The sequence below is a fragment of the Empidonax traillii genome, unplaced genomic scaffold, assembly GCF_003031625.1.
Source record: "Empidonax traillii isolate 1590-97213 ecotype Southwest subspecies unplaced genomic scaffold, ASM303162v1 scaffold715:size483424, whole genome shotgun sequence".
NCBI lineage: Eukaryota > Metazoa > Chordata > Aves > Passeriformes > Tyrannidae > Empidonax > Empidonax traillii.
Window position 1 is genome coordinate 1 of NW_020955908.1, and position 140,661 is coordinate 140,661.

The following is a 140,661-nucleotide window of genomic DNA, read 5'->3' on the forward strand; positions in this document are numbered from 1 at the left end:
CAGATCTTCCATAATTTGTAGGTGGTTTTGCATTATAATTTCATGGTCTGTCAGAAGAAAATGTTTTGTGTTTGATTCCTTATGCTTTGCAGGCTGGAAAGAGACCACCAAACCCTGCGTTTTGGTGGATAAACGGAAAAGGAGAAGAAGTGAAGTGGAGCTTTGAGGAGCTGGGGTTCCTGTCTCGGAAAGTGGCCAATGTGCTGACTAAAGAATGTGGGCTGCAGAAGGGGGACAGACTTATTGTGATCCTCCCACGAATCCCAGAGTGGTGGCTGGTGAATGTGGCTTGTATGCGAGCAGGTCGGTGAGCACATCTGAGACTGGCAAACTGGTTATTGCGAGTAGGTTGAAAGGATCAAGAATGTATGTGGTTTATAAAGGAAAGTAATGTGATAACCCAGTGAGTGGCCAACTGGATTATGTAATATTATATATTATATATATATATAATTTGCCTGGGGGAACACCAGGACAAATCCATATCAGAGGTCAGTTTGGGAATAATTTATAGTTTAGGTTCTCAGAAAAGAGTCAGACATAAAAAAATATGCCAACCCGAACTAACTTTATCTCTCGTCCAGGAATTGTCTTAATTCCAGGAGTATCCCAATTATCGGCCAAAGACATCCTATATCGACTCCAGGCATCAAAGGCCAAGTGCATAATTACCACTGACAAACTGGCTCCTGCAGTGGACTCAGTGGCACCTGAGTGTCACTTTCTGAAATCCAAGCTAATGGTGTCCCAGGGCAGCAGGGAAGGGTGGCTGAACTTCACGGAGCTGTACAAGTGAGTATGAGGGAGTAGATTGCTAATCCACATGGAGATGTTTGCTAGCAGTGGTCTCATTCTGGGATTCTTCTATCCTCTTCTTTTTAAGGGGAGGTCTGTCTTGGAGGAAGTATAACATCACATTATTTTAGTGTAATTTTGTGAAAATCTGGGAAGCTTATTTGGAATGCTTTATTACATTCTGAAACCTGTGTAAAGTAACCATTGAAATCATTATTACGTTCTCTTTTTTAAAGAAACCAAGCTGATGACCATTCCTGTGTCAAAACAAGGATTCAAGATCCAATGATTATCTTCTTTACCAGCGGAACCACAGGTTCTCCTAAGATGACTCAACATTCCCAGGGTAGTCTTGGTTTCAGACCCCTTTTAAGTGAAAGGTATGGAAGGCTTGAGCCTGATTTGAACATAAGGTAGTTAAAGCTGCTTATTGGAACTGGTGAAAAATTAATGAATAATGTACAGCCCCAGTCCTGCTCCCTTTGAAATCAGAGTACAAACTCCAGCAAATTTCCAGGGCAGTAGGATCACCTCCAGTGCTTCTATTTTTCAGTTAATATCTCTTATCCTCTTTCCAGAGTGGTTCAAAGGGCAGCTGTCAGCTGGGAATATCGTAGTGCAAAGAACCAAGGGATACCACACTGGGCTTGTCAGAAATCTTGGGTTTCTTTGTTTTCTTTGTTTGTGGTTTGGGTTTGGGCTTTTAAAGCCCTTTCATTTTTCATTATCTTTTCATTCCTTTTTTTTTTTTTCCTGCTCTATCAGGTACTGGTTGGATTTACCACCTTCTGGCATGATATGGAACACAGCAGACACAGGATGGATACTAACTTCAATAGCATCTGTTTATGATCCCTGGGTTTTCGGGTCATGCGTCTTTATACATAACCTACCACAGACAGACTCAACAGTCATCCTAAATGTAAGGAAAAAACTCGTGGAAATGTGTTAACCTGCACAAAGGGCACAAAAAATAATTCTTAACAGCTTCCATAGATGTCATGGGGGTTGTGTCCATAGTTGTGTTTGAGATGCTCCATCTGTTGTGTAAAGCCCATATTTACATTTTTCACGTATACAGAAAGGGCCAAACCTACAATTCATTCATACATTTTGCTCAAAGCTGGTGAGCACATCAATGAAAATCATCCAAAAGCAGCACTTACTGCGTGCCATTAATTCATTCTAATGACTGTGGAAGTGATATCGGCTGGTATTAATAGAGACTGAAATTAAAGCATTTCTCTGCCCATTCTGGATGAGAAGAAAATGAAAACCACCCTATGATGTAGACAGAGATGGGCTTATTCTGGCCATGCCCCAGGTTGTGGAGGCTGGGGGGATTTTGTCCAACCAGATATACTGTTAATCTCTGCATATTGCACCAGCTGCAGGAGAGTTCCTTACCCAACAGAGAGGTGCTTCTACACATGGGTCAAACGTGGTTGTCCTTTCTATATCACCTGTTTACTGTGCATTCAGTTTTTTGGCTGAGCTTCACGCGTTCATCTTGTTTAACTCACCAGACTCTCTGCAGATTCCCCATTGATGCTCTGGTCGGTGCTCCAACATTGTTCCGCATGCTGGTGCAAAATGATCTCTCCAGGTGTGTCAAGACATTATTTACTGATGTTTAATTTACCCTGACTAAGCTTTAGAGATCTCCCATATCTTGGTGCTTGACTCAAAATAGGGCAATAATTTAGTTCCAAATATCCTTCATGAAAAGGCCATCATACAGAATTTGAGTTTTGATGAGTTTCAGTGATAAAACATAGAGAAACTTGATGTTTTCCGTTAGAAATTTGAGACTTCCAGTACTGAACTTGTGAGCAAACCCCTGAGGGTATGAAACCGAGTCTGTTAAATTCCTTATCATAATTTTCAATTACCACATTAATTGTCCATGCTTTGGGAAGGAATTCTTCCAAATAAGTCTGTGTCAGCATAACTGTGAGGGAGTTAGTGGTTGTGGCAGCTGCCCATCATCCCCTGCTGCAATTCTCACTCCTGTTCATTCCTCCCCTCTTGCACTTTCTCCCTTGACCTGTTGCAGAGGATCAGCAATCAGGGCCCTGGCTCAGCAAATCAGTCTGTGGTTAGTTATAATCCTGGCTGACTTCAGCAAAAGCTTTACTTTATTTTCCATGCGTGCTTAACTCCAACTGCTGCTACTCATATGTCTGGTGTTGAGCACAGACTGATGTCCTCGTTGTACCAGGAGCTGAAGGATCAGGGATCCTCTGATTTCCCCACTTCATGGGACTAACTGTCCCAGTAAACAGCTCTCCAGTGTTGTTTACAGTTGTGTGCTCCTTGTCTTGCCCCCTAGATTAAGTACTGCCTCTCTTGTTTTTAACTCCCTGTGAAGCTACAAATTCATGAACTTGAAGTACTGCATGAGTGGAGGGGAACCACTCAACCCAGAAGTCATGGAGCAGTGGAAGAGCCAGACTGGGCTGGACATCCATGAAGTTTATGGCCAAACTGAAATGGTACATCTGTAGGGTCCATATTCTATTAAATCTTTGGAATTCCTTTTTGCTTTACGACGTTTTAAGGTTTGTTTTCAATGAAACCATCTGTTTCCTTCATGTTCCTGTGAATGTTTCAGCTCCCTGAAACCTCCTCCCCTGACAGCCTCTGAAAGAAGGTCCTGTCGTGGCTCTCCCCACAGAACCTGCCAGAAACATGGGTTGTTGGGAGCAGATGTGCCCTAATATTTCCACAAATGTCCTTAAGCAAATTCCAAGTAAGAGTGACAGTCAAGAGGGCAGAGTTTGAATCTAAGGGAAGAAGACTGGTTAGCACAGGGCGTGAATTCTTCACAGATCATGGAACAGGATTCTGCCAGGGAGCTTTGTGATTTTTCTTATCCCTGCCATACACCACTGGCATAGAGGATCCTATGAATCTGAATTCCTTGCTTTGCAATTAATCTAGAAAATATATTTAATAAATCGAGTGTGAATGTAGCAGTTTTCTATTGCAAAACTTTGGTTTGATTTTTACAGGGAATAATCTGCTCTGTTTTTAAAGGAATGAAGATTAAACCTGGATCAATGGGGAAGGCAGCTCCCCTTTATGATGTTCAGGTTTGTTGAGTGCTCTTTAGATTCTGTCATAGGGGCTTTTTGTTTGTTTGGGGTTGGGTTTAGGGTTTGTTTTCTCATTGAACTAATATACATGTTGTTTTTCATTCTAGATCATAGACAAAAATGCTAATATCCTGCCTCCAGGTCAACAGGGGGAAATTGCTGTCAGAAGCAAACCTATAAGACCACTTGGGTTTTTTTCTGAATATGTAGTAAGGACTTTACTTTATTCCTCATCACCACCAATCTCCTCCAAAATCTCTCCAGTTGCGTAGTGGTTCAAAAGGCTGAGTATTTTTTACCAGTTTATTATTTATTATCACAGTAATTTGTTTATTTGGATTGGTGGATGTTATAAAAGTGAAGAATTTGCTCAAGATTGAGTTTAATTTCTTTAAAAGAATAACTATTATTTTAAGCATATTTTATTGTATTTTATAGCAATATCAGTACAATTCTTAAACATCCTTGACTGAAAAATTAAGTTCCAGTGCATTTGACAGTATGTGCACTATAGCATAATGGATAGCTAATGCATGCTCAAAATCTAAACTGTTTGTAAACCACTTCAAGGATAACCCTAAGAAAACTGCAGAAAGTGAACGTGGGGATTTTTATGTCACCGGAGACAGAGGAACTATGGACAAAGATGGATATTTTCATTTTATTGGAAGAGATGATGACATCATCATTTCTTCAGGGTCAGTCTGCCTACTTATCTGTAAATCTGCCATTGTGTTGTCTGACAATTTGTGTTCCTGGTGAGCTTCTGACATAATAATCCTGTCATGAATGTATTGACCTCCTGATTTAGGAATACTTGCTTTTATTATTAGCTGTTCATAGACCTGAAATACCATCTTGGTGATATCAGTGGCATCTCTGTATCCATTTCCCCTGCAAATCTCATCTGTTTCAACAAAGAATGAAGACTTCAATTGGCTGAGGAGGAATTCTTATCTAATTCATTTTTGACTAAAATTGAAGGACATCTCTGTTGGATTCAAAAAGCATTTGAAACACTTTAACATAATGAAATGAAACAATTTGATATTATATGATGGGATACCATAATGTGGTACCAGTTGCTGCTGCAGACCCCAGCTATCAGTGGCATGGAGTTCCAGATTAGGAGCCCCAAGGAAAGGGGAGAGATGGGGAGGAATCCACAGCCCCAGAATTCCTCTACCACATGACCACTGTGAAACGCTCCTACTTTCTAACACAACCAGCAGCTTCCCCATTTTGGCTAAAGTTTCTATAGTTGATTATTAATTTGTTCTGGTTTGGAGTAGTTTTTTTCTTCAATAGGACAATTAGAAAACATTTGGTGCTTGTTTTCCACCTAAAAAAAGCCAAATCCTATTTTATTTTTCCTTCCTAGGTATCGCATTGGGCCGTTTGAAGTCGAAAGTGCCCTGATAGAGCACCCAGCTGTGGTAGAAACAGCTGTTGTCAGCAGCCCAGATCCCCTCAGAGGAGAGGTAATGATGCTGAGTGGTGGAGCAGGAGAGCAATGTTTTTGTCTAAACATATGATGATATAAAGAAATTTCTACTGAATAATATACAGCAGTATATTTTTGTTAATATTTTTGTTAATATTTTGTTAATCTTATCTTACAGGTTGTCAAAGCCTTTGTAGTTCTGTCCCCAGCCTATTCATCCAGTGACCCGAAGAGCTTAGCCCGGGACTTGCAGGACCATGTCAAGAAAACCACTGCTCCATATAAATACCCTAGAAAGGTAAATGCTTCTGAGGAGAAACTTCAAACCAGGACACCCTTTCGTAAGTCTCAGGAGAATTGCTGTTTAGATTTTCATGATTCACCTGAAAGAGACAGCGGTAAAGATTCTTCTGGACCACTGGCTGCAGAAGATCTTTCCTAAATAATATTAGTTCACATTGGTTTTCGTGTATTTGAGTAAAGTGTTTGTTTAAATATCTCGAAAATTTCTGGGCTTCGTACATCCTTAGTTAGAGCTGCATGTTTTAGGTCAGACCCACAGCCACAATTCTCCATTTGGTGTTTAACCTTCAACCAAGCACTCACTGGTGCCTTTAGGCAAATGACTGAATCTGAATAAGCTTTTATCTACTGCTCCTCACAGGCAATAAATAAGAGGCAAAGGGGTGGTTTCACAAGTGGCACAATGTGCTGCCTTGATTTGGCTTGGACATGACCCTTCAGGCAGGCAGTTCTTACTGACAGGCGTCCTCCCAGTTTTCCACATATGCTGAGAGCTGGTCTTGGAAAACTAACTCCACAGAACATGCTACATTGTTTTCTCTCTTTATTTTATATAGGTGGAATTTGTCCAAGAGCTGCCCAAGACAGTCACTGGGAAGATCAAGAGGAATGAATTACGAGACAAAGAGTGGGGACGGGTGTAGCATTGTTAGGAATGAAACAAAACTTCTCTCATTCCATTAGCACTATATAAATCTCACTAATATAACTGCCCTCATTCTGATTGCTTTTTGTTAGATGCCTGAGCATCAAAAATTACAGGTAACACCAAGGTGTGATATTTATGCTTGCTTGCAAAGTTTCTTATGTCAGTACTTGACTGGATTGTATTATTCTGGCTGAAAAATAAATTTTTCAATAGACTATTTCAATAGCCTTTCCCTTTGAGACCTCTCCATCTCTCTTACAGCCCAGCTTCTATTTGATTGTTATTCTCAAGAGACAGTAGAAAAGGTGATACCTGCATCAGAAAAGGTGTTCTGTATCAAATATATTTTGATGCATTATTGACAATCTGACCCCATGCTAACTCCATAAGTAAACACAGCTTATCATATGCCTGTCATGGTAGGATCTGATGTTGTCTTCTTCCCTTGAAACTACAGATGAACCTGTATTAGATACCACTGGGATTATGTGCAGGGAAATGAAATGTTCCTTCACCTAATCAAGTTGTGTCTGTGAACATAAATTTAACCTAATTATTTTAATAAAAAAAATCAGATTTTACCAATTCAATACAGTTATAAAGCAGTGAATTTTGAGTGACATTCTGAATGACTACTTGAACAGAGAAAGATAATGCTTGGATGTAATAACAGAGGGTTTGAATACAACAGCTTGTTTGAAAGACTCACTGGCAACGATCAATATCCTGTCAGGTTCCTCAGCAGAGTTGTCACAGCGTGCACTGGTCACAGATTACCAGGCTGAAAGGGTACAGCAGGTTTGGGGGAGTTTTCAGCGTGAGCTTCACATCTCATTGCTGCTGGCAGTGGGCTGTGCAGAGGGCAAACAGTACTGCAGCCTTTCCAAGTGAGGCAGGAATCAAACACTTGCAGAGTATCTAGAGGGCATTCACATTCGGAATTAAAATGAATAGTTCATCAGGAATAGCAGGATAAGATCCCCTTGGCTAAGCAATGATGCACCAGCTCCCACCAAAGGTCTTCAGAAAACACTTCACTGTCTTTGGCTTCCCTCACTTTGTGCCCAGGGTTCCAATAACCGTGGGGTATGGTTTTAAATTTCCCTTCCCTTTTCCTGTATTGCATGTTTGTTCTGAGGGATTAATCTTTTTCTTCTTGATTCAACCAGGACAGAGGAAAAACACGTTGGATATTTTAAATGTAATCCCATTTTTGGAACAGAATAAGAAGAAATAGGGTTAGATTTTTAAGTGCAATCATAAAAACGTTGAAAAATGTAATATGTTCATAATATCAGAATCTGTTTCTCTTTAAGCACATTCAGATTTCAAATGTGGGTACTTTTTGGAAAAGTAATCCACTTTGAAGTGATCAGATTTTTCTTGTAATCCATTTATTCTTTGTAAGTAATACATTTTAAACATAATCTAATTATGATCTTGGGAATAAACTGATTTTAAAGTAGTTTTAAAAATATAATCCTGGGACAGATTCTTGGGGTTTGGTGTTGGTCTGTGTTGGGCTTTAAACAGATCTGGCTGGATTGCCCCCTGGTCTAGTGGTGCAAGTGGCTCATTTCAGCAGGGAAGGGCTCGCTCAGGGTTCCCCTCTGCTGCAGTCACAGACTGCTCAGGCTGCACGTTGGTCCATCAGACCTGCCAACACTTTATTGCAGTTTTGTAATGACACAAAACCCAAACCTGACCAGGAAGAGAAGGAAGAAACAAACAGATGAATCAAAACATTTCTGTTTGCTGTGTGGGCAGGAGTCCTGGCTCTGCCTCACTCCCCGGGGTTTAAGCAACCAAATAAAGCCTCTTAGTTGGTCCCTTTGAAGTCCAGGCTGGGCTCAAATTCAGTGATGTGTGCTTGTCCTGCACTACTGATTTGAGGAATTCCTGAGTTTCTTTAAAACAGAACTCATTCTTTTTGCTGGGCACTGGGACTGATGTGCTGCCTGCTCACTTAATCCTCAAAAGAGCCCATAGCTTTTAAATTTGCAGGCTTGCCACAGAAATGGAACCCAGCTTGGAATGAAACTGTGTCAAACTGCTAAGTATTGTTATTTCTCTTCACAGATGAGCTGGGGCTTGTCCAGCAACTACCAAAGATGATCTCTGGGAACATTCAAAGGAAGAAACAAAGAGTGGGGAAGAGCTTAGCTTGGCTGCTGAGCTCCTGACCAGAACATGCTCATCCTGGACTTTCGTGTCTTCTAGCTTAGTGTTCCCTGTCAGTCTTAAGAGGTGCTGGACAACCTTCTGAATAAAGGTAGAAGATACCAATTTTTGTTCTGATGCTTTGGGATATTTCTAAAGCAATATATTCTCGATAATTTAAAATGTACCTGGGAGAAATGGTTTTGAAAATAATGATAGAAGAGGGGAAATCAGACCAGCCTTTCTTTTTGTGTTATTACTGAAAGCCACCCTTAAACTCTGAAATGGATGTTCCTTTGCTTTCCAGCTACAAAGCATGTTACTTTCTGAGGTCAAAAACAGATAGAAAACAAATGCACAAAATTCTTTGTCTGTGTAGATTACATTAATCTAAATGGATTGCAGTACTGAAACCAGAGAATAGTTGAGAATTTATTTCTTTAGGAGAAGAATTAGACCTCAAATGAAAAATAAACCCCACTCTTGGGAGCACTTGCATGCTGAGAGTGTTACATTTTTTAAAAGGAAATTATATAATTATAAATATTATTTTGTGACAATGTTTTTTAACCATTGCTGATGATCAGATTTCTGGCTCTGTGTTGTGTAGTTTCAGGATTAAATATAATCAAGGATTTCCTGGACTGAGTAGTCAGTTCAGACTGTGAGATATTTCCATAACAGTCAAGCAGTTACGTGGCTATGGGTGCAGCAGGGGTTTAGATCATCCCTGTTAGGGCACATCTCATATTTCTTGGTACCTCTCTGTAGCACTTACCCTTCACACAGTGCTGCTACAGCACTTGATTCAGAAGATATAAGTAGTAGTTGAACTCTCTGACCGAGGCTGTGTTTACCAGGAGCACAAAACCACCAGTAAGCCAAAAAAAAAAAAAAAAAGCCACAGGGTTATTTATCTTCCATTTTCCTGGTTCTGCTGTAATCCCACTGTGTACTACCCATAAACACATCTGCTGCTGTTGTACCAGAGCCTGGGAAAACAGCAAAGGTGCTGTGTAGAAAAGCTGCTGATGACCTTTCAGGACAACAATGAACTGGTTAACAAACACAAGTCCCAGGAGAGGCTGTGCCAGGAGGGTTCTGCAGGTGGATCTCGCCTCTTTCACACCCTTAAGCTCTGAAATGGATATTACTTTGCATCCCAGCTAGGAAGCACATTATTGTCTGAGGTCAAAAACAGAAGGAAAACAAATGCAAAAAATGCTGTGTCTGTGTAGATTACATTAATCTAAATGGAACTGAGCTTGCACTACTGAAACCAGAGAATAGTTGAGAATTTATTTCTTCAGGAGCAGAAATAGACTTCAAACAAAAAATAAACCCCACTGTAGGGAGTACTTGCATGCTGAGCGTATTATATTTAAAAAAACAAAAAATTGAATCTGCCTGAAAGAAGGTGACATGCCAAAGAGACACAGAAGACAGGGAAAGTTATCAAGATGGTAATGAGGCTAATGTGAATAGCTTTTCACTATGAAAGGCCTAAAAGGGCACTGCAAAATGAACCTTCTGTCTGTAGGAATCCATCTGCCTCACTGCTTAGCAGTTGGACTCCGTGATCCTTGTGGGTCCCTTCCAACTCAGAATATTCTGTGATTCTGTGACTGCTGAAAAGCAGCTACTGAAATGGCACCCAACAGATTATGAGGCTCCCACAATCTTGTACGTGTCATTACTTTCGGTCTCCTCAGCTGAACTGTACCCAGAAGACAAAGATCTTGTTCAATACAGTATATGGCTCCATTTTAGAAACTACTTGCCTATTTATCCAGATTAAATAATGAGTTGGGATACCATTTGATTTTCTTTACCTTTGCCATCAGTATAAAGGTTATTTAAAAGGCATTTATTTGAGCTCCTGAGCTTCAGATCAAATTTACCATGCCTTTCTAAAGAAAAAATAAAACCACCAAACAACAACAAACCCTCACATTTTTTAGTTTCCGCTTGCAGACTTCCTTGCATTGGCCACCTTTGTCTTCAACAGGTTCTGGATGAATCTCACTCCCTCAGACATCATGTGGAATATGTTGGACTCTGCTGGGGTAAAGGCAGCTATTGGGAGTGTTTCTGGTCCATGGTTCCAGGGCACATGTGTTTTTTGCACATGCCATGCCACAGTTTTATCCAAGAGGAATCTCAAATGTAAGAACACCACGCTCGCAATGAACAGTTACTCATATTTCACGTTGTTTTCCAGGCAGGCCAAAAAACTAAGCCTCCTAGGTTGATGGGATTAGCTGTTTTAAGATGGTATAACCACGGGGTGATTGTTCTTGGAACAGGAATATAACACAGGAAGGATTTTTGCAGCGTGATTCTTTTGGGCACAGGATATTAACAGCAGCTTCCAATCAGTGGGAGTTATTGGTGTCACTTAGACCTCTCCCCTACTGTATTTCACTACTGAAATGAAAAATGAGCTGAGATACATGTAAATTAATATTTTAATTACACGGCTGTGACCCTTAAGAAAGACAAGTCAATACTGGAAAACAGTGAAGCTGTGAGAATGGCTTGTTCTTCACGGAAATTATTTTCAAGCTTCTCAAGCCAATCTGAGTTTTAATCTAGCACGAGGGTAAGAGTACACTTTCAGGGTCAAGGTTTCATACCAAGTGATAGTGCTTGTGCTGCAAGTCAGCATTAGGACAAATCAGGTACACCAGTGATTGCACAGTCAGTGTATCACCTCTCAGCTGGTGTCTGGGCACTACAACATCCTTCCTCAACACTGACAGTGACAGCAATTATTTTGCTTTTCATGTAAGTGAGATTATAATCACGTCTCACAGTTTGTGCCCTAGTACAGAGTAGAACAGCTAGCAGCAATTGTTTTCCTCAAAACAGTATTGTTTAACTCTCTTTTCCTTTTTTCTTTAATTTGGCAGACCTTGTGCAGTGCCCCAACTGTCTACTGCATGCTGGTACAGCCTGCTTGTATGAATCCTGAAAGGCTCGAGATTTAGGAATTAATGTGTTAACACTGGATGTCCACTAAGTGCAAATTATGAAAAATCAGAAGTAAACTGTAAGTTGTGTAGGCACAGAGGTCAGTGAGAGAGCGAAGGAAGGAAAACAAAAAATACCCCACTAAACTGCCCCTGAGTTTTTTTCTGTAGAAGATAAAAAGGCTGTCATGAATTGATCACCAACATCAGCCACCAATAAACACTCACAGTTGGCCTTCCTATCTGCTCTCAAATGGTTCTTTCCTTTGTGTGACCTACACATATTCCTGGTTTAATCCACACACAAAAAGCTTTAAAATTTAAAGAAAACACGAATGGAGGTAAGAAAGCAGAGTTTTAATAAATGGGTGGTAAGGGAGACAGAACTAGGGAAAAAAACTCATCTTCATTTTCCAAATTCTAAAACAATTTTGAGAGAAGAGGAAAATATAAATTATGAGAGACTTGAACACATCCTTTTCATTAACCCAAGACAAGTAACAAGTGGTGTTCTTCAAGATGAGTCTTTTCCCATTAGCAACACACAGGATTTTATGCTAGAAATGAAATACTAAAGCTAGACAGTTGTACAGGAAGCATATTCAAAACCCTACTGGAAAGCAAGTTATAGCTGCACTGGTTTTCCTTGGTTTTTAAAAGTCACTGGGATGTTCAAACAGCTGTTGTAACAGACATCAGAAAGACTCACTAACATTACTTTCAATCTGAAACAAAACTATTACTGTAAAGCCAAAACTGTACCAAAAATGAAAATTTATTTGCCCTTATGTAGTATAGTAAAATGGAGAGCTTCTTTCATAAGAAGTTTCCGAGTACTATTTAAATTCAAATTTTTTGACCTAAGAAAAGAATAAAAACAAAACTTTATAAAATCCCCCAAGGATTAATTCTTTGGAAAGAGCAGCAAAAGGTTATTTGCAGCAAATTACTCAAAAGGATTCTGTTCAGTGACTACAGCATTTTCTATAAACCAGTAACTGCTGCATACACAGCTAATGTAAACACACGTAGTTTTTGATAAAACCACCTGCAATGCCTGCACTGTACTTTCCACTGTTCTAGAACAGTCCAATCTATTACTCTAAATCGTCCCATAATATTCAAGTATTTTGATCATAGCAATTCTTTCCATTCATTTCAAGACAGCATATCCTTGTAGAGCTGTGAATATATATATATATATATGTATAAAACCCTCTATCATACAAGAAATTATCAGGTTTACCTAATTCTGTTGTTCACACAGAAAAACATTACTGAGTTCTGCAGTTACACAGCTGTCAGATCACTTTCTTCAAAACCCTCTGCAATCAACTGCAATCAACTGTCTTTTCCAGATCTCTCACTTCTGTCAGTAATTCCTCAGAGAGCTTGTTCTGTGCTGCCTTTTGGTCACTGTTGCCATCAGATACAACAACAGAGAGTCCATCCACGTCAGGATGGCCACATCTACATATACATGCACACACTCCTGCTTTTTGTGCCAGGTAAAGGAAATGCAGAACAAAGGACAGCCAGCTTCACCACAAAGGTGATGCCCTCTTGAGCACTCTTACATCTGCTGTAGTATCAGTTCCACCTGCAACGAGCTTTAAGATTCTTACACATGTGGATTTTAAAACGAGGATTTCAAATCAAAACCCACTCTTCTCATTAAAACACCCTTTCAGAACTCTAGGGCAACTTTTTTTTATATGTTTGGATTATGTTTACTTTTCCCATTTTTTACACTGTAAGTGCATCATTCCCCTTGGGCTCAGCTTCTATTTCACCTTGATTCTTGTTCTCTTGTTTTACTTCTTTTGAGCTCTTCTCCTCCTCAGTTTCTGTTTTTACTACCTTTGAGTTCTGTTCTTCTGTTAGACTTGATGGGTTTTGTTGGGTGTCTTTGTTGCTCTTCACCACCTCCTGTAGATTGTATTTTCTGAACAGAACATAGTCTCTCACCACACTCAAGCAACAGACGGTTTTTATTATTTCTACCACAACTGTGTATTCTGGATTATTAAGATCGACTTTGTTTTCTGGATTGAGGCTGCCCACAATTCCTGTAAAAGAAGATGTAGTTTAAAAGATGCTGGGAAAAGTGTTTCAGAGCATAAGCACACCTTATTTGAAAGGATAAAAGTTAAGACAGAGAAGGCAAGATCCTCCTCTGGTTTAGCTATTTACTAATTTTTTAGCTTAAAATAGCAGAACTCAGGACTCTCAGAATACACCATCTGTAAGACTGAAGTAACTGAAGAGCTATCCCACCGCAATTACCAAGAAACAAAATACTCAGTAAGGTGAAGCTATTTTATGAGTCAAAAATTCAATGGAAATACTAACACACTATTTCAATATAGCAGCCAGAGAGAAAAAGCCCGAGAACAGTTATTTCAAAGCACGTCACTGGCATTGCAAATTATATTCAGTGTTCTTTTGCTTGTTGTCTCTTAAGAACATCAACACCAACAAGAAATACTGATGTCAAGCTTTTTTTAAGTCTTAGAGAAGCTTTTATAATTCAACATACAGCCTTTAAGGAACAAACATCTATGCCCATTAAGATCACTTTTAACAGTCTGGCCTATGCTGTGCATGCAGCTGTGGGTTGTGTATATACTTGCTCTGTTTCGTGTGAAATCCATACATACCTGCCAATTCCTTAATTACTTCTTCCCTACTCATATGACTGTTATTACGAGCTTTGTAAACAATCTGAAAAGTGCCCTTATTAGGGGCTTTAAACCAAGGCTCAAAAAACGTTTCTGTGTACTTTTTCATATCCTCCATGAAAGCCTTGCAGGTTCCAGAAATGGGCAGCATGCGCAGAATGACTCTTGTTTTCTTCTTTTTAGTGGTATGCATATCCTTTAATATATGGTGAACCAGGTTCTCGGGTTCTACAAGAAAAAGAGTTAGGTATGAGAAACAAATTGATGGCATTATCTCCCTCCCTCCCCCTGTAAATAATAAGGTGGGGAAATGCACACTTGGCTTCATTGCTGTCAGCCTCAAATCCTTTTTATGTAAAGAGCTGATTTACTATACAAAAACTGGATAATCAGAGCTTATTTTGTGAAAGCACATTACCTCTAACTTCTCCATTAATGACAAAACTCAGTGGCACAGTCAATGGGAAAGGGAAACACTGTAATTTTTCTATCTACACGTGTTTCTTGGAAGCCAGGCTCTGTGGCCTATCACTAAACGGTGTTCAGAGCAGTTTGCATTACTCAGCATCGGTTTACGTCCCACCTATGCCCTGGGTTCTGATGAAGACCACGTTGTTGGCACCACTCTCCACCGACTGGAACCGCCGCAGCTTCTGCTCCGTCGAGGCACGGATCTGGCCAACCTCCTTCTTCAGGGCCGCCTCAACGTCGTCCTCATCCTCCTCCCTGTCGCTTCCAGACAGCCTCTCCTCGTGATCTGAAAACTTCACACAGAGTGTCGGTGAGTACCGACCCACAACGCTCACACATCACTGGGGCCGGGCGGTGTGGTGAGCACAGCCGGGCCGCTTCACACACAGAAAAGGCGAGGACAAGAGGCCTCGGGGAGCCGTGCCCCGCCGGGTCCGCGCTACCCCCCGCCAGCCCGGGGCGCCCGGCCGGCCCCGCCGCACGCACCTGCTCGGGCCCGTAGAGCAGGTCCCCGTACTCGCCGAGCAGGCTGTAGGCCTCCCCCACGCACTTGCGCTCGTTCATGTTGCAGGTGATGAGGATGCCGCGCATGCCGGCCTCCAGCTGCCGCCCGCCGCCTCCGCCGCGGGGCCGCTTGGCCCGGCCCGCCGCCGCGAAGTGCCCCTTGGGCCGCCGCTTGCGAGCCGCGGGCTCGGCCGCCGCCATCGGGCAGCTCCGCCGGCACCGCCGCGATGGCGCCGGCGCCGAGCCCGCCCCGCGGCCCCTGCTCCGCCCGCACAGCGCCGCGCCTGGAGCGGCGGCCGCGGCACCGCCCGGGTCTGAGGGGCGGGCCCGCCGTGACCGGCGCTCCGGGGCCGCGGTGACCGGCGCTCCGTCCCTCATAGACCCCGACGCTTTCTCTTCCCCCGAACCCCAGTGTTAAACTCTGCGTTCATGGTTCAAGAACTGAGGGGAGGGGACGTGTTGCCTAAAATCGGCACTTAAAAGAAACCTCTAAGACTCAATCTTTGAGTTTTAGAAGCCAGGCGTTCTTTATGGCGACAGGCTGCGTGGCCACTGCACGCCCTCTCCCATGGGAGCAGAGGAGGCAGCAGTGCCGGAGCACAGGATGTGATTTGACTGCAAGGAAGGTCTTATGACTGCCATCCAAAAAAACACACCTTTGATTCATTCCATGACCAAAATCACATGATTTTACAGCTGGATAGTTTGTGAGTTTTCCTATCTCATAAAGTGATGCTTTTTGCTGACCATACGTCAAAATAATATTTAAAACATCAATATTCTGGAATCTTCTCGGGACTTTGCTACATTTGTTTCATTCCTGGCAACAAATATATTCACAATGGTGATACACTAGAAAAACTGTAAAAACCCCTAGCTTTGTACCAACTGACACTGGTACAAATAATCCAGCCAGTAATTGCTGGATTATCTGTGTAACCTGCATAGGTTGTCCAGATTTTGCTTTCCCCAGGCACTGCACAGGGGCAGAGCACAGCACAATTATGACTTTCACCTGGGGATAACCAATCCATAAGTTAAGGAGTAAGTGCTGCAATTATGCACTCCAAAACAAGAGCATATTTGACATCCGAAGAGTTTCATCATATACTCTGCTCTGGAGCTGACTGCACAAACCTGCAAATGTCCAGTATTAGGCTTAAAAGTGAAGTACACAAGAAATTGTTCTGAGATTTGGAAGCACTTTTGTTCTTAAAAGAAGTGACAGCAACAGATGAATGAGGATTTCAGTTGTCTGCACTGTGTAATTCAGACTTAAGGAGTGAAGAGGCAGCAAGGCTAAATTTCTTTAACAAAAAGCACCAGCATTATATTTACTTACATCCTCCACACAGAACTCTTCAGCTTCTGAAAAAGATTACCATGTTTCATTTTGCATAGAATGCATTTGTCATCATATGCACATTAATTAGATGGCTGGAAATTGCCAGTTAATATTAGGGTACGTTGAAGAACGCTGCCAGTTTTAACACGTACAGAGCATCTAAACAAGTAGCCCTCACTTGCTTGCCACTTAACTGCAATTGTGAAGAAATTCTTCAAGAAAAACTGTACAGGTCTCAAGAGCAAAAAACTTTGATGTGCTGAACAAATTGTAAAATTATGTAAATTTTGTTTTGAAGAGGAAATAAATTAAATGTAATTGCTGTGCGTTGGTGTCGGCAAGTACAGAAACTGCTTTTTAGGACACTTACTGTTCTGTGTGTTTCATAAGCTGGATGCTAAGACTGTTATGTTGTCTCTTACAGTAAAGATGAGACCTCAAAAGTTTCAGTGTATTGGTAAAATTTTACTTATTTTCTTCTAAATTTCCTAGAGTTTCCCACAGCCATCTTCTGTTCTCCTCCAACTGCCTGTCCAATGTTTGTGCAAGGTATACTGTCCAGGTAAGGAAAAGTAGAATATATTTGTTGGTGTACTTGATCAAAACAGTAAATCAAATGCTCATCTCACCTCGATTTCATTCCAAATTTAGGATGGGATAACTCAGATAAGATTAAAAATAATGGAAAATAAATTAAGTATTAGGAACAAAGTCAGAATAAATCTTTAGGGATAGCTTACACATTTTTTCTGAATTTTGTTGGTTGAACACTGTACAGTTCAACTGGAATGAATAGGACTCAAGAATAAAATCTGTCCTATGTAGAGAGAGCCCCACAGTGCAGGAGCCCAGTACTGAATGAGGCACAGCAGGGAGCTGGCTGCCAGTTATTTATGTTCTCTTTCCCGCTAAGCTCTACCTTCAAAAGCTGCAGCACTGAGTGCTGGGAAACAAATCAACCCAAGGTGATTAGTGGAAGAATGGAAAGTGCAGACTGGGCTGGATATTCATAAAGGCTGTGGACAGACAGAAACAGTCTGTTCTGCTTTACCAATGTAGAAATGTACGCTTTGCAGATACAGCAGTGAAGTCTATTCAGGGTGCCGACAAAAAGTGATTAAAATTATTATCAGATACAACTTCCACGGGAAAAGTCAACTGCAGTAAGTCACAGACTTTCTGTAAGTCATAGACCAATTATAACAGCTGAACCCAAACCCTAAGACTGTTAGCAGGAAGATCAGAAGAAATGAACTGTGCCACGAAGAGTAGAGAAAAAAAATAAAAATACTTGCTGCTTTTTGTAGGATTTTTTATAAAGTAAGATATTGCAGATTAACACAGTAACATCAAGTAAGAGCCATTGCACTATATCCTTCCTAGTTTAGGTTTGAATACAACCTTACTTGATTCCCACCATTTTGCTGTCCCTGGTGCTACAGTAACAGCACACACTGGTACAAATGAAATGGGAAACTCAGGGAGGCAGGAGCACAACAGGTGGTGGGAGTTAAATAAAGGTATTTATTGAAGTGTCACCAACATCTTATCTTTATTGTTACTTAAAGGATAAAAAAACCCAGTAAGAGTTTAAGAGAATACTATTGCCTCAAGAATCACATTCAAGAAGTGCAACAACTTCTAAATAGATTTTTAAAAGTTAGTTATAGTCATCCCAGGTATATTTACAAAAAAAAGTGCAAATAAAATCTGTGTCATTAAAATTGTTTTGAAGGACTGGGCTAGTGAAGAATTTAAAATATATGATAAAGCAGAAATTTAGGATCTGTAGCAACAGCTGTTCATTTTAGCATTTTTATCTGTTCTCCAACACTTCATTAATGAGTTACATCATGATCTACTGATATTTTTGTGTGCTTCAGCAATTTCCATTTCTATCTACGTTAACCAAGAACTGTTGTTTTTGTCCCATTCTGAGAACACATATCTGACATCAATTGACTGGCCTGATTACATTAAGCATGAAACTCAGTGAGTTTAAGATTCAGACAAAAACTTTTATCCATTTTCATGTTCTCATAGAGGGTCTAAGACATAAGTAGCTTTTGTTGGAAGAATTCCCTAAATTACTAGAAACAGTTCTAAGAGAACTCAAAGCATCTGCATTCAGGGTGAGACCATTAGATTTCTCTTTGAGAAGTGCATATTCCCACTTGAAGTATCCACAGCCTTTCCTATTACTGTCTTGCTTGCCAACAGGACAACAGAAAAATGCTTTGCCGTGATTTGGGCCAGCATTTGACACACAGAGTTTTTTGGCTCTTCGACCGCAGTTGCACAGAGGGGGAGTTGGTTTCCCACTTCTCACAGCTCTTACATGTGGGTTCAAATTGACTGTGGAGTTCAGAATGGCAGGAGACACTTTGGGCAAATTCGAACTTCTCAAAAGTAAGGAATGATCAAAAGATGAAGTTTTCTCTTCATATATAGCAAAAGACTGTTTTTTTGCTGGTGGGAATGTTTTTGGACTGGTTGGCTTTCTTTTAGGAACCTCCAAAGGAGCAGAGTAATTTACAGTTGGTGCTGAAATAGTATTTCCCTTTGCAGATGGTACCTTAAAAGCTGAAAAATTTGAAGTCTGCCTTTGTACTGTTCCTACATTATAGATTGTAGTATCAGGACTTCTGTAAATGACAGGTTTCAGAGGTTCCATGGGTACTACACTTTTCTCCAAACTCTGATTATCTGAACTTGTCACAACCAATTCTTTTGAAATCATTTTTTCTTCAAATATGGTTAAACCATCTGTACTCGTGTCATCCTTGAGCTGAACAGAGTCTGAATTTTGTTCATACTGAGATTCTGGTATTAAAGCAACATCTTCCCAGTCTGTCAGCAGAGACAAGCAGTCAGCACTGGTACTGATCTCCTCACTGGAGACAGTAACTGAGGGGATGGTTGTGGAGACGAGCACCAGTCCCGGTCCCTGCACTGGGGGGCTGTGTCTGGCTGTACCCAGGAGCTGCCCATTGCACAATCCCTGCTGGATGCCTGTTGGTGCAGGACTGGGAGATGGCTGTGCCAGCTCAAGAGGAACAGGAAATCTGGCAGTAGAGGCTGCTGAAGAGCTTTGGGATTGAGCGTAGAATTCAGTCCTTGAGCTGCTGCTGGGTACAGCATGGACATCTGCTGAGGTCCAAGTGGTCAGTTGTTCCCTGGTCTGTACATTAGAATTTATGTTGTTTCCAGTAAAAGAGTGTTTGTTCTCAGCCAGAGAGTTTGTTTCACATGTTCCATCTCTAGATGATGGTTCAGGCCTGCTCTTACTTCCCAGTGGAGTCTTGTCAGTGCTGTTTACAGTGCTGTTTACAGCCAGTGTTCTGGCAATTAAATTACTCTGCAGACGTGCCTAGGGAGTCCGTAAACAAAAGCAGATTTTGGAAAGTGAATACCCAGAAGTTTTGGGAATCAATGCACAAAATTAATAAGCGTATCAGGCTACGGATGTTCTGTTCAAATCAAAGTCAAGATGCTGGGTTTATTATTTGAATAGCTCTTCTTCCATCTGTATTCCAGGCAACAAAGCAAGTAGAGGCAGTAGTTACTAACCTTATCCAAAGATTTAGTAACCTTCAGCACACATCCATCACAAATCAGCCTCCAAGCAAGACGAGCAGTATTCCGAGAATCATCCAACCCTTCAAAAGTACGATTATATTAATGACTTCTTTTTAAACTGCTACTGGGGACAGTTCTTTTAGAGGAAAAATGTGATCTGGGTAAGCCTTACATAAATGACAAGGAGTCACAGAACTCTGACACATAGTTATCTAGTTCAAAAAAGGAAAGTGGAAGTAGAAAATTCCAAAGAATTCCCTGTGCTGAAACATCTGAAGGACCAATCCATGGAGTTGAATATCTATTCCCAAGTTTAAAAATCTTTCCTCTGTTTTATTAATCAAGTCCAAAAAAATAAATTCATATTGTGCTGGAATTTTCTCACATTAACATGCTGTTCAGAGCTACCATGTAAAACCAAGTTTTCTTATCCTCCCTCCACCTCTTTTCTTTTGCATCCTAGCAATTCAGAAATTGATCTTGCGAACATGCACTCAATAGCACTAGGAGAGACTTCAGAAATGAAGTATGAGTCTAGAAATAACAAACTGATCTTTGGAGCATTTTGCCTTTCTTGTTTTGCTGTTCCTTTGGACAGAACATTGCATAACCTGGAAACAATTGTTACTATTCAGAGTAATGACTAGCTACTAACTAGCTGCTTTAGTTTAGCTAACTAAATAGGAAATATTTAGCTTTATAAAATAGATATTAATATGCATTATGTACATATATTAAAATGAGGATCACCGTATCTTTCTTACCAGAATGTTCCCGTCCTACAAAAGCTATCCCCAAATCCTGCAGAGCTCCATTTAGCCCTTTAGGCTTCCTGTTATAGAAGGCCTAAGGAAAGAAATGTAGGTGCTGAACATGAAGCATTTCAAAACTTCTTCCTAGTCAAATGAAAAGCATTTCAGAAATATCACCTTATGATATTGTGCAAGTTGTGTGTCTGCACTGAGGATAAGACCGTGACTCACCCTGTAATAAGTTAGAATGGAAAGAACCATGAAACCCCTCCCTCAGACTTAAGCAAATCCATTCTGTCTGAGCTCTGGAGTCATTTGTCTGTATTCTATGGCTTACACTGATGAAGGCTTTAACAGACCAACACTGAAGAACAGAACTATAAAAAACACCTGATTTGATGACTAGGAAGGGGCAATATTCACACTGTTTATCTTTAGAGACCTAGTTCTGCTGCCTTGATGAAGAGCTTAGACTCCAAGAGTCAGGACAAGTAGACTTGTGGGTCACTCTCTGAAAGTTTCCTGGACTACACAGGGGAAGTTACACCTACGTGCTGATAGCCCCCAAGGTTAGAACTCTGTCCTGGTATAAGCTATGTAATAAATATGCATTCATTTTTCCAGTGTTATCCATACTATTCAGAATTTTTTTTCTGCTCTTGACCTGTAAGTACCTCTGTGATGATAACTTTCTACACAGCAATGAGAGCACTCAAAACAAGGGATGTTAGGAAAAAAGCAGAGCAAGAGGTGTAAAGAAAGGAAGAGCAGTTCAAAAATTCTCCTGGGATTATCAATCATTTATCAAGCAACAATCTTTTCCTACCATTAAGATTTCTATTAAAATTCACACAGTACTAGGCCATGCTGTTGGTTACTGAGTGAAAACATAAAAAGAAAACGGGTTATTCTGGTCATTGGAACATACAGCATTGGCTTGTAAGCTCAGGTACAGTTACCCTTTGAGGTGATAATGTGGATATAAATGTTTCAGTCTATTGATTTTCTCACCCTGTACGTTGCTTTGAGATCAATCCAGGAATTCAAAATGTCAGGTTTTCGCAGCTGCTTCCTTTTACACTCGTACTGCAGACACACACCCAGGTCCCAGTCTGTGCAGGAAAACAACAGTCAGTGCCCCACTACAGAACTGGCCTAAAATCCACATACTGTGGCCTATGTGTCCCTTTATGTGGCCTAAAATCTACATGAAGGGACGTAACATCAACAGGAGAGGAAGCACAGGCTGTGAAGTCTTTGTCCATGGAAAACACTGGGGTTGCTGCAAAGGGACATCAGGAGAAGCAAATCCCTGTTGTTAGTGACTTCAGACAGGTAAAGATCTCAATCACTCAATTGTTTAGACAGATTAAGGATGGTGACACAGTTCACTGTGTCAAGCAGAAAAATGTAACAGTGTCAGACCCTGGAGACAGAGGTGAACACATCAGGATTCCATATTTTCAGCCTTATCCCAATATTGCATATTTTTAATACCTAATACCAGGATTCTGGCAGCCCACAGTCTCACTAGTGCCACCAAATGTTGATACTCAGCAGAAAAAACAAATGAAAATTTTATTTACCTGTCCAAGTGACAAAGGTACATGCTTTTGCTTCCAAAGGGAAATTACTCTGAGTATCTGTACCGAATACAATTTTCTTCTCCTTTTGTATCTCATGAATCCATTTCATAAACTTTGATAAGCAAATGTTGAGAGGGACCCCTTCATCAACTTGATTCTTCATGAAACAGAACAACATGTGTGTCTTAGAATGCAATGAAATTCATTTGAGGTTTATTTCTTTTTAGCCCTTTAAAGGCCTCTTTAAATAAAACCATAAACAGCAATTATACAAGTGTAAACCAGTGCTAAATCACAATTATACCTGTGTTATGCCAGTTAGTTTTGTACAGAATTCAGAGAGAATAGGATGCTCCTGGGGCTGGACATACGCGTGGAACTCAGATTCAATCTCTCCCGTTGAGGTGTTCAAGAGGACTGCTGGAAATTCGACTGTGACAAACACAGAAGGGGAAGAAAAAACAAACAAAGAGAAAGAACCCAAAACACAAAGATGCCAGAAAGGTTAAAGCTGTCCAGAAATATTATTCCATTTATATATGGGTGCCTTCTAACTCAGCTGATTCTATCATATATAAATATTATTTATATATGTAATTTACACAGACAGATATAGATGTTATATTAGTCCATTAAATTGGGGCTGAAAAGCCAGGACTTAGAAGGAACACGATGTACTGAAGACACAACGTTCAAAGCCAGACCGCGGCCCCCGGACCCCCCAGCCCGCCCCCCGAAGCACTCACTGATCTCGGGCCCGCGCCGCTGCCCGTCCCCCCAGCCCGTCCCCCGGGGCACTCACTGATCTCGGGCCCGCGCCGCTGCCCGTCCCCCCAGCACGTGGCCTCGAAGTCCAGCACGATGAGGAAGGCGAAGCGCTGCCCCGCGCCCGCCCGCGCCCCGCTCCGCGCCCGGCCGCTGCTCCGCGCCAGCCCCAGCCGCCTGCGGACACCGACCACGGTCAAGGACAGCCCACAGCCCCTCCGGCCCCCGCCGCGGCTCCTTCCACTTCCCCTTCCCCGTCCACCTGCGGTGCCCCAGAGCCCCGGCCCCACCTGGCCAGGCGCTTGGTGGCCATGCCGGCCCTCCCTGCCCCGCCGCCGTTTCAAACGTGCCGCGGGCCCGCCCCCATCGCGCGCTCGGCGCTCGGCTGCTCCGGCCGGAGCGCGGGGCTGGTTCAGGAGCGGCCCCGGCGGGGACCCAGTGCCCCCTCGGGCCGGGAGCAGCGCACCCGTGAGGGGCAGCGGGACGCCGGGCTCCGGCACAGGCCATGGCCCAGGGGCTCTGCCTCAACGGGCGCAAGCGGCCCGCGGGGGCCGAGGAGGAGCGGGCGGCGCGGAAGAGGCAGAAGGCGGATGGCGGCGGCCCCGGCCCGGGCCCCGAGGTGAGAGCGGCGGGAGGAGCGCGGTGCGGGCCGCGTGTCCTTTGCGGCCCCTTCCCGGGGTTCTGCCGGGGCACACGGTGGGGCGCCGGGAGCCACGAGTTCGTGTTTTCACAAGCAGTGCACCGGGAGGGTCGGCCACAGGCGGTGCCTGCGGGTAACTCCATGGAATGTCCTGAGTTGGAAGGGATGCAGAAGGATCATCGAGTCCAACTCCTGGCCCTGCACAGGACACCCCAGTGATCACACCACGTGCCTGAGAGCATTGTCCAAGTGCTTCCTGGCCTGAGTCGGGTTTGATGCTGTGACGAGTGCCATGGGGAGGCTGTTAATGGCTTGGATTCTGCTCCGAGGAATGTGGAAGCGAACACATTTGGAGTGTTCAGCCTCACATTTCCTGAATTTTGTTTAAAAAGTAGATACTTCCTCCAGTATAATCTCCTAAACAAAGCAGATGTTGGGAGGAGCGTTGTGTCTGCTCAGCATAGACCCCTCTGAAGGGTGCAGAGCAGCCTCAGGGACACCTCACCCAGGGTGCGCTGGCTCAGTGTGGGGCAGGAGTGGCTGTGGCCGACCTGTGAGATCAGCCCTGTTGGTACCCAACTGGAGACTGAAATTCCTGTGGTTGGCAATACCCTCTACCTGGTGAATCAAAACTTTTGGTGTTTGTCTGATTTTGGTTTCTTTTTGCAAAGCTCTAATTAGGCCATGTTGAAAACAACAGTGTCATTACTTACTTGTCTGACTTAGCATGAGAGATGAGGCACCAGCCCATGCTGTTATTGCCAGATGATTCTCTTGACCACTGGAACCTCAAAGGCTGTCACCTCTCTTTAACCTCCTTACCCAGTGACAAATGTCTTTAAGAGCTCAACTGCTCAGTCCCGTGTGGGCAGGCTCTGTCTAAATTACTGAGCACAAGGCTTGTTAGTGTGCAGGGGAAAACACAACTTCTGGTTGTGTTTATCTGTTTGTATATCCTTTAGGGTTCGACATTCTGGAGTGTTCTGAGGCCTTTTCCCCTCTGTATGCAGTCACATATAAAAGGAGTATTTGTTAAATTTTTACAGGAGGAATTCTTTGGAATAGGTCATCTGGTCAGTGGAGGTCTCCAAAACCCTGCATTTCCATAGCCTTTAGAAGACTTTGTGCATTCAGGCTTAAAGAACTATGTTGAACTGTGTGGCACAGTCCCCACCTCATCAGCTCGATGTTTGTTTTCTGCAGTTTCCTTGGATTTTACTGAAACGTTTTTTCCTGCAGGGGTCAGCAAACCCCTCTGCCAGAGCAGATCACACACTGCAAATGGAGTGAATGAGTTTCAGAAAATCTCAGATGGAGTGGCTACTTGTACCGATGTTCAAAGCTCTACAGCGGCAAGGGGGTGAAAGGGTTGAGAGAGTAGAACATTGTGTTTGCAGATGAATTAAGTCTCCTTACTGCATACATCTGCTTACGTTAATCTTTATTAAAGAAGTCTTTGAAGTTACAGTACCTGGATTACTGAAATGCTGACAGTGAATTTAATATTAAAGTGTGATCTGAAAGGAAATTTTTGCCCATAACGAGTGGAAGAGTTATTTTAAATGTAGTTGATTGTATAAATAGTTTCCATTTATTTTCCATGAACTGGTGTGATTCCATAAAGCCTCTCTCTCCTGGCATTTCTCTTTCCACAGGAAAAGTCGTGTCGCCTGTCAGCAGCTTTGCTTGGGGAGGACTGTGAAATCAGCCATGACCAGCTGTATGAGTTGTTGAAGTATGCAGCTTTGGGAAAATGCCACAATGCAGCACAGCCCAGGTACAAAACATCCACAGTCAGGAATCAGCCCTGTCCTGTGCTCTCCTGTGTTGTGAAAACATTCCTCAGTATTGGCCACACTGGGTTTGAAACGCTCACATCTCAGATGTCATTATGGCAGCCTAGGTTGTGCAGATACAGTTGTTGTGAGACTTGGCCAGAGACCAGAATTCCCCTTCTGACAAAAATCCCACCATGTGGGATTTTTTTTGGGGCATTAATTCACTAGACTGCATCTCTACAGCTGAAGTTAGTTATGTGTATTCACATTCTGATGCATATAAATGAGGTATAAATGTCTTGAAATGCTATGCAGCAGAAGTTTGCTATAACTCATTTTTTCTCTGTCTCCCATATTCTCTTGCTTCGAGGGATATGTGTCTTCTGGAGATAAGCTACAAAGCCTCTTCTCATTGAAGTCATTTGGCACTTCGCCACTCACTGACTTAAAAGCTGGGCTGGTTCCAAGTTTGTTTTTAAGAGGACTTGATAAATGTTTTGCTTTGATTTTTATTTTATTTTTTTAATTATTGCTATTTTCTAACTGCAGCTGGTGCCGTATTTATCACCAAAGCCACCTGGCTGGGGTTGTGGTTGTTGTTCTACATGAAATGAGCCAAGTCCATTTCTACAGATTCTATTTACAGTTCAAACACCTCAGGAAAGTGTTCCGGCATGTAAGTCCCCAAACTGCACTGCTGTCTTCTAAACTTCCAGTTCTGACACCACATCCCAGGGATTGCTGGCTGCAGTGGAATTACTGCCTTTCCCCAGGATGTGGCCGTCTTTGACTCTCACAGCAAGCAAATGAGAGGATCTATTTGCTGCAGTTGTCAGCTCGGAACAAAGGCCAGGGCTTTGATATTAGAAACAGGATTTCAAGACTTATGTCTTTGAAGCCTTACCAGGTGAAAAGTGTATTGATGTTTCAGTCCTCTGTTACATATCCTCACCTTCAGGGTGGCCAGTGAGATTAAAAATATCTTGAAATAATTCCAGTAACCTGGAACTTATTCTGAGTGAGGAGACTCCCAGTAGAGTTATGCACTGTTGGAAAATTTCACTTTTGTTATTTGCACTTTTATGTTAAGTTTCTCCCATTTCCCCAAAAAAGATTATTAAAATAATTATTTTAAGTTTCTGACTTACAAACAATATTTTTGAAGGAAGAAAGAAGCACTTCAGGCTTCTGGAAAGTTCTTCCTGAACTGCAGCAAATGAGAATCACAACTTAACTGGAAAGACTGGAACTGGCTTTAGTTTCTATCAAAGAAAGTCTTGAGATTTGCCTTCTTGATAGTATCAGGCAAGGCAAATCTGTCCCTTAGTACAAAGAATCCCGTACCATATGTCATTAAAACAGGTTTGGTTTGTGTTGTTCTTTTTACTTGAGAAAAAACCAAACGTATTTCCACTATTTCTTTATCCATCCTTCCCTAAATTTGGCCAGTTTGGGGATCAAGAAAAAAACCTTATTTGCTTGTTATTTCTACCTCTGTTTCAAAATCTCTAACATTTCTTTTTTCAGAGATTCACATTAGCACCATCTGCTGACTTCCTCACCAGCCTGTATGGGGAAGGAACAGACCTGAAACCTCAAAACACAGCACAAGGTACCTTGTTTGGGTTTGCATCGTCTCTTTCAAGACAGTGACTCACTTTGAGCAGTAATTTATGACTTTGTATCCTCTGCAATCCCAGCGGGCTGCCACGGTAAACTTGTTTACAAAGGAACACATGCAATGGCTTAAACCTTGAGACTGCTTACCCTGACTAGTTCAGTAACACTTGTTGGGCTGATTGTTACAAGTGAACACAAAAAGAGAGAAAGTCCTTAACATATTTAAATCCAAATTCTGATGCTTCATTACCCATTTCGTGATTATTTTATTCTAAGATGTACCTAATAAAGGATACAGAGATATAAATTAGATTTGAGCTAAGAAGCCTGAACGTCAAGTATATTTATTATATACAGAGTGTACATAAGGTATACTCTTATGTATATAATGTATATAGCATGTGTATATTTATACACAATAACTGAGATATAAAGTGGAGATATGTATATATATATAAACTGGAGAGACAGAGAAAAATAAATTAGAGACAGGTAGACAAACTATGTGTCAGTCCTTCTACCTACCCATCTCTCTCCAGTCCATTGTTCCAGGTGGTGTTTTCATTTGAAGTGGTGCAGCCTCTTAAGTGTTTATATAGTGCAGAAGCTGACTGCAGGTGGGGAGTGCTCTCTGAGCTTGACAAGCACTTCTGTATTTTACAGGCTTGACTTCCACCAGCAGTGAACGCGTTGCCAAGAGCTCAGACTGGCAATGCGATCCCATCATTCAGAGATATGGAGAAACAAGACAAGGCCTTACCAGCTATACTCTGACTCTGGAAGAGCAGAAAAAAAATTGCTATCCCATAAAAGGTCAGTTTTTGGTTTTGGTTTTTATAATTTTAACAGTTATATGTTCTATCATGTAAGATATATGATGAGTTTTAGAAGAAAGCGGATTTTTTCTTTTATCATGGGTGTGTTTTCCCCTCTAGGCTCCCCTGGATGCAAGGACTATATCTCTACAGAGTGTGATCAGCAGAGGACAGACAGCAGCCCCCTCTTTGGTCTGGATTGTGAAATGGTAAAAATCAATGCGTGTGGCCTTACAAAATAGAGTCAGGCACCAAACTCTTACCAGCTATTCCCAAGTGAGCCAAGACCCCTGTGTATTTGCTAAACCAATTTGGATATATTAATATTTACTGCCAGTCCCTTCATTGATGGTACCAGCACTAATGCAGCCGTGGGAAGGGCACAGGAAGTGGTTCTGGCAACAAGAGAGAGATATTATGCTGAGCAGAGAGCTCAGGTCTGCCTTGGCTCTCAGAGGAGCAGATGGATCTGCCAGGCCTATCAGCAGTGCTGCAGTAACCCCAGAGACTGCTGTGGAATTCCTCCTCGGCTTTCCCTGAGGTTTGGGAAAGCAAAGATACTTCCCTGTCACACATCTTCCATTTAGCCATCACAGTTACTCTGGCAGCATGCTGTGGTGAAGATTCCTCCTTTAGTGCAGCTTTGCCCTTGTGGAGATGTCTGTTTGGCATCAGCACTGAGTAACTAATGTTACAGCCTGGGCTCTTCTTTTAAACTGTACAACTTCTCTGGTGCTGACGCTGTCAGTGACAGCTGTGCAGTGCAGAGCACAGACTGATTCTGTGCACTCAGCACTTCTTTAGAATGGTTTTCTCTGTGCTGTGCTTGCCTTTGTGTTTGCTGTGCTTATGGTGCACATTTATCAGCTAAAATGAAGCATTACAGTATAAAACAACCGGCTATGAGTGGTAGATCTCCAAGTCAGGTAACTCCTTAGCAGTGATGCCGCTGCAGCCAAAGCAGGTGTGAGCTAAGGTTTTTGAGTGGCTGATCGTGCTGATCCAACAACTGCCTCTGCTTCTTCTTGACAGTGCCAGACTGCGAAAGGGAACGAAGTGACCCGCGTGTCTTTGGTGGATGCGCGGGGTCAGTGCCTCCTGGACGAGCTGGTCAAGCCTGAGCGCGCGGTGATGAACTACCACACCAGGTCACTGCACACACGGTTCTTATCCCTGCCTCAGAGCTGCAGCCCTTTTCACATTCAGCCTGATTGTTACACAGACCCCGTCAGAAGGCTTTGGTTTGCACAGGTGCCTGCTGTGTTTCCCTCAGTGTTAATACAGTTCTTGCTCTGGGACTGAAATAAGCAGCACTGTGTGTACACTCTGCTGCACAGTGCCCATGTGGCTGCTAGGCAGAAACACTGCCATTCTGAAGCACTCTGGGGAAAGTTCTGTTACAAATTAGTCACACACAGTGCAAGTTACTCTTTACTGCTGGCTATAAAATAAGATGGGAGGGTGAGAGTACAGGATTGTAGTCTGCATCTCTCTGCTCCATAGCTAAATTTGCTCATATGTAAAAAAAATAATAGAGCAGCTCATCAGCTTGTACACATTTCTAGGGCTAGGCTCAGGATTATAACAAAAGCAGGCAAAACTCAAGCCTTGTCTTCTCCAAAACTTTACCTGGCTTTGTCCAGGAGGTGACATGCCAGACCCCTCAGATTACTTGGAAGCATCTCCTTCCACCATCAGTCTTGCAGTATTTCCTTTCCCGTGCTATCTGATGCTATCATCTGCATCACTTGGAAGACATAAACTTTGGAAAGAGATGTGGTGGTGCCCACAGCAGTTTAATACACCTGCTCTGTATCCTCTGATGTTGGAACAGAAAACAGTAAATGGCATTCTGTGATTAGTTACACCGAGTTCATATTTTACACTACCTGCTTGTAATATTCTCCAGCAGACACTGTTGCTAATGTGTTCCTTTTACCTCATCCAACTTTTCTTTTAAAGGTTCTCAGGAGTCACAAAAAAAATGCTTCTTCCGGTGAAAACAAGACTGTCAGACATCCAAACCAAGCTAAAAAAAATGCTTCCCCATGATGCAGTATTGGTGGGTCATTCTCTAAATGCTGATCTTCGGGCTTTAGAAGTGAGTATGTTTTTAAGAGTATTTTTTCCAATCCTGTGTTACTCCTTTCAGACATGAAAATTCTTAGTAATTCCTCTTTTTATTAGTGCACACATTGTTAATTGCTTTTAATTATGAATAGCCCTATGCCTAAGGATTTAAAGAAGGACTATCTTTACAGCTATAAAATTTGCAGGGTCTGTTCAGAACCCAAAAGGAAGGGAGGAATCTGTCCAGACATAGGTATGTCTGGATGCTTCTGAGAGCTCTGTCATGAGAAGAACTGGAGAACTGTGTGTAATTTAACCAACCTCAAATGCTTGAATCATAAGTAATCTTTTTAACCCAATCTAGATCTTCCCGTAAGAGTTTTAGAGAGCAGGGTTGGACTCGTTTCATTATTCCTGTTGTTCTTTTTTTGTGGATCAGGTGTCTGTCAGTGAGATACTGGCAACTGAAATGAAAAGGCAGGGCACAGGAAGCTATGAAGTTACTGCCCAATTCTGTGTGACTGCTGTTCTTAAATTAAACTGATGTTTTTTCTCCTCCAGATGATCCACCCCAGTGTTATTGATACTTCACTGCTTTTTGCCAGAACTGAAGGTCGAAGATTTAAGCTAAAATTTCTAGCCAAAGCTGTTTTAGGGTAAGATTATTACTGTATTGTGGGAAATGTTAGAAAATGTCATGGTGGGTCACAGGGTCTTGTTCTGCCGCTAGTCATAGGAGAATTTTTTTTTTTTTTACTAAATTAAAAAAAAAAGCAGCAGGTTGTGCAACTAAGACATGGTAAAGAAGAATTTACTGGCTGCTTGAAACATCAGTCAGCATAATAAATGGGCTTGGCTTCGAGCAGGCAGGAACGCTGTGACCCAACCAGATTGGAGTCCCAGCAAAACTGGCCCTTCTGCACATCTGTGGCAGTACAGGTGTATTGAGCAGCAGAGACACTCTGGCTCACACAAATGGGATCTGCTGCAGCTGGCAAGAAATAAAGGCCGACACATGAAAGCATAATGTAGTGACTTAAATCATATTCCTCAGTGTGCCACCTACCACTGCACAGCATGTCTTAGTGACACAGTCCTCACCATGCTCATAGTGAGCGTTCATACCCTGCAGCACCAACTTCACTGAGCTGGAGGTTCCCTCCTCTCTGTGTGCAAATTGTGAGTTGGGTCATTTGTCAAGAAAGAAGTAAAATTAAAAATAGTTATGTATCAGAGTACCAAGTGTTAGCACTGCTTCTGTCAAACTGTTTTGCTCAACATTGCAAAAACATTTCTTGCAGTAACTTTTGGGAATATTTCACAAGAATGCTGCTGAACAGAATCCTTTTTGGAGAAGGGAAAGCTCTTTTGCCTGAAAAGGACCCAGTTTAGAAAAGACAGGATGTTGTCAGTGTGGAAAAACAGATAACCTGCCTGTACACCTAATTTTGATGCCCTAGGAAGGAGATTCAGTCTGAACAGAGGCTTGGGCATGATCCTACAGAAGATGCTAGAGCTGCATTGGAATTAGCTCAATTCTTCATTGAGCAAGGACCAGCAAAGGTAATTGTAATATGTAATTAAGATTTCTGTCCTTAAACACAGAACATACGTGTTGTGCTTATGAAGGAAAAAAGAACCAATGCTGGCCATCCTCTCGTTGATTTAAAAGAGAAAATAGAGCTGTGATAGAGGCCTCAATTTTGACAACTTGCTACTTTCAGCATATATCCAGGTATCTGAATAACCTGAGCACTACCAGTGTGTCAGAACTCACTGACATCAGTCAGCATTGCTGCTGATCTCGGATGAAGAAGGATTGAGACACTGCCAGCCTACAGGAATGCCTGTAATTTTTCCAGATGAAAGAAGAGAGACACCTTGTGTGTTGTGGTAGTGATTCAGCTGGTCTTATGAGTCCCTGGCTTGTGTTGTTGATTTCTGAGAGAAATTTTTTTTGGAGATGATTGCTGGTTGATGCTGTGAGTGCCGCATGCTCGAAAATGACAACAGAAAATAATAAGGCAAGGAATTAATGCCCATGTTTCTTCACTGCCAGAATGTGCCTGTGTGACTCACAGGGAGAGCACAGGCTTTTTTGGTTAGCTGCAATTAGCTGATGAGATGAAAGCCAACTACTAATCTTCTTCCTTCCCCAAGGTAGCAGAACTAAACTTGGAGATGCTTCTGACAGCTGAAAAACTGGCTGAGGTCTCACAGAACAAAGCTGCGCTGCAGCCACAAGGATGTGGGGTCCAGAAACAGCCGAGTGAGCCTCCACGTTTATCTAAACCATGGTAAAAAGATTCTCGAGTACACATGTTTTTTCTTCGGTTGAATCCTCAGTAAGACCAAAAAAATGCCTTATGTTTATTAGAAGACACAAATAATTGTAGCATCGCTCTGAAAAACTTTGAGCAGTCGCATCTTAAATTTCACAGCACGTTTGCCAGGCTCCTTTTGATGTTGCAGACAAGAATATTCTTTCAGATTTCTGTAATGAACTGTATCGTTTTTCTCTGACAAGCATTTCTTGAAAGCTTTTCATTCCCCACGTTGATAAGCAGTGTGACTCACAGCTTGCTCCTCTCTGCCAGCTTTTTAGACTGCCTGCAGGTGACTGGCCAAAAACCCCTCCTTTTGGGCAGACAGGGACTAGACTCTTCAGGCCTGTGTCAGAGTAACGTGAGCGCTTCAAACAAACAGGTGAATGGACTTGGAGTGGGTTGGTCTAAGCAAGCATCAGAGTAGTTCAAAGTTGTTCTTGTTCTGGGGGTGGGTAGATGAGTCCTATTTTAAAAAGCTGACTGCCAGTGCTGTTGACAATAGTGTTAATACCAGGTTAGCTAAATCCATTTGAACATTTCGGAAATGAGCTTTGATCCTCTGCATCCTCTCATGACTCACTAAAGAAGAATTTCTGCCTGAGGGCTTTCTTGGACAATAATGAAAATTAAAGTTGGGAATTAAGTTCAATAGCTTTGTTTCTGGTTCTCTGCAGTACCATTGTCTTGCACTTCTTAGAGCCTTGTATACTCTTTCTCCCTCCAGATTCTTCAGAGAGCCTTGGAAGATGTTCCCCTGTCCACGTTCAGTATCATTCAGTTCAGTTTGGGTCCAGAGTACATTGCCTCTCACCTTCACGCTGCACTTCATGAAAAGGTACTATTTTTTTTTTTTTGAGAACAGTCTTTAGCTGAGCTTGTAAAGAGGATGTGATTTATCTGGAGCCACTGAGTAGTTAGTTCCTTTGCTTTGTGAAGTTCCTTCTCTAATCTGTGTTCCAACAGGTGAGAAGCAAGCTGACTGACATGCTGACAATTTACGCAGGTCCTTTTGAAGAAAGCTTTTGCCTGAAGTCTGTGAAGAAAGAATTTGGGAGGTGTGGACCAATCCAGTCTCTTAGAGTGGTAACTGAAACATTCCAGGTGAGGAGCACTTAAAGGTTGCTGACAGGTCAGGAAGACCTAAGTAATCTCTTAGAAAGATATGGATTAGAACCACAGAATTATCAGTTATTCTGTTTGGAGGTTTTTTCTGGTTGTTTAGTCATCAGCTACAACAACTCAGGGTACCTAAAACTGCTCCACACAAAAACAAGATCAAACACAGCTCATGTGCTGCTCAGAGGACTGAGCACTGAGGAAGCCAAGATGCTTTTTGTCTCTCTCAAGAGAACTGATAGGTTAGGTCCTTTGATGCCTAGAGGAGGAAAGTTTATTACTAATTGATGAGCTAATTGAAGGGGTTTTTTAATGGCTGGAGTATATGGAATGTTGTATATATTACTCCCAAACCGTTTTATATTCTATTTTTAAAAGAAAACTCAACTTCATTGAGGCCTGACTTTTAAAAAGGGAAGGCTAATGTGTCTCACTGATAAGCCTGAAGTATCTTATTGTTCTGTTTCAAGCCCTATGTCTGTGTCCAGTACGAAGTGCTGGAAGCTGCCCAACTTGCTGTGGAAAGCCTGAATGGAGCTGAGGTAGCAGGATCCTGCATTAAGGTAAACAAGGCAAACAACAAAAGCACAAGTTATGTTCAGCCACCAGTCTGTCTCTCTAACATCTGCTCACAGCAGTGTCTGGGCAAATGCTGGCTGCTTCTGCTCTTACAGTCTTCCTGTCCCTGGACAATTTAGGCCCATTGGCAGAAAACAAGTGGTTGTATCCCCCTTTTTTCCTTTCTGCCTGTCAGCAGAATGGGGTTAGAAAGCATTCTGACTTCCACCTGGAGCTTTAAAAGAGCCAAGTAACAGGGCTATACAGAGCCTGGCATCTTTGTTCTATAGTGTTTCTGCATTACAGATATGATCTCTCTTCCTTTTTCATGACTAATTAAGTTAGCCTTCATTAGTCACGTTTTTTTCAAGGGAGGGAAAATAGCCTGGCAACTTCTGGTAATGGGAGAAAAAATACTTTAAAATAGAAACTCAGAACAGAGCTGTGTGGGCTGACGTGCTGTTTGTTCCTGCTGCATCCACCCCAGGTGCAGAGACCTGTCACTGCAGCAATGCTGGACTGCGACACTCTGATAAAGGAATTAGAACTGGATGTAGAAAATGAAGGTGTGATTTATGTGGCAGGCCTAAAGAAGTCTTTAACAGAGACAGACTTGCAAGAAGAATTCAGCCACTTGAAAGACTTGGAAACACTGTGCCTGCCAAAGGATCTCCAGAGTGGAAAGCACAGGAACTGCTGTTTCCTCAGTAAGTAGCTTCACACAGACCCTGCTTATTTCCTTCAAATAAGCTTATTCAGCAGCCCTTGGGACTTAGCACAGACACAGCAAGAGCTACTGAAACTCAGGTATGCCCAGAGGGATGGTATTTAAAATACTTCAGTGAAAGCACATATTGTTTGGAAGAGCACTTTACAGCTAAATATTAAAGGGGAAAAAAACACCTGCTTAAAAAAAATAACCCTTAGAAAAATTCCAAAGTTAGGTAATGGGCTCCAGTACTTCAGAGTGAGGGCTGGCCACTGTGCAGCCTCACACAGCCCAGTAATCACCTCTAAAAGGTGAGGGCAGCTGGATGAGGGCTGCTGCAGCCAACTGGCATTTCCATTGTCTGATGTTGATTTGCTTGCTGCAGTGATTTCAGTTTCTCATCCCCCTCCTGGTCCACACCTTTAGCCCTGCCTTGCAGGAGCCAAGGAGGAGGGACAGCAACAGCAGTGCCAAAGCATGCTCCCTTCCCATTGCATTTCAGAATTCCAGAAATCACAGAGTGCCCTGGATGCCCTCGAAGCCATAAATGGATGGACCATGAAGGGGAGCGAGCTAAGAAGTAGGAAAGCTCTTGCCTCAGGTCACCTCTGGAGATGGATATGGCACATGAATCACAGCAATGGGAAACAAGGAAAACACATCTTCTATGAGACAATGGAGCAGCTTTCTGACTCTGTGAGTGTGAGGCCATGCTGATGTTTGTTGCAGCTGTTGAGGAGGGACTGCCCTGGAAACCTGGAGTGGTAACTTTGAGCTGACTTAAGTGCAGAGCTGCTGGTGACAGAAGGGTCTCCCTGTGCTGGAGCAAAGGGGCTGCCAAGGATCAGTTCTCACAGGGCAGTGTGCAGAGGCATTAATATCACACTAGATAACGTGATGTTTTCAGGGTACAGCCTCCCCAAGTGCACTTTTAAGTACGATTGCTGATGAATTGGGGGTTTAATGCTTATATTCTCTTATGCAGGAGCAGGACCTAAGGAAAAAGGTGAAGAAGTTAGACCACCATATCAAAAAGCTTTATAGAAGTCTGCAGAACAACACCCTGTGCATTGTTCTCTTTCCTGGACTGAACAGGTAACTTACCACTTATTTTGCACACAACCAAGGAAAATACAGAGCTGAATATTTCTGAATATTTCTTAATCTGTTAAAAATTAAAACCCTGCACAAGGGAGTGAAAGCCTGAGAGAAGGCCTGAAGAAGCTGTTGTACTTAGTCTGACTTTCCTGTCCAGCCAATGAAACCTCAGCCCTAAGTTCTGCCCATAAGCCAGGCCTGAGCCACAACATGCACAAAACTTGTGCTTGTGCACACCACTCCTGTAGCTGATTGTACAAGTCATATCAGTTCACCCTCCTTCCCCTGACAGATGATTCATCCTCACTGACAATGAGGTAAGCTTTTTGTGGCCATGAATCAAGCAGAGTTTCCACAGGAGGCAGTTTTTTTGGGTGGTTTGGTTTTTAAAACCACCAAGCTACTGCCGCAGAGTGCTGACTGCAGGTCACTGGGTGTGAGGCTCAGATTCAAATGCTGCCTCAGATTGAATTGGCCCAGGGGGGCCTGGCCTGACCCCAGAAGGTTCAGTGGTGTTTAAGGGCCTTGGATCAGCTGCTGCTTCCTTCAGCTACAATTTCAGCAGTTCTTACATTTCTGAGCAAGCATTTGCCTCTTCTCCACACCCCGTATCACCTCAGGTACTTTGCACACTCACCCGTCACCCCATGAGAAGGTTTGAGGCTGTGATTACTGTTCACCCTGTGTCTTTTGCAGCATTCATTGGGCTCAGCAGGTCCAAATTGACTCCTCCAGGGCCATCTCCAACTACTCTCACTTAGCACAAGCTTGCACCACCGAGGGGTACAATCCCCCCAGCAGAACAGGTGGATTCAGTAATCTGCACCCACAGGGAGCCTGTGGAAGCCCACAGAGCCAGGCCAGCGCTCTCAGGCTGCTGAGTGGGTTGGACAGGAGCTCCAGCTCACGCTCCGAAGAGGTTTCTTGCCAAGCGAGGTTCCTGTATTGCCGTTTCCCAGAGGGCCAACAGTCCAGAGGAGGTTTCTTGATTAAAAAGAATGCCAAATAATTGCTGGATGGAAAAAAAGATAGAGTTTTTCAATGTGCTGACCCTGGGGGTTGCAGGCCTTGCTCCCAGACCAGCGGACATCAAGGCTGCTCTGAGCAGAACTAACACACCTCTTGTTTGTGTTGCAGCACGCGTGGATCACAACCCGGCCTTGGTCTGATGGGAATAAAAAATGACAGAGGGAGGAGTGCTTGTTAAACTGCCAAGTTTTTAAGCAAAGTCTTTTGTTAGGATATTTTTAATGACTTTAAATATTGATGTTTTTGTAAAAATCTCTTAGCACAAGAACAATAGGCTTTCATTCTGTATCTTCTACAAAGTCTAAAAATAAAAGCCATTCAAAACATCTTAAAACACAAAACCTTTTCCATTAGACCATCTTGCTGTGGGTTGAGCCAGGCAAGTGCTTGGGCAGAGCTGGGGTAAACCAGGGGCAGTGCTGCTTAGGATCTAATCGGGACTGACCTGTAGGATGTCATTCCTTGCCAGAGACCGAGGGACCAGCTGGGGCATCTTCACTGGAACCCAGGCCATAAACCAGCCAGCCAGGTTAGCGTAGAACCTGCAGCAGCTGCTCAGCAGTTAACAGCTGCCCTCAGGAATTGTGTGGATTTCTGGAAATGTGCAGTGCCAGCCCCTGAAATGGAGTTGTTGCCTCCTTTCCGGGAAAGTACTGTACTTAGTCCATGGAAAGGAGGAATTGGTGATTCATACTTCTTGGACAATCTCCACTTTCTCCTCCCTCCCCGACCACCCCCACCCACCCCTTGCACACACACAAAAAAAAAGGAAAAAAAAAAGTTTCATAGTTTCAGTGTGGATGTGGGAGGGGTAAGGGCCACTTTAAGGAAAGCTCCTGATTGTGTGGATAGCACAGCAACACCTTCCACAGGGAGCTGGAAGCAGGATCAGATGCTCCAGCACTTGCCACCTAAAATAGAGGCTGCTCAAGCATCTCTTGTTAACATAGGGAATTTCCAAGCATAGGGATGCTTATTGGCACTCAGAAAAACAGAAAAATTAAAAGGAAACGTTTGTTTAAAGGTTCGAGCATGAGACGAGATTTCTTGATGTCAATTAGAATAGGCTGAGATAAAGCTGAAACAGTTACTATTCCAGAAATTATTAAATACAGCTGATAGAGTATTTACACCCTCCTACTTTCCAGCTCCAAGTTCACTGTGCTGGGCTCTCTGTTTAAGGAGTGGAAGGTGTGTGGAGGAGGTGCAGATACAGGCAAGGAGAAGACAGGCAAGTGCAGCACGAGCCCAGAGGCAGCAGCAGGAAGGAGATGCTCGTGTCAGTGTCAGGCACGACTAAATCTAAAGCCTCCAAAACCCCTGAAATTAAATCTGTTATTAAGCAAGATGAATGCAGCCAGATTTTTTTACTTATAAAAGTATGATGTGGTCACCTCCCTGCAAGGAGTAGGCAGGTAAGCATCCAGGATTCCTGCTTGAGAAACTCAGGTGACAAATAAAAGTAGCAAGAGTCCTATTTATAGGCATGAAAAAATAAAGTAATTTGTCCCTTTTTAATTGAAAAATGTAAAAAGGACTTCAGCTTTAAATAAGACATTTTGTACAAAGCTTGAGCACAAAAAAGTGAACACCAACGTGTCGTTCTGTAAACACCACAAATGTTCCTCGTTTGTTCAGTGACCCCAGAACAGCGTGCGAGTTCCCTTTCCAGGGGGTGGATTTCTGCAGCTGTTCCCCTCCCCTCAGACCTTACTGGAATACAGGAAACCCAGAAGCTTTGGAACATTGACAAGCTACAGTAGTCAGGGTACATCGTGACTAAAGGATTTTTTGTTCTGTGTTTTTCTTTAAGGGATTGGTCATTTAAATATACAGAAGTACAATAATCTCACAAGTAAATGAATGGCAGCTTGGATTAGAAAAAGCACCAAAATATTTAATATACATCTGGCACAAATTTCACAAGTCAGTAATGAACAAACCAATGCTTTGCTTATAAGAAAAGAAAAACCTCAGACTGCACTTAATGCTCTTCTTCCAAAAGGGACACAACAAAAACATTGCACTCAGGATTGCTATCAAGTAAAGACAACCTTCTTATCACACCCTATTTGCATTGTGCCTTAGATTGCACATTCCATAAGATGCCGTTTCCATTCTGTTCCAGACAACAACAGTGAGCAAAATTTGATACAAGAGTAACTGTAAAACTAAAAACCAAATGGGATTCAGTAGATGAATCGTCCTGAAATTCTCCCACTTTTCCTCTAGATCATGGTTTCAAATTAGGCTGCATCCCCTTGAAAAAAAGGTCCTCCATGAAACAGAATTTACTCCAGCCATTTTCAAGCATTACATTTACATTTCTGACACTGTTGGCCCAGAGAGGAACCAGGGGCTGCTCTGTGACACACAACACATTCATCATTTCCCAGAGTGAGAAAGTTGGGTTCTCTCTTGGTAAGTCTGAAAAGGCAAAACACACTCCTGGCATGAAGATTTGACCCTGCCCACCTTTGCTGGTTACTGAGGAGCAGAGACCGCTCAGGGAGCTGCGTTCACATGAGATCAGTGACAGCCACACAAAGCTGTGCTCCTGGGACTTCCTTGGTTACACTGAGCGACTTCTCTGGGAGCAAACACAATCAAAATGCCTTCCTTCCACACAGGGGGAGTGAGGCTAAACTGGGGCCTCAAGAAAGAAACCCAGCTGCACCAACCAAGTTTCCCTTCTCCAGGGAGCCCATCGAGGCCTTGCATTTGCTTCAGGCCCTCAAGACCAGCCAGTGCAAACCCCAGGAGTGTTGGATCAGGACCTCATTCAGCCAGTCCCAGCCACAGCTCCTGCAACTCGAGTTACTCAACAACTAACAGCATGAGGCCCTCCCACCACTCCTGCCAGTCCAGCTCCTTTTTAGAGACTATTTCAAACTTACAGATAAGAAAGCAAGCATATTTTTAAGGTAACTATGTTTAACGTGACTTAAAAAATCACAACTTCAAAACATGGAGCACTGCTCGGTCCTCTGAGGTGGAATACACCTGGGATTAGCACGGCCTTCAGCTCCACTGATGCTCTGTGCAAGGTTTGCCACCTCTGGTCACACGATCTCCACTCTCATGGGCCCAGAGAAGAGCAAGAGTCAGCAGCTGTAACTGCATAAAACGGCAACATTCAAGTAAACACTCTGGTTCAGGAGTAGGCAACCTTTAGTCCAAATATAATTTACAGGAGGGAAAAAACCTCAATTTACAACACAAACACTGGAGATGGATTATTTTTTTTCTGTGTGAGAAATGACATGTTATCCAAAATGGGCTTATTTGAAGAGTGCAATTATGCAAAGATAGAAACTTATTAAAAAAAAAAAAATTAAACCCAAAAATAGTATAACCTACAGAACCTGCTGGATTTCCAAAGACTGAGGATTGCAATAGTAGCGAGGAACCACTGCAATGTCAGTGATTTAAGGCAAGCTGTCAGAACAAGAATGTCCATGCTCCTTTTACCTATTGTCTCACATGTCCCCCCACTCTCCTGAAACACACGCCCGTCCTAATAGTGCAAGAGGTCACCCCCAAAAGCAGCCCTCACACGCACTGGAAGAACAATCTTGCAGCAACAGCTGCTGCAGCATCGCATCTCCTGGGGATGTGCCGTGACACTAGCTGTGTTGTAGTTTGCTTGGGGGAGGAGAGCAGGGCACACAGACATGCGTGGAAAAGACACCCCCTGGATGCATTAATGAACACAGCCGAGCACTGAAGCCACTCTGGCACCTCCAGTCCCCTTGAGAACGCTCCAGCTTTACCCAAGCATAGGGGTTTTATCCTGAGCAGGATTCTGACCTCCAGAGAGGAAAAGGATGAGTGCAGCCTTTATGCTTTTGCAGCTCCCATCTTTGCTGGGTGTTACAGGTCCGGTCCAACGCGAACAAAACACAGTATTTTTGATTCAAATAAAAATACACTCATGGCACTGCATCAGGTGGGTTCCTAAAGCTTTTCAAGGGCAAACGAAAAGGCTAGTGGCTCCCTCCTGGGGAGCAGCTGCTCCATCTTCAATTCACTGCCAGTACAGGCAGCCCGAGCAGGGAGGAGGATGGTGCTGCCAGGGGCCCCTCAGCCCCAGCCGGGGAGCTCCGCTCGGCCGCTCTATTGCACTCCAAAAGTAGCACCCGGGAGGACCAACACACTGGTTTGCAGCTTGACCCGGCTCCCTTTCCAAGGGTCCATTGCATACACATGAAACACAGTATACCAAAAACTATGGCAAATAGATAATACTTAACTTGGGTCAATTAAAAAAAAAAAAAAAAAAAAGATTACTCACCCAGGCATAAAATCCTGGGACGAAAGGATGGTAACCTTCAACTATTCAAGTCTAAGAACAAGAGGTAGAGATACCTATGTACTTCATGGTGAAGGAGTTAGAGCCTTCTTTCTGTCTTACAATCTCATGTATTTCACTTCAGTTGACACTATAAAACCAAAGGTTCAATTTCCAATAGTCCAGAGAGAAAATGTTAACACTGGTGGGTTTGTTTGCACACAACAAAGTTTAAGCAGAAAGGAAACTTTGTTTTTAATACTTATGTGAAAAAATACGTTTTGCTTTATAGTGAAGCACTACCCTAAAGAATTTTGAGTTTCAGGTTAAGCATCTTCCTTTTTTAATATGAAGAGCTAAATTCACATGCACACACTTTGAGCAGAGTGAGCCCAAGGGAAGAACTGAGTGCCTAATTTACTGAGGACCTTCTAAAAAAGGATCACACTGCAGAACACAAGGCTGCAAGACCCAGAAACTCACAATGACTGTTATTTTCCAAAGCATGGGAATGATATAACCTCAGCCAACAAATTATATCACGACTGAGGTGGCTGTTAACTACATGGTGTTTCTTTAAACTTTGCTGGGCTTTTTTTAGAACCAAGGCTTAGAACTATAAGGAAGATGCTGATGTTGACAGTGTCGTGAAAAGACTGGGCAGTGCATAGCCACGCCTGGGAACCATGGATGATTGGATCCATGGGTTCTTCAGGCTCTGGTGGACATGGGAGGAGTGAATGATTGAAGTTATACAGGCAAAGCTGCTGCTGCCCCAGCACTGACCAACCCACCAGGCACCCACCCTGCCCGTGGGAGCAGGGGCTGCATCTGGGCACCAACCCGAGCCCCTCACAGCAGCAGTGCAGGGGGAGCTCCTCTCATGCTCTACCTGTGCTCGGCTGAGAAGCTGCCGTGGTCCAGAGGCTGATCCATGAGCAGATCTGCCAGGCCAGCCTGGGGAGCCAATCCCAGCGTTCCCAACTGCTGCAGGCTCCAGCTGTCTGCTTTTACCCCACCTGCCACACCTGCGGTTATTTTTCCTGTGGGTCTTTCATTACAATTGCACAGGACTGAAAAGCTGTAATTCTCCATGGAGAGTAGCACCAGCAGTAAGTAAACTCCCAATTCAGTGTTCAATTCCATTTCCTCGGTCATGTTCCATGGGCAGGACCTTTCAAATCCTTACTTGAATCAGTCAATCATCAGTCTCAGAAATGCACCCATGCGAGTAAAATTTAGCACAACTGAGCCTCCAGTTGATCTGGAAGCCAAATTTTAAAGGTGTTGCAAACTATAATATGGTGCAGGTGGTCAGCCTTTTATTACCAGGGACTAAAGTTTACAGGAGTTGTATTTCTTTGCATATAAGAGAAGGCAGTAAAATGCCACGGACTGTGGATGTCAGACCAGTTTTCCAGTATATTACTATAACGATATAGTTATCTATAATTATTTATCCCAAGTTGCAGCAGATTCACTACATGCATAAAGTTCCCTAATGCGTACTCTAATTTAAAAAAAAAAAAAAATTAAACAGTTGCAATGGTTTCAGGGATTTCATCAGCATCACTGCTCACTTACAGTCCTGTGCCCTAAATAATAAAGATTTAAATTATATAAAAATGAAGAGTGAATGTATTTGGCCTGTTCCACAGGTATTCACAGTTTAACCATTAAACAAACATATTTTCAGAGGCTCCAATATTATAAAAGACTTCTCAGAAACAGGTGCAAACCCCAGTCCCCCACCCCAGCATGACAGAGCATGGGTGAGTCTCATTTAGGATCCCAAAATCACCAGGCAATCCAAGGAAGGTCTGACAGCCTAGCTCACTGTCAGCACTGCCAAAGCACCTCTAGCTCCTGGTTCAGAGCTTAAAACTGATACAGGTCTGGCTTGCATTCTGTAAATGGTAATTAAAAGACTGAAATTAGGCTAAAAATAGACGGTATTTTGCTAGACAGATAATTTGGCTATTTTTGCAAGTATTCTGTCCAGGGGGTGGAGCTGCTCCTGCTCCTGGAAGCAGAAGAGCAGGAGCAGGGCTGTGCCCCCACACTGAACACATGGGAACTCAGCCACTGCCGATGGTGTGTCCCTTCCCCAACAGGAAACCAGATTTTCCCTTCCTGTGTGTTCACCTCTGCCTTAAAAAGAAGCGGTATTACATCTGATACATTAAAAGGGCTGAGCTTGATGTGCTACAGATTGATTTCTTCCCTGCTGTCCACATTCCAACCACACAATAAACATCCCTCTAAAAAAGCTCTATCCCTCACCCTTTGGAGCTGCTGCCTGTTAGCATGTAAATGAGAAGCAGCCCCTGCCCTGATCTGGTGTGCAGGCATGCACTGGCTACCAGCTGAAGAGTCTTCACACTCTGGACATTTTAATTTTCTTTTAGGAAAAAGAAAAAGAAACCTTAAGTGATGAACAAAGCTTTTAATAGCTGAATGAATGAAGAGCCTCAAACTTAGAAATACAGTCTTCATTTGGAACTTTTCCTAATAAAGTAGCCTCTGTTGGGGAATTTACTTTAATTTTTAAAAAGTAACAGCACCAACAAAAGTCTCACCATAAATTCAACAACATCAGCACAAGTGCTTTGGCCTGCTTTGCTCACCAAACCAGAATCAGGTTTTGCTGCCAAACAGTGCTCGTGCCACAGTAGCTTGGAAGGTTAGAGTAGCAAGGACAAAGCTTTGGGCATATTTACCCACAAAACAGCAACTTCAGGGCTCTCCTCCTGCCAAAGCCAGACTCAGCTGCATCTAAAACAACCACATTTGTTTGCCACAGCTTGGCTCCCAGCGAGAGCAGCATGGACCAAACTCTCCTTTTATTAGATGAAAGAGATGCTATCTGCGACTCGTGGGCTTGTTTTTAAACAGTTTCCATTACCCACATTTTGTTAGTGATTTATGACCTCAGAGCCAAGCTATTGCAGAGGCTGCACACCAGCAAAGCCAGTCCCAGAACTGGGGCAGATCCTGCTCCTCTCTCCGTTAACCCCTCTGGGGCACAGCAGATGTGCAAAGCACGACACCCTGGATCTGGTGACAAGCTCACCAGTTAAAACCTGTTTCCCTTTCGCTTGAAAACTCTTACAGCACAAAAGCCAGTAGATGCTATGGATGACTGACCAGGCTTTTTTTTTTTTTTTCTTTTTGGTTTGGTTTTTTTAGTTGAAGTCGTTTTATGATCCTGAAACGCAGCTCTGAAAATAAAAAGGTGTGTAACGGAAGTTTATCAAATTAGCTAAGCCAGCACTTGGCTATAGCGAAAGCCTTGGCAATCATTCCTTTTACCAAAAGGTGTAAAAAAGTTGACATACTAAAAATTAAAAAAGGTAGCATCAATAACCAAAAAAGTTTCAACCAGTGTTAATAAAACTCCCTTTAAGTCACAACAATTTCAACAGGCAAATAGTCCCAATACAGGCATTGTAAAATAATAAATTGACTCCTATCCAAATATTATCAAATCAGTCTAAAAATGACTCATCTACACTGTTGTCATTAAGAACACATTAAGAATTCACTTTGTCATCAGATGCCGATATTGTTTCTCCAGAAAGTGTGGAGTATTAACTGCAATTTAGCAATTAAACATAGGCCTTAAAAAACTGGTTCATCAATATTAATGCAAAAGATAGTTCCTTACATAGAAGTACTGTGCTTGCCAGACAAGTAAGGTAATACTTTAGGTATAAATCAAACAAATTAAAGCAGAATTATACCACAGTTTTCCTTGAAGACTTAGGATTTGTGTGTTGCTTCTGTCAATGTTTAGCAAACTTAAGAAGCAGAACCTTTGGTTCTTTTAGTCAAGTAAAAATATTCTCATGTAACCACAAAAATACAACTTCCAGAGAAAATGGAAGTCCATCAACAAGTCCACTTTCAATAAAACTGAGGTAGTACTGCTCTTTTATTACATGAATGTGTAAAGAGATTTAGATACAAATCATCATCTACCACTCAGTTGACTGACAGGTACAGTAATTTTATAAAACAATCCCAACATTTAGTTTGAAAGTCCAAAAAAAAGGAATGATCTGGACTCATTCACTAAGAGTTAGCTCAAAATGAGAATTAGCCATATTACAAAAAGCTGTTGCTTATGTTGGTTTTTAGAGCCTTATTCCCCGGGATTAATGCATTTATAGTTAACACTGCTGTTCATCTTGGTATAAAACCTTAAAATTATTATAGCCTAAAATTTCAACAATGTAAACAGCACTACACACAGTACAGACCTGCCCTGACAGATGTAGTATGAAAAACTTAATCTGGCACTGTATAACTTAGCAATGTTAATTTAACCTAACTAAAAAGATCTACATTGTGCAAGAAATATCAGACTTACTTATACTAATCTGAAGTCTTAAAAAAAAAAAAAACAACCCCCAAAAACGCTTAACTTGTAGCCAGGGTCAAATATTTCAGGGCAAGAGTAAAAGGAATAACCAAAATTAAGAAAGTGCCTAAAACATGATACAGCATTTTAGAGCCCTTTCAAAGACAAGGCAGAAAAAGGTGTAAAGTAGAAAAATCTGGAGCCTCGGTAATTTCCAGAAACATCCAGAGTTTACATTTTGTGAAGGGCAACGAGTTGCTTTCGTCACTGCTGCTTGGACACCGCTAAGTCTGTTCCTCACACAGGCCCTCTGTGTCCGAAGACGTAACACATTTGGTTTCCTCTTCCTTTTTCCTTCGCTCCATTTCCCACTCCACAAAGGTATCGAAGAGACTCGGCCAGGCCTCGTCCTCGCTGTAATTGCTAAGGTCCGGTCCAATCACCTGAGTAAAATTTAGAAACATGTTCCACGTGTCCCGGGAGATTCCCTTGATTCCTGAGGGGTTCTTGATTAGGAAGTGTAACCACTGGTCCAAAATAGGGGGCTTGTTTTGGGTGAAGACTAATTTCCAAAGGGCAATGGCTATTTCCCGATGTAGCGACCTCTGTCCTTCTTCAGAGTCCAGGCCAAACTGGAAGGTGAAACGGTAGAGATCCTTGAATTTATCTTCCTGCTTGGCTTCGTTTAGGAGGCTGGGGAACCTTGCACAGATGCCATCAATGCTGTCTGCATTTATTGCTTTGCAGCCTTCAAAAAACTCCTTCCTATGAAGCAAGAGAAGAGAAATCACTGTGAGCACTTCCCACCGACCCCATGTGTCAAACGCTTCCCATCTCCGTTCAGCTACGGCAAATCCAACAGGATTACCTGGGCAAGACAAGGTGTACACTCTGCCCAGGTGGCACAAAGTCTTTGGCTGTGGAACCTACTGAAAAGAGACAAGGCATTCCTTACAGCCTGGGGAACCACACACAGCCCTCAGAGCCACTGGGGCACTGTCAGCATTTGGAAGATGTTGCTGTCACATTCTGACTCCAGGACACTGCCACATCCAGTGCCTTTCACATTAAAAAGTGAATCCAATTTACCACAGAGGATGTGGTTTCAAACATTCCAAATGTTTGAAATGAACACATGTGCCCCAAATTGATTCAATACTGCCCATGTCTAAATGCCCATGCTCTAGGCCAGCTGTTCACTCATGTGACACACACTCACACACAAGGACTCTGAAGATGCTGGAACCTGTGTTCAGTGCACAGCAAAGGCTGGGGTCAAGGCTCTGAACACCAAAGTAATTTTGGAAGTTATAACCTCAGTAAAAATACGCAGATTTATTCAAATCAATCTACACAGACCAAAAAAATAAAAAAAATTCCCCCTTTCCTGGCAAGTCCCTGTAGACAGTCTTTACTTGCTCTTACCTGGACATTGCTCATCAAGCTGGGGGAGGCTGCTGCAGTTGGGGTTTGGCTGTGGGCTTTGTGAGAGAGGTTTTAGCCTTTCTGTTGTTCCCTGGAGCATCACAGTGCTGTGAGCCTGCTGACTGAGCCCCTTGTCCAGAAGGGCAGACAGCACTTTGAATAGCAATCGCTTGTCAGCAGGTATGGAACTGCTACTGGAGTCAAACCCCTCACATTTCCTTCCCTCACTACGCTTTAACAGGATTACTCTTGGAAAAAGACATTAAGTGTTAACACTAATTGGGCAGGGACAAATCTGTCATTCTTTCAGAAGCTGGTAACAGAGTTGCTAGCAATTACTAAAGAATCTCACATTACTTTAAAGGAAAAATTCATTTCAGTGTCCAAGATAATGTTGAATACAGTAAACTGCTTTTGGTAAATCAAGAATAAATGAATGTCTACAGAATCTCACTACACTGTTCACCACTAGCAGCATAATGGCCAAAACTACACCTTCTGAAACCCACCGTGAGGGCAAGGGGAGAAGACGACAGCACAAGGCTTACCTTCTGCAGTGGTAGGAATTAATTTGATCAAAATGCAAGTGTTAGAAGAAACAAGTGAAGCTAATGAGGCTGTGTCTCCAACATACAGCTGACAGGATACACGTTAACATATGAAAATAATTACAAGTTCTACAAGAACTAACCTTGTAAATTTGCACATGGTAGCAGCCTGGAATTTCCAAGCCAAAACTAGTACTTTAAATTCAGTGGGATCAACACAGAGGTCATTGCAAAATCGTTCCATCCCTTCCTCCAGAATGGCATCTTCCCGTTCATCCTTGTACCTCCTAAACAACTCCCCGATCCTCTGAAGCGAAGATTCTTCTGCGCTGCAAACGGAGTCTTTCTTTGTATCTCCAGAGAGCGTGGGGGGCTGGCTGCACTCCAGAGCAGCGTCCGTTTTCTTGGTGCCGTTCACGAGGATGTCTCCCGAAGCCTTCCCGCAGGCTGAGCCGTGGTCGTCTCTGTGGACTGCACTTCTCTTACTGTGGGACTTGCTGCCGGATTCTCTTTCCCCATTTTTGCTGCCCAGGGTGGAGGAAGGATTCTTGCACTTGGTGACGCACTGGCCCATGATGTTGCGCTCCTAGCGCGGTCCCCCTGCCCTCGGACACCCTCGCGGCTGCTCCTCAACACATCTCACCATGCCATCAGCAGCGCTCAGCCACCCTGGAAAACAGTTCCACAGTCAAACTGCTGTCTGCCTGCAAAGGATGTTTTCAGTATTAAATGTGGGATAACGTTTGCCAGTAAGCGACCGAGTCCAGGATATTGAAGTTCTAAATACTGAAAAGGAGCAGTGTACAGAAGGCTGGCAATGCCATAAATTTCAGGCAATTTCAGACTGTTTTACCTAGAAATCAATGCAGCTCACTCAGTGGCTGCAGTATCCTAACGGGTCCTAATAAAGGAAATTCCTAAAATTCTTACCGCAACATAGGTTACAAAGAGGTTGATTCATGTACAGGCTTCATCAAGACAGACTACTCTAACCCAGAAATATTTTAAAGGAAATGGTTTTTAAAAGTATACCCACATTTTACATATAGAATATAAAGCACTGAAACAAAGCAGGGGAGAGGGGACAGGGACACTGATGGGACAACCTGACAGAGACCTTAGTACTGGATCCAAACTGTACCTTCAGCAAATCAGCAAAAGGGGGTTTGGGGGGGTTGACTGTTGGCTTTTTGTGTGTGTGTGTGTGTGTGTGTGTGTGTGTGTGTGTGGACGGAGGAGAGTGGAAGTTGTCCGTTTTTAAACACAAACAACACTCGCTTCTCATGCAAGAGGGTGTTCAAGAATTGTTAATTGTTCCAAGTGGGCTCCTCCCTTCAGGTAATGAGACAGACAGGGGAGGGGGCCTTAATGAATCTTCTTCAGACAGACACATGTAGATAAGAAGCAGTAATTCCAGTTCAGGCTTTTTTTTTTTTTTTTTTTTATAAAAATTAAAATGCCAAAATGATTTCATCATACTCTGTTTTTATAAATCACAAAGCCTTGCATATTTGGAAAAGATATTTTACCCACAGAAAAGGGTTCTCAAATTTTCCCTATTAAAGCCAAACTAACACTCTGACGCTGCCCTATCAGCAGGCAGCCAGACCGTGGACAGTCCATTTCTCAGAAACATCAGCTCCAAGAAAGCAATTGCTTATCATATTCCTCCTTTACCCACTCATTTGCATTTCATCTCTGCTGTCAGCTAGGCAAAAGCCTCAAACACAAAAATTGGGTTTGCCTTGTCTTTGTGTACTGTTTCCAGGTTAGAATTAGTACAAGAAAGAAGAGAGATAACAGATGTCATATCAGTTCTTCTGCATTCACTCTTTCTTGAGTAGAGCTCTTATGAGGCTGAACCCGCTTTAAGCTGTAAACCAGCAGCAGCAAGTACAGATGAATTCTCAGCTTCCAAACATAAATCTTCTCTCAACCACTTGTACCCGTTCTGAGAAAACAGCACATATGCAGCTTCATGAACAAAAACTTTTGCCAGTGCAACTACAACAGGCCTGAGTGTTGGTTACAACAGCCAACGTGCTGCTTTCAGCTACCTGCCTTCCCTTTTCCTCCTCAATCCGTTTTCTTAAGCACATAACCCACACACATAACTAACAAAGAGTTATTTTTAAGCAGCCAAAGGAACAAACATCTAATACATCCTGTCATCACACTGCTTTGAAGATGAACTCTGTAGCAATCATTTTTATAGGTGAGTTCAATTTTATGTATTAAAAAAATTCTTAGTCATTTGTATCTTAAAGGATTTTTGAGAATATGCATATCCACATAAACAACCCAAAAGACAATTTCACTGGCCCTTGGTACTTCATAGCTCTGTGAACTGCAGAGCTCAGCCTGGCACTGATTCCTGTGCTGCCATGTGCCTGAGCAACATCATCTTCTCCAGCCTCCACCAGTCATTACTTCATTACACCAAAATAAACAGGATATCAGTAGGCAGAGTAAGAACTGCTTAGTGATTAACTCCCAGATACCAGCTTTTTCCACCCCCCCCCCAATCTTTAAATTCAGCAGAACTCAAATGCTCAATCTACACTAATTCTTGTTCTTCAATCAGTTTCTAAGGAACAGGCAGCACTACACTGGACAAGGTTTTCTTTAGAGAGAAGCATGTAGGTAAAAGAGCAGAATAAAAAAATCCTAAGTAAAGCTAGAGTTTAAAGCAGAGTTTAAGCAGTATAAAGAACTTTCTGCTCAAACACATAACAGCAGTTATTAGTTACTGGTGACTTGGAACAGCTTTTCCCTATGGGCAGGTTAAAGAATAGCTGCCTATTAGTGAGCAGTACTTTCCTTTAAGTAGCTGGTAGTAGTCAAATCACACACAGCATAATTGACAGAGATTAATCCAATTCACTTCAGGAATCCCAATTTAAAGTTTAAAAAAAAAAAAAAAAAAGCAGTTTGTGAGAGTGACACACTGTGTCCATAACTTTTCCTAATACAAGTGATTTATGCTGTCATTCCTAAGCAACAGCTTGTATTAATGATGATAATAATCTAATATTCAGGTTTACAAAGTGACATCACCAGCCTGATGAAACAGATGAGGTTTGAAGTCATTTGCTGTCACAAAAAGAGCACTGCAATACAGAGAGGGAAGGTCAGTCAGCATTTTTAGACACATGTATTTGAGGAAGCATCCCAACAGCTGTTCCCAAAAACCACTGACAACCACAGCAGCATTTACCCACAGAGTGCAAGGTAACTACGTCCCCTGCATCATACCCCTCTAACAAACACAATTTCTGTACTCTTACTTGCCTTACCAGGAGCCCAGTGCTGCTCCTGAACAGTCCCTGCCTGGGCACTGCCAGCACTGCTCTTCCCTGCAGTAAGTTCTTCCTTCCTCCTCCCTGCCGAGGAGATTTTCAGAGCACAATCCTACTCCTTATGAACAAACACTAGAGGATACTGGTGTACAGTTGCTGCAATTCCTCACTTTTGTACTACACGAAACTTGATGCCATGTGCCAGATACTTAGAAGCATTCTACCCCAAAAATAGCAAAACCAGCTTGGGAAGGAAAAAAAAAAAAAGCCAGACTGCATCCGCTGGCAGCTTGTGCATGGATCTGGTTTTGTAAGAGCAAAGTCTTTTGGCACTCCCTCAGCTACTCTTCTGTAAATCGCCTGCACTGAGCTGGATCCACTTCACTTAGGAGTCACCTCCGCTTCCTACATGACTCAGGTTTCAAGGCATGAAAGGAACAAGAGCGTCGGAAGGAGATAGAAACAAGTGGGAGAAGTCGGCCCTTTTGTTACGGAAGGCCGGAGAGAGGATCTCGTTGCAGCATCAGGGGCTTCACAGAACCCACTGTCCAAGGAGTATGGGAGGGCTCCCTCAGGAAGGTGAGCGGAGCTGTCATTTACCTGCAGAGCAGCGCCAGAGTCACGCCTCGGTCATGCCAAGAACAGCCACGGCAGCGCAAGGACCTGCCGAGATATTTCTCCAGCTGGATCAGGAACTACAAGTATAAACTCCTCCCGTGCCCAAAGGTTACACTGGATTAATGGCAAAGCACCAATTCGAAAAGGATCGATTCCCAAGAGCGACATTACTGTAAGAGGCTTGTACAACATAAAAGCAAGACATAAAAGGCAGCACTGACCACTACTTTGGCCATTCTGCGAAAAAAGGTCAAAATTCAGGGCTAAGGTCGGAATGTGCTCAGTGCTCCAGGATGCAGAACTCCCTAAGAAGTTTATTACTCAGACAAGGATTGAGCAATGACCTCCAGCACACATGAATCACCAAGAAGCCCATGAGGCCATCTTCCACATAACAGGAACTGCAAAGCAGGGATCGACAGAGACGTTCTCTGCACCTTTTAGAAAGGAGGAAGCAGTGGGAACACAGGAAGACCAGTGCTGGTGAATGCAGCCAGTGACAGGCAAGTCAGCCCCTCACAACAAAGGATGAGCAGAACCATATGGCTCCATATATAACATGGAAAACTCAGGAGATAGCAAAGGCCTTGGCTAATGCTTGGTGGAGCTTTTTGTTTTGGTGAGGGTTTTGTGTGGGATTTTTTTTCTAAGTGCTGTAAGGAATTCAGTTCTTCTCCGTTTTCAAGTGACCAGGTCCCACATAGCCCAAGATTTGAAGGGAACAAAACAAAGTGACTCAGTAATAATCCTCTGTCATACAGGCACAGCATGGCACAATTGAAAAGGCCAGCACTGAAGTGGGGGGGAGCTGGCAGGAGGGGAGAAGATGCAAAGGAGATATTTAAGCAACCCTGTATTTTTCTTTGATGACTGGTGTTATTGTAGTAGCAGAAATTATTGGATATGTCCAGAGAATAACAAGCAAAACAAGCATTATGCTGTTTAATAAAGTGTTGCATCAGAATGTATTTACAGTGAGTTTCCAAACAGAGAAAGTATCAAGAGAGTAGAAGAAAAAACCTTCCATACATTCAAGAACACCTCCAAGACAAATTTTAGGAAATCTCCTAACAAAAGGGGACACAGCTCAGCCAACCATTAAATCCCTTTCCAAGTAGCAGTTCACCAGCTAAGGCAAGGACAACACTGCTAGAGCTTAACTAAGCCTCAACCCACCTCAGCTTTTCACAAACACTTGAGCATAGTCTGTAAGAATTTCACAAAATTCCACGATGCATTATCTACCTTTCAGTGGACAGGGATACATGACTTCTAAAACAGCTGAGAGTAGGGAACAGTATCATGGGTGCCCTGTCTTTTCCCATCTCTGAACAGACACACACAGCTTTCCACTGGGAAGGCAGGAGGGCATCATTGCCACTGCTGAGCACGAAGCTCCAACAATTGATGCTGGGCAGATGATCTTGCAAGCAAACATCTAATACTTACATAGTTTCAGCTACACAGGGAATCATTCCATTAGCTTCACAGCTTCCTTCAGGCTCCCTGGGTTCCACATAGAATGCTGAAAGACAAAAGACCACACAAATCTTTATGTTTAGAAGAGGCCACGAAAACCAAATGCACCAAATCGCTGAGAATCAATTATGCATTTAATAAAACTCCATTTGTTCAGAGAGTCATCTTATCAAAAAACTACTTCACTTTTTGACTTACAAAGTAGCATTAACACCATTCACTCTGTATTATCATGTAAAGAATAAAGCAGGTACTGAAAACTACAGACAAGTTCCAGTGTTTGTCAGGAGTAAACACACACTTCCGGATACTTTTATGGCTTTCAGCATGGGAGAGTTAATTCCTCATTTCATGCACTCAAAGCAAAACAGAGGACATGCTATCATTGTCACTGCATGTTAGCTGAGTGGCTGTTTAATCTGTGAATGCCAGACAGCTGCTACCTAGCAAAGCATGATTTGGGTCTGGAGGGTAATTCTCTTTTTTTCATTCTCTAGCACATTTTTTTCCATGTTTGTTTTCCCATGTTCAGTAGAGCTGGCTCAACTTCACTTCTCTTCAGTTCCCAGCTCTGCTATATAACTACAAACCTCTGAGGAGATGACAAAGGTATGTCTGGTTTGTGTAGCAAAAGCTACAACTGTAGCCCCCAGTCAACACCTCTGTATCTGATCCAGAAGAAAAACAACAAACAAGAAATCTCTGGCACCGCTCCCCTGCTCTACCATGAACAGAAACACTACAACGTCTTGTTTTTACAGTTCTTAGTACATCTAGGGAGCAGACAGGTGATCAAAAGCTGCCTTGCTGCATGCTTACCTTTTGCATAAGATCTGCTCCTTAGGAAACAAGTAGAAACATTAGTTTGTTCAGTGCTTTCTTCAGTAGAAAGCAGGGAATGAACGTAGAAAGACAACCATGAAACAAGGTCTTATCGTGTAAGTCAATCTCCACAAAAGTTGAGGTTTCCCCAAACCTGAGTCCTGTATTTGGACTAGGACAAAGTTGACTGACAAATAAGACCTAGTTCGGATCAAAGCTTTTAAAAAATCTTTAAAAGCCCAGAGAAACAGGCATTCAAAATGTTTCAAAACACCTACAAACTCAGGAGTGGTACTTTTGCCCATATACACACACAGAGAGCAAAAGCATACCTCTACTGAACCAATTCTCTGGTTTACTGTTGAGATGGACAGACCAAAAAGCTCCTTCAGGCTGGGTTTATACCCTTTGCTCTCAAACCTCATCTTCCACACAAACAGCCACCCTTTTTCCCTCTTCCATGGCCTCACAACTCTTTTAGCAGACAGTCCTATGGGTCCACAGCCATCCGAGGAGGAGTGCCTGCCTCTCTCGAGGTGGAAGCACTGGTGGAAGCTTTGATTTCTTCCTATTTGACTATAGCATCCCACGAATTTCAAGAATATAAGAAAATCTAACATCTGGCACTTCTATGTTAATTTCTTTTGGCCCCCTGCATCTAAATAATTCCTTTTATAAATCATCAGGGAGGAAAGAAGAGAGGGGACACACAGGGCACTGTGCAGCCTCATTCCCTAAGGAACCTGTTTAAACAGGGGAGAAGAACATCTTACAGTTCACATTTTGAAGATCATTGTCGTGGCAACTTTATGCAACAAACTACTTTTCAAATATATTTGTATTTCTTTGGAAGAAATCTGTGATCCACCAAATCTACATCTACAGTTGACTACTACACACACTGGAAGCAAACAATTATTTCAAGTTCAAAAGAAGCTGAATCTGACGGAGTTCAGCCCTATCCAGCAAAAGCCAAACTTTTTCAGGTTCTTTGAAGTAGTTTCCACATTGGCTGACCTATACACACACACACACAGTCTGTAGCCAGCTACAATTCTTCCCCTTTCTTTATATTTCTATTCTTCCAAGTTGCCCATTTACTCTTTTCTAAAATTTTTAATGTAGCAGCACGTGTAAACTTTTGTGACAACACAGTTATGGGATGTGGAACAAAAACTCAGTATGAGTTAGCAGTTAAAAAATCAAGCCCTTCAAGTCTGTATTTAAAGGCTATCATAGCACAGCAATGCGTTGTGGCTGACTGACTTCATCCTAAATCACACTGGGACTGCAGAGGGGGGAAGAGAAACATCAGCAATTTGGTGGCACAGGTTTTCATTCAGTCCTTGGGTCAGGGCTGCAAGGTGGAGCCAATTGCTGTGATCACCATCATCCCCCCCGCGCCAGAAGCGGGGTGGAGCCACAACAACTCAGACTACAGTCTGCACTGCTCATTAGCAACCCCTCAGCAATCCACAGGGGAATAGGTAGGCAGGTAGTGTGCACTCCAGGGATTATGGAGGCCTTTGTTTTGCTCACCTGCCTCTTTCTGCACCTGTGTCTGACTCCCTGGTGACTCTGGCCCTCCCCAGTGCTGGGGCACAGAGATCACTGCACAGACAGCACTGCAGGGCCCTGCAGCGATACAGCTGCCATCGCCCTCCTCGCTTGGCCTCGGCAGCCCTGCCAGGGCTAAGAGTGTTCTCACCAAAGGCAGCTCCGTGGGCAATCAGTGATAGCCTTTCCCTCTTCAGCAGGCAGAAATGGAGAGGATCAGCTCTGCTGAAAGCTCTCCCTGTGCAGCTCAGAGTTCTGCACCCCAGCACCGAAGCACCTGGTGCACAAACCAAGCTTCGGCCAGCAGAGCCAGCACAGTGTGGAAACTGCTTATTTCCAGTCTTAACCTGCAATTGAACTTTCCCAGCAGAAGCACTCTGAGGGCAGCACAATGGCACATGAGGGGCTTTCGGGAGCCCAGAAGGCACCTCAGCACATCCCCAGCACCACACTAACCTGCCTGGCACCTCTGCTGCACACATACACTTATGCAAAGTTACTTGAGAGGAAGTCTAAAAGCAGGAATGTCCTGCTGCAATTAGTTAAAATTAATTATTAGTTTGTGAGGCTTCCTGCAGTTGAAGCACCTTTCAGTGACCTGAAGAGAGGTTATGATGTTGGGAGCAGATAGGAACTCTGTTGATCTGTTCCAAAGCAGGGTAATAAACTATTTCTGAGTAACCTCGGTTTGAGCTTTGGAAACAAACCAGCTTCAGAAATGTGATCAAACTGGGTAACATTCGTCTCTACAGAACATACCTGTAACAGCTAGTTATACAAACACATGAGAAGGGACCATGCAGAGCTAGCAGAAGGCTACGTGGCAGTCTAGAGGAAAGCCAAGCCAGGAATGGAAGCCTGAAGACCTCCTCAAATGAGAAGTGGACTTCTCTGAGAAAGGCCATACTGGAAAGGCTTAACTAGTTTGGGAGGGAAGAGAGGGGCAGGTACAAAAATCCCCACAATTTTCAGAAACTGTTTACAGTCCATAATGCTGGGCCAGGTCTCAGTGCCAAGAACCAGAGCTATCCCAGATCTCTTCCTAGAGACTGGGCAGAAGAAACCTGCTTTCTGCATTCTTGAAGAGCACCTGAGTAACACACAGACCATGGCACCACATCTCATGTTCAAAGTCCAACAAGTAGTCTTCAGAAAAAAATGAACAGATGTTTCCAATCTGTAGTTCACTGTGTGCAGCTAATTATACAAGGAAAAATGAATAATAATATGAAAAATTATAGGGAGAGCCTAAAGGCACCCTACTACGTTTTCTTTTGCAAGACACATTCCTTACATAGCTTTTCCAGCAGAGACACATGCATCATCCTTGAATCTCTCCCTTTCTTTTACATTCCCTAACCACACAATACCTTACTTACTGATTAATTCTCATTGTTTTTCCACTTGGTCCCATTAAAAGTTTTAAATCCTTTCCTATTATGTGCTTCATTTTACTTTATTAGGTGGGTGGAATGATTTGTTAGGATTATTGTATTTTCAAAGAACAAACCCGAGTCCAGTTAGCAAAACAAAATATAATTTTAGAAGGGTGCTTTCAGGTGCTTCTGTAATGTAAATAAATTAATGAACTAATTCATGCAGCAGCAGTACTTGTTTTGAGAAGTCTGTTTAGACTATGAGCAAGACAAGGGGCTGAGGGGAAATCAAGACAGCCAAACGACACAGCTGCTTAAGATCATGCCATCAGTTTTCAGTAAAGCTGAAACCAGAACCCAAATCAGATTCCATCCAATTCCCTACCTCATACGCACTTAGACATGAACTAACTCGTTTATTTCACTGCACAGAACTCAACCACCTTCAAAAAACAAAGGTTCGGTCACTGAACAATTCACCTCCACCCATTCAAAAACCACCCATCTTCCCCTCTCCCCCAAGATCCTTCTCAAAGGCCACACAACTCTCAAAGTCCAGCACGTACAAAAAAGCAAATCATCTTCTAATGAGAGTTTGTGAGGGTTTTTCCCTTTCATGTGCAGAGGGTTGTAAAAGAATAATCTGTCAGTATTTTTCCAGGGTAGGCTGTAACTTTTGCACAGCGTGACAGACCTTTAGCACTTGGGTTTGTATTGTGAATAATTAAAGCAGCACATGCCAGAGGCAGAGCCGCTCTGTGCTCTGACACAACCAGTTCACATCTCTACACCAAAACTGCAGATTATGGGACCAAAGGAAACCACAGCCCTCAGATATTTGACAGAGATGCATCTCACTGCAAGCATCTGAAAGCAGCTGTGCTACAAATATTTACCTTACTCTGGTTCGGTCCATTCCACAAATTAATCTAGGGAAAATTGCAACTATCTGCAGCCAAGCCAGAATAACTCTGAAAAACCACCTTGGTCTGCAATCTACTCTGCAATGGAAAAAAAAACATTTACTTTTAAACTGAGCTAAGTGTGCACAGATTTTCTTTTACACTGGACTCAGCTATCAGACTTCACCTCGAGGTGTCTGAGGCGCCTTCATCCACTATGTTCAGCTGAATATAATTCAGGTAGATATCAAGTGACTCCTGTAATAATAAGATATGCTTTGAACTAACTGTAGTAAGAGAATAACTTTATACTCCTTACTGCTCTCAGCAATAAAGACAACAGTCACAGAAAAAAAGGGAAGCCCTTCCAGCAGCTCTGGGTAACAGTGTCCCTTCTCCAGCACAAAGCAGATGTGAGGACCGTGACCCAAACAGCCTCCAGGCAGTGAAGGGACAAGTCTAAAGACAATAGCCAGACCACCTCATCAGATCCCTGCTGGCAGCAGATGTTCCTAAGGAGTTTACAGCAGGCCCGCTGGCCATCTCAGTAAGTGTAACAGAGTTTACAGGCTGCCAGCCAAAAGAATCACTCACTGCGTGCAGTTGTGTAGGAACTTCAGTACCAGCTGACCACGTAAATAATGCAATCATATCTAAGTTATGTACAACAAATTGTTCTAAGTGAAAGCACTGACATATGAAAGTGCTTTAAGAGCATACACTTGGGTTTTTAAACTGACCACAGTTTTTAAAGCAGAAAGCACACACAGCCACCTGCAGAAGCCTTAGTTCTCTCTCCTGATTTGTGTCCCAACTTCCCTATTGCAGTGAACAACCACCACCCTTCCCACTGTACAAAGGATGCTGCACTATTTCCATGCCTCAAAGGAGCTCCTATGAGAACCTGAACTTGGTCACCAGTTGCAGCAAAGACTCTCATCTCTCCTCAAGAAATCTGGTGGCAGCTCCCACCCACACACACCTTTTCTTCGTAGGTTTTCACGTATCTTTGGTTTGACTTGATGTCCTGGGCCTCACAAGAGACAAGGTGTGCAGGTCTCTATCCTGTGCTTCATGAGACATAATCACTAACTCCAAGCACAGGTAACTGCTGGAAGCTGGTACACATCAGGCCTTTGGCACTTCTAGACCACCCATTTATGTGCTGATCCAGAATTCTCGAGGCTTTCTGCACAGACTCGTTGGCAATGAAAATATTGCACAGTCAGCACCAAAACCAAGAGCCAGGACATTTGTGTTTGTGAGCCTCTTAGTAAGCTACATGTGCCTCCCATAATCATAGGCATTAAGATGGTTTTTCTCCCTCTCTTTCAGTTTTAAAACAAAAAGATGAGACTGACTGCATTAGAAGTTTCAAAGCTGCAGGAGGAAAAGTATTACCCTAAAAAAAAAAATCAGAGTAAGAACTAAAAACTGTCACTTTCTGCTACTACGTGAATGCAAAAATAAGACTGGTGTATTTCAGGAGAACTGAATCCTTTTGGTTCAAAAAAAAACCCACTTCTGTTCAGTAAATAGAAAAGTGAGACAACAAACAACTATGACTGCCATACTGTCTCTGGCAGTCTGACTTTCTGGGAATAACAAACTGCGACAGGAGGTCAGTAACAGCATTCTCACATTTTGCAAAGTAAGTTTTGTCTTTCACAAAACAGATGCTGTAGACAGAACAGCATTTATAACTATTCTTTCTGAGACATCAGAAGATTACACTAGCTCATTCCCTTTACTGGAATCCTGTCTCTCCACCCATGCTTTTGCTTGTTTCTCTACAGTATTCGTATTTCTGTGAAAGAGGTCTTTAATACTTGCAGCTAACTAGTCCCCCAGCCATCATTCTTCTAGTAGCAGAACGATGCATTTAAATAACCTTTACCTAAAATCCAGATTTTCTGCTTCCTTTAAGATGCAGATCATTGGACTGGATAGTGCCCCACAAGACACATGGATAAAACAGAGACCTAAATGGGTTAGTTCTCAGATTATCTTTTTTAGGCAAGAGGCTCTGGTTCCCTTTCTCTTCCCCTGCTTGCTCTGTTACGGTCAGCACTGAGGTCAGAATGTAAAGACATCACCACACTGTCACACCACAGCCACACGTGACACAGAACCTCCTTATGGCACCACAAAGAACACTCGTGTGGAAATCACAGCTCCCCCTGGGTTTGCCAACCCCCCTTCCCCCAGGGCTCTCCCACTTGCTCACCAACAGCCAGGAGGTTCCACAAACCCCTCCCATGGAGGGGGAAGCCACGAGGTGAGTGAGTGATGTCGGCAAGTCCTGGCCCTGCTGATCACTCCCCGGGAAGGTTCCAACCCAGATCTGCAATTACCTGACTCAAGCTGGAGTCAAAAGAAAAGGGGGGGAGGAGAAAAGATAGATCACTGACTGTTTCAAAAGACACACTGGAGACAACTTACTGTACAGAGGGCACCGAGAAAACCAGCACAGACAGTTTACTCGTGTCATATGTTTACAGGGGGTAAATTGCAGGTGGCTCTTTACCAGAAGGCAACATTTGCCTTGAACATTTGCCACGAAAGTACAATTGTTTCGAGTTACCATGTCATTATTGCTGAATAACTTGGAGTCAAGTATACAATTAATCCATGTCACCAATGCAGATAGTCTGCAAAACATTACAGCCATTAATCTAGTATTTTTAAAAAGGAGGAAGGGGGGAGAGACAAAAGAAATTATTAGACTTCCAGTAACCAGAATACAAAGCCTATTAGTCAGAGGCAAATAGAGGAAAGGAAGCCAGCGAGATAAGATGCAGACCCCTAGGGAGAAGCAGCCAGAGAGAAGGAGCCCAGCCAGGGAATTCTGATGAAGCTGTTAAGGGGGTTCCCTCTTATCTTCCTGCGACTACCAAGTCCCTCAAGTGTTTACAGATTGTTCTTTCAGTCTTCCAAGAATTCAGGTTACAATTTTCAGCTCCTTCTGTATTATTAATTACAAGGATGAAAGAAAGGACTGTTTTTCTAACATCCCATGCCTTTATTTTTATAGTCTCTTCTTACTCAGAGCAGAGTTTTCCTGTTACATTCACTAGCAGAGACCCATGTGCCTAATGAAACAATAACATTGCTTCTGCAATTTTCAAGTTCTTCCAAACTGCCAAAATCCCCCCACGATGGATTTTACAGTCCTCCAAAGCTCTAAATTAAATTTAGCAACATTTCCCCAGCACCAATAAAGAGAACCAAGTGGTTCAGCTCTCAGCAGTGCTGGGGCACTCCTGCCAACCCACAACTGTGCATCTCTTTCCATCCAAACCACCTGTACATCCCTTTCTGCCACCAGGAAGTGCGAGTGTAGCAGAGTCCTGTCTGTCCTTCTGTCCATCCCCTTTCCATCTGCCCCTGTACACAGACACACAACACACAGGATTTCTTTGTCTCCCTTAAGCTGAACCCAAGCGAGCAGTAGAACCAAGCCTCTTCCTCATCCACTCACAAATTTGTCAGAACAAGTCTCTTTGTCTCAGAGGTCTGTCAAATTGTCTGGCAGCCTTTCTTGCTCAATATATACTTCTTTAATTAGTTTCAATGACAGTCTTCCAAAAGAGCTGTTCTTGGTTTCCTCTCGAAGCCACTCCTTCCTCTGATCACCTTTTTTCCATACAATTCATGCTAAATAGAAGCAAGATGCAATTATGAATGAATTTCCAAGATCAGCAACTTACAAGAGCTACTGACACAAATTAGCTGGAATTTGCTATGAACAAAACAACATCCAACTTCAAAATAAAGCAAGAAACTGTGCAGAGAAGTCACATAACCCAGCCTTAAAGATCCAGAAGCTGATTACAGCTCATATTGCAGGCTGTCAGTGTCAAGATGAAAGCAATTTCAAAAGCATCACTTTGAGCAGCCAAGTATTACCAAAGCTGTAAGTTCCCCCATTGATAGTTTTGCGACATTTTTTAAGGATTACAGTCACTCATGCACACAACTTGCTATTAGGAAATAATCAGAATTTTAGAAAATCATTACAAGAGCTGGTATTTGCAGCAAGTTCGTAAAGCCAATTGCACTTTGCAAATCTGAACTAATTCAACACAGATCACAAGCTCCAGTTTTTCTGCTGATGTCAGAAAACCTTTGCTTTAGACTGTGAGTTGCCTTTCACATGAAGGGCTGTGAATGTTTTCCACAGACCACCACGACACACCTGTGTGGGGAGGACTTTAGGGACAGGCTACAGAACTGACAAGAACACGAGGTCGGATCTCTTTCTTTCACATGCAACCTTAACTGAGGGACTGTGTTTCCTTTTCTGAGGATTATCTTTCACCAGGGAAACAAGCAGCAGTGTTCAGAGGTGCTCAAAAGACACTAGTACTCAGACACTCTCTCTTTCCATTGCTACAGCCCAAATAAAACACTAATACTGGAGTTACACATTAACTGTTTAACAAAGAGGTTTTTAAACAGATAATAAGAATTTGCTTAGATGATCAGTCTTTTGATCAACCAATCTCCCAAAAGGAGACAGACCATGCAAGTGAGGCCTGGAATTTTCAGAAAGGTAGGGCAGTTCTGTGCCTTCTGTTTGTACAGTTATAGCCCCTTTTTTTCAGAGTGCTTATTACCCCTTTAAATTATGTGGCAGGCATTAACATTCAAAAAAAGTTACCAGCTGTGGATCAATGCTGTATCCTGACACTTGGCATCAGCCTGTTCATTTATCAATGTAACATTTTGAAGGGCAGCATATCAGCAGTGTTAACTATTTAAAAGGTAATCAATGATTCTTTCCAGCAACCACAGCACTGATAGGAAAGGCACATTCTTTCAACCAGTATTTGCCTGAAACACTGATTATGCAAGTTATAATTTCCGTTGTTACCAGCAGCTTATTAGTCCCACGACAGCCCTGGCGAGAGAATGATGAGTGCAGACTGCAGGGTAAACACGCTCGGGGGAGGGGGAGAGCTCAGGCAGGAGGAAAAGTGGCTGTGCAAAGGGCGGGGGGGGGGGAATGCTCAAATTGCCAGAACCACCTCGGAAATAAATCGCTCCTGCCTCTCCCCTGAAAACACCACGAACGTTCCCGTTCCGGCGCGACACGTGTGCGGGTCGGGCACGGAGCGCACCCGAACAAAGCGGCCGCTGCCCGGCCCGGGGGCTGCGGGGCCCCCTCACCGCCGGCGTGCGGGCGGCGTACACGGGGACACAGCAACCCAGGGGACTCACCCGGCGGGGCAGGGGATGGGCGCGGGGCGGGCCCGGCGGCACCGAGCGCTCCCGGACCCGCCGGCACCTCCCGGGGCAGCGCCCGCCGGGACCGCCCCGCCCGCGGCACCGGGGCGGCCCTGCCGGGGCGAACACGGCGCTCCCGCCGGGATGCGGCTCGGGGGGGGACCCACCGTGAGGGGGCGGCGGCGGCGCCGCGGGGCCACCCCCGAGCCCAACCGGCCGCCCGCGAGGCTGAGGGGCTGCGCGGCGGCCCCTGCCGAGCGCCACTGCCCGCGCCGAGCCCCGGCCCGCCTTCGCCCCGCGCTGTCGGCGGCGCGGGCAGAGCCGCGGCCGGCCCCGCTCACTCCCGCACACTCCCCGCTCACCTCGGCGGTCCGGCCGGCTCTGCCTCCGCCGCATCACTTCCGGGACAGCGCTCAGCTGGCGGACGCGCCGTGACGTCACGTGACGCCGGGGCGGTGTGCGCGGCGACGCCGCACGCACGGTGAGGGCAGGGCAGGGCAGTGCAGGCGCCCACCGGAGAGCGGCGGGACCCGGCGGGGGCGGGGCCGAGGCGCGGCTGCCCCAAGGTACAGCGGGGAGGGGGGGGGGCGAATATGCGGAGAGGGCGGAGGGAGGGGAGGGGGTGCCTGGGGGGGGGCTGACACACGCTCCCCCCCCGCGCTTGCGCGTTGGTTCCGCCCGGCTGCGGGGACTGGGTCGCCCCGGCCGCCGGGGGGCGCAAGGGAGCCCGCGCCTGCAGCGCCTCCCAGCGGCCGCGCGGCTCCGGGCCGCGGTGGGGGCGGAGCGCCATCTTGGCGGGGGCGGCCGGGGCGGGCAGCGCTGGGTGCCCAGAGTGCGCAGTGCCCACAGTGTTCCATGCCCACAGACCTCGGTGCCCACAGCGTTCAGTACCCACAGACCTCGGTGCCCTAAGCATTAAGTGCCCACAGACCTCGGTGCCCACAGCGTTCAGTGCCCTAAGCATTCAGAGCCCACAGCGTTCAGTGCCCACAGACCTCAGTGCCCACAGTGTTCAGTGCCAATAGGACAAGAGGACGTAGTCTTTAAGTTGTGCCAGGAGAGGTTTAGGTTGGACATTAGGAAGAATTTCTGCACGTAAAGGGTGATTAGGCACTGGAAGGGGCTGCCCATAGAGGTGGTGGAGTCACCGTCCCTGGAGGAAAAGGAAAGACTGGACGCAGCGCTCGGTGCCATGGTCTAGCTGACCTGGTCATGTTCTGGACTCGATGGTCTCAGAGGTCTTGGATTCAGTGATTCTGTTCCCCACAGCTCTCTGAGCCCACAGCCCTGCTATGGTTCTCAAATAGTGACTAAAACTCATGTCCATCAATGAGTTTTACTGAGTAACCCCTCAGAACGAAGTAAGAAAAGGGGCAGGGAGGCTTGTGTCTCTGCTGGCCTTAATATTTATACCTGTTCTCAAGCTTGGGAGTGTTTCCAATGCTGGGAAATAATTTCTATTCATGCATTCAGTTGCAGTTGGCTGGAAGCCAAGGTATGAATAAGGTGCATAAATCTATACTGGGGTTTGTGTCCACGTTGTTATATTTCTGTAGGCTTCTATATTATATAAGCAAGGCCATCCAAGGATAGCTGAGACTTCATTTTCTCTGCTGTATTTCTCACACTGCATTAAAACCTCTTTCACTGCTTGTAAGTAATTGAGAACAAACAAAGGAGGAGAAAACCATTCTAACTGTGTAAAAACATGAGTGACAGTTGGACAAGAGACAAGTTCATACCGCTTTAGAGTTTACCTGGACACTGTGTGCTTTTTGTGAGAAAGCTAAGAAATAAGTAAAGCAATTTGTTTCCCTTCCCCCTCTCCAAAGTCTAAGTCAGCATTTCTTGTCTTCCTCAGGCTCCTATGGCATGGGAGGCACTCCCAGGGAAAGAGTCTGTATGCCCTACTAAAACCAGATAATGCCTCGACCACCTCAGACTAAAAGAATGAAAACTCTGATCAAAAGGGACTAGATTTTCATTTATTCAGATTAAAAGAATGTTGTAGAATCCTAATTTTCTGCGAATTGGCTTATTTAAAATGATACGGTAAACCAGTGATAAAATCCATGTCCTTGCTTTTACTATTTAATTATATTCTCTTTACATCCAGTTGCTTTTTCTGATCAAAAGACTGCTCCATATGTAAGAGAAAGCTTAAAAGAGATCCGAGTTCAGTCAAAAATCTGAGGCACAGATAGAATGGCAGAGTTCTTATCCCAGCTGATGAACAGTGTGACTTCAATGACTTAGAGAGGCTGGTTCAGAGGTGTCGATTGGGGTTTCAGATCAGAGTTTCAGATCAGTTTGCCAGCAGAAACCCTGTGAAAGTCACCCTGCTTTCAGATACCCTTACTGAATAAATTGATTCAGTAACTTCATTCTTCTTCACTGAAGATGCATAGATTTCTGATTGCAGCTTGTAGATGGAAACAGTGAGAACTGAGTCAAATTAATCCTTGATGGGAATATCTTGAAATTTACAGGCTTCTGTCACTGGCAGAAATGTGACACCATTATGGAAGAATATGATCTTTCATTCTAGTCTGTTCTTCACCACGTGGAGATGGAATACTTTAGCTGTGATTGAAGTTTCACTATGATTTGGTTTTGGCTGAATCCTAAAAAAAAAGGTATGAATGTTCAATCGAGAATGACAATCAGATGGAGTTTTCACTTTGCCAGGCACATCCTGCAGCCCTGTGTGGTCGGTGTTTGCAGGGTGCCAGCTGTCACAGGCCACCGAGTCCTTGATTTGAGCCAAAAAAAAAAGACAAAATTACTTTTGTGGAAACGGAACTTTGAAACTTAGCATTGCTGGAAGGCACATGAGCTGCCCAGCTCTCACAGGAATCTGTGACCCCTCCTCTTAGTTCTGTGCCCCAGGAGCTCATTGTCTCGCTTGCTGCCCCTCAAGGAACCGATAGACCAAAGCCACGGCTGCCTTAGGAACCGGAGACTCATTTTGGCAGACTTGCAGGAAAGATGAATATGGATTACTGACCTCTCGTTGCTGTGGAGAGCTGGGGAAGGAATGATTGATTATCTGCTGCATTAGCAGCGGGAGAGAGACTGCAGGTCACCCTTCAGCTAAGTGGTATTGTTTAGCTCTCAAAAAAAGAGGCCAGATATGTGCATTTTTGTGCATCTCTTTAAATAAACATTAGCAAAGAGGGGCTGTAGATGGTCATACAGGCTGGACTGCCATAGGGACACCCTGTGTGGAACATGATGGTGTTCTGTCATTTATTCCCATCATAAGGATGTGACCACAGCTTGATTTGGAAGGCAATCAGCCCAGCAGTTTGTCACTGTGCCTTCAGGACTCCTTGCCGGGAGCAAGCCAGCTGTCAAGGAAAAGGTGTGTTGCTCCTAAATAAAACATTTTACATCTGAGAAGTTCAAAGCAGCCTTTTCAAATTATTTCATGCAGAGTTCTTTTCCCCAACATCTCCTCCCCTGAGCAAACAGCCTCTCAGTACCAGCACAACGTGTGCATTACTAACACGTGCCCCAGTTAGCTGGCACGTAAAATAAGAGATCTACTGTTTTAAAAGATCCTTTTTTTTTTCTCCATGTGCCACTACTTTCACCTGTTGTTTTCTAAAATCCTCTATGTACTCACTGCTGGCAGATTTTATGTTTAAAGTGAGTAGCTAATGCTTGACTTGAGAAGAAAGGGATAAATAAAATAGACTTCAAACTTCAGCAAAGGCACTGTGCAGAGAGCAGGAGAGTGCTGGACAGGCGGTGGGAGCCAGGCATCCCTCACTAGGAAGCAGGTGGGATTGAGCTGCCTGCACATCTGTGGTCAGGCTCGGTGCAGCCTGCCTTCAGTCCTGGCTTTGCTTTGACACTGCACTACTGGGGTCATTTCACAGTGCAGCTGACAGATTCCTTTTGTTATTTTTTATAGAAACTTTTAAATTCTAAACAAGCCTGTGAATAGCAAAAAGAAGACTGATGTTTCACTGATTATTCAGATTATTGAACTTTTGGGTGAACCACCTAAAAATCCAAAGGAACGTGTATTTGTTTCCTGAATGAATAACTCAGGGCATTTTATAGTCTAAGTATCGTTTGTTTTAATTAACAGTGAGAAAAGTTTGCATCTTCACCGGGCAGTAACTCATTAACTGCTCAGATCTCCGTTTCGAGTTGGGATACAATGGGATGTTTCAGGTGCTTGATGTGCTGTTGATAAGAGGGGTTTGTATGCAGATCCCAGGGCGATACAGCCCAGCTGCCGGGCTCTGCCCCAGCATCCAGCCCTGCCTGTTTGGAAGGCAGTGCCTGGCTTCCTTCCAAAGCGCGGATTCTGACAGGGGGCTCCAAACCAGCTGCAGATTCCCGCTCTTCCCAGTGACACATCTGTGCCCACACACCTACCTTTGACCTCTCCTGGTTGGTTTGTGGCAGCAAACACCCGAAATTTGCTCAGCTAATACAATAGCCCTGTACTTTCTGAAAGAAACGCCTGTGGTTAACCTCTGTGGGCTGCCTTCTGCAATAAAATGAAGGGTGGTAGAAGTTAAACAATGGGTGTGACTACCACAAGATGGGTGTTAGTGGGAAAGTGGTGTAACATCCATTTAGCATTCCAGAGATGTGAAATATAATTATGATTTAAATGCCAGAGATGTAAGTTGCAGGATGAGTAACTACAAGGACATGAAAGCCTTCCTTATCTTCCTTTCTATCCCACTCAGAATCATTTTGCACACCCACAAAACTAATAAAAGTAGTGTCACTTGATGAAATTACACCTGATACATGACTTGTACCGTCACTTACATTTCTGTCAGTGTGGGCTCTGTTTATACCAGAGAAAAAATTCCAATCTCATTTACAACATTTCAAGTTGGAAGTAATTTTGTTCTCAGTGGAATTATTCTCTATTTATACTCCCACTCAGATCAGAATCTGACCCAGGCTTTGAATTTTGTCTTATTTGCTCTCATCGTTTCCTATGACAGACAAGGGTCCTCAATCTGTAAAGGGCTCCTCACACCTACATTTATGTACCTTTGCAGAAATGGCTTTTGAGCAGGTCTGTGTTGTTAGAAATTGTCAACTAAATCAGCCCTGGGAGCAGCTGGTTTCTGAATGTACATGAATAGCTGCTTAATGTCTTTTACATCATCCAGCATATGTGGGAAGGAGAGCAAGAATGCAGAAGTGCAGCCCATGCCTAGACGAGGGGCTACACAGTCCTGTAAGCAATTCCAACACAAAGAAGTTAAAGAGTAACTTCTAGATGGGGGAGTGGAACAACTAGTGGGGGAAAAAAATGTTGGTTCTAAACTTTATAAAGAGATTCTTGGTACCTTTAAAATCCAAGAGCAGAAGGTGAGATCAGCTCTGAACAAAGGGCTTGTGCTGTCCCAAGCTGTGGCCTTGGAAATGCTCTGTGTAGATCAGAACTGAAACCTGCATTTTAAACATTTTTTCCCCTAACATTGTTCCTCTTGTTTTCTTTATGGATTACATGAGAACCTAAGGTGAAAGTTTCTAGCACAGTACTGCCTTTTATGAGCTGTCAGCAGGGAACAAAGAGTATTATCAGCTCCACAAAGGTGACACCTTCAGATAAAAGCAGAGGGGCGAGGCCAGGATTTGGGGCTCAGCTTGTGCTTGGTCAGCCTGAACTGATTGTTTTCTGTACAAAATATGCACGGGGCAGGGCTAAGCAGTGATTTTTCAGATATATGTTCATCCGTGGTTTTGTGTCTGGCCAATTTCATTGCCTGAAGTGGAGCTGTAGAGTGGATAAATTGAAGCACTTACTCCAGAGTGTCTGATGAGCTGGGACTACCTAGTTATATTATTGTGGATATTTGTTTCCTAGAAATACCATAAACATTTACTAGAAATACTTTCTGCTGGGTAGGAAGAACAATTTTCCATCTGGGGGAAAAAATACGATTAGCTAAACATGTTAAAATGCAAATAGCAAAATAAAATTGTTCTCTCTTACGAACCAGAGAAAAACAGAGATCATCAAACCATGGAAGTCTTCAGATCATAACAGCAGTTAAGACAAAAAAGCCTAGGATCTAATAGTTTGGGATTTTTTACGATAAAGAACTATGGGCCAAATCCTGTCTTCAGGTTAGTATCAGTATCAGGAATTCCAACTCTGATGAGTGTCTGGAGCCACAGGAGGCCCGTTCTGCTCAGTCACTGTGGCAGAGGCAGCCACTTGAGAACAGAATGGCCGGGGAAGACTTTGGCTCAAGCCCCTCTTCCACAACCCAGAAAAACAGGAATTGCCACAGACTGCAAAGAGGTGGACGACAGCACATTGCCACACTTCCCACAGTAGTTTGGGTGCACGTATTAGAAAGCAGCTTTTCCTCATGTGGGAGGAAAAGAGGGAAGGAGCACTCCCTCCAGAGGGCAGCTCAGGCTGTCTGAATTACTCTGCTCCAAACTGGCCTCTGGAGGAGCCTTTCCCAGCACACAGGTCTGATTTCAGGGTAGATTCAGCCACAGTAATTAGAGCTCCAGGTTGACAAATGGATCCTGAGACAGTCAGATGGTGTCCTGTCCCTGGCACTTGTTCCTCGTTACATCCATACCCTTACCTGGGAGTGCTGCTGCATCTTCCTTTGGGACAGTGAAGTGCCTCTGATGGTTGTGGTGCCCCAAAAGCAGAAGTCATTGTTAACTTAATCCACGTCAGAAATGTTATTATTCCAGAAGTGGATTTGTCTCAGGGATATCTGTGGTCCAGCATGAAATAGTGTAACCATTTCTATTATAAAATACTCAATTACATAAAACAAGAATAGGATTTCATTCTCTTCTGACAAATATTCTTATCACACCTGGAGGCTGATTCAGTGGGCTCAGCAGGTACACAGCTCTCCGAAAATCAAGACATTCAGGACTTTCCTAAATCCACAGTTAGTCTGCCTGGCCTGCAGTGCTTAGATAGAATAGCTTTCATCACCTTTTCATCACATCAAACTCCAGCTGAATCATGACTGCCTACTGTCACGGTACCACATACAAGCTGCTCAGCCCCTGAAGCCTGCACAGGTTTTCAGCAGTATCGTGGTGGGTTTATCACGTATTTCGTTCACAGATTTCGAGATGCTTTGCAAAGATAGGGTCAGCATTGGTACAACAACATCTCGGGAAGGGGGACATTCAGAGTTTCGGTGACTTGCCCAATGTCTGTTGCATAACAGCAGTGAAACAGAACCCAGGCATTCTTGTACCAGACCTGTGATTCAGCAGAGCACTAAACCAGGTGCTTAACTTTGAGCATGAGCTCAAGCTGTTTGAATGGAGACAGATTTAAGTATCAGTTTAAAGACTTTGCTGGACTGGGTCTTCAGCTGTCAACAGCTAATTATTGTTTACAGCTATTTCAGGGTTTTTTTTCATACAGCTCAGCATATTTTTAGACGATGGAAATATTTTTAAACTAATTCAGTGGTGTGAAAACACGCACTGCTTGCTGGCCTGTTAGCAACTCAAATGTTCATGCATATGTTTGGGGGGTTGTGCTGTCTTTTCCAGATGACCCCAGCGACTCGACAAAAAGTTCTCGGCCTTTACCGCAAGATATTCCAAATAGCCAAAAAATGGCAATCGGCATCAGGACAGACAGAGGAGACTGTGAAAGAGAGAGAGTACATTAAAAATGAGGCCAGAACGTTATTCCGAAAAAACAAACATGTGAGTGTCCTTGCAGTTTGGAATTTCTTGCTCTTTGCTTCTTTCCTCTTGTTCTTTGCACTGTCAGAGAGATTGGATGCTGAGATACGAATATAACAACTGAGTTCCCAACATGTTACTCACCTTAAATGCTTTGGGTGTATTTGGGTTATAATTTAAATTTCATCCTTGAGAAAAGTCAAACCATTTCAGCTCTTCATTAACTGCTGTAGAATTTAAAAGGTCTTTTTTCACTAAAAAAGTGCCAAGAAAAATTAAATTCCAAAGATACTGCCTGTGTAATTGAAACAGCTTTTGATCTTTACAAAGTTAGCTAAGTGTATCATTACCCGTGCAATGGCAAACAGAGCTCAGCAGCTTCTTTTTTTCTTTTCAAAGCAGCAATTATTGGCACTTCTTTTAAAAGAAGCACTTTAATTTTTTTCTTAAGGAAGAAATTTCAAACCCCTTTTGAAAGAGTCGATGCAGACTCCACGGTAATCAAAGGTCCTTCTTGTAATTCAAGATCACAATATTTATTTATAGCCCATATTGGTCTGGGACTAAATTGAAGTAATGCAAAGTCAAAAAATTAATTTAAGTCATAATTTACACCACATTTCTGACTTCAAAGGGAATTTCTGAGTAGGATGATAAGAGAATGTGCACCAAGGAGTGTCTTTCCTTTCTCCTCAAGCTACCTCACAGAGTGGCGGATGGGTGAGTGTGGCTCTTTCATGGATGTATTAGTAGTTTAAATGTGTATTGTCTTTTTACAGAGAAAATGCCATGTTTGGGTAAAAAACTCCTCCTTTAGCCTCAGTCCTGACAGCCTCTGGGCCTTAACATCCAGCGCCATCACGCCCAGAGCTGTTGAGTCAAGGAGAATTCTGATGTTACCTTTTATGGATGTGAAAAATACAATCCTTGTATCCTTGGGATTGCCAGAACAAGCTACAGAAAGTCACGTGGCTGTGCATCATTTACACTTGAGCTTCCAAGTGTTAATTGCTGAACTTGGACAAAACATTTGTTTGTGTGATCTTAGGTAACAGATCCAAAGCTGATTGAGCAGTGCATAGAAGAATGCGAGGCAAGAATAGAAATTGGACTGCACTACAACATCCCCTACCCGAGACCTGTGAGTACAAATCCAGTCACAAAGTCTTCAGCGTTACCCCCTGAGCTCTCCCTGCACGATGAAACCACGAGTTTACATCATTGTCACTGCACTGCACCTTTAGATGAGCTGGCATTTAAATGTGTGCTAAATCAGAGCCAAGTGTACATTGAAACCTTCTCCATCTATCTGCTTTCACTGTAAACTGGCAAGTTTCTTCTCAAAATAAGGAGTCAAAGCCTAAATGAAGTTGTGTGAGCCAAACTCTGGAGGCCTGTGAATATTTAGCCAGTCTTGTCTGAACAAAAGATGTAGAAAAAGATGGTAACGGAATCAAATAATAAACACGAATGAGAGAATAAAAATACTTAATTACATCTGCTCTAGATACAATAATTTTTATAGCCTGCATTACTGGTCATAAATCAAGTCCTAGGGAAACACTTGTCTATGTTACTGCTTTTTTTCCCTTCTTCCTAGAGAAAAACATATCCAAGATCACTGAAATGCTGGAAGTTGCAGCAGTGTCTCCTATTGCATCACTCAATACAGTTTCCTCCCAGCCCAGTCACTTCTGTCTGTAGTACTTCATGCTGCCCCTCCCCAGAGGCTTCTTCTCTACTCCTGTTAATTAGTTTATATTTTCACATCTACAGTTCCCTTATCAAGGCAGTCACAGTCAAAAGCAAATTGTATCTTCATCAGATTCTTGCCTGAAATATGGTCACTGTCAGCATCTCTTTCAGTATACAGAACTACACAGCACACCTGGCAAACTGTTCCTAGAAATGGGCCTAAAATGTGTTCTCTGCAGTGGTTTCAAAACCCCAAAAGATCAGCCCTCTCAGACAAACAGGATGATTATTATTTTTCAGATTCTAGAAATCTCTACTCCTGCTCTAGTCAGTGCTTTTACTACTATTTGCACCTAAACAGCCACCTTACAGCCTGACAGGCTCAGCAACAATAACATCTGACTGCTACCACCTACGTTTTCCACTCACTTTAGGGGGTTACAGCTGCACGACTCCCACAGAGAATCTTATGAAATACAAAGACTTTGTCAATCAAAGGAAGAGCCTGTCACCTACTGCTCCTTCAGCTTTGGAGTCAATGACACTGATTGTGCATTTTAACGTGGCACACATAATCACGACAAGAAGGAGGCAGGCTTTCAATACCTACAGTTTTGGGGTTATTTTGTGACTTCTTAAGTAGGTATGAATAAATCACGCAGTGCTTCAAGACATCTACTCAGGAATTTTTAGGATTATCTAGGTCTTACTGTCCTGGAACATTGTCAGCAGTCCTATTTCAACAAGTATTTTATCATTACAGTCTGATATCAAACTGCAAAGCAAGGTTACCGAGGTCTAAAACATAGGATTTTAATACACAACATTTAGGGCCTGAAACTTATACCACTAATCCCTCCTTAGACAGTGCTCCTCCTAGAAATCTAATAACCTGGCTTTAGACAACACACTTGCCCTCTCCAAAGTGTGAAGAAATTATTTAAATCTCATTGACAGCTAGTCTGTATATAAGCTGCCTATTTCTTCCCAGTTTGCTCCTAACTGGTGGGATTTTCTTTTCCAGATCCATCTGCCTCCTATGGGTCTCGCCCACAAACAAGGTCGGACGTTGCGACAACAGGAAAAGTTGAGGAAGATTTCTAAGCCCATCTACCTGAAATCCCATGATGAAGTTTCATAACCCACCACTTGAGCTGTGATGTGTAATCACATCCTTGAAGCTGTGAACTGCAGTCCAAGTGATTTGTGTGCACAACTGTGAACTGAGGTGTTCTGGTCACTTGCTCACACATTTCCTGAGGCCAAAAAGCCAACTGAGACATTGCATATGATGGATAAGGTTGGTCTATTATTTATTTATATAATTTTTAACCACTGACTCATCAATAAAAGTAACACTCTTCAAGAAGTGAGGTGTGATACAGAGATTACTTTGACATCAGGACAAATTACAGAGGTTCTCAAACTCTGTTAATCTATAGCAGAGTTCTCTGGTGGTTTGAGAATTCTGTGTGCTCAGCTGTGACTCAAAGCTGTGCCTTGTGCAAGGGTCAGTCAAAATTATGGAAGTCCAGGAGAATCAAGCAGATGCAGTGCCTCCAGACCTTCTGAATGCAAGTGGGAATACAGTGACTGCATCAGGCACCTGCTTTCCTTCCTCTCTTGTCCCTGCTCTGCCTGTTGTCCCTGGGGAAATGTTACAGTTTCGTAGTACCCCTGTGAAGTTCTGTTTCTGAACGGGCAGTAGCAAAGACACAACTGAAGTGCCACTTCTTTTTCCCTTTTGCAAACTGCAGAGGGATGGCCTGGAGCCTCCAAGTCAGCTTTTTGCCCCCTTCCTTTGGAGAGGGTGTGGATGTGAAATGCAAAGTTTGGAATGCCATGACACAGCTCTGAGTAAAACATTCCAGTGTTGGGTTCCTCGGGTTGCCATGTATGGACTGACTGAAAACTCTCCCTTCAGAGTATTGCTATGGGAACAAGCTTAGGATGCTCTGGTGTCCTCCCTGTGTGTTTTCACATGGTCAGTCTTGCAGCATAATCACCATGGGGACTTTCTCAACAATTATTTTAACTTTAGGGTGAGGTTTTAAATCTTAGATTATGGACAGAACCCCAACTTTAGTAAAAGAAAGTATCCACAAGTTTCCAAAGTTTGAAAGTTTTGTTTCACAGGTGCCTCATGAATGGAATTGAAATTAATTTTCCTCTCACTGGCTATCAATTATTTTGCCTCATTTTCAGTCCTCTGACTTTACCAGGCTGTTCTTCAGGGAAGTTGGGGGAGCTTTTCATCCCTCAGGTTGGAAGTGCCAATGAGACCAAGCTGTGGACAAGAGCCACACTGTACCGGACACTACCTAAGCACAGTCTACAGAGCTTTAAGGAAAACCTATTCCAGCCTAAAGTTAATAGTGGCAAAAAAAAGCAAATTTTAAAAATGCAATGTGTATGATTTCCTATTAAAGTGGGAAATCAGTGAAATCTCCTCTCCTGAGGCCTCCAACTCATCCTAAACTCTCCAAGTTCTACTAGACAATGACAAAGAAATATTCTTGTCGATCTGAAAAGTAAGTTAGAACTGGTCATGTGCAGAACAGACTGACAGTCCCTCCCTCAGGAATGCACTCCTAAGAGTGAAAAAAGTACAAGCGGATGAGAAAGTACAAGGAAACAATAAGAGGAGTGAATCAGCATGACAGGTACTGACTGGCCCAATTTCTCACTGCCCTTCATGGCTCCAGTCCACAAAGGTATCTATTTCCATATAATTATTTCCTGGGAATGCCACATGTGGGAAGTAATAGGTAAAATGCTATTGTTCTGCCTGTCAGTGGGATCTTTGCAAATTTAGTGCTGTCAGGAAGACAGAAAAGTCCTTTAGCCTAGGAAAAGGGGGATGGAATAGAGAGAGTAAAGAAGTAACATGATTAAACACACTGCTTAATCCTTCACTGAAAGAAGTCCAAATACAGTCTTTTCCTACCCTCACTCTGATACACCAGTGTAGGCATGTGTCAACTGAGCCAAATCAAAATGTGCAGAGGTTTGAATGGAAGCCTAAACTCCCTTTTTGCCATTAAACTATCATTTGAATCTTTTGAATTGTTAAAATTTACGTGGCTAATGAAGGTGCTGTGACACATCCGGTGAATAAACAGCTTTGTAAACGAGCAGTCTGAATTTACTGTCTGTGTTATAATCACAGCTCTTTCCTAAGCACATACCATAAGATTTAGATTATTTCAAAAGAACACCCCTAAAATTACAGAAGATTTACACCAAATTGAAATAACAATATGAGTTTGAGCTTACTACTGAAGGAAAACACAAATAAGCAATTTTAAAAAGGATCAAGTAGCCTTGATAACTCAGATGAGTTACTGCTTAACTGAGAAGCCAGCAAGTTGAACTGCAGTGACAGCATCACATTATTTGAGATCCCTTAAAATGCTAGAAAGCCTAATGATTTTTCAAAATAAGCGTTTGAGAAGTTATTAACTAGTGCTTCATCCTCATTACTCTCAAGCACCAGAAGGCAAAGACTAAGATTTGTTAAAACCTCAGGCTGTTCAGCTAAAGGAAGGACTGATCAGCAATTTTGTCAAGTCTGGAGAGCAAAACTTTTATTTTGCAGCTCAGGTTAAACTCTGTATAGAAAGGAAAATCTGCCTTAACTGGAGTCCTTTGGTTTTGGAGGTCAAACCATTTTGAGGGAGTTTCATGAAAAAAAAAAAAAAATCTGCAACTCAGTCCAGCAGGTCAGCAAACATCTGAACTGGTACTCTTGTGTTAAATGCCAAGGACTGTGTAACTTCTGTCAAGAAGAATCCCAATGATTGCACAATATGTCATTCCTACACATTAATTTTACTTGCAAAAAGATGTTGTCCTAAAATGCCTCTGAGTTCTGCAGAATTTGTAATGCACTGGATTCAATCACTCAGTGTACACTCTGTCCTGTACTTCCTGAACCTTCTCTTATTCCCCTTCCAGTAAATACCATTTCTTTCCCATTTATCACACTAGTCAGGAGATGCTTTAGAATGATTTAGATGAAAAGACAACATTAACTTTATATTTTTTAGAAATAAAACCCCTGAGTTTAGTTGCATGAACTCTCCTGCAAGCGAACTGGTAGGCAGTAAGTTGCAGTAATAATTTGTTGACATGATGCCTGGTCTTGAATATCTAAATTACACCTCCTTTCTGGACGTTCTGTCCCTAAATCCATCATTAGTAAGGTTGCAGTTTATGAAGCCATGCAATCATGACTAACATTAGCAAGCACACAATCATTTAGGAAGGTGGACTCGCTACCTACTTGCTGGATGTGTCCCTCAACACTGTCTGAGGGTGAGGAAAAGCTCATTATGCTGCAGCAGCAACCCAAGGGAAGCATTACAGCACTGAAACATGTTAAGATGGATTAGGTTATCTGATCTGTCTCCCTACTAATACAAGTTTGTTCTTGTAATACCATTCAGATCTGGAGAAAATAAGGCAACCTGGAGCTCACTGGCTTGGGGCCCTCCCTGTCAGAAATTATCCATCAGAAATTATATCAGTAACATCCATCTTTTATCCACAGACAGGTCGCTTACTTGACCATACCTATAAATTCATTTTCAAGAATGCTAATTAGAGCAGAGACCTGCAGCTTTCACTGATTTTTCTAATCCTACTAGGCAAAACATTCTAGCTATAAGTAGAAGAATTTGGGGTCTTTCTATGGTCTTTTGCTTTTTCATTGTGTAATTTTCCCTTTCACAGCTCAACAATATTAAAATCAACAGAGACAGCACTTCCTGAAATGGATATTTGTACAGATAAGAGAAAGGTTTCAATCTCCTAAGAAAATGTACAAAGCTATCTGTCTTACAGCACCCCTAGCTGAAAATCTTTCTCTGCTAAGGCAGAAATATCTCTTGATCTATAATGTCTGTATACTACATTCTTTTCCATCTGCTTTGAGTTATTAGCAAGGCTGTGAATCTAAGATTTGCAGTAATTACAGGCTTTTTTGTGGTTTATTTAATAAGTGCTTCTAATTAAGAAATGGAAATACTAAACCTGTAAAGCCAGAATTCTAATACTGCTGTTACAAGGGACTTTGTTTGTCCAAAAATTTTTCACATTTTTATCATGTCCAACTGGCAGCTGAGTTGTCTTTTTTTTTTTTTTTTTTAAATGCATCTCAGCCAAGAAAGTTGGTGAATTCTAACATTTAGCCAGCTTATCATTCTCCAGGGAGATCTAGACAATGCTCAGGACATAAGGTTGTGAAGCTCATTTCAAAGAGCCATAGAAAAATATCTCTGAGACAAGATATCCCTTGACAGTAAATTCCATTACTTTTTCTCAGCCAGGGAGGGCAGCCCAAGAAATCACATCCTGCAATCATCATCAGCTAAAGCCACTCAGCCATGCCTGATCCCTGCAAAGGGGCAAGCCACAGATGCACAAACCCTCCTTTATAGACTCTTATCTATATATTTTTATCTACAAAAGCTTGAAATACATCTTTTAATTACATCCCAAGAGATGCCTTCATATCCAATCTAAATGCCAGCACAGAGGAAGCACTGAGGAAACCAACAGGGTAACAAGGACATTGCACACTTGGAGCAGCAAAGTCACTGTAAGTTCACAAGAACCACAAGTGTGTCATCTAATAAAACTATCAATTACTGTTCACAAAAAGGAGTTAACAAGAAACCCACTTGGCAAGCTATGACATGAGATTTCTAACAGTTTAAAAGTAATTGATGTCCATAAAATATAATTCAGGTAGCGAATCTGACTTTTTTTTTTTAATGGCTTAATTTAAAGGACTGTGCTTGCAATACCAGCAAGAAGAAGCCTAAAACAATCCAATGGTTAATAAAACAACAATGAACACTGTTGTCACCTGTCACAGCTAAGCACAACCCAGCAGATGAATTCCTGTGACAAGAACTGGATGTCTTAAGGAATTGTAGCAGCATCCCTTAACTCCTGTAGCAGGATACTGGGAATTGCTGAATGAGGGCTGCATCTTTGACTTTGTGAGGCCTTCAGCAAGTCATTAAAATGCTACAATTTGGGCAATGAAAAAACAGTACATGACCCCAAATTAGTGGCTGTTTATGCAGTGTGTGTTTTCCTAAATGTTTGCCTTGATCTTTGTGTTTCTCTTGTACCGTGTACACAGCAAGTCTAATGATGCATCTTTAGAACCTTCTTGGCATGCTGTGAGGTTTAGTTAATGGCTGTGCAGCTCTTTGAAGATGTTCAGGCTATTTTATTTTTAATTAATGCTTGCAAGCTACTTTGAGCTTCTCTGATGAAAGGGCTTAAACAAGTACAAAATTTCAGGCAGTCATTAGCCCAGTATGCAAGGGAGCAGGATGAGGAAGTGTGCTGGCTTTGCCTGGGATAATTTTCTTCTCAGTAGCTGATATGGAGCTGTGTTTTGGAGTGGTTGGCAAATCCACAGAGTCTTATTTGCAGGAGCTGTGAAGTAGATTCCCCTTAAAATCAGCATCAAAACTCTTTAGGCCCAATTTAAAAAAAAAAAACCAAACCATGCAGCCATTGAGGAGTAAAGCATATCTTTACAATAACAAGATGTGTTTTGACTTGCCTCCTCTCAGTCATCCAGCTGGCACAGAGCTGCCACACCTCGATTTATCCAGTGTTTCTGGGGCTTGTCTGAAGGGAGTTCAATGGAGAGAACGTAGTTGGTTGAGTGGCCAGTGGTGGATAAGACACCTCTTCTTGCACTTGTCTTGTATACAGGGCATGAATAGATGTTCATATGAAGAAATTTGGAACTTTCTCCAGGTTTAAGCCAGATTATGGGCAAAGGATCATACAGGACTTTTGGTAGTGATTCTGCAATTACTGAGGATTCTCTATCCCATCGTGCACCTTCCAAAAAAAGGCCTCTCACGTAAGCCCCATCTTGTGGCATTTTCTCCATTGTGTGCTCCTCCTTCATCACCTAGAATGATTAAACCATTGCTTGATTTTGTTTTTATCTGGAGTATATTAAATCTTATAAGTGATAGTCTGAAATTTCTCCTTTAAATAAAATCTCTTTTCATCTGAAAACTCTATTTCTTGCTGCCCCATAACATGTTTCAAGCTGTTCAAGAAAAACAAAATTCTTCTGCATTTTTCTTACCTCAAATTCAAATCCAATGTGGTCGATTGGGATGGTGTATTTTCTTGCATAGTTTTGTAAAACACCGGTCAAAAAAGACTGAGTGAAGAAGAATCCTGAGAGCCAAAAGACTGTGGGTGGCCCATTGTTGACCCAATCCTGAATACGGAGAGAAAAAAACAAATATAAGAAAAAAAGTACTTTTGTGTCTTCACTGTGCCAATTTACCAGAAGAGGGAAGTGCTATGAGAGCAAGGGAAATAATGGAAGGGTGAATTAAGAATGAAGTAGCTGTTCAGAAAGTGTCTGGAAGCAGAGAAGAGATTTACAGTCACATGTACGTGACTGTAATCTGTGTATGTGACATATATGTGACTAAATGCCAACTGATGATACCAATGCCAAGACATCAATGCCAATTAAAATGAATCTTCTAGAAACAGACAAATGGAAACTATCAAAAGCAGCGCTGAATTAGCACCCAGCTGAGCAATTGCCCAGCTAATTCCAATGCTTTCAGTGCAGTGTATGAGTGAGCAGTTCACAGCCTGGAGCTCTCAGGTGCTGCTCAGTGAGGACAGCACTGACACACATTGTACCCACTCAGCAGTCAATGACAGCGCCCTGGCAGTCCCGTTCAGCGTACCTGGAAGAAAACCAAACGACACAGGAGATCGGACACGTAACTTCCCAGTGGCTTCAGTGATGGGTAGGATTTGGCAGCCCACATTGATGGCACTTTTCCCACCAGTATGCTGTTGTAAACATCTTCAAGCTCAGAAGACATCAACACTTGGCCTTTAATTGCTTTGCCAATATTAATGAGGCTGCTCCGAACAACTTCGGTAAGCCTTCGGGTTGAAACAAAGAAATTGTCCTCTTATTATTTACTTCTTACTACCTGGCTAAAGACCTCTGAGTCCAGCTTGAATGAAGGGTCAGTCAAAGCTGGTAAATGTCCTGTCAGAAATTCCTTATCTCGCCTGAAGTTATCAGAACACTTACTTAACTTTAGAAAAGCAAACAAAGTAAAAACACACTGAAAGAAATGAAAGACAATGAAAATTCCCACTCTAAACAAGGGAATTAAGTGACAAGAGTTTTAAAGCTTGTAACACTCACACAATGTGCTGTGAATATTGGGGCCTGGCTATCAAAGAATAAAGTAGGCTGCCTTACCTTGACACAACAGGCTCAAATCTGATTTAAGTTCATCCTCCGAGAATATAGGTACAGTTTCTATATTCAGTTACTCAGCTGCAGCTTTCAAGTCTTTTCAAAAGACTTTCAAAGCAGAATGTAACACGTTAACAAAACTGTTCTGTAAAAGGCTCACAACTGTTTAAGGCTTGTACTGACAAACACAAGCGTATTTCAGTATCAGCAGTACTGCACAGAACACTGAGCCTTACCTGTTAAATCGAATTAGCTCTTGCCTAAGAACTGTATTCATGGACTCTTCATAAAGTACTGGGTATGCCTTCATAACCTCTTCCATGTCATAGCTGCTTGGTAATTTGGATAGGATGTCCTGTGCCAAATCTTCAACAATTTCCTGAAATCACAAGTTTGCAGTGAATGAGGAATATTCCTTTTTCCACCCCCCATATTTTTATTGAATAAATTCCACAAAACACTACAGATTTTGTATTTTTTCTGCACAACCACACAGGTATTTTAGTCCATTTTTCTGTAGATATAGTGCTTACATGCTCCTACTTGCTTTGGGCATTATCCTGTCTGTCAGTCTCCACATGTGCCTGCCTGCTCCTTTTTCCTTCTCAATATATTTAAATTTGTTAGCAATTTTGGTTTAATTTGCAAATAGGTTTTATGTGTCTTCTAAGGAAATAGGCAGAAGGGCAGACAAGTATAATCCTATTACTGCCACAATGAAGGAGAAGACAAAGCATGCAGCACAGGGAAAATGATGGGAAGACCACATGAATACTCCAGTCAGGAGTGCATGAATTTCCATCACTGGAATTTGTAGACTGGAATTAAATGTCATAGTTTAAAATTGCCTAGAGATGGATGTGACTTGAGGTGCATTACCAACTGTGATCTTTAACTGTGTTCTAACTCCAATTCATGACTGAAGGGAAGCATTTTGCTGTTATTTTAAAGCACAAAATATGAAAAAACATTCAAACTGCATGTCTGTGCAGGTGGGGTTGTGTGGTATTAATCTGCTTGAATGCAAAGTCATGAAGGTATCTTCCATCCTTAAAGGTGTAATGCCAAATCCATCTGCTTCTCTACAGGGACATTCACATCTACTGTGCTACAGTCACATGATGAGAGGTCTTTGATTACTCTGAGACGTAGGACATGACAGGAAAGGGCACCTTTCCAGACTGCAAGTTGATCTTTCTTCCCCAGTTACCTGAGGGGACTTGCCACCTCCCCCTGCTTCCCTAGGCAAAGTCAGGAGCACTCCATGGAAAAGCTGGTTAGTCTCCTGGTTATCCTTGGTGATGTCTGCATTTTCATGAAGTCCAAACACTTCAGGGTGTGTTGTAATTGGCAAACTTCGTATGTATTCAATGTAAGACTGGAAAGCAAACATTCAGATACCAGACATCGCACAATGCCACATTCACAAACACTTGGCAAATCCAACTTGGTCAGAACCTTCCCAGTTACCATCAAACACAGTAGTTCCCTGTTAAGCACATCCAGGGACTGACTTAAAAAGTCCACTGAGATAAATATAAAAGTTTTGAGTGATTCAAAGACTCACAGAGAAGTTGTTATTACCAACCTCATGTAAGTGGCAGGAGAGAAAGGAAAGTATGTTAGAAATATCCAAGGAGCACTGGCAGGAGTCACAGAAGGGGGTAGGATGGTGTATGTGTCACCCCCACAACTGTGGGCTACACAAATAGGTGGGATTGGAGCACATTTGTTATCTTTATGCAGTTGTTAGAAGGGAAAAAGGGGATGAAAACTGAGTATATACCTGTCATTCCACCTCTTCATCCTGACCACTGCTTTCAAGGCAAAAGTGTTGCAAGAGGGTGCTCAAGTACCCTGTAAATTCCTGAAGCTTCCTTTTGGCTTTCTAGAGCTGTACTGGAAACCTGCACAGGGGTGGCTCTTTGCATCAACAAATGCCAGAATATTAGATGGTCACTATATCCCCATTGGGGTCTGGTAGATATTAAATACCAGATTCATATTTCAGACATAAGATACATTCTTTGTGGCTTGGTGATCTTATGTGGTCTATTTTCTATTTGTTGTATTCAGCATATCAAAGTATAATGGAGGTAAGTTCCTTCCCAAACTCAAAGAGCATTTACACCTCTTTTCTTCTCACCTCATATGGGCCATGGGGTGGTATGTAGTAGTCATCTCCAGCTGAGAGCATGTATTTGTCCTGCTCTATATCCTTGTTATAGACTATGGAAAGAAGGGACAGGAGAAGACGCCTGTCTTTATCATCTGTCACTCTGCCTCCATAGTTACACTCCCCTGGGAAAGGACAAAGAAAACCAGGACAAAAAAAATGAAAGTTAATGCACAAATAAAAATTGTTTTGCAATAATCTGAAACTCTGCTAAGCTGAAGCTCCAAAGCTCCAGATCTGTTAACAAAAATCAAGAATGACAAGGCTGACAAAGGAGGTGCCAAAAAGCAGCTTATCTTTCTGAATAGCCACAGCAACCAAGTTATTTACACAGCTCAACACCTCCTGCTTTAAACCCATGACTATTATCACATCCTCTGGTAAACTGCCAAAGTTCACTGTGTCAGGCTCACATTGATCAGCAAAGGTGAATCAGAGGCCATGGACGTGTTTCTGTGATGCATGTGAAACAAAGACCAGGAGGTTTCCTGGGCCATCAGTAATTCTTCCAGCTATATACAAGTCAAAACAGCAATGACATCTGAGGATTTGGGATCCGACTCCAAGGACGGTTCAACTTCAGCATCCACCAGTGACAGCCAATTGCAGGTCGAGGGCCAAGAAAGTAAAACAGAGCGGAATCCACTCAATTTGTCAGGAACTCGCTAGTTTGTCACTGCACCACTTGAAAGTGCCCAGCAAGGTCAACACAGGAGAGGAGGCGGTGCACGTACCTGTTAGATAGGTCAGAGCTTCAAATGGGATTTCTTCGTATTCGTTCAGAAACATCTGGATCTGTTGCATACTTATTCTGAGGTCGGATTCGTTGAACTCATATGGAATATTCCAACCTGTTCAATTCAGAAAAGATACCCAGGGAGTGGTGCACTGTACTGACAGCTGGGCTCAGGAAATGATGGTATTGCTACTACAGAGCTGAAGGTACCACCTGCCAGACAGTACCTAGAAGAGCCCTGGAATACTTGGCTCTTTACTGCACGAGGGACAATAGGGCTCCATAACAATACTGTATCCTAATGCACTATTACCATCATTCTATGTTATTAAAACATAAACAAACATAGGCATTTGGACATCACACTCTCATGAAAATGGTATTTTACTGGCTTGGTACTTTCAATTAATCTGTTCCTATCTGGACACAATGAGAACAGGAGTTTTAATTCATTTACTGATTCAAATTTTTCATCAACCTGTCCATCTATTAATACTGTTTGTGTATGACATTCAGAGTAACAGTGCAATAAAGCAAACAAGCAAACAGGAACATACTCCAGATAAGAGAAGCCTTCAGAAAACCTACAGCCCTAGTGCAAAGCAAAAATAGGGCTATTGCTGCGACTGTCCTTCTTCCCCCAGATAGTTGGTCACATTAAGCAGTAGATTTTGCTTTTGAAAATGGCCTCTTTGTCACTTTCAAAAATTCTATTTTGACTTTATAGCAATATATGAGTGTCTTCATACCGGCAGTTTAGTATTTATTTAAAGAGCTGCCTTTAAAAATAATGACAGTGGCTTTCAGTCAAAATAATAACAGTAACCTGTTATGATGAAGACAGACTCAACTGAAAGACTGAGAACTGCATGTGCACCAGTGGAGAGCATAAACTTTATAGTGTTATAAAAACGGAAACTATAAACCCCTAAGTTCTATATGTCATGCAGAAATTCCATAGAGTTTTCCACACGTGTCAAGATTATAGAAAAAGCTGAAGCACAAATCTTATGACACATCTCTTTTCATTGCCGTGCTATGAACAACACACTGCGGCTACACAAATTTGTTTCACATGAAGTAAATATATGCACTGCCTTTGATAAAACAAAGTAGGCAGGACATAATAACAAAAGCAGAATTGAAGAAGGCACGCCTTTCCTTACAGAAATTTAAAACTGGAACTGGATTTGATTGTTACTAAAAGCTACAGTAATAAACTGATAATTCAGTAAGCTATAATTTAGTGTAAATGCTGTCTAATATATTTATTTGGAAAAACAGTACTTTCTGGTTCTCCCCCAGGGTAATACTTTTAGTAGCTTCAAGAGTAGCTTTGCCTGAAAAAGCTTTTAAGCTTTATTACATCCTGTGCAATGCAGGTTGCACTCTTGTAACCCTGCCAACAATCCTGCCTTTTTACAGAGAGACTCCAACGATGCACTTCAACACCACTAATCTTTCTTGAAACAAACTGCAAAATAACCTAAACCTTACCCAATGGGCCAAAGTTTCTCCTTTCCTGCACAACAGCATGAAAAAAGCAAAGGCCAAACAGCAGTTTTTGCCACATCACTGGCTTTTGGCAGCTGCCAAAGAACACGGGGTCGGAGATGGGGTCGTTGAGGTACGATCGGAGCAGGTTCACTCGAACGCCTTTCGGAGGCTCATTCGTCATTTTGATGCCATTCTGGAGGATACTTACAGGAAACTTCTCTGATGGGTAACTGGTTAACCACAACCTGAAAAGAAGTTTGAAAAGCACATTATCAAAAAAATCACTAATACTGACAAATCCTGCTGTTGATCTAAAGAAGACAAAGTTTTACTACTTGCTTAATTATAATGATAACATCTAACTTTGTTCTGAAGTGCAGGCATAAAGTAGATTATATTGGACAGGTAGAAAAGATGACATCTTAATTATGGATCTTTATTGTATCGCTACACAGAAACAATATCAATTATATACTTAGTCATTCACACAGAAATAGTTTAATTTCTTTTTCGCGGTGTCTTCAGCAAACAAGAAATAATCCCATTAAAATGGGCAAAACACTGAAACTCCTACCTGAATTTTTCATTAGTATTCTCAGGCACTATAACTTCCTCGCAGATTTTTTCCAAGGCAGGCATCCAGCTAGTTGCAAGATGGCAGTTTTGCAACACTACCCAGGTTCCATCAGTAATAGCCTGATAAATCATTTTTGCTGCTATTGGGCCCTGGCCCTGTCCAAGCGAAACAGTTTGAATGCTGGTACTTCCCATGCTGACATCATCAGCAAATTTTAGTAAACCTATGATGGCAAGTGTTTTACACATGCAAACAAAGACAAAGTCTATTAGAAAGTAGAATGTGTTATATTAATCATTTTTATAATGAAAGGCACAAAAGTCAACACATATCTTAATTAAAGAAACCCAAACAAAATCATCTCAACAACCCAGTAGTAGTATCAAATGCTGTATCAGTCTGTTTCTGAGGCAGATACTAAAATTTAGGGGTTAAGGTATTACAAAAAGCAAACACTCAAAGCAAAAACTAGGCAGGTTAAATGCCTGTGCTCTCCCTTGGCTCCAGGGGTTCAGTTCCAGCCTGCACTACAGCTCTTGACTCTCCCTGTTGCCTGGGTACAATTGTTTATGGGGGCTGATCTGCAAACTGGATCTTTAGATCCGGTTAAAAATAGCCCTCCAGCTTTGCTAGCAAAACCAGTACCTTCTGGAAATACATCCTTATGGTATGGCTCCATATTACAATCCTTTTGGCAGAAAACCAGATTTAAAAATAATCTGGGTGGTTATACTTTAAAGGACATTTAACAAATGTGTTTTTAAGTGTGGCCATATACACCATTTAATTAGTAACTGAGAGGGAGGAAACTTTCTGGAGGAGGGGTTGCAACAAAGAGTGGGGCAAGCCTCCAACACCCACTGAAAGAATTGTAATGCAAGTATAAATTATAAACTGGTCTGGATGCTACAATCTGTTAGATCCCTAAATTGCAGCTCAGATACCGAGACATTTCATCACCACTACATTCATCCCACCCTCTAACAAATTTACTATCATTGTTTATATATGGGCAGATGCAAATGTTTGATATTCCATCATTGCTGTATTGTCCTTTACAGACACTTTAAAGATCAAATGAAGGGGCCTATTATCAGTTTAGTCATACTCAGTGACATTTAACCAGATAAAAAAAGACATTTTTAATACCAATCTCACCTGCCATAGGATCAGCACCCGGTGATAATATAAAAATCAAAGGGGCACAACAATTTGAATCACTGTAACTTCTTCCAAGATCAAATGTGGGTGGTTCAATAAATGTTCTTCCCATATTTTCCACAATGAACATCTGCACTGCCGGGATAATTTTGTCAGGCCGCAAACACCTGAGAATAACCATGCGATCCAACCCCATCAGTCTGCTCCACTCATCTGGGAAGGCTTCTTCGTGGGGTTTGACAGAGTCATAGATTGGCTTCCACTTGGAAACGTTGTCTCTCATGTGTTCCATAAGTCCCTGCAGGTTTGTCAGGCAGGATGCACGGACGAGCTCAGCCCACGATTTGTTCGACAGCCAGTCCGGAGCTGGGTTGGGGTGGGGGTTGTCGAGAGCGACGCCTCCTGTCAGCAGGAAACGCCAAACCTCATCATCTATCTGGCCTTTTCCCTTCATGATGCCCACTGTTAGAAGGAAGGAGAACAACACCTTATCCTTTTCAAACAGTGAACGGCAGACATTATTATAGATGCTCACCGTGAAATGATCGGTTATGTTTTTAATTCTCTGTTCCAGATTTCCGCTCTTCTTGCTTTTAGCAATAGACTGAACATACAAGTTAATGAACCAAACCAATGAATACTGGTACATAGGCTCAATGTTTGCCAGATCAGAGATGCAGAAGAAGACAACAGCTGAATGAACAGCAACTGGCTTGTACCCCATTCGAGTAGAATCTATTTCCTTCTCAGTTAAAGAGGAAATTTTTTGCTTTTCAGAGATTTCTTCAGATAAGTCTTTGGATGAAGACAAAATTTTAATTGCTGTTTCATCCTCTAAGATGTTTCCTTCTGAATGGGAAAGGACCTCCAGGATTTTATCTTCTATTTCTTTTAGTTGTTTCTTGTTGGCTGCGCTTTCTATAATGAGTTGATTTTTCTTTTCTTCTAGCTCAGGCTTTTCCTTTGCAGCTACAATTCCAAGAAGTTGGTCCTGAAGACCCAAAGGTGTAATCATGAAATTGAGTAGACAAACTTTCACAGCCACCTCAGGATAATAATGAGGATTTCTTAAGTGGGTTGTCATGTAAAACCTGAAGTCTCTTGAATATTCAATTATATTTTCCCCTAATTTCATGTATTCTACTCCTTGTTGTTTAAATGTTTGTTTTAATAAAATGGGTTCTATGAAAGCATCTAATTCTTCACCAATATTTTCTAGCAAGACTGGTGTTCCAAGCTGAATAGAAGTTTCTAATGTCCTCACATAATGTGTGTCAGATAATTTGATAACTGACAGCTTGTTCGTTTTCTCCATATTTTTTATCCACTTGTTAGCTTGCCTTTGAGGATCTATCATCAAAGCCCATCTTCTTGAGTTGGAAACAATTATACCATTGTCAATGGAAAAAGAATCAACTGGCAATCCGGCAATCTGCCATGCCCGGATTTTGACGGGATCCCCTAAGGTGTTACTTAAGCTAAAATCGCTGGAGCACGGGATGTTCTTCTCGCTGCACAGAACCTGCCACTGCTTTTGACACTGCAGGCGGTAATCCACAGTGAAGGCTCCCAAATAGGCCACAGTTCCCGATGATAACAGCACATCTCCCACGAGGTCCGTGTACCGAATTCCCAACAGGCGCGCAGCTTCTGTCCACCGCTCCTTCTCTCCACCCAGACCGCTGATCAGCTGCTCGGCTCTCACGAGCTTTTGTGAGCACCGTTCAATATTATCCTCCAGCTCTTTCTTCTTGTTGTTCATTCTGTCAAACTCATCTTGCAAAGCCTGCAGGCGATCGACCACCTCCTTCAGCGCTGCTTGTTTTACCCTCAGCTTCTGCATTTGAACCTCCAGGACTTCTTCTGCCCCCCTCAAACGCTCACGCTTCGGGGCGACCACCTTCTGCACGCGGTCGTACACCTCCATGGCTCGCACCCACTTGCAAAGCCCTTCACAGGCAGAGGAGACATTTTTTACGACTTCTGGCTGAAAATCCGCGTGGCCGATGAACTTCTCTCTAATCCTCTTCATTATGGCGGGAGGAATGTTATCCTTGTCGTATTTCTGCAACTTCTCGAGGAACTTGATATCTGAAAGAATTTTTTTAGCTGGCCCCCAGTAGTCTTCAATCATTTTACCTGGATTGCAAATGAGACTAAAATCAGGCTTAATACATGTATGTTCAAATTGAAAAGGATACTTTGAAACATAATATGAAGAATTAACATCAGTGATTTTGCAATGGAATTTTACTATGCAAAGATTGTTAAATAGTTCAGAAAAATCACTTCCTAAAGGAATTCAGACAGTAACTCAAGATTGGGTCAAAGCAAGTTGAAGAGATGACTTTGTGCTGGTGACTGGGATCACATTTACAAAGCTTGAACAAAGTCAAGCAAGGGCAGTATGTGACCATGGCCAAAGCAACCTTAGCTATTTGCAAGTGTACTTATAAATCACTGCTTGACTAAATGCACTTTGAGTGCATGTGCACGTGGCTGCATTCACACCACAAGCACTTCACCAGCACACCACAGCAGTACCCCACTCATTCCTAGTGCAGGGATAACAAAAGCCACATCATTACCACTGCCACTTGGGTCAGGTTTTCTCTCTGGTTTAGTTGCCCTCATGATACAGATACTCTCCATGACGAGCTTAACAGGACCAGGTGGATTCTGCATGGATTTCACAAGAGAGATGTCCGAAGGATTCAGGGTGTCAAGAGCTGCCTGTGCTGCAGCCAGAGCTGGCAGGGCCTCAGCAAGGTCTGCTTCACATTCATCCTGTTAAGACATTGGGCAGAAACCTGTAAAGCTTCATCCAACACCAGGTCACCAGGCCTGATCACCCCACACAGCCCCAGAGAACCTTCCCTCTTCTTAATTACCCAGGAAAGAGACTCTTCACAACAATGTGTTTCTTGGAGAGAAAACTACTTTCACAATTTGACTGCATGGTTTGAAGAGAAAAGGTCGGTAGAGAAATCAGTAACTTCCATAAACTGAACTGACAGCTGAAAAAGGCAGACAAGCTCTCAAGATCAAAGTCTCTCTGGTCTGGCAATAAGAATTAAATAAAGGTTAGATACAGTTGTTCTTAGTTAAATCTTACAACTGATCAGGTGAAATATGGACACTGTGTAGCTTAAATTCTTTATCTTATACTCAGATCTCAGTAGTTATCTATTTTATCTATCACTGACATTGCCAATTAGTTATAAAAAAAAATATTGAGGAATCCTGAAGCTTCCCACAGAAAATTCTGTTTCAGACATCTGGCTATGGCATTATCTCTAAAGTTATGCTTAACAGGGCTCCCTGCAGCACTGTGCCAAATTACCTCAGCTAACTGTAAATGAACTGTCTTTGGGCCTGGAGACAGCATAAACTCATTATTCAATCTGCTGAAAATGAGAATATATCAGTACAGAAGCAAGAGCTCTACAGCTTTTGGAATGTGGACTAGAAAGGGAAGTTATGCAGTACTATGAGGCACAGTCATTCTCCAAACAGCCAGAATTTACCGTGTTTGTATTAGGAACATGTCATTCATCATCTCCTGCAACTTTGTTACTCTAAGTGCTCAGTTCACACCATTTACACATCATCACAGCTCCCAGTTCCTCGGAACCCATCCTGCTCCAGGCTCAGGTCCCTCTGCACTACCTTAATGCCTTGGGCGACAGCAGCTGCATCGTTGGCCTCTTTTTCATCTGCTGACACTACTTCCTTTATTGCATCTACTTCAACTGTCTCCTTTTCAATCTTGACCATCATTTTTTCTGTTTCAGCAGAAGTCTCAATCAGTTCAGGCTGAAGGGCAGTCAGTTCTTTCTGCATCTCTGCAACCTGATGAATGCAAGAGGAAGTCAAGAAAAGATCTGTGTAAACGTTGCATGCATTTCACATCATGATGCCTTAGGAAGAAAGACTGGAACACACTATATTAATACAGTCTAAAAAGGGACATTTGATCTAAAGAATTATTAATAGTTCTCTATTTTTACTAAGAGCTGTTTTATTTAACTGAATAGATTTTTAAACGTATTTTTATCATCATCTATGCAATCCACTTCATTTCAATAATGAGAAATAAATGGATTAATTCTATTTTTTTCCTCACAGTCAGTTTCAGTTTGTGAAACCCCAAATGATCCTTTATTGGACACATGGAAAACAAAAATCCAAAAGAAACCTGGAAGGAAACACAGAGTTGGTGACAGCAACAGCTGCAAACTGAATGTTCTTCCTTCAGCAAGTATCTGGAAGCCCTTTGCTTTGCATCTTGGGAAGATCAATCCCTGGATCACATGGGCTGAAAAAGGGGGTTATTTATCTGGAACCTGATCACCTTTTTCCTAGGAATCTACTCAGGAATTAATGTTTATTATTGTCTTACAACATTCTTCAATTTCTCCCCTATTTTGAAAAGGATAATAGGTACTAGAATGCTGAGGAATGGATTCTCCATATAAGGTTTTGAGAAAATTATGAAATTTGAGGGTTATTCTATTAAGAGCTATAAGTCAAACTCAGAAATCACAATTTCTTAAAGTGACTAAGCAGTAATCTAATACTTTTCCTGCTGGCTTTCTATAGAAAACCATTAATACCATCATGAACACAGTGAGGAGCAAATTTACCAAGTATTATTTTTATAAGTTTTAACCACACAGACCCCATACCTGAATATGCATTTGGCACCTATTCATCATTTTCATCTGAGACTTACCTGTAAAGATGCAAACTCAAGTTTCTGAAGTCCCACAAGATAACGACTCCTCATCATGTCAACTTCCTCCCTTTTCTGATTCAGTAGACTCTTGAAGGTCAGAATCAATTCAACGTAGGAGGTTGGGGTCACGTAGTTGTGTCTCCGCAGTGTCGCGTAGTAGCTGACGGAGAGTTCTCTCACACTTTCTTGGAAGTATTTGCACAGGGACACAACCCTAGAGAAAATTTTTCCACATTACTTTGAAAGTACAGTCTTACAGAAAATTAAGTTTATGAAATCAGACTAGTGTTAGGGAAGGCAGAGGGGTATTTTCCCCATTAGTAGAAATATTTTGGACTCCTTCCAAAGAAACATCAGATACATACAGCTGAGTATCTTTGACTTGCACTGAAATCCCAGATTTGGCTTAGCTTTGCCCGTTTATAAGGACAGTCTCCTGATCAAGTATGTTGGGGGCACAGGGGGCAGGGGAACAAACATTTGCATCGTATGTTTCTTGACAGATAAACTCATACTCTTTTCTAATGTCATCTTTGAGTTCAATATCCTCTAAAAACTTGTTAGCAACCATTTCCAAAGCATCTGTGGGCCAGGTTTGGAACCAGTCAATGGTGCAGCAGTTTATCAGTGAAGGGAACATCCGTAATCGATTCCGAAACGCATCTCCAATAGGACTCATGGCTGCAAAAATAAAATCATGGTTGTTACCTAAGCTTGTTTGCAGTCAAGAAGCAGAAAAACCCAAACCTAAATAAAAACATTTTAAGAAAGAACACACTGAATACAGACCTAAAACAATATGCAAATTTTTCTTCACCCTTTCAATAAAGAAACTGTACATAGCAAGGGGAGTGGCTTCGATCTTCCTGTTCTCCATCCTTGCTGCCCCTTGCATTTTCTCAACAATGTCAGCCTTCTCATCTGCTGCGAAGATATTAGGCACGTCCCCAGTGTTTAAAAGCATGTTGATGTCTTCCACAAACGATTCATCCTTTATTTGATTATCACAGAACAAAAAGGACACGTTGACGTTACCAACACCTGCTTTCAGCATGACCTGCTTAATGTCATCTTTCCATTCGTTGACTCCGTAGGATTTGGTGATCTCAATCTGGAAGAGCTCAAAGGAGTTCATGAAGGTGGCCAGCTTGGTCGCGCTCTGCCGGCCGCTCCCGCCAACCCCCACCAGCAGCAGGTGCCCGTTGTCCTGCTTCAACACCCTGCATATCCTCGAGATGTGCTCGATGGCAAACTTGAACATGACCAAGGACATTGGGGCTTTGCTGACGTTGTTGTATTCCTCCAGGTAGTATTCCATCACGCTGGTCAGCTGCTTCAGGTCTGTGATTTCATCATAGACTTTTACGCTGCTGCCGGGCTTTAAGTAGTCTCCGAAGAACAGGCTGCGAATGTTGTCATCAGTGACTTTTCCAGTAGGTGAGAGGTGGCTCAGTACCTAGGGAAAAGACAAGAATCAATGGGTAATTCTATCTATTAGAGAATTATCTTCCTTAAAGTCATAATAACCTTTATCTACACAGTATTGCTACTGTGGAAAGCACTGTTTTCCACTATTCTAGTTACGACCTTAATCTGGGAAAGCATACTGTAGGCTGACATGCAGGTTTCCACATATGCACACCTCACAGAGAGCTACTGCTGTCAAATATAGGAAAAGCTCCCAAAAGGCTTCTCAGAAATGTACCCACTACACCCATTGGCCTAATCAAATAATTCACTTCAGTGATTCACAGATAAAAGCTGTGAAAGACATTTATTTCATTCCAGTTGGTCCTCTGTACCAACACAGAATCCCTTTGAAGTCATGAATCATTCTGATGAGAAGTCATTTGTATTAACCTGACTAAGAGTATGTGTAATACTCAATGCTGAACAGGAAATCTTCCACACTTTTTAAATGCACTGCTCAAAATAATTCAAAATGTCTCCTGTACTAATTTAGTCTCAATGTGTAAGTATTTCTGAAAATGCATCATTCTCGGTCCCAGCAGATTACCCAAAAGTACCTTATTAAAGTTCTGCTTGAAGCTATTTAATGTCGTGTCTTGTACCATCTGGAAGAACACCTTCCTGTCATCCTCATCAACTAAGCGATCATAGAAAACTCTGTAAACCTCATGAATCCAAAGTCTGATCAGTTTATCTCCATCCTGAAAACGTAAATATGAGAACATGGGTAAATATAGCTCAGGCAGGATTTGTTCAAAAAGAAAAGGTTAGAAGTGTCCATCTGGCCCCTGCTACACCTTGCACTGAACTCAGTGGGAATCTTTCAATTCCAAGCCATTCAGCACATGGCTCAGCATCTGCTGACTTAACTGCATTCCTCACCCAGTTCCCATCTCATCCTTCCTGCCAATACAAACTGGGGCTCTTATGTCAAGGCATTTTTCTCTACAGTATCAAATCTCCCCATCCTTCCAAGATATGGCTCATGGGCTGCAACTCAATCCCTTCTCAAAACCCCTCCTGGCTAAGATTCCTCCTCAATAGCTTGTGGTTGTTTTGTTCTGTTTCTGCACCAAAAACATTCCCCCAGCAGAAATAAAAAATTTAATACTCTTTTAACCTGACATTTTCCTGGAAATGGATATAAAAGCTAGAAGGGTGACAATCATATACATCTATCAGTATTCATCTGTAGTTTTGTGACAACAGGCAAACTCACAGGTAAATTATTCGGTCTTGTTCATAAGTTTGTCATTTGTGAAAAGGAGATACTGAGTCTTTTCCTACTTTGTTTATTAAGTTTGCAAGTTCAGGAGAGGGGACTCTACCTTCATGTACAGGTTTTAACAAGAGCACCTTGGACCTCTGGGTCCTACTGTAATACACTGAAGAATATTAACAAAACAACAGCTCTCTCCCTCAGAGATGGACAGAAAATATATAACAAGGTATTCAGGGATTATTCTGATTTTAAAACCTGTAAATCTACTGAAACCATAGTTCATGTATTCTGAGATATTTACTTATTGATATTACAAAAATAATTTACTTTTTCCATTGCTTTTTATTTTAACATAGTTAAATTACAACTTACTTGCAGATGGGTGTGTGGACAGAGCAAAACTCCTTTAATAACCCTGGAAAAATCCCGTAGATTAAAGACATAGTGGGATTTTGCAGGAGTTGGGAGAAAATTATCTACTGCCATTTTATAAATCACTGATGTCGCCTGGACCATCATCTTACCCAGCCTTGAGAAGGAAAAGAGGTACAATTTTAACTTCTGCAGATAAATCACGGGACAAAAGATGACAGAGGTGATACAGGAAATATATCACATTACTTCAGAAATGAAGAGTCAAAGCCTTTGCTGAAGTGCCAGTCAGTAACTGCAGTGAAGATCTTGTTTAAAATGTCATCGTTGAAAGCGCAGATAGATACAATGTTCATGTGCCGTGTGAAGCGCCCTGTGATACAACAGAAGGATGCAGAGAGATTTTAAATGTCCAAATATTTTTCCACCTCACTCAACCAACAACATTTGAATCAGGCTCCAGCCACACGATTTTGTTTCCAGCAAATTTCTGCCCCAGCAGTGATGCAGAAGAAATATGAACTTGTTTCTGTTTTATATCAGTATTTCACCTGAATAACTGTTTTGAATATGTAAAACATGCACCTCCATCGCAAGGCCTCTATTACCCAAATTTAAATTTCAGCTCACTTCAGCCCTCTTGATTGTAACAGAATAAAACAAAATCAAGTACCTTGTCATTGGCTTTCACCTAAAAAGAATCAGTTTATACATTAGAATATTTTACAAATTTAGCTATATCAGAATAGTTATTTTCATAAAGCCCTCTCAGAGCACATACAGTTACACCTATATCAGTGTTTATATAAAGCAAAGTAGCCTGAAGTGCCTTCTAACAGTGTAGGGGCAGCTACATAAGGGCTTTTATTTACATAATTTTTTCATTAGAAAATATAACTTCCCTTAAAGTGCTGGAACAGGAATCATGGACTTGCAGGCAACATGCTTGTTAATTAAATGCAGGCAGCCTATCTTAGCAGCAGGAGATACAACTTCAGAAGAGAACTGCCAGAGACATGGCAAGAAGATGTGTTCCCTCCCTTTGCCAAAAAATAGAAAATGGAGAAAGTATCCATTCTCTTGATTTTAGACTCATTTTCATCATTCACGGTTTAATCAACATTAAAAACATTAGAAATAATGTTAATTAAGGTACTGTTGGAAAAGGTACAGATTTGAACTTTAACACACAGACCTCAATTTGGAACGACTCTGTCAGTGAATGTATCTGTAGGTCCAGCATCAGCAAAACTGATCCTGCCTCTTAACTTCAGTGAACCAGATAAGCACTTCCCAAAGTAATGTATTCCTACCTGTAATATCATTCCTGCCTCCCCCAGGAGGGCCCATGGCTGTAACAAGCAGCACATCAATGATATTAATCTGGGATGCATCTTTCTTGTCGTACCAGTGACCATGATCAATCAACTGTCTGAGAAGCTCAATGGCTGGCTGGGCTCCATACACTTCCTTTTCAGGCATGTTTAGGTCATCTACAGAGAACATGGACATGGAATAAAAAATCTCAGTGTTTGGGAATTTAGTTTTCTTTGAAGAAGGAAAAATAACTGAACTAGAGGTAGGAAAAGGCTGTGTGTTATTATTCTTGCTTCCCATTAAACTAACCAGAATCAAATGCCATTATACCTCAAAGGCATAATTAGGGGTGATGGCTCCACTTAATGTGGTGGGTGATTTTGTTTTATTTCATGTCATGTCCCACTGAAACTTTAAGAACTACTCTGAAGAAACCACCACTTAAACCTCTTGGCAGGGGACAGTGCTAATCCTTCGATGATCCCTGGGGGTCCCTTCCAACTCAGGACATTCTAGGATTATGAAAAAAGCCAAAGAGCACTGAAGAAATCCAGATTAACTTGTCTCCATGAACCACTTCCTTTGCCAAAAGCCAGAATTAAAATGATTTAAAAAAAACACCTGAAAAAAATGTCTTACCCACAAATATTACAGCTTCTTTCCCTGCAGGAGGTCCAAATACTCCTTTTCTTCTTCTGTCCAGCTTGGACATAATAATATCCTGGGTTTGGTTAGCAGAGGTTCTTGCAGAGAAGTTGATGAAACTTGGGATGTATTTTTCCTTTGGAAGTTTTAGTAGAAAATTGTTTGTTATAGCTGTTTTTCCAGTGCCAGTGGGACCCACAAAAAGCAAAGGGACACTGTGTTCCACATATGTTTTAAGAAAAAACATTTGTCTGGCAGTTTCTATTGTTGGAATGGTCAGCTCAGATACCTGTTACGCAGGAAAGTAAAACAGCACATGAAAACCAGACATCTCATACCTTAATCAACAGCGATATTTACAAGCAAATCCAGGAATCCTGTAGCACAAATGCATTTTTTAAAAATTCTGTTCTCTGAAAACCTAGGCTGTAACAAGGTTCTAGTGGATAGTATGGCCCTACTTCTTGTTCAGTGTTTATTCAGTTAGGAGCAAAACTATAATATCTGTGAACCATAATATAGGTAAAGTCTGGAAGGAGAACTGCAGAGTTAAGTATGGCTTAGTTCTGCTCCCCTACTCTCACTACTGCTCTCCATATCCCAAAGAAAGTCTCTTTGCTTGCTCTCTCTCTCTAAAGTAACTCATACTATAATATCATGAGATTAACCACAGGGAAAAAAAAAAAAAAAAAAAGAGGAATGGAAATTCAGGCTTTGGTTTTTTCCCCCACCATGTTTTCCCCAATGTCAGATGCTATTAGAAAACAAAGCAGAACCAAAATTTTAACCATCAGGGAACCTCAGGGCTCCTCGTGCACCTGCAGTGCTGAACTTTCATTATCAGTGTCACCAGAATTGAGACAGGAGTGGGAAAAGGAGCCTACAGAGATTAATGAACTGTTGCAGAACAATCATTAAACAGCCTTATATAGTAGAATCAGAGCTAGCTAAGCTAGTTGATTACACCTCTAAATCATTTAGTCAAATAATTATTTTCTATTATAAAGATACCAATGTGAACCTTAGCCCCTGGGGAGATAACTTGCTCTTCTTTTGTGATGTACTCTGTCCACATGCTCCACTGCCCACTGCCATGCTTGTGAAAGTAGAAGTCATAAACACTCCCTGTTAATTGAAAAACACAGCATAGGAAAACCCACTGATTAAATAATAGACTTCAGTTGTTTTAGTGTGAGATGTCCAACACCGGGAGATAAGAGAAGCTTTCTACTACACAAGATACACCCCTCCACAGCCCCCACCTCACCCCCCTCCACCATTATCATCACCAAATTATTTTAGGTCAGCTGCAGCTACACTGTTTGAGTACAACAGGAGGCATATGCTGCTCCTGGTTCACAGAGCCAGGAAAGAGCACCCAACTGTGCAGCCCAAGGCCGGGCAGATGGTGGCTCTGCTGCAGACTTAACATCTGCCAGGCACTCTGTTCTCCCTTAAAGTGACAAGTTTTGTTACTGCTTTATAAAAGGCCAGGCAAGTGCAGTTATGGAGAAGCACCTTTTTCTGGGAAGATGTTGTTTTTGGTAAGCTTCACACTTTTAGGGCGCGGGTTTTCCTCGTTCATTCCCATTAGCAAATTGCGGTAAAAGGAATCAAATTTTTTTCTGCTGTCTGCATCGATGATCCCACCAACTGTCCACACCAAAGCAAACAGGAAAAGACTCTGCAGCCACAAGGTGATTTGCTGACTAGACATGACTTCCTGCTCCTCTTCCTCAGATCTCATTATTTCATCTAAAACACATATTTTGAATTTTAGTTAAACGCCAGTAATAACCATAAATCCCAATTCAAAATACATTTTTGCAAAAGTATTCTGAGACAAAATTGGAGAATTGTCTTCAGTGGTACGAAGCCAATCTACGAAGTGAGGATCTTGTCTGTGTAAAATACTGTTTACAAATAAAAATAAAGTTAGAAGAAAAAATATTTACAAGAGGACTTAACCCTTTTCTTCCAGGCCCAGCAAACTGCAGGCAAAACATATGGAATATCAGTTTTGTAATGCCACCAGTTTCCAAATGTGAAAGCTCTGTATGCTGGTCAAAGAACTATTATTTATACTAATCACTGAGATCACTGAGTGTGTTCTATGAACTCAATTGTAAGGAATTCCTTTGGTATTTCCTTGCATCTGATAACCTGCATTTTATCACAGGACATGGTAGGGAAAAAAAAAACACCTGAAATAAAAAGAAAAAGGCTCAGGGTACTTACCAAGTAGACAACTATAGAGTTTCATCAGGCTGTAACTCAGATGGATAGGGGATGTTTGTACAATGGTTTTGCAACGGTAGTGAATAAAATCTAAACAGGGCTGGACTAGCCACATAAACAAGTCATCGACCTACCAGGAGAAAAGGAGATGGATGTACAACAGTGCAGGACTTGCCACATTTCCCACTGTCCCTCAATTCACTCTCAATAAAAGATAAGGCATCAGAAATTCTCCAGATCAGGAAAGGACTTGTGTGAAGCAGTACTGAAATGTTTGCAAAGTCACACCATCATTATCTGATGGTGACAACAAGTTGCTTCTACCCAGTTACTAATCCAGGCAGCAGAGCAGAAGCTCAGTCCAGGGAGATCCCTGGTTTGCTTAGAAACCTGTCCATAAAGAGCTCCTCAAGTCTTGGTTGTAATTTTCTGCAAAACCTCAACAGGTGTCTTGTCAAATCACATGAATAAGTTTTCTACAACTCCAATCCTAGTATTATTCCAATTCTTTTACTAGACTTTGATGCCAAGTAATAGGAATTTTAAATTTTTATTAAAGCTGATTCTCACTAACACCTACTTTTATTTGCATTTACACTGAAGACATACAATACACAACACAAAGAGCTCTCATTTCTGCAAGCAATGGGGTGATAAAAGCTTTGAAGATTAAGCTGTTAATGACAATAATAAAAAAGTTCTGACTCTGCATGCCTGCCTTCAAGTAGGCAAACTGTGAAGGTGACCTTATAGCCAATCTTCTGAACTAGACCCATGTAAAAAATGAAGTCTCGCACCAGTGCTCGGTGTTCTTCCTGCAGGTTTGGAGGTAGAATTTTCAAGTAGGAATCCTTCAGTGGCTTCCAACCTAACTGTTGTGGGTCCATATAGATCATACCACACCTGGAAAGAACAAACACCTTGGATATAGGAATATCTGTGCAAGGTGGGACAGTTCAAGCTTGGATGCTTTGACATTACCTGCTGACAGTTGCTGGAGATGCCTCCTCCAAGTCCGCTGGCTCAAAGATTAAACTCATTTGTGAATTCATCTGAATTATTTCACCACTCATTAAGCATAGCTAGAAGAAGAGCATCATACAAACATGGTCTAGTCATGTCAGTGCTGATCAACCCAGTCGAAGCAATGTCTGTCATAAAATCACTGAACATTCTACTTGGTGTCACTCCTCATTCAATCATTTGTATTCTCACAATACAGGATATTTTCTGACCTTGTCTCAACTTTTCCATGTGTTAATGTAAGGCTTGCAGAGACATGGAGAACAATGCTCTGTTTTTAAATAACTGCCAAAAAAGCCATTATGACCTGTAGCTTTTTTTAAATTCATTTATTCAGTAGGTAATTTAAGCAAGTTCAGTTTTCAGTCACAGAACTGAGTTCATGCATTTCAGTTTCCTAAAAGGGTCAATAAAAGAGCCTCACTGAGCAACCTCATTTCAATAAAGAGGGATAAAGACAAGGCTTCTAGGGAGAAATAACAGGTTAATATCAGCTAATACCATCCAAACTCACTCTTATAATTAGGAAAATAAAGAGATGCTTTTAAGCACATCAGACTTTCCCAAGTGTCACATCTCCTTTGACTGATGTAGTAACAATATCACTACTACCCAAATAAAGTATGTTTATTCCAGGATGAGGTTATGGGCCAAAATTAGGCTACCTTTTTATTATCATCCAGCACAGTGTTCATGTTCTCTATCCAAACTGCATCCACTGGGCCATCGAAAATAATCCACTTGCGATCGTCCGTGGTAGAAGATGCTTGATCCCTGAAGGCCTTGGCAAGAACTCCATCTGACCACTCATGACTGACAGGATCAAAACTGCCATACAGCTGGCCCATGGTAATGGCTTTGGGATTAATAACTTTGTACTCAACAGCAAATTCATCCATGCATTTTGCTGGGGAAAAAGACAAATAGATGAGCTGGAGAATCTGATGGGTTCGTTTCATTCAGCAACTGGAGTACAGAGCAAGGTGACTCCTGAGGATCCTACTTTAGATGCTCAAGGCAAAAACCTCCAGACATCTGGCAGCAGTAAATAAGAAATTCCATTACTTGTACAAAAACACATGAAAAAAATGAAAAAGCAGAGCGGCATAGATTTCATATATTTATGGGAGCTTCTTACAATCTCCCTATCAGAAGTAGTTTTTTCAAGAGGATTATGCACAAATGCAATGCTTAACAAAATTCAGAAAAGCATAAACACATTACTATGGCTTACTATTCCAGTAGATGCAGACAAAATACTTTTGGACAAATATACCAGCCAAAACCAGTTAAATAAATAGAAATTTTGCAGTCAAGAAAGCAGAATATAGGGCAATTAACAACAAAGGAAACAACAGCAAAGGACAAGCATCAGTCACAGAATGAACTTAATCTAATGAGAAGTTTGTGGCTGAACAATGTTACCTGCACACAAATCCCCCAGGGCTCCAGCCAGCACTTTGTATGAAGAAGTCTTGCCACTCATGGGATCTCCAACAATCATGAAGCCGTGGCGCACCAGCATCATTTCATACACCTGGGCCAGGGACGAGAGAGGGGCTCTTTAACACATCACGTGTGTGTGAAACCAGAGGTCTCTCTTCTGCATTCATATGTAACAGGACAAAATATCACTCAAATATCTGCACTCTGCTGGCTGATCAAATCCTTAATTCAAATCAGAGGGCAGTCATATTTTCATGGCAATTCTCACAGATAGAATTTAAGAAGTCATTGCCCCCCAACATCCTGCCTTTCTCCTTACTGAATGTTATCCCTCAGCTGTAACAACATCTCTGTACAGGGTTCAGTGCACTAACCAGGCACTGCAGATCACTGCCCAGCAAAAGCTGGAAATCTGGAAATCAATGGCTACCAATGAATCTGACACAAACAGATTGAAACTCCAGCTCTGAGGATTTGTCCTATGATTGGTCCCACAGAGGCTGACTTTGCACTGCCAGAGGAATAAATTCTTCAGTCACCCCACAAGATCTTGTCAAAGCTCAAGTCAAAGCCTGGACAAAACACCTTCAACCAGACCTATAATAAGAACCTCTAAGAAGATTATTTTTTAATTTCAGGTTAAGGCTGATATTTTCTGGTTTAGCTTGAATTCCTAACCAATCAGTACTACCCCTATTTAAAAGTGAGATGTAGCACAGTTTGCAAAGCAGCATAAGGCAAATCTGAACAAAAGCCATGAAGTCTGAACTGCTGTTGGAGAGGCCACTCATGACCCTGCCCCAGACCACGCATTTTTGCCCTCCCATCACCCTGTCACTAGGCTGCACTACTGACAAGGAAAAAAAGTTAAAGGTCACCAATACTATGTGGGAGGGAGTGGGAACACAGAGCTGGAGGTGAAGCATAAGCAAAGTGAGAAAGGTCACCTCTTTCAAGACTTCTCAAGGACACTGTGAACAGAACTGGGAGCAGGGCCTGACTCCCAGTCCAGTTCTGTTCACCAGGCTACACTGCCTCAGCCAGCAACAGGTTCAGTTCCATTTTCTATCCTGAACCACAGCACCTACAGTGTGGCTGAACACACGAGCTCTTTCCCAGGCTGGCTAAATTACAGAATCACTATGACCAAATCAGGCTTTTATTCCATGATTTTCACCTGGTAAAAATACCCCACTTGTAATATTCCATTAACTGATATGGGAAACTATTAGCTACTCATTCATGACACAGACAGTGAATGAAGAGTGTTTCTGCTCTCATGCTTTTTTTCCCCAGAAGTATGAGAAAATAAACCTGAATAATTTTTCCAATAAACCATGGAACTGGTTGAAGATTCATTTTCTCAATATTTGCAGTTAGTGCCTTGATAAATAGGTCATAGTCTGGTGTAGGAAGAACCACTCCAGGAAACAGGTCAGATATGATACCCTGTTAAGGAAAGACAGAATAGAGCACTACTGAAACACAGGTTACAAAAAGGGAAAATTCCCAAAGCATAAAACTCTACAAGTAAAACAACAGTCATAGAGAAAACAGGAGCTTAAAAGCAAATGTCCTCAGCTGGACAAAACTAACTTCCAGGCAAACTGTAGCCATGGAAGTTTTCTGCAGAAAACCAGAAACCAGTGCCTGCATTTTTCATAAATACACTGATATTGCAAAATGAAGTTTGTTCCCAAAAGTATTACAGGGTAAGGATGTGAAAGGTGTTGAAAGCATTTCAGTGATTAATTAGAAAGGTATGTGTGCAAAATATCAGAGCAGTGACAGTGTGTGCTTGTACCCCAGCTTTTAGTCTTTAATACTGATTGGTTTGTAGCTTAATATAGTCTCTATTTTCTATTAAAGTAGCATGCAAACAGAAACCTCAACATTTTTATTCTGACTTCAGATTTCTAATTGACATTAATATAATTGTCCACATCTCTTTTGCAGCACAAAGCCAGAATAAAAACTTTAAAGAATGATTTCCACAAATGAAACAGCACAGGGTGAGTTTTAGCAAGATATCTTCTAAAAAGTTCTATAAAATAATTTAAAAGGCACCACTGAAAGTTTGCTTCTCAAAATAATCTTAACAGAACCAAAGAGTTCATCCAGATCAGTGGACTGAAAACTCTACACTAATGTGGCATCAAATGAAGATAATGATCTGTTTCTGTAGGTTTTTGTAATGGTTCTCATCAAAACACCTCAAACACACTGGCCTGACAGGTTACCTGAAACAATGGCACATCCTGTGACAAGAACTTGGCCAAATTAACATCCAGCAAAGCCCGAAGTAACAACACACTTTCATTTTCAGCTGGGTACTTCAGCTTTAGGTTTCCTGCTGCTGTCAGGACAGATTTGACCGCACGCATCCCGTAGTCATAGTGGTGCTGGGATGACAGCTGCTCTGAGCACAGGCGGTACGTGGCAACAATTTTCTGGGCAAGACTGTGGATGTTAAAGTACAACACGCAGAATGAAAATATCTCACCATGCAAGGAAAATCCTGAACATACACAAAGGAACTGCAGTGGTTGTTAGGCATATCAGCTGACAACATGGCCCAAAACACCTGGGAAGCAAGATTATGCCATGGTAGAAAATGTGTGTGCTGTTTAGGAATTCTGCTTGATATTATGGTTCATTTTCCAAAAGATCCCATGTAGAAGTGCATATCTGTCAATATGAGGTGGTGAATGGGAATTGATGATAAAGCAGGAGATTAAAAAGTACTTTCTGGAGAAACAGAACATGGACAGCCTTCCAGAATGATATGCCTCAAACACACATATATGCCTTACAGAGCAATGGGGTGTATCAGACTCAACTGAGATGGAAAATTCAGCATGTCTTACCTCTTGGAGTCCAGAAATCCCATTGAATAAAGGGAAATTTCCCCAATCAAAGCATAATCTGGAACCATCATGGCAACTGTTCGGAACAGAGCCTGTAAGGGAAAAAGTAAGATACCACCTTTTGACTCTGAAATATGGCAATAAATTGTGCCAGTTTTGTGTCATGCTCAGCAGAAGAGGCAAGGGAGGGGACGTTCAGAGTGATGGTGATTTTCTTCCCAAGTAACAGTCACATCAGTCACATCAGTCTCTTATTCTACTGCTGACTTTTCTTATTACAACAGACTAGAAGTTGCAAATTCTGTTTAATTTCTACAAGAAAACATGATTTCAGATTTACCTTCAGATTATCAGGCAACTCTGCCCGTCCAGCATACCCAGGATTCATGGTGATAAACACAGCACATGTAGGATTAAGAGAGAGCTCTGTCCCTTCAAAGAGGAATTTTTTGAGTTTGCGAATAATGGCTTGCTGGATGCTGAGGATTTGTTGGGCAACTACAGATAATACTTCAACCTAACACAGAAAGAACAGATTGGAAAACATAAAACACTTGGAGATAATACAGAAGGGCTTTGTTTATATATTATGATAGCTATCTTTGCATTCCTCCAGGTGAAAATCATCCTGTGGCTGATAACTGATATTAGCTGCCTATTGAAGGCATCTTCTGAAAGGTAGTGCCACCCTTCTCTATTCAACCAGCACAGACAGATCAACAGAAACTTCTAAAAGCCTCCACAGGGAAATGCCATGTGCCTGAGTGTAGACATCTAAGTTAGTTGGACAGGAACTCCCTCTGGAGGCCTCTAAAAGCACTTTCCCTTCAACTCAAATGACACAGTTTAGGCTCGTCAGAAATACTGATTCACTCAATGCCTCAAATTGAGGGTACAGAATGGGTAAGGCTGCCCAGTGCCAATGTTCAGTGTTCTAAAGCATCAGGGTAACAGAATATTAAGTATCAGGTTAACAGAAAAGGAATGCTAACATCTGAATTCAGTAGAAAACAAGCTACAGCAGAAAAATAGAAAAAATAAGGACTTAAGACTACTAATACAAACAGAATAGAATTTCATGACATTTCCACACTTGCTAACATGTACTTAAATCAAACTCCATCAAAATAACAACAAAACTTATCCAAAGTGATTAACGACCAAATCAAACAAACCCCCAAAAAACCAGAGTAAGATCAAGGAGGGAATTAGATGTGTCTGTTTACTCAGCTAGTTAAGCAGGTCACTCAGTTAGTGCCACTCAGCTGGTCACCACAGGAAGCCCTCCACTGGGATTTGTGTGTCCTGTGCTGAACATCAACAAATGTAACCCCCACAGCTAGTAGATTGATTTCTCATGAAGACAAGAACAGTTCCTTCCCAACAAATGAGCGTCACATACAGGAGGAAAAAAAAAATGTACAGGAACAACTTTTTTCAGCTAAATTAACCCAGAACAAAAGACTGCTGCAACACAGCGCAGGTAGGCATGTGCTCCTAGAGCAGGTAGCTGAGTGCCTATTTCTGTATCACTGGTTATCAAAACAAAGAGGTTCCACCACAAGTAAAAGTAGAAAGTCGGCAATAATGCTGTCATGTCTAAAAATTCTTGTGTCTTAAATTAAAGCTTTCTCACTTTATTTGTCTGAGTTGGAGCATTACCTCAATTCTATTGAACTCATCAAAGCAGGCCCATGCACCAGACTGTGCCAGCCCCTTAAAGAACTTGCCCATTGCCTTGTAATCGAGACCGTCGGAGCAGTTAAAGACAACACACTGCAACAAAAACACACAGAGAACATTTCTCAGTGTTAACGTAAACTCCACCACAAAATTCTTAGCATCTAAAATGGGAAGGGATTATTGTTGCTAATTTTGGATTACAAGACCAGGATGCCATACAGACACAGCTCTAAGTGTTTGCTTCTGACCAGCTATTTCTGTGAACATAAAATCACAGAATCAGTAGGTTGGAAAAGATCTTTAAGAACTTCAAGTCCAACCATAAATGCATAGCTACAAACCAGGCAGTACTTGCTAAAGAATGGCATTTCAAGAAATATCTACATAGCAAGAAAAAAGGGGGTTTAAGTACCTGCTTAGCTAGTGCTTTTGCCAGATCTTTTGTTGTTTCTGTTTTGCCAGTTCCAGCAGGCCCTTCTGGAGCACCTCCAAGATTTAATTTCAAGGCACCCATTAATGTCCTACATTATCAAGAACACAGGCATTAGAAATAGTAAGCTTTAGATTGCTTCTGAATGGATTGAGAAGTATTTTCCTACACAGGTTCCCCTGAAAACAATTTACTTGTTTCTCTACTGACTTTGCAGCTTTCCCTAAAAAAACAGTATTGTTCTCATAAGTGATTCCCAGGTGTGGATGCTTACATTTACCCACTTGGCCTAAAAGGGATGTCAAGGTTTTTATTACATCCACCTTGTATGTCCTCAATTCCACAGGAAAATGCACAGTGCCATGAGCAAAATGCCAGAGTCCACAAAACCACATATTTTTCCTCAAGTGGCACTTGAACTGGCAAGAACTTCAGGCTGGCTTTATAAATAAAGCCAATCTTTAGAAATGGGTGAGAAAGCATAAAGGTTATTTCAAGACCTGGAAATGGTATTGCTCTCCAAGTGAACTTCTAAAATGAGATCCCTGTTAATGCTGCAGTGATCTGATTATTTTACAGCACACTCATTCAAAGGCTTTGACCTGTGTCTCTGGGGCTCACCAGAAGTGAAATACCAAATGTCCTTGAATATTTCAACCTTGAGGAACGAAGTATTTCCATTTCAACCTCTGGCAAGCCAGTGGAGGAACAGGAAGCTAACTGCATTCAAACATCTGTGAAGGGCTCTGTAATTGCCTCATTCATCTTACAGGCAGGCACACCCAGCCTGTGTGTCCTAATTCAGGCAAATTCATTGACTGGTGCTACTGTGGAATTGCTTATAATTCCTCTATCATGAGCTGCCACCTCTTTTCAGAAGCACCTTCCTGGATACAACAGAAACTATTACACTACTGGTGTACAAAGCTATACATTGTAAATATTTTACCCTATTTGGGCAAAGAAAATATATAAGATTTACCTCCAAAATCTACAGGAAAATCTTAGCTGCTGAGCTTCCTGCTGGTATTCACCATAACAAATGAAAGTGTACACACAGATCAACCCAAAAAAATGAAACCATTATTCACAGACAACATGGTTTTACCTGTAACATCGGTCTGTTAGGGGGGTTATAACCAGCCGCTGGGAATTGCCCAGATACTCGTAGCCATATTTCATTTCTGTTGTAATCATTCGCACCACTACATCATTTTCTTCCCAGTAGTATCTCAGCTGAGAAATCCACTGGAAGTCATTCAGATCTTTGACTTTGTCTTCAGCCAATTTTGCAACCACATCACGAGCTGCAGAGTAAGAAACAGATTATCTGAAAAATCTAAATACTTCTACTGTGTTAGTTTACTTAAACAACATATAAGTAAAGTAATATTCGTTCATACTTAGCAACATCTAGAATAGTAGGCTGGCTTTCATATTAGAAAGGAATCTGCACCTGTTTTCCATAGAGAATTGGTTTAATTTGATCCAGATTCCAATGCCTGTTCTAAGTAGATGGGAGATCTTTGTGCAGCACTGGGCAATCCGCATTTGCTCAGAGACAATGAGCAACAATTCTGTTGTTTCAAGTTAGAGAAAGCATTTTAGCTGCCTCTTTCAAATAGTTCACCCAACCACCATTAGCAGCACTGCCCCAGATGGAACAGGAGCACCAGCAGCTGCAGGTTACCGTGCACATCGATGACAATAAGAGCTCCAAGTGTCAGCCGGGCTCCACTGGACAGCTTTCCTCTCACTAGCTCAACAATCTCCCTGATTTGTAGATTGCTCTTCTCCAAGAAATCCTGCCACAGAAACAGAACACAGGCATTAATGTCATGCTGTAACTAGCAGTTCCTATGCTCCCATGGTTGCAGTCACTGCAGACAGCCCGTTCCAAAAAAACATAATAATGGAAGTGTGGGCACGAGAGAAACATCTAAAATTCTCTTTCATATTTTACTATGATCACTTGAAAAATCTTTATGGCCTGAAAGTGGTATGGGAGAAGAACAGATGCTCTCTGTTTCGGCTCCCCTATACAAGACAGAAATGGGCAAATTGGACCAAGTCCATTAACAACGTGGTTTGGTTGGCCCTACTTCAAAGCAGGGGTTGGACTACAGGTCCAGAGGTCACCAAACTTTTTGTTTGGTACTTTCATTTACACCTGTATCACTTGTAAATAAAGTAATACAATTTGCTGCACACCAAAGTAAATGGAAACAAGGCCTTGCCAAGACACAATAAAAAAAGGAAATAGAAAATTAAGCACATTGCATGAATAAACTGCAATATGTTGACTGAGGATCTGCTTTGCTAAAAGGAGCTTTCTACTAATTAATCAGAGTTCAGTACTTAGAAACAAAGTTAGAAGAAAATCTTACTTGTAAAGTTCCTTTGCTTATGGCATCAGACACTTCTTCTGTCCAGTAAATGGATGAAACACAAATAACCGCCTGCCCAGGCCACTGAAGTACCCACGCTTTACGAGGAACCTTAAACAAAAAGATCCATTCCAGAAGTCATATAAACACATTAGATTATGTGTTAACATAATTGATAGTGATAACAAATACTTTTCCCACGTGTCTTTTGTCTCAGACTGTAAATAAATGAGAATCAGCACAGAAGGCCTTAATACTTTTTCTTCATGAAATTCCGAGTTAGAACATCAGACTGGTACTACTGAACAAGAACAGCTGGATTCCACTTAGCTTCAAACATGTGTCCCTGGTTAAGAATTTCAGCAACCTATTCATGTACATTTGCTTGTGAAATCTAATTTACACTATAGTTCAGGAATAATTACCTCACTATATCCTTTTATGCCATCATGAAGAACTTGTCTTACACTGGCCAACATCATTTCCTCTACTTGAAAAAGCCATTTTTCTACCATGCCCTTCAAGAAAGAAAAATATTTAAGAGTCAGCTTCCTCTTAAAGGTTATATTTCCACATTTCCTCTTAAAGGTTATGTTCCTCTTAAAGGACAAATTATTTGAAATGCATTAGGCTTAAATATGCTTCCTTCTGATCTAGGTGTCACTTATAAAAGGAATAAAGGTTGAAATTACCAAATTCCTGACAGGCAAGACAATGTTTATAATGTCTGAAGGCAGGTATATTAACCTAACTCTAAAGACCATCCAGCTGAAGAAGTAGCTGGATGTGTTTCATATAAGCATGAACAAAAACACATCACAGATTGCATGGTCAGCTAAGCTTGGGCATTTTAACCCAGGGCATGTTTTGTCCCACCTTTCAGCTCTGTTTACCATACAGCAATTCAGCAGTTCACCTGCACGTTGAGAACAGCAGAAGATACAAAGAGCTGAGATACTTTTCAAAACGTATTATGCTACTTTTTCTACTCAGATCCCTTTGGAACCTAATTCCCTCCAAAACTTGCACTTTATGGGAAGTATTAATCTAATTTCATGGAGTAAAATTTAAAAAAAAAAAAATTACATTTGCTTTCACTGGATAGATTTTATCTATGAAAGGAACAACTTCTTTCTCTGAACTGATCATGCCTACGATCTCCAGATCTTCTGTGAACTCCAGCTTAGCAATTCCTTCAAAACACTTCTTTAAATGTGGTTGCACTCGAAGGGGATCCTTTGTTTCAGACAGTATTTCAAGCAGCTCATCATTAGACAGGAAAAAGAATCTGCCAGAAAAATACAATTTTCAATCATGACAGTTGTCATTAACAATCTATACATGCAAGACAAACAGAACTGGCAATTTTTAATATTATAAAACTCCTCACATCTGTTTTTACAGAATTTCAACGTGACTGCTCCTTCATGCAAAGGAAGAAATAAGGGTTCTCAAACTCACACAGGGAAGACAAGATAGCTCCATGCACCCTGCAGAAACACTGAATCCTGCTCCTCATGGTCACACACCCCTCCTACACCCCACACCTCTCACTAAAGAGGGTAGGGCAGAGCCATAATTGCATATCAGCCAAGTTCCTTCAAAAACACCCTGTATGAAATAGTGCCTTTCTAATCACAAGTTTACACTGTGCTAGACAGATTTTGCCTCCCCATCCCAGCCCATCCCTGGCATTTCATAACTGGAGCTGAGGAAAATGAGTTATGTCTGGAGATAAGGGCAGTTTGCATTTTTTGCCGCATGTGACTGTGTCCCACAGGTGTTTAGAAAATGAGACTTTTCAGTTCAGTAGAAATGCTTTGAAATAGCTTATGGCTTCTTATTTCTAACTTAGGCCTCTTTAATTAATTTACCTGGGGAAAAATAATCTTTTCGACTCCAAGTAAGTATTCAGCCCCTTCTGAATGTCTTCTAAGAGAGCATTTGCTTCCTGAAGTCTGTCTAACATCTTGGGTTGTTCAGTTGCTACAAGTACCTTTGTGTCTTTCACCTTTGTAAAAACAAACACACAGCAGAAACTGCTAAAAATCGCACTAAGTTTGTACATTAAAACTGTTACCGTCAATCACATACACAGCAGGAGGCTAAAAAGCTAAATATTCCTCTCTGTAGTGTGCTTTGATGTTCCTAAATATGTATTCATTACTTGATAGTTTCCTTTTTCAGACTGTCAGTTTTACCAACTTGAACTTTACAGATAATAAAGAAGGAAATATCAGGAATTAAAACCTTTGGCACTTGTTGCTGTGTCTTGAGCTTGCTACGTTGCTTTCCATTCACAAATAAGTTCTGTCAAACAGAGCCACAGTACATTACAATTATTCCCTGCCCTTGCTATTTAGGTAGTTGGTTGTTTTTTTTCTTCTGATAACATCCCTCTTGAGAGGGTCCTATTTCAGAACAGGCCTCATCATTCTCAGTCTGAGCTGTTGGACAGGTCTCAACTTCTATTTAATTCTGTTGGTTATTTCAACACCTTCATCACACAACCCCGCTCTCCCAGCAATTTTGACAAACATTTCAGCTCACACCAACACGAAGTGTCTGCCTCTTACCCAACTTCTTATTTACAGGGAATTGAACAGGATGTCAAATTGCACTTACTTGATAAAAATACACAGTTTATGAAATGTAAGCACTTACCACTTCTGCCATAATGTTTTTCCAGTATGAATCCACAATCCTAAACTTTCTGCCCTCTTCAGGCATTTGAGCTATAATGTCTTCTGAGCTAAAAATTGGTTCCAAATACAACCATGTTGCCTGACATTTTAGCCAGCTATCTAGAATATCCTGCATTAAACACAGCTTATCTTTCCAAGCCTGCAATGAAAACATTCAATAGATAAGCAAAATTACCTCAAGAATAAATCAAGAAATATGAATGTGTTCTTAGGAACACTTAAAAACTCTATAATGTCTCACCATGTCAAAATAGCTTAAAGCACTTAGGGAAAGCCCATTCTGAGACATGTAAGCTCAACCAAACTGGTTTTTCCTTACCAAGCATTGAGCTTCTATTGGTTTGATGAAGGGAGAGCCACATACTGTCTGAGTCTTGACAATGTGATCATCCAACAAAAGCTGGATTTCATCCACTGACGACAGGATGTTGATGTCCTGTAAATACATCACATGTTGTTAAGGCCAAAGGCAGTCACTTGATTTCACCACTCTACAACCTCACACTCATTCAACTTCCTGTTTGAGTTTCCCTTCTCTATGCTGGTTGAAGCAGCAAGGAATTGAGAAAGCCTGCAAATGTGGGCAGGTGTAAATGGTATCTCCTCTGTACATCTCTGTTTCAAAGGTCCAGAGATAGACTGATTGTGAATAGGAAGCCAGTGCCTTCTGACTCCATCTTTTGCACTGGGATTCTTCTTCGTTCTGGGCAAGTTAAAACTTCACTACTATCCAGCTTTCCATACAACACTGGAGAGTTCTTGAGCTTACGGATTGGTTAGGATGAGTAGGTGAGATCACAAGCTGCCCAAATACTAGGACCCAAATAAAAAGGTGTATAATAATGGAGACATTTGCCCAGCTCTGGGGTATGATACAACTTTCCATCATGTCACAATGAATCAAGAGTAACTTCCCTCTAATATTTTTCAGTTGGTATTCAGAATCAAAACAACTCTTTTTACTTATACATTTTGATTTGGTGTTTACTTACAGTATCCCTGTACTGCACCAAAACTAAATGCACATTGACCCACTCCGACTGCATTTTCTCTATTGATTTCTCTAAGGAATACTCCTTACTTGCAGCTGCTCCAACAGGTTCCAGTCTAAATTAAAATGAAACAACTCCTTGAAATGTTTTTGTAACAGAGCTGAAGAGCCAAAAAAATAAAAAGCAGTTGTAGGCAGAGTTGCATATCAGAATACCTTTAATAATAATTTTTTCATAATATAGAATTTTACTTCAAGGAATATTTTTTGCACTTTCAGGCTCACCAAGTTAGAGATATTGATATTAATTGCAAGACAATTACAGACAGAAAATTCTGAATGTGCAAATTCAGTGGTTTAGGAATACAACTCTGGGTTTTCATGCCTTTGGGCTACAGGAACAACTGACAGTTCATAGCTTGATAAAATACAGCTGATTTTACAGCACGTTCTAACAGTACACAAAACTCCAAAAGAACTAATATTTGGTATCTGACCTATGAAACACAATGTCTTAAAAATGAGACTAGAGTAAGCTTCTTACTGTTCAATATATTTTGAGAGTCCAAAGTCCAGTATGTTTCTAAGAGTAGTATTTTCATCAGGTTTGATCTCACACCCTACAATTTCACTAATCTGAAAAGAAAGTAAGAAATAAAACCCATTAACAAAATGCTTTTTTGTAAAAGACTCCTCAAACAGCAATCAATAAATGCCAAACAAGTATTAGTGCAGCCCCCTAATTTGCTTTTCACCAGAAATTATTAATATAATGAAGCTCCTGCCTGTAGCAATTACAAATTTCAAATATGGACCTATCCTGTGGCAGGACGAGAGATCTTCTGGTGAAATGCAGAACTGTTCCTGTATTTCACAGTGTGGCACAGATCAGACTGAACTGCCAGTGGCAGAATTCTCCCATGGTTAAAGCAGAGGTTGAAGTACCTTCTCCCAGTGTCTCTCCTTCATTCCACGATTGCAGGCAATTACCAGGACAGGAAGATGCTGCTTAAATTTATCAAGTTTATATTTCATAGACTCTGCACAACGTTTGGGCCCAGGCAGGTCTGGGAAGCTCTTACAGAGCTTGTACATGATCCTCCACATATTTCCAACTTCTTCAGTAATTTCATCAGCACTGAACTGCTGCAGAGTTCCTGAACACAACAGTATTTAAAAAAAAAGCACATCAGGCACATCAGCACAAGGGGATTTCTAGGGTGGTTTAATTACAGCTATTTATAATCATCCTCCTTTAACTGGAAATCAATTGTGTTACAAAAAATTATCTTCATACAAAATCCAAGTCAGTAACTCTGTTTCACACTGCTTAAGAGCATTTATTTCTTCAAAATTATCTTCTCACGACTATCAACCCTTCCAGCTTCTATTTAACTCACTGAAAATAATATGTTTCATCAAATGAACACCAAAGCCTCACCATTCATCCATTCCTCAGACTTGGTATGGAAATTATATGCTGTTACCCAAAGTTGCTCAAAGGGTTCTTTCCTTGCAATTATGGTTTGCAATAGAGGAAATTGGCTCTTCTCTCGCCCAAGTAAATCTTCTTCTCTAGTAATTTCCTTTTTTGGGGAAAAAAAAAGTGTATTATTTCCATCAAAAATCCCTACTCTGGTATAAACTTTTAAACAGGTAATACTGAATACAATTATTTTACATGTCTTAAAGCCAGACAGATCTGTAGATATAGGCCTGGGGATTTTAGGTACGTAAGGTAGCTGTGTTTGTGAAAATTGTCCTAGCTATTTCATGGAATTATAGACGTCTTTTCCAGCCTAAACTATTCTAAGATCATGAAGCCCAGCTCTTTACCTGGCATTTGTGGTTATCTTTTACTGCTCAAATAATTTAAATAATCTATACCCTTTTTAAAATAAGATAATGTACCTTGGCATTCCCTGAAACCAAGGCTCAAAACTTTCCAATCCACTTTGAAATCTGAATGTAAGCTCTTTAGTCAGAGAAGTTTACAGGAATTTTGTTTAACTTGAGATTGTTTTGGTTTTTTTTATTTTTGCAGAAACATCTGGGAGCTCCAACCGTAACAGGTATCAATTTCTGTGCTTATCCATGGTAAGACATTGTCTTTGTCCAAAAGATTTTACAATACAAATTACTGTGCAAAGAATTAGATTGTAAAAAAAAAAAAAGAGTATTGCCTTCTTCATTTTACAGGTGGGAGGTGAAGCACAGAGAAATGCTGTCTGAAATGCAGACTCTGAGTTCAGATTGAGTCCCAAGTCTGTGCTTTTATAATGCCAATGGATCTTCCATAAAACTTGTAATCATTCAACGTGAGACGTAGGCAGAAAAATATAAAGATCCACATTCCAAGATAACATTTAAATTCGTGTATTCACTAAGCTAATTGTCATTTAAATTGTGTGGATACACCTCTCACTGTGATCATGTATTAAGAAACTTAATTACTTGTTCTGATCTACCTATAACAGCATATCAGTGCTGTTAACTCACACTAATTAAACATACTACATGCCTTTAAATCAGATTAATAGTATTGATATGTGGGACCAGCAATTTATCTAAATTCCAAGCTCATTTAACTGGTTCCATTTTCTCTTTTGAGTGGGACTTAATTAAAATATTGACCCTTAAGTCTCCATATATGCAGAAATCCCATCGTCTCACTGTGATTTAGAAGCCTAATTAAGCCTCACAATGCCTGGGAGATCTCTCAAAGACAACCCTTCTCATTTCCCAGTGGAGTCACAGCTAAGACAAACTGTTTAACCTAGAAATTTTAAAAGATATCCTGACAATAAATGGCCAGAACCCTGAGGGAAAAAAAAAAAAAAGCAGAGGCAGGAACCAAACTTTTGCTCATCCAGCACATTGCAACCCACTCCACACTTGATTAATAAATACTAACCTCAAATTCTATGAGTGCATTTTCCAGATTCTTATTTAACTCCTCAAAATGCCGAGCACTGTTCTTCATGTCTTCTACAGTCATGACATCCTTCTTTTTGTAGCTTTCTAGTTCATTATTATAACCTTGAAGAGTTTTCTCAAACTGAGAACACCTGGGATAAAGATAGTTGAGGTAATGTGATGGTTTCATTCCCTTTCAGGTTTCAATTATTTCATTAGTTTTAACAGGCATTGTCAAATGAAATCTGTGTAAACACAGATGCCAGTGAAAACCCACTGATCACTTGCATCAATGCTATGCAGTTCACAGGATTAGAATTCCAAGCTCATTTTCAAACCTCACAGTTGATTTACTTTACTTACCTTTGCTAGCTGGAGGAAATAAAGGAAGAGTGAAAAGAATGTGACAAAACTATGTGTAATGTACTAATCAATATGACAACATAAAATTATGAATATTCTGGACCAATCCTCCATTCCTCCTTTCAGATCTATTTAAGCATAGGAGTATTTTAATCCACTCTCATCAATATTTTCCTGAAATCTCCATAATACTGTAAACTAGGTTTCTTCCTCACTTTCTCAGGTCCCTTCTAAATTTTCCCTCTTTAACATTATCTCCTTTCTACTGATAATGAGATTTTTGTTTTCTTTAAAAACACCCAGTGAAAAAAAAAATTACACAACACCATACCTTTCAATCAACATCATCTCTACATGATCCCTCCTTTTATTCGACATCTCTTTACTGTTGTCAAATATTTTCTGAATCTGCTCAGGCCAATTGAAAGCTGAGCTATTCAGATTTATGTCATCACCTAAAATAAAAAATGCATAAACATCTTTAAGAACATACTTTTTAACCTTGTAATGGTCCAAGAGAATGGCTATTATATAACAGAATGCCTACTAATAAGCAAAATAGCTAAAATTATGTTCAGGAATAAGCTAAGAAAGTGGTGGCTGGATTATCTTCACTGCAAAACAAAACTGTTCCCTAAAACAAGTTAGATTAATAACAAAACTGTAAAATGAAGTTAAGAATGTGAAAGTCTCTATATAAGACCTTAGCTAGGCAGAGACAATTAATAAGAGCAGCTATTCTAGAATATCAATTCCATTCTACTACACACAGACACAGACCACTCCTAACTATATATATATATATATTATACCTGCATTGGATGGATAAAGGTTTAAACCATTTCTAGTCCACAATCTGTAAATGCTGAATTATTCGCAAAAATTAGAGCATAACAACTACCACGACCAGACACCCCCATCTTCTTATTTGTTTGTTCAGTGCAGTTAGCTCGTTAGAACTAATGCAGGACACATGCTCAGAAACCCAGCTACAAAGGAGACGTGATGTGAAATACTGCCATTGTAAACACTCCAGTCCAAAATGTAACAGAAACATGCCCTGGCTTCCACAGGCATCCTTACTTTTATCAGAAAGTCTGATAAACATGGCACATCCTAGTTATGCCACAAAAATGGATATACATTCATAGAACTGCTCTTCATTTTTATGTTCAGCAAGTAACAAACAGCATCTGTGAATGGCACATTTTTGCTTTGAATAAAAGTGCAAACTAAAAGCAACTTCTACAGATGCTTCTTCCATCCTAAACTATATTTATTACCCAAGAGTAGCAAACTATCACAGCAGACCAACAAAAGGCCTGCTCTGAGTTAATCCTCAACTGCAGAGATGCAAGTTCTCACACTTCCTGCATGCTGTCAATAGAGCCTTCAGGCACAAGGCTTCTTAGATGACTTTTCTCTGAAAAATTTTTACTTAATAACATAGAAGTGTGACATCATTTGGCCAGATTACATGACATTAATCTGATAATACCTAAAATGCTCTCTGAAACACATTAAAAAGCCCTCTCTGTGCTGGGTGCCATTTCTTTACCATTCCTTCCTTGCAGTACTGGTACAGTTTGGCCTCTATTGAATTCTTTTTATTTCCCTTCTGTCTCTTTTGGAACTTTCCATTAGCATTCTACAAGATGCAACAGTTGGGCATGCAGAGTCCATTATCCCTATATAAAATTTGCATATGGAAATTTTATATTCTGTAGTTGAGACGTACGAGAAAGATCAGCATAGTCCATGAGGACTTGCAGTCTGAGTGCTGCTTTGACGAGGTCCTTTTTCAGTTTAACAACAGTGACTTCACTGGATTTCTTTAGGAATGCATCATATTCCACCAGCTGTTCAGTGTTCTGAGGCACCTCATTCATTTTCTTTGCAATGAAGCTAAAATTATCACAAATTCTACAACAGAAAGAAAATAGATCACTGGGATGTAAGTGAAAAGAGAAGCCAGATTTTGTAAATTCATTTTGTCTTTGAAACAAAAATATTACATTTCTTCATAAATTAAACTCTCTTTTCCCATGAGTCCTAGCCAAAGGTCCCTGTTCAGCCAGGCTGGCCTTCCCCATCAGTTCATCTTCCAGCACACAAGGATGGGCTGCTCCTGTATCTTTAAGATTTTCTTCCTAAAGCACATCCCCCCTTCCTGGACTCCCATGGGACTCCATCAACCAGTGTCCTAAACAGGCCAAAGTCTGCCCTCCAGAAGTCCCAGGTAGCAGTTCTGCTGACCCCATTCCTTGATTCTCCAAAACCTGTATCACCCTGTGATGGCTGTGCCCAAGACGGCCTCCCACCACCCCATCACCCACAATGTCCTTCTCTGTTTGCAAACAGCAGGTCCAGCATCACCCCTGGCTGGGTGATCCCTCACCAGCTGTGCCAGGAAGTTACCTTCCACACATGCTAAGTTAGACATTTATTTTCAATTCTTTCTGTTCCTGTTAATTTTAAATACTCTCTTTGGTATCTTTGCATGTGCCTGGTCGGCATTAGGAAACCCAGCAAATGAATGAAGTCATCTCATCCACAGACAGAGAGCACCAGCCCAGGCAGACAGCAAGAACAATCCATGCAAACAACAGGTACCTTTGATTTAACTCTCTGTTTTCTATCACTTGAAACTCAATCAATCTGTCTTTCAGATTCTGGGTCCTATTGCAGAGTTCCTCATTCAGGTGTAGAGCATCCAGACAGAACATGGCCAGAGGAACAGTGACACGCATGGAAGCAATCTCTCCTTTCAGCTTTGTTAAGCTGTCAATCTTCTACAAATGGAAAATAAGACATCTGTTATTTTTCCTAAAATCTATAGATGAAAAATGCTAAGCAGCTGAGAGTTTCCCTCCAACAAATGAATAATATATTCCAAACAGAAGAAGGAAAACTAATTTTTATCTTTCCAGAGCTTTGCTCCTACCCCCAGACTGCAGGGCTGAAAGCTTTGCAGCGTAAAATGCCATAGGAGGGAAGACCACAAGATGCCTAAAGGAGGATTTAGCCAGGAATGCAAAGAGAAGAGCAGACAGGGCTGACTGAGGACAAGACAGTCAAAAGACAAGTAAGCTACAGATTGACCAAATACTCTGGGCAGCCTTCTACTGGACTTCTGCTAAGGAAAACAACAAAACTCACGGAAGATGGTCATTAAGAAACCTCCTCCTCCATTTGCACAGCAGCCCTACAGTGAGGGGCTATGTAAATTGAGTAATTCCTAGTATTCCCAAGGGTAAAACAAGTGATTTGTTCTTTAGGAAATATATTAGGAAGTCAAGTGTGATGTGTGAGCTGCTGTATAACGCGTTGCAGTTGTCAGCAACACCATTACCTCAGTTAAAGCTTCTAAAGAAGGACCTTTTTTCCAGAAATCTGTGACATCCTGCTGTGCCTCATTGTTCAAGAGATTGCTGTATTTCCTGTACACATTTAAATACCTTAAACACAGAAGATCACAAAAATGAACATAAGATTCCAATATGAAGCTTCTCTATAAAAAGAAACAAATACACTCCAACTGTCTATTTTTGTCAAAGGGATAGTGTTATGAAACTGAGGGTTTGGAAGGGCAGTGGAGTTATCAGCCAAAACTTACTTCTGTGGACCAACTATGTTGCTCTCAAAGATCTTTTCAAGTTTGTTGATATACTCTGTAAACAAAGATTCCTCTGGTTTGACCGTACTGAGAGTGAGATTATCTCTTTGTAACTTTGGAAACAGAAGTCTTTCTACCTAAAGGGAATCATTGTAAATATGTAATAACACACAGAATAGTGGAAATAAGGTATTCTATTACCCATTCACCCACCACTTCAAAAAAAAATGTATTATTTGGTAAAAACACTGCAATGTGAAAAGGCTCTGAGCCATAATTAACACCTGGTTATACACATGGTTTGCTTGTGAAAACTACATGAAAATCAAAGCAGTGCTTTAATAAAACTTGAATCCGAAAAATATCTGCTATAATCACAGAAGTTCACACAGTTTGTGATACACAACCCTCATCTTTATCCTCTGTTTGTCAGTTTTGGCTTCATCTTTTTATTATAGATACTTTTTATTAATATTGTATTTTGTAAGGAGTTATAACTTAGGCAGTACCTTTGGAAGTTCCTCAGCACTGCGCAGGATCTCCCTGAAGGAATGACTGATTAAATCCCAACATCCTCTCAGGGATGGCTCAAAGGCAATCTCAGGTTCCTTCACACACAGTTTGACTCTCAGTATCTGAGGTATAAAGAACTGCATTTCTCGATACGGTTCTGTAAAATCATTTCCATCCTTAGGGAAAAGAATGAAAATTTTGCTTAACAATGAAATGAGCTCTAAGAATAATAATTGTAAAAATATTCGAACTCCCCCAAGTATCTTAACTGCACAGCACCAATGGAATCATCTTTCCTGATTTTCATTCAAAACCTGATGCTCTAAATAAGGTCTTAAGGTGCTGACTCCTAAAGGAATCTACAAAAGCTGGAATTAAGAAACTGTATTTAAGCCTAAATGCCTTGATTTTCCATTAAGTAACAGAAGTAAAGCACTAATCACTGCACAAAACTAAAATTCTAAAAAAAAAAAAAATTCAGACATAAAATCTAGAAGCCTGTGGATTTTTAAACTGCCTTAGGTTGGTAAGAACTGCCCTATCCCCAAACTCTCTTTACAGTAGTGGAACCCTAATTCATGACTAGACTGATAATGTAGATGTTATAATGATTTTAAAAACAAACAAACAAATAAACAGATTAAAACAAAACAAAAAAAAAAACAAACCAGGCCACAAGACAAAACTAAAAAATACTTTAAAAACCCAACCATCATCACCCAGATGCAAGGCTCACATCACATACCTTGTGGGTCATAAAAAATTCAAGAAGATCTTCTAAGGAGTTAACAACCATCTCACGTAATTGTAACGACATCAGAGCTGCCACTGAGCCAAAGTAGCTTTCAACTCGCTGAGAGGAATCTGAGTCCCTTTCAGGAGCAAAATGAAGCCATTTATTTTTCTGATCAATGAAAACAGATGCACAGGTTGGGATCCACCTGCAACGAAATAATACGGAGACGAAGTTTTTAGAAGCTCATTAGTCTTACTTTGCTCCTTGCAATGAAATGTAAGCTCAGAAATCACCCAAAGAATAAGATTCAAAGGGCTAGAAGAGAACTGTTAACCAGATATGAAACAAAACTGTACCTACCAGGACTTAGAGGAAACCTGAGTTTTAAAGCTAAGGATTGTTGTTATAATGGGCCATACTATTAGTTTAAATTATTAGCAAGAAGCAAAATACTACTGACAATATTCAATTATTAGCATTAAATGGGAAATGAGTTTGGAAGAGATCTCAAGTGGCAGAATACAGGTACCTTCTCTCGTGTGTCTCATATAAACTCTTTAACTGATCGATTTCCATAGTTAAAAAATAAAGGTTTTCTGTCACCATTTTTACAGATCTAGGCTCCCTCCTCTCAAGGTTAGAAACCTTCTGATTTTCAGTCTACATTTACTCGTACTTTATTACCATTTGCTCTTGTACGAGCACTCCTGCAGTTCCAATGGCTCTGTCAGCATCCCGATGTTTATTCCTCTCTGCTATTTACCCCTTTGTTTTGGCAGCCTTGTGGTTGGGACTAGTGTCATCTCAGTCTAAGATCTGTTTTTAAAGGGGACCTTCACATAAATCAGATCCTAAAATACTCTATTTACTGCTACTACAGTTGGCACTGACTTGTTCTGAAGGGCGTCTCGAGCTTCCACACAGTGTCTTCGAACGATCTCCTCAAATTCATCAGGCAGCAGTGGCAGGTGCCCACAGAGCATCTCTGCAGTGCGAACAAACCTCAGATGGCTGTACCTGTGGAAGTAAAACAAAGAGTAGATTTAAAAAAAAAAACAAACACCCATGAATAGTCAGGAAGGTCTCATATGTACTTATAAATATTAAAAATATGATTTCATTGCTAAGCTTTCCAACAAGGGCATTTCTCATTGGGTTTTGGTTATCAACAAACATGAACCGCTTAATAAATTTAATTTGGACTTGTTGTTTTAAAACTAAATCCTCTTATCCTTTTCCTAGTTTTATGAGTGTATCCAGTCATTAAAGAACACACAGAATGACACCTACTGCTTCTATTCCACATCAATGAGTGCCTATCCTGACTCCTCTGTAGGGCACATATCACAGTCTGTAACACACAAGACCTTCAATTCCTGAAAATGTTTCTTACATGCTAATCCAGCTCTCAGGATTACACTACCATTTAACTTCATAAGATAACAGATCTCAATTTTCTAATGTCCCCAGAGCAAATTCCAGGTACAGTCATTTGAAAGATACTCAGTGTTAGGAGTTAATTTTGTTAAGTTTAGCAATAAGGATGAGAATTCCAAATCACCATTTATTTGAGCGTTGATTCTTAATTTAGGGATTACAGTTTATAACAAATGGGATGATCTTTTCACAGCACAAATACATCCATTCTTCACTGTGGACATGTAAAATGTGTTCATGCTTGCATTCAGAGATTGCAGGAAACAATCATTTGACACTGGAATTCTTACAGGCTCAGAAAAAAGAATTACTTAGAAAACAGACATATTTTGCCACTTTCTTCATAGTGGCTCCCCCAAGATCTCTAAGCATACGTAGAGAAGTCAGCAGATGCACTCTCTAATCAAGCCATTAAATAAACACATCCTCAGTTTCATTAAGATCCTGTGAACAAGCATCTTACTCAGAAAGCCAGAGCTCTTGCAAAGTGAGCATCAACGAATTCACCACGAACAGATTCCTTTCATTCCACATTTTCGTTTCTCCATAGGAGCTGTGCCACGGCACTGGTGCACACACAACCCTCCGGGGAAAAGGGCGTGGGGTACTTCGAATAGACAGCCTCTCTCTCTCAGCTGGATCCATCAGGACGTAATCAACTACAACAAATCATTTGTATCATGGTGAGACTGCATGGATGGCTCAAAACCTGCATTCGACAGCACTATCTCTTATCAGTGCAGGAAGCTGTAGAATTCTGCACTCTTAAAACTAACATGGTCATATCCTTACTTGTATGTTTTTAGGATAAAATACAGCATAAAAATCAAACTAAAAATTTGACTATAAAATTGTTTCAGGAAAAGAAAACGAGAGAAGCTGGAATGTTATGTAGAATGATCAGAGGTTATTTTTTTGCAAACATCTGTTGTAGTTCTTCTGACCCCAAAGGAATTCTCCATGGAGGCTAAAATCAGAATGAAGGTTTGCTTTGAAAGTGCAATAAATGTCTACACACTTGGAACAGCTCAGAGATTTTGAGTCTTACCAATGGCTTTCATGAGGCCGATGTAATAGTCAGTCTTAATCTCTTCTTTTAACCTTGCAAGAAATTTCTCCAGGCTTGGGTTAGTAAGCATGCGAGTTGGAACGTGGCTTAAAATTTCATTCATCACTTCCTCATCCTGAGGTGCCACCATGTCCTCCTGCACTCCATTGTATATGTAGTAACAGTACCGCTAACAAATGGTTAAAACATTATGCTTATTGTAGGAATTTTCTGACTGATAAGGAATTACTACAAAGTATTTTTAGCTTTTCTATCACTTGAACCTTTTCTGTAATTGAAAGGTGGTTGAATGTCATGGATTTTGGCTATCTGATTCTTGGTTCTTTTTAAAGCACTGCCAATGCCTGACACCTTTACAACACATTCACTTGTTTTGATGTAAATATATACACCACTAGAACTGAGTGCAACGTATTAAATTACTAAAGAGAAACTACTAGCAAATGAGGTGACGGGTTAAGAATTTGGGAAGTACTTCAATTTGTGAATTAAACAATTTATAACAAAAATCAGAGTAGCTAGAAACAAATGAGAAAGGAGTTGACAATATTTAACAGCAGTTTGCACTACTGAATACTTACATTTTCTAAACCTCATGTACTGCCTTCTTTTCTCAACTAATTTTAGTAAATAGTTTACAGATATACTGAGGATGATTATTGCTGCTACTTTTATCTTAAAAAGAAATTATAAAAATACCTCTATATCACTGCTTGAAGGTGGCTTTTCTCGCTTACTTATCTCCTTCTCATGCAAATCCATGACAGCAAATTGTTCTTCTGGGGTCAGTGGCTGGTTGTCTGTGTAATTTAGGACATGCAGGTCTGCCACATGAGGAGGTGCACTCAGTGAAATGGGATTCAAAGTGCTTAACAAAGTGCTTTTGAAAAAAAAAAAAAAAGAATACAACCTTAGTGAATAAAGAAGCAGTAACGGATGGACAAACAACAAGCCTTAAATAAACCACCTGCCCTACACTGAGGACAAGGATGACCCATGGAATTATTTCAATTACTCAATTAAAAAAAACCTCATTTAAATTGTCTAATACAGTATACTACTTTAACATAAAGAATACAATCATGTAAACCTTACAACTGCCCAGCATCCCTCAGGCAACATTTTATAAGCAATTCTATCAGAGCCAAACCTCCTAACCCAGTTATTTAGGTTGCCCAAGACTTTCATGCGATTATCTTATCAAAATCTTACGACACAGGAGTCAGTCTTGATGCACACGTATTTTTTGTGGAGACTTAAAACTTCATGCTTGGATGCTTAACACAGCATCCAAGTAAAAAGGAACATTAAATCACAACTCAGACTAGACTGGTTGTAATAATCTGTCTCTTTATAGCGTTACATGACATTACCTATCAGAACTCCATCGTCTTTGTGTACGTTTGAGCTTTTTCTTTGGAGCTTTAAATACCAGTTAAGGAAAATCACATGCATATGTATCTTTCAAATAAGGTATTATTTCAGACTGGTGAAAAACAGAGCTAAGGTAATTAATCAGATAATGAAATAAAAGAGAACTACGATGTCACAAAGAAGTATTTAGGTTTGACTTAGCCTTTAGCAAGACATTAAAATCATGTGTTGAATAATCTTGCTGATTCTGGGACTATAAAATAGGTTCAGGAAAGCATTCAGTTTATGCTTAAGACTTCAGAGCTTACTTATCTCCCTGCACAAATGTTATTTTCTGCACTGGGACTTTCTGTTTTGAATATAAAAGCACTTCTATAAGATGCACAGTTCCACCAAATACACTGCACATGAAAAAAATTTCAAACTAAGTAATGGAGTTAATTTGACATCTTCAGCTCGTAATATACTTAAAGCCTAAACACCTTACTCTTGTAAGCTGTTGGTAAACTTAAGTGGCAAAAGTACTGTGACTTAACCTTATTTGCTTTATATCACATGTTGTGCTGAATCAACAGCATAAAATATTTCATAACGTATATGCACAGTTTGCTAACAAATACATAAATTACACGGTTCAGATGAAAACAGTGTATTAAGTAATATTTCTTGGATTTGATTCTCAAGTGTAATTTTAATGCCTGTCCTCCACCTTGTTTGGTAGGCAAACTCATCAATAGGAGCATATGAGGGATGCACACTGAATTTGTTTCTATTTTCCTGTTGGTACTGACATCTACTTCTAGCAATAATAAAAGCTAATCTGCTGTTTGTTCATTTACTGCTTTGCAAACAATTCCCTCCAAGTTATTACATATGAATATCTGGAGGGATGAACCTAACTAGTTAATGAGAAACTGGCCTTTCATTTATTAAAGTTATGCATACACCGGGAAGTTTGTCTACACTGACCCTGAAGTGATATAAGCCTTTATTAGGGACAAGTGATTTTTCCAGGGATGATGCTTTAGCAGACAAAGAATGAGAGATAAAAATGTACAACAAGCAAGGCTAAACCTCTGAACACACTGAAATATGGATACGTGGTGAGGGTGTCCTCTGCTCTCCTGAAGCCTGTGATAACTCTGTCATTGAAGAGGACTTCACTTTGCACACATCTTTCATTTTCAAATCCCGGGCAGTGAGGGTGTAGTTGTTGGCTATGGAGTCACTCGGGCTCCGGTAGTAATTCTGTTCCTTGAATGGAGCTGCCAAAGTCAACGAGGATTGTTGCATCAGAGGGGGATAGGCGTTCTTCTGAAGGAGAAGCTGAAATTGGAGGAAGGGGGAAAGCAAAAGTTTTACACAGCACAGTAATTGTAAAAGCCTTCTTAGAGCTAGAACAGTATTAAGCACCAAACAGTATAAAAAGCAAATACATAGGTCTGACAAAGGCGTCTGACCATTGATCTGTTTTTCGATCACCGTGTTCCTCACATGTATAAGGATAATTTTACACAGCAGTAGGAGTACTCCTGCATTTTTTTTGCATAATCAAGGTATTTTTTATAAATAAGAGAAGACATTAGTATATTATCTGGTACTTTCTACTCCCCCACATCTCCATCTTGCTGCTTTTCTATCTTCTCCTTACACTTGCTTAAAATTAGAAAATTCCTGTTCCTCCAGCTTTGTTAGTGACCTGCCTACTTTTAACACAACCCTTGTAATAACTGAACAATAGTGCAAGTTAACAAATTCAGCTTTCATTTTTCTCTCACATCAGTACAGGATTTCTTCTGTCTGTTCATTCCATGTTTTCTCAGGTGATTAGGTTGGATATTAGGAAGAAATTTTTTACAGAGAGAGTGATCAGACATTGAAATGGGCTGCCCAGGGAGGTGGTGGATTCACTGTCCCTGGAGGTTTTTAAGATGATACTGAATGTGTCACTTAGTGCCATGGTCTGGTAACCACAGCAGTGTTGGATCAAGGGTTGGACTTGATCTCGGAGGTCTTTTCCAACCCTGCTGATTCTACGATTCTGTGATCTACTGACTGGCTTGTCCTAATGTCTAAACTCTAATGAGACAGCTCAGAGGCACAAGAGCCAAGAGGTGTATTTCAGGATATCCTCAGAGAGAAAAAGTACAGAAGATAGAATCCTGAATGTTCTTGGAACCATGGAATCATTAAGGCTGGAAGAGATCTCCACGGTCATCAAGTCCAACATTGCCTGAGTACCACCATGCCCACTAAACCACATGGCAAAGAATGGGAATCTGCTACACATGGAATGTAATGTAAACACTGACACAAAGGGAGGGAGTACGTACCTCCTGCAAGTCTGCAGGTGCAGCTGAAGCAGAAGCAGAAGCAGAGGTAGAGGAAGGTAAGTCCGGGAACTGCTTTGCATGACTCATGTTGTACTCAGAATTGTTTTGCGACTAGACAGAAATGAAAAACAGCTTCAAAGATATTTATGAAATGTTTCAAAAAAGATTAATGATAGAAAAACAGCTGCTTTCAGTTTCTATTGTAAATTACATATTGCAAACTTTTAAAATTTAAAGCAACAGACACTCTGTGGAGTAGGTTTCTCAGCAAAACATGTTCTTTGCAGCCATTTGATAAAACTTCTAACCACCATCAAATAGGCCAAAGCCTCACCCATACTCTACTCTGAATTTCCTAAAACATATTTGTTTAGGAGATTCATGAGGAACAAATTCCTGACAACTACCAGAACAAGGAGGTGAGAAGTATGTGGTATCTGAACATATGTGGTATCACCCTGAAAGAGGAAATCATTACCCAATACAATTATGCTTGAATAACATCATCATTTTTACATAACTGTAACATATTTTTATTGCTTTCTGATATATCACTGAAAAACTAGGCTGCTGGAACCTAATTTTCCAGCAGACAAAATTGTGACCTCCTCAAAATCAAATTAGAGCCCATTTAGAAATTAAATTCGAGAAAGGACTGATTTGATTTACCTCCTTGGTTTTCCCCAGCATGCCTGCACACACACACACACACACACACACACACACACAGAGAAATGAAGACATTACCACTGCCAGACATATTTCATTAAAGAGAGCATGAATTGCTCTTGATTAATGACCAAAGGATTGGGCCTTAGGGTGCCTTAAAAATGAATAAACTATGAAGTTTATGAGGAGAGTCATTCATTCTTAAAGGTACAAGAGTTATTAAAAAAGCCATTGTTCATTCTAAAGCAACTCTTGACTTAGATGCCAATTAACCTTTCAAACAGCTAAATATCTGAGAAAAGGAATCCTTAATAAGTAAATTATAAAGGATTAGATCTAAAGAATATTCAGCAAGTGCCTTCTAATTAGAGTACTTCCAATGTCAAACCACTAACCACCAGTAATGACCAATTTCATCTGAAGTTCTGAAAAAGTTACTGATCTTTCACAGTCACTGCAGAGAGAACTTACCCTCAGGAGCCTCAGGTTCTGTGTTGGCTTTATTTTGCTTTGGTCTTCTGTTTGCTTAGAGTTTTTCCGTCCTCCCCCTCACTATAAACGCCCTTGTTGTTACATGCTCTGGAAAAGAATTGACAGACTCATTTCAGGCAGTGCATAAGGTGTCAATCAGCTTCTATCCCAATTGCCAGGAAGAAGAATCCGAGCTCTTCCCTGCCTTGTTTGCAACAGTAAACCTTCCCTCCCTCCAAACCTCCATGCTCTCCTTTTCTCTCCATTCTTCTCAAGCTCACTTTTCACCTTAATCTTTCCAGCTCTCCCCAGATGTCTTTCAAGCTGGATTTTCCCCCCACCCTGCTCTTTCCACTTTCTCCAAAATCAGCTTCCTTCCTGCTCTTTTAATATCCCAGGGACTCTGGGCCCCCAGCTGTGGTTTATAGCAGACACAGCCACACATTAATTGCCATGAGAAATAAGCACATATCAAAAAGAATGGGAAAAGAGAAGGAGAGAGATGCCTAGCATGCCTTACACATCCGCAGGATGCATGAGGGAGCAGGGTAAGAGCAGGTACTACCTGCAAGGTGTCCTTGTTCCCAGTTCCTCTGCCTGTCCCAGCTGACACTCTGCCTCTCACTCCTCGGCTTTGTTGCCCCAGTTACAGCATAGCTGGTGCTCGGAGACAGGAATTCCCTCCTCCCTCTCCTTCCCCAGCAGAGAGAAAACAGCCCCTTTCAGCACAGTGTTGTGCCAAGCTGTGGTCAGGGAGATTCAGTTGTGGAACCAGTGAGGAACTGTACAGGCTCCTTTTACCTCTGAAAGCTACGAACAATTTAGTCCTAAAACACCTGAGATATTCTGACTTTTGCATGAAAATACTGCACAGAGCAAGGAAGCTCCTGAAGCAATAAAGGCCACATAAATCCAAATTTTCTTAGAAAGAATTAGAAAAAAAAAAATTTAAAGATTCAAAATCTTGAACCCAAACATCTCCACCACTTTTCCACCATTCAGAATCAAATTCCCTGAAGATGTAAAGGCAGCAGGTGGGATACTCCCAATTCCGCTGTCTGTTTGTATGCATTTGCTTCCCACTCACAGTCACCACCACGTCCTGAAAGAGTCCTCCATCAGATTTCTCCACAAATGGGAATTATTACCACCCAACATGAAATCTAGCACAGTCTCTTTACACCGACTCTTAAGAGAGGTCTTGTCCATATTCTGACAACAAAACCAACACTTCCATTTTAAACTCTTTCCCACCATCTTTGGACGCTACTTTTTCCCCCCAACTTCCTGCAAGCTGTGAGGATGGCTGATATCCCCGAGTTAACAATCAACAGTTTTCCTTATATTTTGATGTAATACCGACTACAAATGGCATATTGTTCCTGCCTGGCCAGACGTGAAAGCTCCTACCAAAAACGAGGCTCCTCTTTAAACACAGGCCAGCAGTGTGGGGGTACAGAAACAGCACTGCTGATGCTCGTAATTGCTTGCCTACTGCGTGCCTAACTCTCCCAATATTTCAGTGCTGGTTTGCAACATGAATATTTTCCTGCTAATTGGAGCTGACACTGGCATGAAGACAAGCTCAATTAAGCAGCAGTTAGAGTAACTACTGTTCCTCTGTGCGCATCAACTCAGCTACTCGTATATGCACGCCCTTTGAAGTTAAATAAATTACGTGTGCTGCTTGAGAAATGTTAAAACCAGTTATTTCATATAGAGAGAGATTATATATGAGTTTTTAACAGAAGACATAATTACGAGTAGCAGGAAAATAATTTACTAAGATGTGCAAGACTATCTTCCAAACCGCAGCTATGGCATGTTTGAAAACAGCCAGAAATTTAAAATCTTCAATATGCTTTCAACTCAGTGGAGCCATTAAACTTTCATAGTGCCATTTTCACTGGATTATATCACACTATAATTCTGCCAATTACTATGCTCACTTTTAGAAAAAGTATACAAAATCAACAAATTCAAATTTATTACTATATACACTAGTGTACTAGGAATATCAATACATGATGTATTTGTATAATAATATGTGAGATAAACAATTTAATAGTGCAAGCAAAATAAAATTGCCCTCACCATCCTCTTCTTGCAGGTATCTTGTGCTGAACCCGTGGTTCAAATTTGTGCTAATATACAAATCTTACTTCCACTGTTACACAAATCCTTGTACCTGCAGAAATCATTGAAATCAGCATCTCAAAAACACAGAGCTCTGACAGTCTGATAGGTTAAAGCCCCCAGACTTCATAAAATGTTCCAAATTAAACATGCTATCTATTTTGTTGCCTTTAAAAAAATAATTATGAAACCATTAACATTCATTTCTCAATACTCTTAGGTGGCAGCAATCAAAAAGAATTATTAAAGCAGTCATGAGAAACATGAATGTTTTACTTGTTGTAATTTACAGCTTGAAAAAATTCCATGTAGCAAAAGCTGGGAATTCCCTGAAGCCTCGTGCTTGCACGTTAACACCACCCTGATAGTTCTGGAAAACAGCCAGGACGAACCATCACACAACACACCTCACCGAGCATCACTGCTGAGCTGAACAGTCCCATCCAAAATGCTGAGGCACTGGAGGATGCATTGTTTTTGCTGAAAACCCAGGTGAGTTTTTAAAGCAATTACTCCTTACGTGGTGCACCTCCCCAAACAGGTTTGCCACGTGGCCACCAAAACACGCGTGGAGGCCTCGGGACAGGGTGGAAACGTGTGGGAACAAGTAACCAGGATGGGAGAAGGTGGTTGTGCCAGGCGATGTGTTTCACAGCTGCCTGTTCTGGGCGTGACCGAACAGCCACAATGCGCTCCAAGGTGCCTTGTTTGCCTCCCACTGGGGTATCAGCAGCCCCCCAGCCTGGGGACGGTGGGATTAGAGACACATACAGAGCGATGCCTGGATTACAGACACAAACTGAGCGATTCCCGCACTCGGAGCCGCACACCCTGTTCCCCCGGGGCTGAACGTGCCTCTGCACGCCCACACAGCGGCACGGATACCGCACATACCCTCATTTCCCACCCTCAATCCCAAAAAACCCGAGGCTGCACGTCCTAAAACAACACAATCCCCTTGGACACGGCCGAGGGTGCCCGGAGCTGAGCGGCTGAGGTAGGGCCGGGGTGAAGGGCAGACAGAGCCACGGGCAAGGGCACCCCAGGGGCACCGCTGGCAGCCCCCGCTGCCCAGCGGGGCTCAGCCCCGTCCGCCCCTCGCTCAGCCCTGCCCGGCCCCCGCGGGGAGGAGACAGCGGCGGGAGGGCGGCGGCGCTTCGCTGGGCCCCGGCAGGCCCGGCAGCGAGCGGGGCCGCGGTCCGGGGGGCAGAGCCGCAGGTGAGAGGGACGGGCCGGCCCCGGGCAGCGGGGCAGCCCCGCTCCGCCCGCCCGGCCGCCGGCGCTGCCCCTACGGCCCGGCCGCCGCGGGAGGGCCGACGGTCCCGGTGCTGCGGGAGCCCCCTCACCTCCGCGGGGGACCCGCCGGGCGCTGGCGGCGCGGCTGCAGCGCTGATGAACGGGGGTGATTAATGAACGCGTGCTGAGCTGGGCTCCCGGTGCAGGCCGCGGGCCGTGCGGGGGTAACGCCCGGGGCTCGGGCGCGCCCCGCGGGCGGCTCCTGCCCGGCGCTGCCGGCGGCCGGGGCTCAGCCGCGGGGCGTGAAAACAACCCCTAAAACCACGGCAGGACCCGTGGGCACAGGGCCCATGGGCACAGGGCCCGGCCGTGACACCGGCGCGGTGGCTGCGAGGGTTTGCAAACAGGAAAACGCGTCTTTTAAACCTCCCCCTGCAACAACAGATGGAACGGTCGCGGGGGAAGGGGGATCGCTCAGCTGAGGTTTCCTTTAAACTGTCGGGTTTTGCAGAGCTCTGAAGCTGTACAGGGCACGTTTTCAATTCTGAGCACAAGAAAATCAGTCGCTTTAGTGTGTTACCGGCTTCCAGCAGCAGTAGCAACAAATTGTCCATGCAGATTGTTACTGCAATTGCTGCTACACCTCACAGTTAAACACGGGGTTAATGGTATAAAGGAAGAAGGTGAGAGGTACCTGTATCTTGATACTCGGCTTCTGGAGTTCCAGAAGAGCTTGCAGGGACAAGCCCTCTACGTTAGATGTGCTTGTGTAAAAGCAGTGTGTCACACTGTTATGGATCACATCAAGGTCTCCAATCTACGCTCTCTATTCAAAAGAAACATTTGATTTTCAAAAAAACCTGTGTATGAATCTGTTACTAACTGTACCTTAATTTTAAGGAAAATTGGATGGCTGGGTGAGAACTGGTAGTCCAGAGGAAGAGATCGTGGCTGAGGATTGTAACATATCTAGAGAAATGCAGGAACTGCAGAAGCAATGGCACTCCGTGGTGCAGATCATCCACAGCAACGCAAATGTGGGTCTGGAATATAATATTCTATATTTATGAAGTTACTCCTTTAATAACTGTTGGGATGTCATACCCTGATTTATTTAAATGCACTCCCTATTTTAAAGTAAGAACTGTGAGGCCTGTGAAAAGGCCTGTCCTCCCACGCCTTCAGCAATCAGGAAAAAGGGAAACCTGCTCTGTTTTTTGGTATTTTACTGGCATAGCTATTGGAGATGGTAGAGTGACATTTGAGTGAAGTGGTTGTGCTGCTATAAAAAGAACTGAAACTACAATATGTGTTTCCTTAAGGTATGGAAACCTACTTCAGTTAAATTCCAATATATAGATATGACTGCTTCCGTGAAAAGGATTTTTTTTAACCAGTAATATTATAATTAAATTTTTTAAAACTCTGTGATACAGACATGCCTGCACTGTATGAGCTGGTTGCAGATATTACTAAGTCATGGCTAAAAGAAAAATCATTATTTTTAGATGTTACAGGGTTTTTTTTCCTAACAGAGACAGTTTTCTAGATCAAAATAATTGTTGCAGAGACCTCACTGAAATCTGCAGCTAAACTGTGATTTGGTTTTTCACTTGTTTTCAGATTGCTTGGGGGGGGTTGTGTTTTGTTTTTTTGGTTTTTGTTTTGTTGGTTGGTTTGGGGGGGGTGGTGTTTGTTTGTTTGGGGGTTTTTGTTTTTTGTTTGGTTTGGTTTTTTGGTGTGTTTTTTTTTTTAATTTATGTAAGAATAGAACTGGGAAGTCCAAGAGAAACAATGTCTGTTGTTGCTAGAGTTATTATTATGCATATATTATTTATATGCTATGAAGTTATCTAAATTTGCAGCAAGTTCCCATACTTTTAAAACAGACAACAGCTGCCCTCTGTTCAAGCTGCAGACTTACAAAAGGATGCTCTCTGTGGTTCACTACATCAGCAGGGATCTGTGAAAGTTACCTATGGCGAGAGATGAAATCTAAAATGTTAAATGTTTTTCTTTCCTCCACAGGTTGTTGCCTTTATGAATTCTCGTATTGGCCAATATTTAGATGACCATCCTTTTGTTGCGTTGTCACTCCTGATGTTTATTGCAGTGTCTGCTATCCCCGTGTCATTTTTCCTGATTTTTGTTGTTACAACAGCTGTGATGGCCTGTATTGGTGTGATAGTCATGGAAGGTACTGTCTGCATGTATGTACTTACCTATTCCCTTTTAAGGCATGTTATCTTTTCCTTCTTTTCTTCTTCCTTCTGGAATTCTGAGTCTGAGCAACTGAGGATTTCTATGTGTAGTCCTCAGGTCTCAGCAGTAGTAAAACTATTAATGTAAGAGTAGTAATCTGATTAACTGTAGTCTATACAGGGGAAATCCTATTTTCCTTTATAATCTCAGCCACCACGATACATCTAAACCAATTATCTTAACCATGGATGATTGAGGAAGATTGTTTTCCCAAATGGTTTGAAATTATGGTTGTGGTAGAACGTCAGCTCTCTTCTAATTCACTTGTACATAAACTTGTTTAAGTAACAAACTGCTTTTGTTTTATTAGGTGTTGTGATAGCCATAGGTGGCATAGCGCTCCTGTGTGTGCTGTGTGGCCTGGGGGCACTTTCCCTGGGAGTTTCTGGAGTGCTGAGTGTTTCTTACATTGCACTTTCAACTCTGGTCAACTACTGGTATTCTTCCAGGTGAGTGTGGATGTCTTGATCCATGCTTGGATTTCAGACTCTGCAGCTGTACTATTGCATGCATTTATTCTGAGGGAGTTGCTTAGTTTAACAACATCTCTTGAATGCTTTGAATCTCAGGCTACCCTTGTGGCTTAACGTGCAGTAGACAGATATCCAATCATCAAGATATATTTCAGTAAGAATTAATATGTGTTCTTCTTCCTTTATGAAAAGGAGGAAATGTAAATGGTCTTTAAATGTGCACGTGCTAACACAACACATTCAATAAAATACAGCTTTGTCTCACTAGAGTGTGTTGCTTTAAATCTCATTAAAACAGCCAAATTGAATTTTGTGTAGAGGATGAACTTTTTGCAGTTCTTCCTGCACGATAACCCAGCTTTCTCTGCTTACCTTGCATTTGTAGAGTAACAGACCAAAATTAGTTGTAGATTTAGGATAGGCAGGGTGGTAATTGAAAGGCATGATCAAAGTAGAAATAAGAGGATACTGCACACAGACAGTCATGTTTCCCAGGACTTTGTTCTCAGAATTCCATTGCAGCCAGCGTGGCCTCAGCCACACTTCTGTGAGCACCTGGCTGGGAGCAGGGGACACCAGCAGGTTGTGCTGGAGTGCCACCTCTGGCACCTGGAGATACCTTCCAGGGAAGGAATCACAATAATCACTTAAGCATAGGGAAGAGCAAGAAATAGAGTTACAAGTGCTCTCTCTTAGACTTTCTCAGTTTGCTCCTTCAGCACAAAACTGCCTGTGGAGCTGGTGATAGCAGCAGGGTGACAAAACCGTCATGCAAGGCCCAGGGGGCTCACATCTGTTCCAGGGCTCTGTACCACCCCTCCAGGGCATTGCTGCCAGGTCCATAACACTGCCCCCCAGTTCCAGAAGATTTCTATTTTTCATAGTATATCAAGTGCACAACCCATCATATTGACTTACAGCTCTGATGTTAAAACAGAAAATACCTGCTATTTTTACATTCCTGTGCCTTTTGAGAGAAGCTTGAGCAGCAGATGTTCCAGGAGTCTCAGACAACTTTACATGTTGCTTTTCTCAGCTTTCTTGAGCAAAAAGTTAAAATACAACAATTTCAAGGAAGAACAGACTGTAAAGCTATTCTTTTCCTATGTATACAGGGGTCAGCTAAGGAAGCAAGATGTTAATGGAAGTTTGCCCCAGAAGAAGTCAGGCTTGGATGTCTCTGCCAATAATGGAAAGAGTGAGTAAGTGGGTTTGTCCCCACTTCCTCCATAGGCACTTAACTGTCCAGCTCTGACCTTCATTATGTAACTGCTTACTCGTTGAGCATTCAGCCTTTGTGTGCTCCTTCTGGGAACTGACAAGAATCAATGTACATCTTACATCGTCACTGTAAAATGGATGCTAAGAATAACCATTAAGCAGCAGTGTATTGCAACAGTAAGTGTATGTAAATGATGGAATGCTCCACAGAGTTTGGTGAAGGGATGTGATAGTCACTGGTCCTGTTAAGTCAGTGGTAATTAGGGGAAAGAAGGAGTAGGGGTTTGATTTCTCGTTAGTTACTGGAGTTCTGGACATACTCTCTTGAAATTTGTGTGCAGGAGTTGGTCATTTTGAAACAGAAGTACCAAAGCTCAGAACAGCAGAGATGCATTTTGAATGTGGGGAAAAAAATACTTGCAAGCCTTAACAGCCTTTGTTAAAATAGTATGAGCATACCATGCTTTATATTTATTATACAGGGAAAATTGGGTTTTGTCATATATTAAGTCATGCTCTAAGCTTTTATCTACCTTTAGATGTTGCATTATTCCAAAGGGATATTTTCCTTGTTCTCATTGCCTCATTATAGCAATGGCATGCTTAAATAGTGTATTTTTTTCCTCTTTGTTTAGGTATTTAAACTGCCTGGTTTGCTTCTCAGTTGTAACTCCTTGTATGTTATTTAAACTTTTTCTGTTGTTTTTGCAAAAGCTATTATATTTTTAAGCATTATGAAACTAACTGTATTAGTTTAATAAAGTGCTGTTTGTTTAACCAGGTTGTCTTATTATCCTGTATATTCTACAATAAAAACTTTTCCACATCTAAGGTAGGCTACATTTCACCTTGATTGGAGTATTGTGGCTGGCCAGCCTTGCTGGGTCACCAACTGTAGATTACTCCCTCTCTCATTCTTGTAAAAAAAATGCAGAAGTCTAAGATCTAAATTAGTGTTTTACTTAGTTTTTCATGAACCAACATGCTATTTGGCTCCAACTTGGAGCAAATATTTTCAGCCATTAAGGTAAGCTGGCTGCACACTTCAGCAGTAAAATAATCTTTAGATTTCCAGGAGCCCTTTGTTTTAATGGCACATTAATTCAGCAAACAAATATTACAAAGCCATCTAGCCAGCCATCCCTTTATACCCTCATCTTCTGCTGAAGGGAACAGGCATTACTTAAGTTCAGCAGACAGCAAGTTAATTTATTCCTACTCAGAGTCTAACCCCACATGAACCATTTCCTTCTGAATTTTAAATTTATTTTTTATCATGTAATTCGTTGTGTCATCAGCACTTACTAGGAGCTAAACCTGTGAATTCTCAGTTACCAGCAGGTATAACATGGAGCAGTTTCACTCCTGCTGCCCTGACCTTTGCTTGTTTATCAGTCTGTCCTTTAAGGCTTCTTATTGGGCCCTTTTAAGAAGAGCTGCCTTCTGTGCTGTGCCTTCGCTGCATTAATATGGTTTTCCATGGGGATATGCTAAGGAAAAAACTAGGTCAGCACAGAGTAGGTGTTTTTACTGCAGACAGCAAGGCCATCCCTTAAATGAGGGCATAGGTTGTTTTTTTCTTTAAATTATTAAACACTGCAGTAGAGCTAAGAAGCCCTCAGCAGGAGAGGCTGAGGAGATGCTGCCAAGTCCCCTTTTTCTCAGTTGCTCTCTTAGCTTCCTGCAGAACTGCACCAGCCCAGCAAGGAACTGGCAGGAGACTTTCACATCCCAGTGGCACCATTCCCAACCAGGTCTCTAAGGATCCAGCTCCCTGCCCCTTACTTTGGGCATAAACATGCCTTAGTGGACAACTACTCTTGTAGCCCTAATCCCTACATCCTGGGGACCCCAAACACCTGAAGTCTAAGGGAATTGGGAGCTGCCAACTGTGATACAGTTCCTGAAGCAGCTGTTTGAGCTCAGGCTGCAGAGAGCCAGTGCTGCCTACACCTGTAACAGGTGACTAATTGCTCTGCCTCCTCTTGCTGTACACTGTCATTCCACTTTGCCCTCCCCTGTGTCAGGAGAGAGGGACAGTCCTTTGGACTTGCAATGGGAGCTTAAACTTTCCAGTTAACACACTTCAGCAGGGGACTGAGAAGCAGCAGCACACACAGAAGAGGGAAGGAAGGTGTGGCTGGGCTTTAAGGTAAGTTATTTACAAAGGAATAAAAGCCTGTGTTTTCCTTGATTTAAATAAATCACATGAGTCTTCATTCAAACTGCCCCTGCACTGTCCACAAGTAGAGCACAACTAAGCCAGCCTGGGAGAATTATATTTAAACCTCCACAAGACAGATCTCCTCTCATGTGCCACATCTGACAATCTTCCCCTAGGCAGACAGTATGAATCAGGGACAGAAGCCAGGCAAGAACAACCCTCCCTTTGACCTGGATGGCTGTCACCCTGTGCAACCTTTGTCTCGCTTGCCCAGGTAATAAAAATAGTACAAAATATAGAAGTCAAAGAACAAAAGTAAAGCTCTCACCTCCTCCCTTAGTGAGGAGACATGAGGTCTTTTAAATAGTGCAAGTCTCCAGATTCACATAAGCAAGCTATGTGAGAAATGTTTTAACACAGGGGAGTGTTAAAGTAGCATTTCTGTCCTGGAGTGTTTACACAACAGTCACTATAACATTGTTTAGTAAACTCCAGCCCTCCTAGCACAGACTCCATCCAGCAAAGAGAAACAAGGAAACCTCTGCCTGAGGACGTTCTCCCACACTTCAGAACAAGAAGGATGGAGAGAGGGGATATTAAGAATATTAGGTTTGCTTAGGTCAGAAGAGCTAAAAGCCCATACAGGTAAGTAGAACATGCTGTCAAGTACATAATCCCTCTTCATCAAGCACCACTTCATATTCCAGCCAAGTGCTAAGTCAACAGGACTTAAGTATAGTAGGAGGTTTGCTGGACAGTAGCCTAAGTAACCACTTCAACCCTAACCTCTATCTAACAGACAGTAAATGACTTGAAAATAAGTAGCTCCCAAATGAGATCCATGATTTCACTGTATTTATACTGACAGTATGATTTCCAGCTGCAGCACATAGCTCAGCATCCGGAAGAGCTACACAGACTGCAGGTACTGGCACAATGTGGATTTTTAAAAACCTATTTGAATGAAATCACACTTGTGAACAAAAACATTTGAGAAGCACTTCAAAAAGCAAACTGACTGCAGAGTCCAACAGGAATTTAACACAGCAATGAACAGTCCAAGAACAAAGACACTCAGGGAATTAAGTGTTATTGTCATTGCTAAAGCTAAATCTACAATAAGGAGATATTCAGGGGACCAGAAGTATTGAATTTTGTAAATACATGTAGGAGAGGGAATACATGACAGACATAATTGACAGAGTGACTACTCCAAGTTTATTTGGAAGTAATACACATTAATGTACCACATGTACCATGTGTGCTCTTCTCTTCAGGCATTTAAGAAGAGCCAAAAACAGCAGCATTGTGGCCACCAGAGAGAGAGTACCAACAGCAACCATTGCAAAACCAGCCCAGACCTCCTTCCTCAAAAGAGTGCTTCCTACAAAGCAAGGGGAGAGGTAGTTTGTGGAAACAGCTCTTCATTAGACCCACACAACACCCACCAGCACCACCACTGGCTCAGTACCTCGGGTTGTGGACCATCCTTCTGGCACAAAGCGGACAGGACCCTCCAGGCTCACCACTGCAGAGTTCACCTCTGGCCTCCCACTTTCTGCAACCAACAGAGCAGAGTTGAAGCCCACAGTGCAGTGGGCTGTCTTGGATCACTGCAACCTAAAAAGCTACTTCAGGCATTACCTCTCTTGCTTCTAGATAACCTCGGGCACCTTGCCATGCACAGTGGGGAGTCTGGGTGGAAACGGTCACAGAGCAGAGCACTGCAGTGGAAGTACACCTAGGACAGAGTGAGAAGTCCATTATTACTGTATTTTGAGACAGTAACTGCTCCTATTACTGCTCCCAAGTAGGACAATAATGTCACCTACCAGGCCAGAGAGGGCTTTGTCGCCAGAGACAAATGCAAAAGTCTTCACTTCCAGCCTTTGGCGATAGTTGGCATAGCTGACCCCATGCCCCACGGGATGGAACACAGTCCTGTAGCTGTCCAGGTCATACTCACACCTGCCAATAAGTAAGAAGCAAGTGAGAACAGCAGGGTAAAGAAAGTTTGGGTTGTTGAATTTGATTTTTTTTTTTTTAAGCAGCAAGACAGAGGTGCTACCATCATCTTCCCACAAATTCCAGCATTCCAGGGCAGTACTTGGAAGGCCACTTCAAGGCCTCCTCTGTTTCTCTGGCAGGGCACTCACCCATCAACAACAATATTCCACTGGGGAAGTGAGCTTGGATCTTGTGAAGCTGTTGCCCAACAGTCATCCAACACCAGGTGGACATTGGGATCATTGCGGTTCAGGACCTGAACTTCCAGGAAGATGGGCTGCCGTAGGTACCTCACTATGGGATACTGATCCTCACGGTATGGCTGCCTGTATGAGTCATCTGCAAGAACCAAAGCCCTGTTAGATAAGCCCCTGCAAAGAGGGTCCTGTAAACAGCTCTGGTCTCAAGCTCTTCAACAGCAGCTGGTTGAGCAGCCCCAGTCTGTCCCAGAGCCAAATTTGAGGCATCTGCTTCAAGTAGCGTGGCTGGGAGGAAAGGAAATATCAGAACACTGGAAACCCACATACCAGAACAATTCACTTGTACATCCTCCCCTCCACAAGCTCCACTTACTTCCCAGCCACTGAACCCAGAGTCAGCTTTACCTGGGTAGCTCAGGAGAACTAAGGAGAGGGGACCTCGGTTCACTGCAGAAGGCAGAGGAGGACGGTTGTCTACTTTTATAGTGAGGGAGGCATCACCACTGCTGAAGGAGCACAGGACTGTTAGCCTGTAACAAGGAAGGAGCAGGTAAGTCTTACATGAATATATGGGTAATACTTAGTCCTGGATATCCTGAAGAGGTTCCAGACACACCTGAGTTCACTGTCCCTTGAGATCCTGCCCAGTGGAACATCTGCTTGTAATGCCCTCACCTCATTCTCATAAACAATCTTCTCCCCATCAAACTGTGGATAAGGAGCAGCATTAGTGAGGGTATTCCAAGTGCATGCAGCCCACCCCCATCAATCCCAGCTACAGACTTACCCAGTACCTGGTCCCACACCCATTCAGCGGGACATGAAACCAAACCCTGTCATTCAAAGGCGACTTGAAGGCTGGCCGGCACGCAGGATCTCTGAGCCTGAGGGACTCCAAATCCAGCAGTGGTGTGGTACTGTCAGCAAGGATTTCGAAGTCCATGTGCCCATCCTGGGTGCACACAGCAGCTGTAACAGAGGTTCATGTCAGTTGTCTTGCCAGCCAGTGACAGCTCAGTCTGCCAAGAGCTGTTGGTGAGACAAACTGTTCCATCACAGGCAGGTGTAAGAACAAGGCTGCGCTGAAGAATCACCCCCCAGGCAGCACAGGGGCTGAGGCCACCGCAGAAGTCACTCACCCATCCGTGTGCGCTGGTCACAGGGGCACTCAGGGTGCATCACCATTGCCACGGTCTCCCCATGGAAGTGAAAAGCCAGTTTCAAAGAGGACAGGTAGGACTGAAGTCCTGAGCAGCTCTCCCCGTGTAGCTGAAGGACAAGAGTTACTGTCCTGGAGCAGAACTACACCTACATGTGTTAGAGCTGTTTAGCTCCCCCTGAGGCCATGATGCTTTTCACTC

General features: G+C 41.9%; 9 protein-coding genes across 18 annotated transcripts in view; 4 read left to right on the forward strand and 5 right to left on the reverse strand.

Moving 5' to 3' along the window:
* Positions 1–50: 50 nt before the first annotated feature.
* Positions 51–6,512, forward strand: LOC114065942 (acyl-coenzyme A synthetase ACSM4, mitochondrial-like; the record flags this gene model as incomplete). The annotated part of the gene is made up of 12 exons (XM_027900239.1): positions 51–303; positions 585–792; positions 1,032–1,175; positions 1,561–1,717; positions 2,322–2,401; positions 3,167–3,290; positions 3,810–3,890; positions 4,001–4,102; positions 4,464–4,591; positions 5,275–5,374; positions 5,516–5,635; positions 6,198–6,512. Coding segments are annotated over 12 exons (1,584 nt in total), but the record flags the coding sequence as incomplete, so codon positions are not given.
* Positions 6,513–12,811: 6,299 nt separating this feature from the next.
* THUMPD1 (THUMP domain containing 1) lies at positions 12,812–15,323 on the reverse strand. The gene is made up of 4 exons (XM_027900240.1): positions 15,060–15,323; positions 14,686–14,866; positions 14,082–14,330; positions 12,812–13,490 (listed from the first exon to the last, which is right to left on the reverse strand). The coding sequence occupies exons 1-4, from the start codon at positions 15,276–15,278 to the stop codon at positions 13,168–13,170; spliced, it is 972 nt and encodes a 323-aa protein (XP_027756041.1). The 5' UTR covers positions 15,279–15,323; the 3' UTR covers positions 12,812–13,167.
* Positions 15,324–17,721: 2,398 nt separating this feature from the next.
* ERI2 (ERI1 exoribonuclease family member 2) lies at positions 17,722–23,417 on the reverse strand. Of its 2 annotated transcripts, XM_027900236.1 has the most exons (8): positions 23,395–23,417; positions 23,142–23,281; positions 22,644–22,771; positions 22,340–22,496; positions 21,765–21,865; positions 20,766–20,847; positions 19,993–20,081; positions 17,722–19,792 (listed from the first exon to the last, which is right to left on the reverse strand). In XM_027900236.1, the coding sequence occupies exons 1-8, from the start codon at positions 23,415–23,417 to the stop codon at positions 18,452–18,454; spliced, it is 2,061 nt and encodes a 686-aa protein (XP_027756037.1). In that variant the 3' UTR covers positions 17,722–18,451. The 2 variants fall into 2 exon arrangements, with proteins under 2 accessions (XP_027756037.1, XP_027756038.1); XM_027900237.1 differs by lacking the exons at positions 23,142–23,281; positions 23,395–23,417 and having other exon boundaries at positions 22,340–22,451; positions 22,644–22,976.
* On the forward strand, positions 18,656–37,198 carry REXO5 (RNA exonuclease 5). 2 transcript variants are annotated; one of them, XM_027900235.1, is made up of 19 exons: positions 18,656–18,831; positions 25,400–25,521; positions 26,072–26,198; positions 27,050–27,134; positions 27,806–27,955; positions 28,078–28,166; positions 28,990–29,105; positions 29,920–30,058; positions 30,589–30,683; positions 31,488–31,590; positions 32,188–32,324; positions 32,625–32,733; positions 33,079–33,189; positions 33,318–33,455; positions 33,941–34,033; positions 34,516–34,735; positions 35,240–35,433; positions 35,723–35,832; positions 36,973–37,198. In XM_027900235.1, exons 3-19 carry the CDS (start codon positions 26,133–26,135, stop codon positions 37,040–37,042), a joined length of 2,025 nt encoding a protein of 674 aa, XP_027756036.1. In that variant the 5' UTR covers positions 18,656–18,831; positions 25,400–25,521; positions 26,072–26,132; the 3' UTR covers positions 37,043–37,198. The 2 variants fall into 2 exon arrangements, with proteins under 2 accessions (XP_027756036.1, XP_027756035.1); XM_027900234.1 differs by lacking the exon at positions 18,656–18,831 and adding an exon at positions 23,595–23,723.
* Positions 37,199–38,364: 1,166 nt separating this feature from the next.
* Positions 38,365–63,220, reverse strand: DCUN1D3 (defective in cullin neddylation 1 domain containing 3). 6 transcript variants are annotated; one of them, XM_027900192.1, is made up of 7 exons: positions 63,136–63,197; positions 59,772–59,908; positions 57,732–57,802; positions 52,858–52,933; positions 50,788–50,908; positions 47,635–48,160; positions 38,365–46,283 (listed from the first exon to the last, which is right to left on the reverse strand). In XM_027900192.1, exons 6-7 carry the CDS (start codon positions 48,063–48,065, stop codon positions 45,803–45,805), a joined length of 912 nt encoding a protein of 303 aa, XP_027755993.1. In that variant the 5' UTR covers positions 48,066–48,160; positions 50,788–50,908; positions 52,858–52,933; positions 57,732–57,802; positions 59,772–59,908; positions 63,136–63,197; the 3' UTR covers positions 38,365–45,802. The 6 variants fall into 6 exon arrangements, with proteins under 6 accessions (XP_027755993.1, XP_027755990.1, XP_027755988.1 ...); XM_027900189.1 differs by lacking the exon at positions 50,788–50,908; XM_027900187.1 differs by lacking the exons at positions 57,732–57,802; positions 59,772–59,908 and having other exon boundaries at positions 63,136–63,220.
* Positions 63,221–63,284: 64 nt separating this feature from the next.
* Positions 63,285–75,283, forward strand: LYRM1 (LYR motif containing 1). 2 transcript variants are annotated; one of them, XM_027900193.1, is made up of 4 exons: positions 63,285–63,339; positions 70,307–70,465; positions 71,493–71,585; positions 73,164–75,018. In XM_027900193.1, the coding sequence occupies exons 2-4, from the start codon at positions 70,307–70,309 to the stop codon at positions 73,278–73,280; spliced, it is 369 nt and encodes a 122-aa protein (XP_027755994.1). In that variant the 5' UTR covers positions 63,285–63,339; the 3' UTR covers positions 73,281–75,018. The 2 variants fall into 2 exon arrangements, with proteins under 2 accessions (XP_027755994.1, XP_027755995.1); XM_027900194.1 differs by lacking the exon at positions 63,285–63,339 and adding an exon at positions 65,142–65,409 and having other exon boundaries at positions 73,164–75,283.
* Positions 75,284–78,676: 3,393 nt separating this feature from the next.
* On the reverse strand, positions 78,677–127,704 carry DNAH3 (dynein axonemal heavy chain 3). 2 transcript variants are annotated; one of them, XM_027900185.1, is made up of 61 exons: positions 127,602–127,704; positions 126,462–126,572; positions 125,229–125,454; positions 124,128–124,176; positions 123,454–123,634; positions 122,734–122,923; positions 122,149–122,344; positions 121,140–121,265; positions 120,258–120,453; positions 119,509–119,688; positions 119,000–119,136; positions 118,736–118,841; positions 117,997–118,175; positions 117,122–117,306; positions 115,715–115,838; positions 115,019–115,172; positions 113,546–113,690; positions 113,050–113,261; positions 112,649–112,740; positions 112,106–112,220; positions 111,433–111,549; positions 111,073–111,252; positions 110,283–110,419; positions 109,495–109,696; positions 108,834–108,926; positions 108,409–108,519; positions 107,712–107,826; positions 107,130–107,328; positions 106,004–106,112; positions 105,571–105,684; positions 104,249–104,425; positions 103,909–104,000; positions 103,282–103,501; positions 102,356–102,490; positions 101,021–101,132; positions 100,261–100,502; positions 99,554–99,654; positions 99,370–99,475; positions 98,573–98,702; positions 97,853–98,089; positions 97,356–97,459; positions 96,329–96,623; positions 95,686–95,865; positions 94,622–94,745; positions 94,373–94,529; positions 93,336–93,479; positions 92,098–92,764; positions 91,824–91,989; positions 91,306–91,522; positions 90,240–90,422; positions 89,159–89,357; positions 86,568–88,709; positions 85,407–85,632; positions 84,833–85,077; positions 83,334–83,450; positions 82,570–82,724; positions 81,634–81,801; positions 80,660–80,802; positions 79,894–80,098; positions 79,269–79,406; positions 78,677–79,085 (listed from the first exon to the last, which is right to left on the reverse strand). In XM_027900185.1, the coding sequence occupies exons 2-61, from the start codon at positions 126,546–126,548 to the stop codon at positions 78,732–78,734; spliced, it is 12,138 nt and encodes a 4,045-aa protein (XP_027755986.1). In that variant the 5' UTR covers positions 126,549–126,572; positions 127,602–127,704; the 3' UTR covers positions 78,677–78,731. The 2 variants fall into 2 exon arrangements, with proteins under 2 accessions (XP_027755986.1, XP_027755985.1); XM_027900184.1 differs by having other exon boundaries at positions 85,407–85,674.
* A 2,720-nt stretch (positions 127,705–130,424) lies between these two features.
* Positions 130,425–135,709, forward strand: TMEM159 (transmembrane protein 159). The gene is made up of 6 exons (XM_027900231.1): positions 130,425–130,436; positions 130,844–130,955; positions 131,874–132,010; positions 133,002–133,170; positions 133,546–133,684; positions 134,824–135,709. Exons 1-6 carry the CDS (start codon positions 130,425–130,427, stop codon positions 134,912–134,914), a joined length of 660 nt encoding a protein of 219 aa, XP_027756032.1. The 3' UTR covers positions 134,915–135,709.
* A 2,580-nt stretch (positions 135,710–138,289) lies between these two features.
* The window catches only part of ZP2 (zona pellucida glycoprotein 2), a 6,773-nt gene continuing 4,401 nt past the window's right edge, over positions 138,290–140,661 (reverse strand). Inside the window, exons 9-17 of the mRNA XM_027900232.1 lie at positions 140,440–140,569; positions 140,088–140,269; positions 139,917–140,008; positions 139,706–139,830; positions 139,250–139,439; positions 138,926–139,061; positions 138,738–138,834; positions 138,565–138,651; positions 138,290–138,477 (exon numbers count right to left, since the gene is read on the reverse strand). Of these exons, the coding sequence (XP_027756033.1) occupies positions 138,332–138,477; positions 138,565–138,651; positions 138,738–138,834; positions 138,926–139,061; positions 139,250–139,439; positions 139,706–139,830; positions 139,917–140,008; positions 140,088–140,269; positions 140,440–140,569 (1,185 nt within the window). The 3' untranslated portion in view covers positions 138,290–138,331. The remainder of the gene's footprint in view (positions 138,478–138,564; positions 138,652–138,737; positions 138,835–138,925; positions 139,062–139,249; positions 139,440–139,705; positions 139,831–139,916; positions 140,009–140,087; positions 140,270–140,439; positions 140,570–140,661) is intronic.

Bases quoted from the DNA above. Each gene is read 5' to 3' on its own strand.
- THUMPD1 (XM_027900240.1), bottom strand. From the start codon at position 15,278: ATGGCGGCGGCCGAGCCCGCGGCTCGCAAGCGGCGGCCCAAGGGGCAC. The intron at 14,867-15,059 runs GTGCGTGCGGCG...CTCTGTGTGAAG, and splicing joins TGCTCTACGGGCCCGAGCAG to TTTTCAGATCACGAGGAGAG. The intron at 14,331-14,685 runs GTGGGACGTAAA...TTTTTCTTGTAG, and splicing joins CATCAGAACCCAGGGCATAG to AACCCGAGAACCTGGTTCAC.
- ERI2 (XM_027900236.1), bottom strand. From the start codon at position 23,417: ATGGCCACCAAGCGCCTGGCCAG. The intron at 21,866-22,339 runs GTAAATAAAATT...TTTCCTGCACAG, and splicing joins TACCTTTGTCACTTGGACAG to ACTGGGACCTGGGTGTGTGT. The intron at 20,082-20,765 runs GTAAGAAAGATA...GTACTTTTGAAG, and splicing joins TGTAGGACGGGAACATTCTG to GGTTGGATGATTCTCGGAAT.
- REXO5 (XM_027900234.1), top strand. From the start codon at position 23,610: ATGGCCCAGGGGCTCTGCCTCAACGGGCGCAAGCGGCCCGCGGGGGCC. The intron at 27,956-28,077 runs GTCAGTTTTTGG...TTTCCCCTCTAG, and splicing joins AAATTGCTATCCCATAAAAG to GCTCCCCTGGATGCAAGGAC. The intron at 28,167-28,989 runs GTAAAAATCAAT...TCTTCTTGACAG, and splicing joins TTGGTCTGGATTGTGAAATG to TGCCAGACTGCGAAAGGGAA.
- DCUN1D3 (XM_027900186.1), bottom strand. From the start codon at position 48,065: ATGGGCCAGTGCGTCACCAAGTGCAAGAATCCTTCCTCCACCCTGGGC. The intron at 46,284-47,634 runs GTTAGTTCTTGT...CTTGCTTCATAG, and splicing joins ACCATGTGCAAATTTACAAG to GAAGGAGTTTTTTGAAGGCT.
- LYRM1 (XM_027900193.1), top strand. From the start codon at position 70,307: ATGACCCCAGCGACTCGACAAAAAGTTCTCGGCCTTTACCGCAAGATA. The intron at 70,466-71,492 runs GTGAGTGTCCTT...GTGTGATCTTAG, and splicing joins TATTCCGAAAAAACAAACAT to GTAACAGATCCAAAGCTGAT. The intron at 71,586-73,163 runs GTGAGTACAAAT...TTTCTTTTCCAG, and splicing joins ACATCCCCTACCCGAGACCT to ATCCATCTGCCTCCTATGGG.
- DNAH3 (XM_027900184.1), bottom strand. From the start codon at position 126,548: ATGAGTCATGCAAAGCAGTTCCCGGACTTACCTTCCTCTACCTCTGCT. The intron at 118,842-118,999 runs GTAAGTTTTGGC...TCTGTGTTTAAG, and splicing joins AACATAGTTGGTCCACAGAA to GTATTTAAATGTGTACAGGA. The intron at 113,691-115,018 runs GTTAGTATTTAT...TCCCCAAAAAAG, and splicing joins ATGCACTCATAGAATTTGAG to GAAATTACTAGAGAAGAAGA.
- TMEM159 (XM_027900231.1), top strand. The intron at 130,956-131,873 runs GTGAGAGGGACG...CTTAATTTTAAG, and splicing joins TCCGGGGGGCAGAGCCGCAG to GAAAATTGGATGGCTGGGTG. The intron at 133,685-134,823 runs GTGAGTGTGGAT...CTATGTATACAG, and splicing joins AACTACTGGTATTCTTCCAG to GGGTCAGCTAAGGAAGCAAG.